Source organism: Camelus ferus, chromosome 2 (genome assembly GCF_009834535.1).
Source record: "Camelus ferus isolate YT-003-E chromosome 2, BCGSAC_Cfer_1.0, whole genome shotgun sequence".
NCBI classification, from domain to species: Eukaryota; Metazoa; Chordata; class Mammalia; order Artiodactyla; family Camelidae; genus Camelus; species Camelus ferus.
Window position 1 is genome coordinate 18255178 of NC_045697.1, and position 144179 is coordinate 18399356.

Sequence of the window (144179 nt, forward strand, 5' to 3'; positions counted from 1 at the left end):
AGACCAGTGATGCTGCTTCTATACATCCTAATGCACAAGACGGCCCCCAAAACAAAGAACCACCTGGCCCCAAATGTCAGTAGTACAGGGTTTAAGAAAGCCCCCACTATATCAACAAGCCACTGGACATGAGCTGCTCTTGCAAGGATTTAACCGTGGGCAGATCCCTGCAGCTGATGGCGATTCGCAGTTGAGGGACGCAGCTGTGAACTGTCAGCAGCCTATGTTCCCAGCAGCAGGGAAATGGGCATGCTTGCCGTGAAGAGGATCTGGGTAGAGCAAAGAGCCCTTGGTCAGGCCCCTCAACCTTCTCTTTCTAATAAAAATAACCAACCATGTTGAGGACATTGTCCTGGGAGTTTTACATATGTTATCCCACTTAAACCTCACGAAAAGCCCAAAAGCTGGATTTCATTGCCTCTATTTTATAAAACAATAATCTGAGACTCAGAGAGGTTAATCGCTCACCCAAGACTGAGCTGGTATACTAGCTACCGAACCAGAATTTGAATCTGGGGCTGTTTGACTCCAAAGTCTGGCTCTTTTGCAAACAGGAAGGACAACCTTTGCTAAAGCAAGGGCAGTGCACACAGCGTACATGGGAGAATGAGGGCGGGCCGCAGACGACCCAGACCTGATAGACATGCAGCCTCACAACAGCCAGAACCCTGAAACGATGGCTGATACTGTGCAAACATCACAGGGGCCAGACCCTGCACTCGGGCTCCCGGAGAAGAGCCTCCTGTCACTTCTGTGTCCGTAAATGTTAATAGTTGCCAGAAATAATCCCTCTCGTAAGGGGATTTTCTTAGCCTTCTTGAGGAAAATGCATAGATCTTAGGACTTTGTATGATGACAATAGTAACTCTAAAAAGAAAAAAAAAATCCACTTCCCAGGAGTCAATGGTATAAAAATAATTTTTATTTACTACTGTAAATAAAGTAGTGCAAAGAGTAGTTTGAACCCACAATATTGCATTACTGATTTATCTACTACCTTAACAGCATACAGTGTTCAGACAGTCTGCTCTCTCTTCCTTTCCCTCCCTTTCTCTCTCACACACACGTGCACACACACACACACCCCTACACAGACTCAGGCAAGCGTAAGGGGGCAGGAATGAGACTATGAGCTGAAGGCTTGTTTTCTGCATGTTCCACTGCTGCCAGTCTATTCTAATAGGTAAGTCATGGAGAAGACTACACTTCAATACTAAGAATTTTCTAAATGTTATTGTATGGATTGCAATTGAAAAAAGAAAGAAAACGATATCCAACAGTGTCATTAAATGATTCGGAAGCACTACGACCCTAGAAAACCTCAAGGAGAAAAATGTAAACCAATTTACAAAGCCATCGCCTTCCCTGTATTTCCAGCTATAACCTATTTATTTCAAGGTGCCTTAGAACTGCTGGGTCTTGGAAGTCAAATTGAAATCTGCCCACGGGACAGCGAGTAGCAGAGCAGTGGCAAACACACGTACCAAAATATTATCTGAGTGGTAGAGAAGTCATGATTTTCTGTTCTTTAATAAAAGGGAATGAGCAAGGGGCTAAGATTCTTAAAATATATGTCAGTGTGTAAGGATTCAGATCCACCACAGGACAAACTGACTTCCTCATATACACAATCATCCGTTAACCTCCCTGACGTGCCCCTGTGATCAGGATGTTCCTTGTATTTATCTGCTAACCTTTGGTATAACCACTGTCTGCTCTGGGTATTTCCTTAGTTAAAAAGAAAAAAAAAAAAAAAAAAAAGATACCGAGTGCAAAATTCGCATCCAGTTCACAAGACGTTTAAGGTCTGTAATGCCCTGGCCCCAGTTTTCCAATACCAGCTGTTGAAAGGATTCTCTCTCATCCAGTGAGACCTGGAGTGTACAGTTCACCCACGTGGCTCTGGGTTATTAGTGACCGCGGGTTGGTCCTGAGCGGAGGCGTCTGCAGCTGGAGTCACAGCTGGACTTGCAGTGGGGGCAGTCGGGTCTGGGGATGCCTGGGCTGGTGTTGGACGGGAACCGCTGGCTGCAGAGACACACGCACAAAAGGTGCTGAAGTTTCAAAACAGTATGTGCAGGACACACAACCACACCTAGACCCTAGCAAGCTAGGAGCGATGCTTCTAGTCTAGTGGTCCTGACACTAACTAAAAGAGCAACTTGGACCCACGATCTAGGTTCTTTGGACTTTGACGTCCCCTCCTATAACATGGCAGGTTGGAATAGGCATGCAAAGATCTCAATGGTTCTGACATCCTGAGACTCTAAGTCCTGCATTTATGCTGTGAGTTCTGGGCAAATAATTTAATTTTAAGAAGGAAGAAAGAAGGAAGGAAGGAGAAAAACTCAATTCTTTGGTCTTTGTTTCCTGTGGTCGTATCTCTTTTTTTCACCTGGTGTGGATGCAATGCAAGCTATGAATCATAACAATCAGAAAAGAGTACTGATTTTATTCACATTCTTATCCCATTTGGATGACATTCCAAATGTGCTGTAAATTGCTTTATTTAAGTAAATGTCTATAAGTTTTGGCAAACATAATTATTAGGTTTAATTGTTTATCAATCTACCTTTAGTAAAGAGGTTGGACCACCATAAAGGCTTATAAAGTTTTATACTTTATGTCAGTAGTTTTCAAACTGGGGACTGACTCCAGGGGACAACTGGTAATGCTGGTAGACGTTTTTGGTTGTCAAGACTGGAGGGTGGGGTCTGCTGGCATTTAGGGGACAGAGGCCAAGGATGCTGCTAAGTATCGTACAATGCCTGGGACAGCCCCCTCCCCGCTCCCCCCGCCCCCATCAAAGAATGATCCAGCTCCCAGTGTCACTAGTGGGGAGGCTGACACATCCTGCTCTATGTACTGGGACTGAGGGGTGTCCTGGCTCACCAGATGGTGGGTTCTGGAATCTGGCTTCTCTGCCCTTTATCAGACCCACTTACCTACTTTCCTTCTGCCTCTAAAAACTGGGGAAAATAAGAATACCTATACCTACTGAATTGCTGTAAGCATTAAATGAGCTCATGTACATATTGTGCTTAGAACAGTGTCTGGCCCTCATAGGTACTCAACACCTGGTTTACTGTTCAAATGTGTTGATTTATCAATTTCTGGGTCTGACTTACAGGACCGATGAAAGAGTCAGGGTGTTTATTTCTGGGATGCCTACAGTCCTCTTTTAGCCCCTAGTAGCCTATGAAAACAGCCCAAAATTTGAAGCCAGAAAGCCCAGGAGCTACATGGTACTAAGAATTAGCAGCTGAGTGATCTTGAGGAAGTTACTTAATCTCTCTGAGCTGTAGTTTCTCTGTCTATACAATAAGGGTAGCAGTTTGCAGAAATGTGTGGCTGGCACAGTCCCCAGTTTGTGCGAAGAATGGCTAGTTTGCTTTTAAGCAGTGATCTTAATTAAACTCAGCAGTCCTTGAGTCTTATACAGTTTTCAGCAGGTGGGACCATCTTTAAAGTCCCCAAATGTCGATCCTGAAATGTACTGACATGTACAAGATACCACTACAATGCTGACATTCTGGCTTCTAGATAAACCTTTTAAGAATTTCACCTCCAAGACGCTATTCTAGGAAATTCAGGAATGAGCTGCAAAGCCTCTGGCCTCTTTGAATACGTACAGGAATTCTCCAAGGAACCCTTTCCAATATCTACAGAAGAGCTTGTGAATCCAGAGACTGTTCTGAAAGACAGGATGGTGGTGGTGGTGGTAATGGCGGCAGGGTGGGGAGGAGACACTCAGGTGTTGCGTAATGATGTAATGCTTGCAAGTCAAAGCCATCACTCTGGTGGGTGACGTAACCATGGCAGGGACCAGGAGGCCCAGTGATGCAGTACAAAGACCATTTATGGAGTCAGGAGACCTGTTTTGGGCAAGTCTCATTTATCTACCACTAATAGGTGACTCTGGGGGTGGATACTGAATGAAGACATTTCAGTCCTAAGATGCTTGGCTCTCACAGGCCTTGGTTTCTTCATCTGTGAATGAAAGGGCTTGGATCCGCTGGTGTCCAAGACCTTCTTGGGCCCTAAGATTTATCTTTCTGATGCTCTCTGAGGAAGTTAATGAAGTACTAAGTCATGTATTTTTCCTTTTGAAGATCAGGGAAATGTTTAAATCACCATGGTAACAAGATAAATCAGCAATCAGTTTTCTGATTAAAACAAAAAAGTGCCAGTGCGTAAATGTAGAAGGAATGCGTAATTAGCATCGCCGCCATTTACATTTTCTTGTCAGAGCATAATAAAAATGCTCGACGCTTTTCTCCAGTTAGTTTGTTATTATCCATGTGAGAACTCTCCCATTTCCATTGGGGGGTTTGCAGTCACTGGACCAGCACCCCCACGGCTCATCATAATTTTAAAGTGGCCTCTTTGTCTCCGCTCACCTGGAATCCGAGCTAATTTGATTACCGGACTTGAATCAAGGTAACCAGGAAAATCAGCGTGCTGCTTAAAAAATTACAGAGTATTTTCCAGAGCCAAAGAAATGATTGTTGGATTATTTGCTGCCTGGGGGACCATTTTCTATACATTAGCAAGAATAATCAAGAGCTGGCCCTGAGCTGGCAGACTGCAGCCCATGGGCCAAATGTGGCTGGCTGCCTGTTTCTGTACGGCTTGCAATCTAAGGATGGTCTTTGCATGTTTAAATGGTTGCATAAAAATCAAGAGAAGAGTACTATTTTGTGACATGTGAGAAACATATGAGATTCAAATCTTCACATCCACAGCAAAGTTTTATCGGAAACCGGGCACACCATTCGTTTTCCTGTATGGTCAATGATTGCTTTGGCACTAAAGTGAAAAGTTGAGTGGTTTTGATACAAATGGCCCACAAAGCCCAAATGTTTATTATCTGGCCCTTTATCAAAAAAGTTTGCCAACCTCTGTTGCGGACCACTGTAGGAAAAATATCTGGCTGCCAGTTGACCAGATGGGAGGATATAGGAGAGAAGATATGAGTGAATGTATCGGGTGAATCCAGAGATAATAGAACGTTTACAAAGACCGGGGGCAAGGAGGTGAGGGAGGGAAGGCTATGGAAATTATATGCTATGAATAAAATCTAATCTACTTCATTTGGGCCCTGGATCCAGCAAGGCCCAGTACATGTATAAGATGCACATCATTTCAACATTTCTTATGAGTAAAGATACCGGGAGGGCACCAAGGGTAATGAGATAGGAGAAAAGTAAAATCTCATCATTAAATCACCCTGACTTTAAGGCTACTGCTTTTTTCATGAGCACCACTTTGTGACATTTTACTGTAATTTTAGTAGAAACCTCATTAACTGGAAGTGTAGAGGACAGGAAAAGAGTAGGAACAGGTTTAATTAATCTTGTTCATACCGTCTTACTCTTTTTAAAAGACCACTAGACTAACTGCTTAGGCGAAAAGGATGAGTTGGCTTAAATGATGAATGTTTTGAATAGGCTGACATTGGTTTAAAAGGTGACCCCGTCACACCTGAAGCTGCTAGTTGTGCAGACTGTGCTCTGTCCCGTGCGTTTCATTTAGACATAAAGTCTATAATAACACCAGGAAGGCAGGACTCTCTCTTTGAAGTGATCATTCACATGTTGTCCCTCTAAGTCTCCCCTTCACCTTCCTGCCAGGCAGCCAGCCGGCCTCCACGCTTCTTTGGTCTCAGGGGAGGCTTGTGGTGGGGCAAAAATGGAGATGGTTCTAGACATACTTTACTTTGGGAATTTTTTGTTTTTTTCCAAAAGCCCGAGTCTATTAAGGCAATTATGCTTGGCGTCCCTTGACAGGGAGGGGAGAGGGAAAGTGCTTTAGAGATGCAATGAGGCGGGGAAAGGAGGCGTACGGACTGTGGGAAAGTGGCTGCGCCTGGCTGTGGGTGTCCCCGCAGCGGGGCCCTCACCTTGTCCCTTCGGCCATCTGAGAAAGGAAGACTCGAGAGAAAAAAAAGGCTAAGGTGCTCAGCTTTGGCAGAGATGATGGGACTCGCAGGTGACCCAGAAGCTGCAAAGCCAATGGACCTGGAAGGATGGTGCTGGCCCGGGGCCATGTCTGTTCTGCTATCAGATGGGTGACCATCTGAGTGACGAGTGCTACCCAAGACCTAGGGAACTTGGCATGTCCCTGGGAGGCACTGGCTTCAAGAAAGACTGAGCTGCTTTGGGGAATGCAAGCTAGGAGTCAAAAACAAGTTCTTTCAAAGGAAATAAAAGAGATTTTTGTGTACACAGTGGTTTTTTGTGTACTCATTTTTGCACTCTTGCTAGACAAGTCAACAATGCCTTTGTTTAGCTGCTTTAAAAAGAGTTTGATTTATTAATCATTTAATTATTTTACTTTGGTGGGGGAGGTAATTAGGTTTATTTATTTTTAGAGGAGGTACTGGGGATTGAACCCAGGACCTCATGCATGCTAAGCATGTGCTCTACTACTTCCCCTGAGAGTTCTATGTTTTAGAGAGTCTAACAGCATAGAAAAGCACTCTACACTTGTAATCGTGTCTGCTTATTGATGTAAACCAAGCTTATTTAAGTGTGAGCATTACCTGGTGTCAGTATGCTTTTTTATTTTATTTAAACATTTTTTTCAATTATTCTTTTTTTAAGCATTTTTTTTCAATTTCACATTTTCAAATATTTATTTATTTACTTATACTTTTTTTTTTTTTTTGGTGGGGGAGGTAATTAGGTTTTTGTCTACTTATTTTTAATGGAGGTACTGGGGACCGAACCCAGGATCTTGTGCATGCTAGTCCCACGCTCTACCACTGAGCTATACTTTCCCCCACAGCATACTTTAATTGCACATAAAATGCCCCAGAAGGCATGACTTCTTAGGAGCTACCAGCTAACATTACTTTTCTTTTTTTTCTGTCTTTATAACTGGCTCATTCTTTTTCCAGCTAACATTTCTTGGGTTTTAAGTCCTCGGCACTGTGTGATCTCATTTGATTCTCTCAACCACAGTCCGAGGTAGGCGTACTACTATTTCTGCTGTTGTAGAGAACGGGAAACTAAGGCACAGATAGGTCCCTCCCTTGCCCAAGGTCACACAGCTTGCGACGGGCCAGAATCTTGGCGGCCCGTGCTATTAGCTACCGTCCCGCGCTGCTAGCCTTCTGAACGCAGGACAATTTAATGTGGCGAATGCGGTGAAGTGTTGAGTATATATCACAGAGCGCATAAACTCAGGAGGAAAATGAAGGTAGCTGGAGCTGAACGCGAAATGGATGGACAGCTCAATTTAAAGGTCTGACCATAAATCATTAGTTTTTAAAAAACAACTGACTGGAAAAAATGCAAATCATGAAGTGATGAAGATCCCCTCACTTACAGCACACCCCTCACAAAAAGTGACTTAAGGGAGGCTCCCAGCTCTCAAACCCTGCCCCTCCTGACTCGGGCAGTCAGCACCCAGGGGGCCGTACTGTGCCTGCTTCACGGCGCCACGGTTACCACCAGCGTCGACTCCGTCTGCCCCACTCCTCCCCGTGGGGCGGGTCATGGACCGTGGGCACCGTCTGATCAGGGAGACACCAGAGGTGGACTCTTTGCCCTCTCAGTGCTCCCCCCTGCAGTGCTTCTCCCCTGCTTTTTGTGCCTGGACGGCTCCTGCCCCATCGCCTAGTCACTGACAGAGAACCTTCCTGTTTCAAGTTATTGACAAATTTGCACTATGTTGAGGACTTTAAAAATAATTTACTACATGTTTTAATTCAACACTAGTTCTAACAGGGCTGGTAGGTACCACTGTGGGGGCATGTTTTGGAGATATGTGGAGATTTTATTTTATTTTATTATTATTATTTTTTTTACTTCCAGGCCCTTAGGACTCTAAGTGTGGTCCATGGTACAGCTGCTTGGACATAATCTGAAACCTTGTGAGAAAGCCTGGATCTCAGAGCCCATCTCAGACTGATTGACTCAGAATCTGCATTTAACCAGTTCCCTGGGAGATTCATGTGCATATTAAAATTAATAAGTACGGGGCTAGAATTTACATATTGGAATATATATTATTTTAATTACTTTCTTTTTCTTTCTCTTTATATTGTTTGTTAGGGCATTATTTTTTAAAATAGGTGTGTAGGCAGATTACTTGTCGTTTATTTCAGGGTACCAAAAATCTGTTAAAAAATATGTCTTTATGTAAGGGGACAACGGGTCAGAGACAGATGGTAGCCACAGTTTTAAAGTATTGTGAGTGTGGAAAACTTTGGAATTCTGTTGCCCTGCATCCTTTCTTGGACTTGACTGTATGATTTTGGGCAGGCAACATCATTCCTTTGGCCTCAATTTCTTCATCTATAACATGAAGGGCATAGAATTAAATTATTTTAAAAACCCTATCCAGACTTTTCCAACATGAATCAAGAGGGGGCACAGTATGTACAGGAAGAAGCAAGCGAAAGAGTTTGAAGACATGAAGAAGAAATGTGTGAAACAGCAAAGGGTACATAGGAAGGGAAACAATCTCAAAAGGCAGGAGGGACAGGGAGACGGGAAGGTGGAGGGACTGACAATGAAGTCGCAGAGAGAAGAAACAAAAGACGGCTGCGGATAAAAGTCATTCCACCAGCCCATGAATTTTCATGGCTACCAGCTGGCATAAAATCATAAAGACAATTTTCAGCTCCTCTAACAGAATTGCATTTGTAATAATCATAACAATATTTCTACAGAGTAAAAATGACAAAGATAATTTGAAATGGAAAACACTGGCAAGATGCAAAATAAATGTGCTATACCTGGCAACAAATTTAGGGACGGGACAGAATTTGCATGAAGAAAATGGATCAGCCAGCCGGCTACAGGGCATCAAATCTGGAAGGGCTTTTGATGGTTCCTTGCTAACCTCCTCAGGTAAATCAGAGGGAAGTGATTCCATATTAGCCTCGTGGAACAGTGGCTTCCATCTCACCACCGAATCTGTGGTGAAGTGCTCTCCTTTCGCCTTTCATCATCTGTGACATGAATAACGGCTGTGCAAATGCTCCAGCGCCATGTCTGGTCCTAACATTTCTACTTGTAAACGTCCCCACTGGTGTTAGTGAGGGATTCTGTCCTGCCGTAGCCATCCAACGTGGTGGGAGTGGGAATTCACCACTGAGAGATGCTGGCAAAATTGAGCACCTACTAAGTGTGAGATGGGGCCAAGGCCTCCCTCTGACTCTGCCTGTGGTCTTATAGAGAAGATAAACATGACAGCTAACACTATTGTATGTCAAATAAATAGAACAGCTAATATTAACTCCAGTGGTCATTTTGGCGTCTTATGTGTATTTTTTTCACTGAACCCTCCTGATATCCCCGAGAAGTAGCTACTGTTAGAACCTCATTTTATTGATGAGAATCTGAGGGATCAGGAAGGTGAGGTAACTGGTCATATGTCACACTTAAGTGAACAGCTAAGCCTGGACTCTACACCAGCTCGAAAGGACAGGGGTGCCTATCTCCTTAAGTCCTGCCCTGCACTAGCTCAGAGAGGTGACAGTGATGAGTGGAAACCACACTAGACCACACGCTGGCTTCACAGTCCTCCTCGGCGCCTCTCTCTGAATCTATGTGGCTGGGTATTCATTACAAGTGCTTGTTTATTATCCCACAGGTTTGACTACTTCACCAGGATAAACAGGAAGACTTCGTGCTGGAGGGGCCTCAGAACTTGGATTTTAAGGCACACAAGGTATAGTTTTGATAGCAGGTGTACTTTCAACAGGAGAAGACATTTTTGCCCAATTTCTTCAGCATCTTGTTAAAAAAGAAAATTCTGCGTACTTTGAAAAATACAATTGGAGCCTTTCATCAGCCAGAGGTCACGTTACAGCCCTCGGGGTGACCCCCACACTGTGAATGACCATCCTAATGGCCTGAGGAGGAACAGTGTCATTTTTCCAGAGGGGGGGAAAGAATCCCTACACTTTTTCTATTGCCCTGGCCTTTTGTAAACTTTTACCTGAGACAGACTGGAAATACTGCATGATCCAGGCGATCGATACGGACAGCAGGAAGGTTCCCAGAAAGTAGATCTGCAAACATTGGACACACATGTCAGATGCTGACAAAGGGCTGGGACCCTGAGGGCAGGGCTGAAGGGAGACGGTTCCTACCAGTGCAGAGTGTAGGACGGCGCCCCAGAGAAGCCGGAGGTTAAGGTAAAGCCAGGCCAAGGAGCAGGGGCTGAAGGACTCCTCGCTGCTATGGCTCCAGCACCTGCACACAAAGAGCATAGGGCATCCAGATGCATCAGCCAGCTTTGGTAGTATTACTTATGACCCGTATTAGCAGATCCTCAAACCCACATCCTTCTGCTTCAGGTCAAAAGAACACACGTAAAATGAGAAGAAAAAGAAATAGAGCCAGTTCTAAAGAGTTTAGTCCTGCCCTGAAATTCTAGGATTCTGGCAGAAATCTCAGAAAAAGGTCAGTCCTGTCCTTCGTAAAAAGCCAATAGGTCAAGGAGGACCTTAAAGCGCGGGGGCTGCTGAGCAATACTTCTCTCCGAGTGTCTGTCTAAAGTCCAGACATTGGAATGCCTCCCCATCTTGTAGAACAGCATGCGGATCAGACACATTATTTTTTCCACGATCATTGAAAACCTTGGTCAGCATTTTAACTTCAGATCAATTTAACTTAGTATCATAAGCCTCAGATACTAAAAAAAGGAGTGAATTTGGGTCCAGCTTAGTGTTCTCTAATGGAAACAAATCCTGAGCCCTTTACAACCACTGACATTAGGAAATAAGAATAAGGCTAACTGAAACCAAAAGCAAACAGCACCCACTTGGGTTCCCCCAGTGGAAAATAAAGAGGCTCTGAACTTACCTTTCATACAGTTCCCGGAGGATGGAGATATTATTAGAATGGATGTTTGGGTCAATTTCCAAGAAATCTAAAATATGATGTGGGATTTTAGCACCTTCCTCAATCAGCAGGGCCAGGTTAAAAAATCCCTGAAAACAAACCACAAACAAAACTCATTCCCTCCGTATAATAAAACCTAGACGCACACCCTTTGTCAGAATGTAAACTTTTACAACATTAAGATTTTTTTTCAGTCCCTAGAGCCAGATGGTTTTGTCATCTTCATTGATGAATTGTTTCCCTAAATATATGCATCTGAGAAATTTATTTGCAGGAGAACCAGGAGGCTTTCAGAAGATGCTGCGTCCCATCTGCTCAGAGCCAGTCAACCAGGGGAATCTGTCCTTTCCTGCTCACTCTCTCGAAACAGAACCTGCTGGAAAATGTGCCCTTGTATCACCAACAAAACCAGAATATCGAGTCAAAGGCAATGTCCGTCACTTACAGACTACACCCTGGGTCACCACCAGCAAGTCAGAAATCTAACAAAATGTTTTTGTGGCTAGGGGTGCTACTCATGGCTCATGTTTAAAGTAGAGAGGGTCTCTGATGCACAGAATAATGTGTAGGTGTTTGTCTCATCTTCCCTAGGTCAGCGTGGAAAACCTCTTCTCTCGATTACTTTTGGCACAGACCCCCTCTCTGGTACGCTTCCCTACCTCTTTCTTATTATACATTGTGTTCTTGACTCTTAGGGGTAGGACCTGCCTTGTGGGGCTGTGAAGGTCCAATACAACAACACAGTTAAGAGCCTGATGATAGAGGTGCTTCATGAAGGATGGAAACTATCATAGCACCTGGAAGAGAGGCACTGTCCACTGTGAGCTGAGCATGTGGCCAGACCAAGAAATAAAGAAACAATGAGGTGTTACTTATATTTAGGGCTTTATAAATTTCACTGAATTGTTGCCCTTCAAAGAATTAATGGTCACGCTTTAATGACTTATATCCTCCCTGCTACCTTTCCTTTCATTTAGTTGATTCTAAATAAAAATCACCCCCCCCCGGGTTGTAAACACCAGGGCTCTCACAAGTAGGCTATGTGATAATCATGATAAAAATAATGGCAGCCAGCATTTTCTGAGTGCTCGCTGTATGTGAGGCATTGCTCTGTTTTTTATATATTTATTTAATCCTTATAACAACAAATTGAGATAGGTACTATTATCCTTCTTCATAATCAGCTGAGGCACAGAGAAGTTAAGAAATCCACCCTAGGTCACACCGCTGGAAAGGGGCAGATCTGGGATTAAAACGCAAGCTGACAGGGTCCAAAGTCTCAAATCTTAACCTGCACCATGCTGCCAAATAACCTCTAAACAGATAAAAGTGTTAGGCATCTTTAAATTTCACACAGACACACACAGACAGACAATAGACTGTTTCTCTACTTCTTGAAAGGAAAGTATTCTTAAAGCTTGAGGTATTAGAAAAAAATGACTTTATTAAATTTTAAAGTCTCTGAATGACGGAAACATAATAAGACTAAAATAAATGGGAAAATGGACTAGGGGAATATTTGTCTGTAATGTAATAGTTTAAGGTTCATTATCTACTGGGCAAATGTATAAAGAACTAATTATAATTTAAATTAAAAAAATATCAAAACTCCAAAAGATAAGCAGGCAAAGAGTAAGAATAGAGAATTCACATAAGAAAATATGAAGAGGAAATTATCACAAATACATGTCAAGATGTCCATCCCCAGTAGCAGTCAAATAAATACAATTTAAAACAATAAGGAAGTATCAACTTATAATTATTCAATTAGCAAAACTAAGTTGTGAAAACATCCAGTGCTAACAAGATTTCAGTTATCCTTTTATACTTAAGCACTGCTTGGTGATGTATTAATTGGGAAACCCTTTCAGAAAGCCAATTGGCAACATACTATTATTATGTCGTAGCCATAAAAGCATTCTGGCTGTTTGACTCAGTAATACTATCCCTCAGATTATATAGAAATTATTCAAATGGAAGTAAAAAAATGGAAATATGGAAGCATTCATTGTAGCACTAGCTATAATTACAACGTAATTGGGAACGACCTTCACGTCTTCCTTAATAGACTGTAAATCCCATGAAGACAGAAATATTGTCTATCTTTTAATCCTCCGTCCCCACCGCTAAGCTGTGTCTAAGATGTGACAGGACTACATAAATATGTGCCAAATCAACAAATAAATTAGCAAACAAGAGAATAAATGACCACCAATAAGATAAAACTTAATAAATTACAGTCTATCAGCTCAACAGACTATGAGGCAGCAGTTAAGAGTAATAATTACAGACACCCTGCAATAAAGTGCACGCATTCCTACAATACGTGAAAAGAGGCAGGTTTTTCAAGTGGACACTAGTTACCATTACAGAGATCCACTCGCCTGTGGCCAGGACTAGACAGGGACATGAAAACTGGAGGAATAAAACTCTTGACATGGAATTGTGGGCGCATTCTTTGATTTTTTTTCTCTTTAAAAATTATTTTTTAATATTTTTATAACATTTTCTTCCAAACAAATAAAAATCAGAACTGAAAAAAAAAAAAAGAGGTCCAGGCCTAATTCTGAGTAACAGCAGGAATCATCCAGGGGAGTGTGGCTCTCTAGCAAGTCCTTTCAGCACCAATAATTCAATAGCAATAGAGCAGATCATGCGCACTGAGCTTGCTCAGGGCTGGGCTCCGTGCGTTACGTCAAACATCGCATTTAATCCTCATAACCTATGAGGGAGAGGCTGTCATTAACCCCGGTTCACAAGTGAGAACACGAGGACAGTGACTGAGGGACTTGCCACGTCCAAACAGCTGTGAAGTGACAGGGATGTGGGTAAAAGTAAAAGCAATACTTCCTTCAAAAAAAGATTGAGATGGGGAGGAGTGTCCACCTTTTGCTCTGTGAGCAGATCACAAACCACCACACCAGGAACCTGTGGCTTAAGAGGGTAACAACTATTTCAGCCTCCGTCATGAAACGGCCCTGAGATTCTCACAAGAGAATTCCGATCAGCGAATGTAGGAGGAATGAGAGAAATAGAAAATTATCATTGGCACACACCACAGTTAGTGGCTGCAGGCAAGATTTACTGAAGGATACTAAAATCAGTGGACAGGAGTTTGAGTAGAAATAGAATGTCTGCACTGTTGCAAACTGTCTCCCTAAGATACCTGTAAATTAGAAAGAGAAAAATACTAACTTTATAGGGGAGAACTCAGCAGAAACCACCTCAGCCAAGTGGTTGAGATTAACCTCACCAGTAATAAGGCCTCATATGATACACTGAGAAGAACACATCATTTCTGGGCAATCCTGGCCCAAAGTGCATTATCTCAATTTATTCGGGAGAAAACAGAAGACAGACCCAAATCGAAGGACATTCTACAAAATATCTGACCAGATTCTTCCAAAGTGTCAAAGTCATGAAAGACAAGCAAAGACAGACCGTCCCAGATTGAAGAAGACTGAAAAAATTTTGACACTTAAATACAATGTGTGCTCCTGAGTGGAACCCCGGAACAGAAGAATAACATCAGAGGAAAAACTAAGGAAACCCAAATAAAGTCTAAAGTGTAATTATTGAATCCACATTGATTCCTTAGTTTGATAACGATATTGTGGCTACACAACTTCTCTATAAATCTAAAAATATTTCAAAATAAGAACTTCCCCCCATCAAAGGGTTACTGAGAGCAGAGTCCTAGCACTAAAGTGTTGGCCCAACTATACAAGTAAACTACTCCGGATTTGGACCACACTTCCAGTTTCTTGAGATTCTGGTGAGTTAGTTTGATGGCATCTGGTAGAAAGACCCCTGGGTTTCGAGCCAGAAGACCTGGGTTTAGACTATGGCTGCTTCAGCTACTAACTGTCTGGCCTTGGGCAACTTTCCACAGTTTTGCTATTCTCTACTATAAAATAATTATAATAATCCCCCCTGCCATGAGATGGCTGTGATGACTGCATGGGAAACACAGTAAGTACTCAATAAATGTCCGTCACTATGGTCAGTGTACTTTGAGAGGTGCTGTGAGGGGCTCGTGAAAATGGATGAGAAGTGACTTTGTAACCTGTGAGGCAGACAGAGATGGGTGGGTGTGTGAGGACTCCGGGCCTTGCAACCTCACAAACGAGCATCCCCAAGAGCTCCCGTGGCCGTTTACCTGCGAGTCTCCGTCCAGGGCTGCTTGGGCGTACATCTGAACAGACAGCTCAAGGTCCTGTGACTGGTTTTGGTGGCCATAGTAGTAAAGGTCTCCCATTTTCAAATAGGCTGCAGGACAAAAAGCACAGGTCCGTTTGTCAAGTGGCTTTATTTCAGGCCGACATTTTAAATGATTGGCTCATATGCGTGACTGCAAGTTTTTCCCACCAGAATCTGAATACAGACACATATTTAGGTTTCTACGGTACGTTGGAAGGGGAAAAAAGGGTTTCTCACTGAGCATCCCCATTTCTAGGTACGTTTTCTTGCCTGGCCAGGTAGCTCTCCTGAATGTGTCTGCAATCTTACAGCCAGATCAGCCAAGGCTGTTTTGGGCACCAACATTTTGCTGCCTGGTTTTGATGACTGATGGGCATTTCTTTACTCTGTCTGAGCCACATATTTTATTTTTCCTCTGCAGAAAATGTTTTGTTTAAGAGTGTATATTTCACTCAATGTCCAATCAGCAAAATAGAATCTATGTCAGGTAGTTCAAAAGAGGGATTTTAATACTGGAAACTGGTTGGAAGAACTGAAGGTGCAAATGGGAAAGAGTGGTTAGCAAGGCAAGAAGCTACTACCTTCCCGGGGCTGGGGGCCAGCCGAGACCACAGGGGATGGACTGCCGGGCAGGAGCTGGAACCATGGAAACGCAGCCATTGCCAGAAACAGCCCAAAGCAAAGAGAGAAGGGGAGAAATACTTGGGCTTCTTACCCCTTCCCACCCTGCAATTTCCTGCCAGCGCCTCCCTTTGGCTGTAACTAAGAGATGACCCAGGGCAAAGGAGTCTGGGAACTGTAGTTTCTGAGGGTCAGCCTCCTAACACACCCTGCAGAGCCAGAAAGACAGGGAATCCATCCGAGGGCCAAAAGGCAATGACTGGCCCAGAGAATCTCTCCATACTAGCTTTATCTTTCGAATTCTCACTGATCCCTTAGAAACTGTGGGTCCAAGCATTCGATGGACAATGGAAGAAGAGAAATGTATTGCTTGAGGCCGAAAGCAGAGTTTAGGCAAGATCTTAATAGCTGAGATTTTTCACTCTCTTTCTTAATTGTTTAGAAATATCACACTCCCCACAAAGCTGTTGGATGTTCCCTGTTACTAAAGATTAAAAGCCTCCAATGCTTCAATTTAGCGCCCGTTTCTCTATACATACCAAATGAAGGAGCATCGATTTGAAAAACAGAGAAATTATAGTATCTCCAAACACAATTAACACCCAAGTATCTCTTGGCCAGGTCCTAAGAGGGTGAAGGGGAAGAAAAAGTTAACTCATTAATATTTCGGCCAAGTGAGTAATTTTGCCTTCATAAAACCCAATTCATTACCCTTAACCTTAGAGCTTCTAGACTGGGAAGAATCCATTTACTTACTGGCCTCTCCTCACAGATGTGTGCTAAATTTGTCTGTGACACTTCAATTCCAGTTTCTGCTGCTAAAACATAATACAGCAAAGCTTCGTGCCTAAAAATAGATGATTAATAATAAATTTCACATAGTGGCTCTTACTAATATTCATGGAAAGCTTTATACTCACACATAAGAGAGCACAAAATAAGCAGTTTTTTAAAAATCACAAAATCATGATTTTTTTTTAAAAATAAATACTGTTGTTAAAAATACCGCATGCACTGATTTATTTTCTGTCTTAAAGGCTGAACTCACAGACAAGGTTGGGAGCTAGCTGATGCAACAGCTACCTCTACTGGCCGAATGGTATGACGCGTGCTGGCGGGGGAGCTGTCTGTTAGTTTTCAGTCCTGAATCCATCCATCCTCTGTCCTCGCTTAGAGGAGATAAGTGGCATTAAGAAAAAGCCCTGCACTTTCCAGTCCTCTGTTTTGTGAAGGGCTTTATGGGGCTTAGAATTCTGAACAAGCTTAATTAAAGCTGAACTTCTGTGGTACATTAGAAGTTTGGCAAAGGAGAAGCAGTTTACAAGGGGCTTGATACCAATGGCCAAAAACACAACTGAAAAAAAATGTATTCGACACCAGTGGCAATTGAGTACTTGCAAAACAATGAGAGACCACTTTTCATCTGTTGAAAGGCTGGAAAGGTCCAATTCATAATATGGATAGCAGCAAGGGCTTGGGGCAAACGGACATATTCTTACAATCACTGCTAGTGGCAGGCCAATTAATGCAATGATTAAATGTGGGAAGTCTTGCAGGGAGGGTTTAGCTCAGTGGTGGAGCGAGTGCTTAGCATGCATGAGGTCCTAGATTCAATCCCCAGGACCTCCGGTTAAAAAATAAACAAATACATACCCCTACCCCCCAACACACACAAAAATATGGGAAGTCTTAAGAATGTGCACACCACCTGGCCCATCAGTTCTGCCTCCCGAGGGTTTATTCTAAAGAAACAATCAGAAACATATGCTAAGATTCTGTGGCAACAGAGTTCATGGCAGAGCGTCTATGTGCATGAAGAAAAACAAACAAACAAACAAAAAACCTAGAAACAACTCAAATACCTGAAAATCAGTGACTAGTTAAATGAACCCACGGTGTAGCCCCCTTCAGATGAGGCCATTAAAAATGAGGTGGACGAAGAGTATTCAAAAACGTAGAAAGATGTCTACACAGAATTTTCCATTGGGTGAAAAAAAAAAAGCAGGGTTAAAAAAAACAGTGAAATTCCACTTTTGTAAAACAAAAATAAAATTGAATACACACATGGATACACAGACACGGATATATATATACACACAGAGGAAAAACCCAAAACCTAAAAATGATCTACCAAAATGTTAATAGGACTTAGCTCCAGGTGGTGAGAACGCAAGTGATTTTTATTTTTCTTTTTATTTATCTGATTTCCTCCATTTTCTTTCTGTTACCCATCTCATGAATAAAAATTTATTTTAGTCATAAATAGTTGTTCCTAAAGCTTAGTTTTTATTTTCAGTAGCTGATATTAAGAACTCTTTCTTAGTTTTAGCTCCACCTAGGAACCGGTTTAAGGAAGGGTGAGGGGAGGCAGGGGTAGGGGCATAAGGAAGCAGATCTTGAAGTCATCCTTTCTACATTGCCAAAGAGCTTCTGGCAGGCCATCCCTCGGGAAAGAGAGGTGACCCGGAGGTCAAGTTACGACAGGCAGACCTTAAATCAGACAGACTGCAAGTCACGGGCCGTGTGGCTGCTGACTGGGCTAATTCTGAGCCCCTGGGATACCCAAGGCAGCTGACCAGTCAGGCATGACTCACACTCAAGAGAGGAGGCTGGCTCAGCAGTGTCCCCGCACCGACAAGCCAGATAACAAGCCCACAACTGCAGCGACACAGAGACCCCCCAGGCACTTTCTGCACAGCCTGCAAAAGTCACGTTTGGTGACAAGAATATTCAGAGCAGACCTCAGATGGGAGAACCGGCAAGGGAGGCTCAGCAGAAAGTCCCCATCATTGTACAGTAAGGTCCAGTTCCAAAGGTCTTACAATGTCAGGCTTCTTTGGAGACACTCAGGTTTCCCCAGTGCCTCAGTTTCCCCCAAGATGAATGAGGGAAGGAGATGGTGTAGATTTGCCAGCCCAAGGTCAAATATCAGGCAGGCTCCCTCTGCTGCTGGAACTGGATAGAATGGGGCTCATGTTACTGCAATGTAATAAAGTGAGTTTTTCTTAGACAGCAGTTGGGCGGACTATTAGGATTTGGGGAGGGGGTGGGGTACAAGGTTGACACTTCCTGTAAGAACAGAGTCACCATGTTAAATTTTATAAAGACAATATCTTGTCTCTAAAGTTACTTGGGTGGAGGGGTAGAGAAGGGAGGAACACGTTTTAGAGGAAGACTTCCATTGTCCAAATATCACGTAAGTCAGCAGGAAATTTCACAGAATTCGCAAGCATTTCCTTTGAGGAAGCACTGAAATCCATCAAAAAGAGACGTCTAAAAACACTGGCGTCAATAGAAGCAGTGAACAGACATCTACGCAGTCTTCCATCTTGCAGAAGCCATCATCAGAGACGGTGGACTCTAAAACCACCACCATCCGTTTTCATATATTGAAGAGTGAACTCTAGGCAAGGGTCAGGACACTGAAGTCAAGACTTTCTCAGCTTATTAAAAGACTGCAGAAACAACATCTCTGCAGAAACCCTATCTTCATTCAGCCTCCCAGCACTTTGCTCTTTCTTGTGTCTCAGCTGAAACTGCCTAAAAGTATTAATTACAGGTATTTCTATCCTTATATTCATAAAACAAATATTTACTCGGTATTTGCTCTGTGCAGGAAGCCCAAAGACAAGCCACAAAACTGTACTGTCCTTCCGTGAATTTCTTCAAGGTTTAGGAAGTCGACCAGAGCATTCAGCTTTATTTCCAACGCACAAAAGTGAAAACTGTCCTCCAGGCAGTCATTCTGATGGGGATAGGGTGGAGGTATGCAGAGAGGAGGGGATTTAGAATAAAGAATGAGTTCAGGGGAATATTTGCTGCCTTTCCACTTCAGACTCGGCACATTTGTTTACAGAACTTTCATAACGATGCATCTTAATAATCAGTCATGTGGCTGCTTGCTGTGAATTGTGAATTTGAGTATCTCTGAGCAGTTTCTCAAACAATTCTATTATTTTCTCTGTGCTCTTTTCTTCCAATGTCTGAAGCAGCTCAAAGTGGAAGGATTAAAAAAAAAGATCTGGTGTCTCAGTGGAATTTAAGAACCTTGCTCTGTGGCAAAAAGATGCGTCTCTTTCAAGTGGAATTTTGCGTGCCTGCTTGTCTTGCCTCAAGCTTACGAGAATCTGGCTAACCTCCTGGGCTAAGCATTTGGGGCATGTTTAAGACAAAGGACAATAAAACACACAGCTCACAGATAAAACACACAGAGAGAGGGATACGCTGGAGGGAAATGAAACATGACGGGCAGCCTCTCCTTAGCTGACTTCTCCTGATGTCCGAGGACAGCCTCGGGCAGGACAACATTATCTTCCATATTATGCCGATACAGCGAAAAGCTCCCTTTTCCATCACGGTCCTCTTTTAAACTATCCCATATAAATCTTGGAACAACACAGAAAAGCACAAGCTCATCAAACTGACACATGTAATTTGAAAATAATGTCCAGAATAAATTCACTCGTGGAAAATGAAAAAAAGGGGATGGACTTGAGACACTGATGGATGATTTAGTTCTATTACAGCAAAATAGATGGTATCAAAAAAATGCCACGTGGTGGTGTGGGGAAGCCAACACTCATTTATTTCCTGTTAAACTCAGGGGGCCGGTTTGGAGGCTCAGAGAGCAGAAGAGATAGAACCACTTTGTGTCAAATATATTTGGACAAAGATTTTTCACTTTGGGATGGATACTAGATGTTTCTTCCTGTTGAGAGGAAATGGTCTCAAGTCCAGATTAAGACGTATCTTTTACAATACTTAGCACCAGCATCAAGGTTGGCAAGGGTATGGAGAAACAGAGATTTATACATGGTTAACAGAGTATAAATTGGTAGAATAGTCTGGAAAACAGTTGGCATTATCTTGTAAAGTTGAACACACGCCTAGCCTGTGACCCCACTCTTAAGATTATATTTTAGAGAAACTCTTCTTATATGTGCCAGGATACACACGCAAAAAAATGTTTATGGCCACATCGCTCTTTTTTAAAAAATGGGAAACAACCCAAATATATGTTAATATGAGAATTGTTAAGTAAATTGTGATTTATGACAGCAACGAAAATGAATGACCTATGGACACCTGTATCAAAAGATAATAAATCTCAGAAACATGAGGTTAAGCAAACAAATTTAAAAAAGCAGTTGAAGAATTACATATAATATGATTCTAATGAAGTAAAGTTCAGAACCAAGTCAAATCTATTGCTTAGGAATATATCCACATACGGCAAATCTAAAGAGAGTCAGCGGCAGGGCAACAGCAGGGCTCAGGATGACGGCTAGTTCCGGGGGCGGAGGGCAGGGCTTGTTTCATGTGGGCAGGACATGGAGGGGGCTTCAACAGTTCATCTTCTTAAATAGGGTGGTAGGCTTACAGGTGTTCATTTTGTTGTTAGGCTTTGGAACTTACACACATGGCACACATTATTTGGTTTGTATCAATTGTTGTGTGATAAAAGACAGGAGAACAACTTCCCTGGCTCAGACCACAGCTCCAGCTCAAAAGTTCAGCTCCTTTGACCTGGATTGCGAACTAGCTCCTGGATTCACGCTCTCCCCTCTCTTCACCACCATTCACAGGTGTCTGATTAAGCATCTCAGAACCCAGCCTTGTCATGTCACTACCCTCTCCCCAAACCATCAGTGGCTCCCCACTGCCCCACAAATGAAGTAAAAAGTATATGACCTGCTATTCAAAAGTCCACAATGCATCATCACTTTGATCTTGGCATTTTCCCCTCCCTTTTACAAATTTTACCCTCAAGGCAAACTGGGTGACAAAGTTTTCTAGACATACCCAGAACTTTCCTATTTCTTTGATATTCTTTAAATACTGCTCATGGCCCTTGAGTTATGGTTGTTCTGTCTATTGGCCTTAGTTCATTCTCTCAGTAGTTTTTGAGTACTTCCTAGGTGTCACCGGGTACTGGGCACTGGGCTACACACCACAGGGCAATCAACAAATAAAGAGCAATCATGATCCATGCAAGGACAAAAAGGAGTAAGGAGTTAGGCAGAACTTCTGGGCAGAGGGAACAGCAAGTGCAAAGCCCCAGAGGTCAGAGAGAATATGGGCATGGCAGGTAGTTTGGCACAAGGAAGAGAAGAGGCAGCAGACTTCCCCCAGCCTTATTCGTGGCATCCCCTACAGCTATGGCAAGGTACCTTGCATTTAAGTGTACTCAGTAAAATCTGCTGAACTGAACCCAAAGTCACCAACAATGTAGAACACATTTAGCCCTCCTCCCCCCTGCAAAAAAAAAAAAAAATCAATCGTGCAATGTGGCTGAATATTCTGAGGACAGCAGGCAACAAAAACCTTAATTCCTCTTGACCTTCACAGCAAATGTTTAAGTGTGCGCCCTGAACTGCTTTGTGATGTTAAATTCAAAAGTAGGCAAGGAAGCTAAGCTATTAGCAGATACTCTCTTTATGGGAAAAAGTGTCAGACATCTTGGGGGTGTGTGTGTGTTGAGAGGGTGTTTATGCTCTCCCTTTGGGAAAACCCCACGTATAAACACTTGGAGGTCTGAATGCTTAGTTTCCCCTAAGAAGCAGTGGGGAGTAAAGGGAGGGGAACTTGGAGGGTGAGACATAGAGAACAAGTGAAAGTCAAAGTCAGTGCAGTTTTATGAACTGAGGCTCATTTGGGAAACAAGATAAAACAGCACAAAAATTGTAAGCTGTATCAATCTGAAAATGATCATTGCGTTGAAAGATTTCTCTCTGATTATGCAAAATGAGGCCACAGGTGATAAACTTTCACAGGATAATAATAATAAACACTTTTATCTCATGCTTTTTGCACTGGACTCATTCTCTAATTTGAGATTCTCCTTCACTGAGATGCTCTCTGTAGGTTACATGGGCGCCCACGGACCAAAGGAGAAAATGGCATTCTTTTGGACTTATATATTAATTTCTAATTAAGAGTTGGATCTGAGTATGATTGATGATAGGTCTGCTCTAATGTCTTTGAGGCAGTGGACCAATGGGATGTGTGCTGATTTGTATATCCGTTTTAGTTATTATGGAAATACCCAGATCACTTAGGTAATCAACGAGCCAAGAAAATGTGGCCCAAGGAAAAGTAAGCTGGAGTGCAAGGCCTGATAGAAGAAACAAAAAGATGGATTCAGGTTGAGTTTGGAAAAGTGTGTCCTTTTTTGTAAAATCAAGTGAAAGCAAATGGAGGGTATTTACAAGTCCTCACGTGTGGTGTCTCAACCCAGTCAGTACAGGACAGGATTTGCTAACTCCATCAGAAGAAGGTTACAGGTACAGTCTATCTGGCTGTGACAATGGATGTCTAGTGAGTGAATTCCAGCAACCTTAGGCTCCTGGAAGATGCAGTGAAATATCTATGGGAAGATGTAGCCTGAGCTTTCTCTCCTTCCCAGGAACAAGGTGGAAATCCTGGACTTTCTGTGGCCTGCTAGTGAGAGACAGAGGGTCAGCTAGGATCCCCTGAGCTATCTCCAGACTCTGAAACCGAGAAGAGTGAGCTTGAAGGGAAGAGAAGTCAACAGTATTCGTGTGTCTCTCAGCTTGATGAATGTGGACGCTCCCCCCAAAGAACTAATTTTTGTGTATAATTAAACATGGAAATGCTATGTTTTCCAATCAACAGCCAATCAGTCAGTGAAACTCTGAATATCATTACTGGGAGGCTATGATTTCCCTGCAAATTGCTTTTTCAGTTGCATTTTAAGACTCCATCTCATAAGACTACGCTGACAGATTGAAAGGTAAGGACTGAGAAAGTTCAATCTAACTTACCAAGAGCCCTCCAGGTAGGCGTTGAGGCCTTGGCGAATGACGTGGCCCAAGTAGCCATTTTTCTCAGCTATGTGCTTTGCCCATCTGGAAAGGAAACAGAAGAGAAAATATCCAAACTGTGGCAAATTAAACAATTGCTTTTTGCTTCATATGATTTTATAAATCCCACTTGGGGAATATTTTGCTTGTGAGAATTTTTATGGAGCAACAAACCAGAACCGAATGTTAAGAAGGTAAAGAAAGATACATTTTGAGTGCCTGGCATTCAGTGCCCTTTCTAATGAATCTTAGGCACTCTCATTCTTGGAAACAAAGACATGAAAAATGTCCGCCAATATGGAAAAAAAAATAACCTTTATCAAGTGTTCTAGTACTGTCTCCATTAAAACATGTTTACTGATTTATTATAAGGTTTCCCTATTTTGTTTCTGCCCCTTAATTTATCCCAGAAGAGTACTAATAATAAACTAGTCTGTTGTAATCTTTAGATTGACAATCACTGAAAGAACATTATAAAAATATGTAACTGACAAACTAATGAAAAGGGGGAAATACAATAATTTTTTAAAATACTTGAAAAAAACACTTGATTAATTTAAAGTAAGGGCAAGAAAAGAGAATTAAGGTACAAGGAACAGATGGGACAGACAGAATAAACAGTAAAATGGCAGATTTAAAACTAAATATAACCATATTTACATTAAATGTAAATGAGCTAAATATATCAATTGAGAACTAAAATTGTAAGACTAAACAAAAAGTACACAAACCCCAATTACAGGCTACTTACAAGAGACACATGAAAATTAAAAGACAGAGAGAGAATGAAAGTGAAAGAATGGAAAAGATAGAACATGCAACTGTAACAAAAAAAAAAAGCAGGTGTACCTAAACTAACCTCAGAAAAAGTAGGCTTTAAGGCAAGGACCACCAACAGAGATAAAGACGACATTGTGACATGATAGAAAGGTCACTAAGAAAGTAAAACAATTTTCAATCTCTATGATCCATTATATATTGAAAATATATAATTGACAGGACTTAAAGAACTAGAAAAGTATACACTCATAATGTGAGATTTTAATGCACTTCTTTCAATAACTGATACAACAAGAAGAAAAAAATCAGAAAGTATGTAGGAGATCTGACCAACACAATTACCCAACTTGATGTAATTGATACATATATGTAGAATGTTGTGCCCAACCAGTTCAGAAAACACACTTTTTTAAAGAGACTATAAAGCATATATAAAAATTGACCATATTCTGGTCATAAAGCAAGCCTCAACCCATTTTAAAGGACTGAAGTCATTCAGAATATATTCTCAGATCACAGTGTAATTAAGCTAGAAGTCAATAACAAAAGGCAAACAAGAAAATATGAAACATATGAATGTTCACACCAAATAGCCTAACTAATAATGATAAAAAGCCCCAAGTCTGTCTAAGCCAAGTTTCATCACTGAGTTCAGGTCAGATTAAATTTGCTTTCAAATGTCTTATGAAAAATAACCTTTTGAAGAGCCAGACTATACATATGAGGTGGAAGTGTCTAAAGCAGAAGTATTCAAACTTTTTTTTTCTGTAAAGGGCAAGATATTTTAAACCTTGTAGGCTACATACAGTGTCTGTTGTATTTTCTTCATTGTATAACCTTTTAAAAATGTAAAACCCATGAGGAGGTGTAGCTCAAGCTGTAGAGTGCATGCTTAGCATGCACGAGGTCCTGGGTTCAATCCCCGGCACCACCTCTAAAATAAGTAAGTGAACCTAATTACCTACCTCCACCAAAAAAATATAAAACCCTTTAAAAATATAAAAAGGCTTCTTCACTCCTGGGGCCATACAAGATGGGCAGTGGGCCACATGTTATCCGTTGGCCATAGTTTGCAAATCTATGTAAAACATTTTCAGATACGTAAGACCTCAAAAATGTGCCTCCTAGTCATAGTCAGGAAGCTACTGGAGGGTAGCTACCAAGATGTAGGAGTCAACCAAGAAAGAGGAAGAAAAATGGTCCAGCAAAGAGGAGAACCAAATAAGACAGAGATGAAAGGGAAGGGAAACCCACAATGATGATCAAGTTAATTTCAGGAGGACAGCTCTTCTTGAATAAAGACTCCTGGAGAGATGTCACCAAGAAGATTAAATGAATAGAAGAACTGATGGGTATAGACGTATTGAGAGGAGATTTAGAAAACTGAAGGAGAATGTGGAGATCAAGTATACAGGAAATGAGAAGTACACAGGGAGTGAAGGAAATAAATAACAATAAAAAATGATTATTATTCCACAGAAAACCAAAAGTTATGCAAGAAAGAAAAAGCAGTCATAGTATACCACATGGCTCAGCTGTGAATAGTGTTAAACAGTCATAATAAATAAGTGTAAACCCAGATACCAGCCCAACCAAACCAGTGATGCACATATTAGGAAGATGGGAGAGGGTAGGAAGTGTGAATGTGTCGGGTAGCAAGAGGTGGCAGAGTAAAAGGGAACTGTATACTATATCTTTCCCACTGGCACATCATCAGACAATGCCTATAAATAATAGAACAAGAAATAGTAGTTATTTAGAGATAGAGGCAAATAAAAAAGAAATAATTAAATGCTGAGAAGTGATTTATTCTAGGGAGCAGAAAATGGAGTGTGGTTGGGGGAGATTTCCTGTTTTCACTCGTCAAATTATTTTTTTAATTAAATTTTTAAAAATTTGCCTCAAATGATTTGGCTCTTTAAACTCTGTGCACGTGTAAATGATAAAATTAAAATAAACAAATTTTAATGCAAAAAAAAAGAATAAAAGAAAAAAGAACGCTATTTTCTTAGGCATGGTGAATACAGTATATGGCTTTCCCTTCACACGCAGCATCTACAGGGTTCTTACACAACAGCCTTCTCAGGATCGCGAGGGAACGTCTCCAGGTTGCCTGTGATATAGTAGAGAGAACACCACAAGGTTCCTTCTATGTGTCCACCTTGTGCAGCTTTGTGGAAATATTCACCAGCTAAAGTCTGCAAAGAGATGAACACATGTCACTCTCATGAGGGAGAAGTCCTCCCGGGCTGGTTTCATCAGAGCTTAACTGGTGAGGTAACTGATACAAACATCACAGGTTTATAACTTCTGCTATCTTTAAGAAGACCAAGTCAAGTTCCAGGAAGACAGTCAGTCGCACAAGCTGGCCTCCCGATGTGATGCCCTTGACCGCGGCTATTCTGTTAAGTGTGCCCGATAAATAAGACAACACGACGCTGCCGGTATCATTGCCCTCTCATCGGATCCTCGCGTAACCCCCACCAGCTAGACAGAAGACCACATCAAGTCACACCAGGCGGAAACTCAGGCACTTGTTTTCCTAACCTTGCTTAATACCTTTCTTCGAATTCAAGTGCAAACACTGCATCCCCAGTAGGAAGGTGAGAATTAGAATATGACAATAAAAAATCCAGGCTCGCAGATGTGTGGGAGAGCTGAGACATTTGCAAGGCATAAAAATATACAACCTCACACGGAGTCAAAGAGAGGTAGAGGGAAAAAACAAAACAAACACTTAGATGGGTATACGTTCCACTGATTACTATGATTTTTTCCCAGACAGTTGACCACCATTTTTAAGCAGAGGGCTTAAAAGTATTTTTAAGTTTTGAAGCCAGATAGACCTGGGTTCAAATCCAGCTCTGCTCCCAACTAGCTGTGTGACCTTGGGTGTGTTAGTTGATCTCTCCAACTAAAAGAATAACTCAATTTCTACATCTGAAAAAAGTGCCTTTGGAGAGTATCCAGCATGAAAGTTTGTTTCAAGGATTCAATGAGATAATGTATTCTCGAGGCTTGGCACCATGCTTCACAAAAAATAATCTGATTCCTCAGCCGCAAATCTGCTGCCAAAGGCTGCCCATCCCCAAATGCCCCCTCTTTTCTTCCCATCTCAATACATGCCAAATACTTTGGAGTCATCCTGACTCCTCTCCCCTTCTCGTACCTGACATCCAATCATCTTCAAATCCTGTCACCTTGACCTTCAAAATACATCCAGAATCTAGTCCCATCTCAGCCCATCTTCTGATATTACCCACTCTTCCTCACTTGGATTCAATCATTAACCCCCTGCTCTTGCTCTTGTTCCTTCAAGCCTGGTCTCCATCAGGATCCAGGAGAAGCCTTTTAAAACACAGCATATCACTGCCCTGTTGAGAGCTGGCGCGTCCCGCCCAGAGCAGCTGCATCCTCATGTGGACCAGGGCGCCTGCCTCCTTGACCTTCTCTCCCCCTCACCCCACTTCTCTGCTCCTTGCCCCCACCCTCCCGCCTCCCTGCTCTTCCTTGAACCTGCCAAACCTGCTTTCTTCTAGGGGCTTTTGCTCTCTTTCCGGAATGTTCTGGATATTCATGAGACTCCTCTAGGAATCTGTACAATGTCACATTATCAGGGAGGTGTCTGATCTCCCTTATCACATAGCATCCCCCCAATCTCCACCCTCCCGATCCTCCTTATCCTGCTTTATTTCTTCCCATAATCCTTATCTCCCCCTGCCCTCATACTACACATTTGTTTATTATCTTTCTGCCCCATCGGAATGTAAGTTTCCCCAAAGCAGGGACTGTTTTGTCTGCTGCTGCATCTCCACTGCCTGGAAGAGTGCCTGACCTAGGACAGGTGTTCAGTAATTTGTTGAATGGTGCTCGGATTACTATTACCATCAGTATTATTATGAATAACAAGGGGCTTCCATTTCACAAGGGGACCAGGGCCTGATGCTACAAGGAGTATGACTCTGAGTAAGTTATGTAACCTGTCAGAGCCTCGGTTGCTTATTCCATAACAGAAAAGTAGTAATAGTAACTATTCCAGAAGGTGGTTAGAATGACACAGGACAGCCCACGGAAAGTGCTTATGAGTCTCTGGCCCAGAGGAAGTCTTCAGCAAACACTAAAGATTGTGTTTTCATTATTGTTTGTTTTTCAATTGTTGTCTTCATTATTATTAAATCTGGCCTCATACTGGGCAACCCTATTTAGATCCAGCTCTTTGCTTCCAGTAAGATCAATCACCAATCTCTGCACCCTCTGTCACTCACTCTCACCTTGTATCATCTCCTTCTCCTCTCCCATGCTCAGGCCTCCTCTTCCATGAAGCCTTCCTGACTGCTTCAGCCTTTACTATTTCCCCTTTTGAGAACTGTTTGGCAGTTAGCACATACTTGGCATCTGGCTAATGTCAGCCTTTGCCCTCCCTCTCTTGTGTTCCTAACTGGGCCCTTGAGTTCCCTGAGATCATGGTCTGTGTCTTGGGTGGTGTCTGTCCCAACCCTGGGGCCATGGCTGGTCTCAGGTCTTACTCACTTGATTCCTTCCAGGAACTCCTGGGAAAATGCCATCCAAATACAGGACTCCAAGATTGTATGAGGCATCTGGGTTTCCCATTTCTTCTGCTTTTAACCAGTACTTTGCTGCTTTCGCATAATTTTTCTTGAATTTGTGGTAATACCATCCCAGGCCATTGACAGCCTGATGCAGTCCCTGGATTTCAGAACAAGAATTACTTTTTTTTTTTTTTTAAATGAAACCTAAAGAGAATCAATTGTTGTGAAGGCATTCTGCCTGAGTCTACCCAAAACCTTCCTGACTCTTTTTCAGGGGCAGATGGCATTAAAGGAAAGCTACGTGCTGGAAAACAGAGGCCGCCTTAGTGTCTTCCTGGGAGGGTTTCACCCGGCTGCTGCTGGGATTTCTGCCTTCCAGCTCAGCAGTGATGCTGGACCCCAGGTCATCACTCAGCCCCTGGGGGCTCTTACGCAGCATCCTTGTCTACAAAAGGCTTCTTACTGCCCTGCGGTATCAGTGATGCCCATGAAATTCAAGAGCGCTCAACTGCGATAGGAGGCCAGAAGTCTGCCCTGGCTGGGACGGTTTCTAGGTGGCCTGCCTGCCCATCTGCTGATTCCTCTGCCGCAAACACCAACAAACCCTCTGCAGAAAGCAGCCACAACATCCTACTTGCAAAGCACAGGTGTCGTGTGATCGCTCAGCATCCCGTCTCTGCCGGGTAGCGTCTGGTCGGGGCTGACGCAGAGGAGAGGGCGGTGGAGAAGGCAGGGAGGTTTCAGACCTGTAAGCCTGGGACTGTCCCAGGGAGGGGCTGCTTCATGGGAGCCTCCCTGTTCTTGCTGACTCATGCTCTCAGGTGCCCGCCTCTGCTCTCCCCAGGTGCTCCCACCTGCTTCTGTGCGGCCGCCTGGAGCCTGGTTGTTGAAGGCTTAGGAGCCGGGCAGGGGTGCAAGTATGCAAACCTGGGCATTCAGTGTTCTCCTTCTTTCTTTCCTGCCGCATCACAGGACCGCGAACAAGCAGGGGAAAAGGGATTGGAGAAGCAAACAGTGAGTGCCCTTGCATCTGCGAGACCCAGCAGAGTCCAAGCGGGGAGCCAAATCTCTCGCCCCACCTTTTAGTAGAGGGGGACGGGTGTCTTTCCCCACAGATGCCAAGATCGCAGCCTGCAGCCTTTCAGTCCGCAGCAGCTCCTAAAACACTCTCCGTCTTAGTTTTTATGTTGGACTCGGGGTGCCGGGAGGACCAGGAGAAACTGTCAAGGCCCCTTAGATCAGATGCTCCACGAGGGCAGGGAGTTTTGTTTTGTACCCCAAGCACCTGTACTAGTACTTGGCTTAGAGTCAGTGCTCAGCAAATGTTTGTCAAGTGAACGGAAGCCATCCTTTGAAGGCTGATGACACATAAAATGGAATCCAAATCCTACACTCTGCGGATTAAGGGTAGTGTTCAGATTTGCAGGCCCCCCAGATAGCCGACACATGGGCCAGTGAGCTGTCAGTGCTGTGGATCAGTCATAGACGCATTCCTCTTGAGTCTCGCACGGTACCAGGTGCAAGGCAGCCCCCTGAGAAGTTGCGGGATGAATGCATTTCCATGAAGCCACAGATCAGGCCCTACTATAAAGCGGTGGGAACCAGCTTTGGAACAAGCTATGGAATAGACATCCAAACGGCTTGTGCAGTGCTCACCGCAGGAGGCCACAGGCTTATTCAAAGGTACCTGTCATCACTCAAAACATTCACAGAACTTCCTTTGGAAATTGTATTTAGAACCAGTCCAGAAGCCCCTCGAGAAATCTTATTTTATTTCTTAATCCTCACACTTTGTTCTGGACATTTATAACTGTATCAACAGATATCCTTCCAAGTGACTTTTAGCTAATTCCAAAAATCAAATTATGGGCTTCAGCACAGTGCCTGACAAAGAGTAAGGGCTTAATAACTCCCTGATGAGGGCATGAGTGAGATCCTGTAACGCTTTTAAGACTGCGACTACTCCAGGCCATAAAATTGCATTTCCTCCAATATTCATCTAAGTGCTGCTAAAAATCCATTCAAAATAAAGCACCTTAGACAACAGATCACCACTAGCATGACTAAGGGGATGCAAACTGCACACCTGCCAGGAAACCCCATCACTGTCCCGTTTTAGGGTGCTCTGGAACCAGTGCCCTCAATGACCGCCATCAAGCTGTTTTCTATTTCTATAGTCTGCATCAGGGTGGGAAGCCAGTGTGCACTTTGGTGGGTTCCCTTTGGTGGGTTCCCTTCTCCTGGGTCACTGGCCTTCTCGAGGCCACAGAGGTGGAGAAAAAGCCTCCTGGCTTTCTTCCTCCATGCTCCAACTTTCTACAAAGGGACACTCTGAGCTCTTTAAAGAAAGGGAATGAGGAAGGAAAATCAGCCTGGTTATTTGAGGAGTCTTGGTTGACAGGGCGAGTACTAGCAGCCTTGGGGATGGAGGCACATTCAGAGCCTGAAGGGCTATAAAGGGCCCTGTCAAGGTTGTAAAATTACAGTGGTTTCTCCAAATCTATTTGTTTGCAAATCTGTATGCAGGCACCGGGGAGTATGCATGTGTGTGTCTGCATGCATTGGGTGTGTGTCTTTGCACACAGGGATATGTATGCCTCTGTGTGTGTGTGTGTGTGTGTGTGTGTGTGTGTGTGTGTGTGTGTGTGTGTCCGTCCGTCCCCTCACAAGTGATATTATAACCTCCATCCTCTAGTGCAATGTTGAAACTAACTGGTTTGAAGATAACTTTGAAGAATAAATAGGGACAACAGAAAGCTAATTCTGAAAGCCGGCAGTAAGCTTGATAAACAGCCCGTTTATCAAAGCCCAGAGAAGCAAATGCGTGTTGGGCATGACGAGGTTAATCTTCAGAGGAATCAGGCTTTTGGTTTTCCTAATTCAATGGCATTTACATTCATTCAGTTTCAAGGAGCCCCCACTGCTGCTTGCTAGCAGGGCAGCCCTTGATTATAATTTTAGCCTTCAAACAAAATCGGTCTGAAGTCTATTGACTGGAAAGGGAGTTTGGCTTTTGAATTCTGCCATCCCCATTGGGTGGGTTTCTGTGTGTGTTGTAGCTCGAAAATGACTAATCACTGTGACGCCAGGGACCCCTCCCTCCCCACTGCAAGTCTACCTTCCTCAGAAGGCTGCCCACTTACTCTTGGAGACATGTGAGAGCGTGGGTGTGTGTGGTGGAAATGTTTCGCTCTGACAATATGCACAAGTGTTACCTTGGAAGCTGCTTTCTTCATCAGCTCTAAGGCAAGCCGTCTGTTCTTTTTCACTCCTTGACCCTAAACAATGGTAAACAGCAATGATCAAGAAGAAAATAAATGCGAAGTATACGAAAAACCATCACACAGATCCATCAGTGTTTGATAGAAGATACTTAGAAATAAAGCCCAGGCCTTCTTATTTAAAAAGCTAATCTTGAAGATTTCTATATGTGGAGCTCTTATATCATCACAATCACCATATCATCACCATCATCACCACCATCATCATTTTGCTTATATTTGTAGAGCAGAGGCAACACACCTCACCCTCCCAGCTTAGCATCCCCGATTCCCCATTTATCATCAAGTGAATCCCATTCCCGCCAATCCACAAGTGCTGTTGGGAGAAGCCAGGAATGAGGTTAAATGAGCGTGGTCATCTTGGATGCCTTGCTCTGGGGATTCCCTAATTTGTGTGCCAGATAAAGCACTTGATCTGTGTTGGACAGTCAAGAGTTATTAGGCTGTCATTTGCAGCCTTCCAGGGTCCTCGTGGGAGACCCCACCGTGGAATACTGTGGCTTCAGAACCAGCTCGAGAGCCAGCAGCGAAGGGCCCCTTGGAATCAGTTGTCTCAGACACTGACAAACTGACAAGCTTCCTCCAGCAAAATCAAGGGTTTCCAGCAGAGATGGTTTGTGCATCACAGAGAGAAATGGCTTTGGGATCCTTGTTATACGAGAGGAAATCTGTGGGACCACACTGTTGTGTCTGCAGGACCACGTGGAAAAACAGTGAGTCTGGGGAGGGTGGGGGTGGTCCTTGGTCCTCTCTGGACATAGATCTGATCGTGACCATGAAGATGGCAGGCAAGAGGAGCAGGATGAAAACTGCCAATGCTTCTAAGCGCACTCTGGGTCTGTGATTGACCCGCACACTGCATGGAGCCCTCCTGGTCTGAGACTCAGCACTGGACGGGGTCACATATGATACAATGTGAGAGGGCTTTGCAATGAATACAGCTGTTCTCTCTGTTTAAATGCTCAGCTCTACAGTAAGTGAAGACAGCACTAGCAAACATTCCTGTGCTAATTACCGTGAGCCCAGTACCCTCCTGTCACCTCTAACCCTCACTCCCCGCTCTCCCCCACGTGCTGCCAGCATTCTTATGGGAGAAACTTGCCCAGAATCACACAGCAAGTGAGAAGTCGAGGCAGGATTTGAACCCAGGCAGGTGGGCTCCAGGGTCCATGTTTGTAACTGCCACACTGTATTTTCTCCCATATATTTTCATTTCTATGCCGAGAATCTATAAAGATTTGTAACCTTTTTAGAGGATACAGAAAACATGCTGCAAACTATGTTTGTCCTTGTAGTTTTCAGGACTCAAAGTAAAACTGTGAATCTAGATAAAGGTTAAATTACATACACTGAGTTTCTACTAGATTTTAAGTTACTTATTGAATAAAACTGATGAGCTGAAGCAAACTGGAAGATGAAAATATTTTTCAGAAGTGCGCCATTACTTCATTTAATTAGAGGGAGAGGAAAGAGAATGGACAGGAAGACTATTTGGAATAACTGGATGGGGCAATGAGATGACCTTTTTGGACTTTGGGAAAAGAATCAGAACCATCAGGCTGACAGAATGTTATAAACTGCTTATGCTCAAAGTTTATCTTCTCCAACTTCTTTGTTTCGAAGGAATAGAAATGGGGCTCAGAAAGGTTGACTTACTCTAGACCTCACAATTAGATCTGCAACTAGAACTCAGATGCTCTGATTTCTAGGACGGGGATTTTTCAGGATAATCATGTAATGAGAGGTGGGATGGTTTCTGGCAAAAAGACAACACACGATGCACAAATGTGAGTAGTACCGGAAGTTGTCAAGTGACAGAATGTGAATTCCTGATACACAGTAAGTGCTCAGTAACTATCCACTGAATGAATTCATGGAGGACAGTTGCTGCAATAGAAGTCAAAGCTCCATCCTCATGTGGATTTGAAATGGGACGGACTCCACCATCTCAGACACACTACTGCCATCATCGTGGAGCCATCTTTGAATTCAATAAGCCAGGTACCCACACAAGACAATAAGCCAAGTGCACAGGACTGTTAGATAAAAGGTTTCCTTCATCCCACTCAAAGATAACTCAGTTAGAATGCAGGAAAACCAAAAAAGGTTTCTAGGCCACCTCCTGACTCTCCCTCTGGATTTCAAGCTCCCGCTGGGCAGAAGAAATGTCTGATTCATGCCTTTATCTTTCCTGCACTTTGGGCAGTAGCTGTCTCCACCCCCGGTGGGCAGGTGCCTCTCCTCTGTCTTCACCTCGAGGGTCTGAGATCCCTGGGGTCAGGGATGTGGCTCGTGCACCCATGTGTCCCTCCTCTATCACAGAATCTAGCATTTTGTCAGCCCTTAATGGGTGTTTATTGTTCAAATACACGAATGCCTTGGCATATGGCTAAGAGTCAAACAATTTCCATGTTGATTTGACGATGACAAAGAGAAAGTCTGGGCTTTAAATCTGGAAACCATAACAACTAATAGGTTTTAAGGCTTTAGAGAGTTAGACATTTAGCAAAAGTCATGATTGTTAATCAATGAGCAGCCACAGCTGTATTCTGGAGATGAACCTGGCCATGGGCATCCAGGTCCTTGTTTGAAGACATGTGTATCTGCAGGCAGCTGCTTCCTTTGGGCCTGGACATAGGGGCCAGGGGTTTCCTTACTAGAGCCAACGGCTTCCTACTTTTTCAAGATTGGTGAATTGATGTCTCTGTGTTCAGGGGTGAAGAGCACAGATCCTGAAGCCAGATTGCCTGGGTCCCAGTCCCAGATCTGAAATGTACTAGTGATGCGACCTTGGGCAAGTTACAAAACCTTCCTGAGCCTCTGCTACCACACACGTAAGCAGCGGTCATAATACACCATGGAACCTACCTTGCAAGGTTGTTGTGAGGACTGGATGTGTTAATACACATACATCAGGGAATAAGCACCACCTCAATCAATGTGAACTACTATTATTCTGTATAGGATAACATTTTTCAGTTCTTGAAGCCCTTTCCTTAGGTCATCTCATTCCATCTGTGGTCATGACCATTGTCCCACCGGATTGGGTAAGTAGAACACAGCTGATGGTTGCAGAGGAGGGACTTGAACTCCATTCTCTGTCTCCTGGGCTAAAGCTCACCCCATCCGTCCTGCTCTCCCACTGGCTTAAAACCAAGATCTTTGTTTCAATCTATGGGACTGTTGGGATCCAGCCCAAATATGCACTTTGTCTCAGCTGTGATTCAATGACAACTCTGCCTGGTGGCAAATTTGCAGCACCTTTGGGGACTGCTGGGCACATAGCACTCCATAAAATATGGGTGTCTCCTCCAGAATGCCACAGTTCTTGCAAAAGCAGAGAGAATCCAAACATAAGACTAATGATTAAAAATGAGACCAGGGAAACACTTCTGACTCTTGCCTTTTCAGCAAATACCACGTTCCACCAAGAGTGACAGAAGCATATACTAAGATTCTTCAGCTCCAGACTCCCTGTTGGCCTGCACCCCTACAGGAACCCGCTTGGGAAGTCTGATAAGAATTGTGCCATTTCAGCACAAACTGCGTGATTCTCACCTTGAATAACACAATGGCGTAGTCGTATATTAATGCGGGGTCCTCAGTCTCCAGGGCGCCCTTGGCATACCACTCGATGGCCGCTTCTGGGTTCTTGGCCACACCTTGCTGGCCCCAGAACAGCATCTGGGCTAACCGTTGCTTCAAGACAGCAGCAATTTAGAATAATGACTTGCCTGTGTAATGCTTAACATGTAAGACTTTAAAGGCAGTGGGGGTGGGGAGAGGGCAAACCTAGTTTAAAATGGTTTTCTATTGAGACGCAAGAGTTAGGTAGACACGTGTCATTTTCCTACCGAGGACCAAAGCCCTGAAGGTGAACTTGTATAAATACAAGTCCTTAACATGAGCTGGAAATGGGGTATGTGTGTGTGCGTGTGTGTGAATGAATCTATGGCACCCAGACCAGAGCTGGATGGAACTTGGTCAACAAACACGCTATCTCCTCTCCTTTGGGAGGTACTGCCCATCCTCTTGCTCCGGTGAGCGGTGTGGCCAGTGCACATCCGTACTGGTTAGGGTGCCTCCGACAGCACCAGTCTCCTCCTATCCCAGTGTCTGTCCCTGTGGTTGGCTCCACTGCAGACTTGAGGTTGGGAGTCTTTGCGGGTAGGGACCTCAAGAGGTTGTTTGTCTGCCCTTGTCCCCTCAGCTCCCACCCAGCAGAACTCACCAGAAACTTACAGAAGCTACCCATCTAAGATTCCCTGACTGAAGGAAGAGGTGTCCACTGTTAGGAAAGTTCATGCACGCTCTGGGGCACTCAGGAAACGGCTGTGGCAGTGCTGTTTCTGGACTATGCACTGGATTTGCTGCCTGCACTAGAAAGGCTGCAGCCTGGCACAGACCCCGGGAAGGGGACCCAAGCAACGCTTGTTAACATTCTGGTCCTTCGTGGGCCCCTTATTGTCTTTCCTTCTTTCTAGCTCTCTTTTCATCTCCTTCTCTTCTCTTTCACCTCCCTTCCCCACCAAGAAATTAAACTTTGTAACTTCCAGGAAAGCATCTCCTGAGATGCTAAGAAAACCTTGAAGGAGGAATGGGAGATCCGTTACTACAGGGACTCTGAAGTGTTTGATTGACAATGCGTTTGTTCTTTGGTTTTCTTTCTCTTTCTCATCTCTGGTTTTCTGTCTTCTTAGCAGACCCGGAGGCGCCTCCTGATGCTGTGTGCTCACCAGGAGCACGGAGCAAAAGCTAAATCCATCCTTAGGGAAGGAGGTGTCTTCCCTCCGGTGCCATCAGCCTTAGCTGGCTCTCATAAAGTCTTTTCTTCACAGTGGAATCAGGCAAGAAGTCAGATAGGGGACATTGTCCCAGCCCCCTGTCCTTTCTTGTACCCCTTACAAGTCCGTGCAAAAGACATGTTCAAGAGACAAGGTTGGTCCTCTTGGTCTGTCATGCCAGATTTTCCCTCATTCTCCTAGCTGACTTTGTGGCCTTCTTCTCAATGCCCATCTAATCTCCCCTACACCCCAAGATGCTTTTTAATATTTCCTTTTATTTTATTGTTTATTGTGGCTCTCTCCCCTCTAGGTGCTGGGTTGGACTACATTTCCAGCCCACTCGAAGTCAAGAGTGACCAACTGACTCGCTTTGGCCAATGAAATGTGAGAAGTGACTCATGCTCCTTCGGAGCAGAAGGATTAAGAGCCACCCTGTGATGTGTCACGCCGTTGCCCTGTTGCAATGGCTTTGGAAGCGGGTGTTTTGGGCTCCCAGGGGACTATGAGAGCACAGCCCATGCCAACCCCTATGGGACGGGCACATGAGCAACAATAAGCTGGCGTTGTGCTAAGCTGCTAGGTTTGGGTTATTTTGCTACCAAGGCGTAACCCAGTCTATCATGGCTGAGAGAATTTCCAAGACAGTGGATTGCATTTTTTACCTGAGCTGCTGCGTTGCCTCGGGTAGCTTCATGCTTCAGCCACATAAAGACGTCTCCATCTTCTTTGGTTTGTACCTTGAGTATTTCATCATCTTTTAGTCTAATTGTTTCAACATATGCCTAAAAAAGAAGGAAGGGAGGGAGGGAGGAAGTAAGGAAGGCAGGAAGAAAGGCAAGAAAAGAGGGAGGGAGTGGGGAGGGGAAGAAGGGAGAATGAAAATCTCTAAATGATACGGCATGCAAAAAACATGACATTATTCTTAAACTAGCAATTTCTCAAGCAAAAACTATATGAATAATTAAAATATGAGGTGTGTCCACAGTGCCATAAGATCAAACCCTTTTTAAATGAATGTTTCACATGTCATGTATCTAAACGGGGATTTTTGTTCCTATCAAAGTTGCCTGAAGAGGACAAAGTTTATTTCACCTCTGCCTCCATCACTCCAGCTGGCGTGGAAGTTCACTTCTGGGCCGCCAGTTTCAGAGCCAGATTACCCACAGCATCATAAAAGGTAAATCAATATTTTTCTAAGTATAACCTTATTACTTTTTTTTTATCCCAAAGTGTTATTATCCTGCATGACTAACCCTTTTTATTTAGCAGGCTCAGCCTCAAATGTCTTTCGGCTATTTCCCAAAATTAAATCTACTCTGAAAAAAAGAGGGCACGTCGACTCTGAGGACGTGAGCAAGAAGGGGCTGGAGGCACTAAAGGCGAACTGAAGGGAAGGTTCACCAAACGTTCTGAATTTGCACACAGCCTCCCAGGTATCTGCCTCCTTTGAAGAAAATAACTCATTTTTATGTATACATTTTGGCTGTTTATCCAAAAAACGGTCCTGCCATTTTAGTCTCCCCTTACATAAAATGAACTCTATCCAACCGTGAGGGATCCCAGCCCAGAGCATGCCACGGGCACATGGTGACAAAAACTGGATGTGGATGAGTTTGGGAAAGAAGCCTCAGAGAACAAGGCACCAGGCCTGATTTCCCCCCTGACCTTTTCTGTTTGTCAGGGAAGAAAAGTACTTAGATTCACAAACTCTATCCTGCAGCCCCATTTGCGACAAGGTCGCTCAGCTGCCTCCTCCACTGCGGCCCCTTGGAGCCAGAGGTGCCTATCAGGGGCAATAGGGGGCCGACTTGGGGACAGTGCTAGGACGCAGAACCCAGCGGGTATCAATTCTTGCTGGATGGTGAACCTTAAGATGCCACCGAGCAAAGAGCAACAATTAGAACAGTGATGCCCACTACCTTTTATTGAAACCAACTACGTGCAGGGTGTTTAATGAATGTTTTTTCATTTAATCCTCACAACAGGGCCGTGACCTAAATACCACTGTCCTCAATTTATAGGCAAAGGAACTGAGGTTCGGAAGGTGAAACCATGAACTCAAGGTCACGTTGTAGAGGTGGCCCGGGAGGCCAGAATGGCCTGATTCCAAAGACAGGGCTCTGACCGGCTCCCTTACAATGTCGCCCTCTAGCGGGAAGGCCCTGGAACCCGGCCTGGGCACCAGCCTCTCTCACCTAGATTCTTCGCCAAGTGCATGGCCAAGGAGCAGGCGCTGCAGCTCAGACTCCAGGGGAGACTGTTGCTGTGATGAGCCTGGAATAGGGCTGGAGTTTGGGCTTCTCAAACAATGGAATCCTCAGCTAGATTTTTTTTGTTCAATTGGAGATTTGGGGTGTTTGGATTTGGGTTTTTGTTTTTTTCTTTTCCTTATTTTGTTTCTACCTCTTAACTTTGTCATGGGACTTAAGTGAAAGACATAACATATGAAGACACGGTTCCTATCCTGCAAGGATTTATACTCTTAGACGTTTCTGCCACTCTCTGGCAGTGATGATACATCACACCGGCAAGGACTATGCGCCAGGCACTGTTCTAATTGCTTTGCCCAGATTGGCTCACTGCATCTCTGTAACCTCATAAGACAGTCACTATCAATATCCCCATTTCACAGATGTGGAAACCAAGGCCCAGAGAGGTTAAATAACTATCTAAGGTCATATGTTTAGTTCTTTAAACTTAGGAATCAAACCCAGGCTGGCTATGGGGCTGACTGTCCTCCGTCAGCCTCCTCACCCTGCAAAGGACTCGTGCGTCTGGGAGGAAGCCAACAGTGGGCTGTTTCATCATCTCCCCTGTATACCCTGAGTTCCAGCTAACAGTGTTGAGGGGAGTTCTTGGCAAAGGCCATGCTTCCAGAGGGCCTGAGCAACCGTGCATTACTCTGAAGAAGTAACACTTTTATCTTTTATACCGCTGTCCCCTGACCTAGCCCCCTCCTGCTCCTCTGGGTAGGACCATAGAGTCTGGCAGCAGGGCGGGGTCATTGAGAGCACGGCTCTTCACATCAGACTCAGGGGACATGGATTCTAACTTGTCACTAACTACCTGTGGACCGTGGGCCACTAACTCTATTTATCTGAGACTGAGATTCCACAACCGTAAAACAGAGCTTAACAGGTACCTGCTATACCAAAAGCACTCAACCTCTTAGCCACTATTTTTTATAGTTCGAAGAGTTAGAAGCACCTAGGTTCAAATCTAGGCTCTGCTATTCATTTGCAGTGTGTCTTTGGGCAAGTTCTTTGGCTTCTCTAAGTCTCGGTTGCACCATCTGTAAAATGGGAACCATACCTGAACTGACCTCATAGAGCTGTCTGTGAGAGATCTTATCAGCGCATCTGGCACACGGTAAGCTCTCAGGAATGGCAACTCATCATTTTTTAGGTCCTTATTTCACACTAACATGGAAAAGGCTGATGGCAATTTAGAACGTTACCTTTTCTGTTGGTGTTTGCAGTTTTGCACAGCTCCAAGCCTCACCTTGTGGAGCTAAAGATCTAAGAGAATTTGATGCTTCTGAAGATGGGAAGGATAGATTTGAGGAGTGGGTGCTGGGACCGGAAACATTTGAGAGAGTTACAGTGTGTGTTGGGCTCCGCTTAGCATACATTATATGGACTCTCTTATTCACACTGTAACAACCACGCGAGGTGTAGACCATCCTGGCAACCGCTTTACGGGTGAAAACTGTGCAGGGAGAGAGAAGCAACTGGAATTATCAAAACTGCACACCCAGTGAGCAGCAGATCTGGGACCTGGAGCCTCACCACAACTGCCTTCGTCAGCCAGGCAGGTGGCCATGTCTTCACAGTTGTGAGGTCACCACAGTGGCAACCGGCACCAGGTCAGGGCCATGAACCCAGAGCTTTCTGTGAAATCCAACCATCTACAAAGACATCTGATGAAAGAACGTCCCTAAAAGGGAGCAGCGCTGGGTTGTTTGTCCAGCAAACAGTTTGAGACCAGGGAATGATGCTTCAGATGGGAAAGTAACCAATCCCGAAAGAGGCGTGGTGTGGAGAAGCCACAGTGGGGGTGAGGGTGGGGGCAGAGCTGAGAGATGCTGGCAGGGACCCAGTCCCAGACTGACCAGTTCTGGGATCTTTTGTGACTCCAGGGTGTTCTTTCTGTTGCTATGTTATGAAATCAACGTCTCTGGAACGAGCAGTTCATCTCCTACACCGCAGGGTTAGAACCCACTGACCAGGTTAGAGGAGGTCCAACATCCGGAGACTCTGAGTCCTTAGACCCCACCCCGGACCCAGCGTCAGGGAAGGCTCCACCCTGTCCCAGGGACGCTGACACTTCGCATGCTTTACCTCCGCGCTCTCTGCTCAGCCTACAGGCTACAAGGGCAGTGTTCTCAGCATGTCTGCTGTCTGCCACTGCTCACAGGAGAGGCAGGACAGAGGGCAGAGCGGGGAGGGGGCTAGAAGGGTGAAGGATGTGGTGGCCTTTGCAGCTGGGAAGCAAAGGCTCTCAGCGGCCCCCCACTTTTCAGAGTATCTGCATTCTCTGAAGTTGTGAAATACAACGGCTCAGCCAGCACTCCCAGGAACGCAGGAGCAGGGTAATTTCAGAGCCTACACTTAAACCACCCTCTCTCTCAGGGCCTGTGGGAAGCACCATAAGGAGCCCTCCTCTGAGAGCGTTTAAAGTCAGCTTTAATGTTTGGCTCCTAATAGGGGATGTGGGTTTTCTCTGTTGAAATTTAACATTTTAGGAATTTTAAAGTAAGAATGGAGGAATATCAGTTGTAATGATGGAGAGACAGGGCATCAAGTACCCAGGATTCCCCAAATGGGGGAGGCCCCATGCTGAATACAAGAGAGGCGGAGCTGAAGGCCAAGTGCCCTGGGTCCTTGCTGTTGACAGTGAACACTGGTCACATCAAAAAGCACCAGAGAGTCAACAAGACATCATGATCACTTTACATCTGTTACTGGATGCTCTGCACTCTCATCCTATCCATCACCCCATCTGTAAACAGTGAGTGCCAACTACATGTCCACACAGTGCTGGGCACTGGCAACACTGATGTGAAGATACAAGGTGCCTGTCTCGGGGAGCTCACAGTCTACTGGGAGAGCCGGCTCTGAGACCCTGTACACAGCAGCCATCACAGTGCCCAGGTACCATGACGGCACAGCAAAGGGGAGAGCCAGGGAGGAGGTGACGTCTGAGCCCAGGTTCTAGCAGGAGGAGGAGTCTGCAGACAGGAAAAGGCGAGTGGGCGTGGAGAAAGCAGGCAGAGGAGACCCAGGAGGGCCAGGGGTGTGAACAGCATGGTGTGACCATAGACTTGGTATTTCCAGAGGGCAGATCAAGCAGGGATTGCTGAGAACTGAGGCTGGGGAAGCAGAGAGAAACCAGATCAAGGAACAACTCCTGTGCCAAGTGACGAGCGGGACTTAGTGCTTCCGGGTCAGTCCTTCTCAACACTGATTGCACGTTAGATCATCCGAAGAGCTGTCTAAAAGTACACGTACACGTGTGCATATTACATGACTGGGACCACCCTCTGTCCCTTCCACAGGACATGGGGTGGAGCTGCACAGAGGTGCTCTCTGAGCCCCCACACAACTCTGATGTATAGCCACGCTGGGAATCTCCACTGCCGACAGCCCCCTTCGGCCTCGGTGGGAAGAGAATGGGAAGGGACAAGACTGGCGACAGAAAGGCCAGTTAGGAGGTGGGTTCATCGGCCAGGATCGCCATTACAAAGTACACAGACCGCGTGTGGCTTAAACAATAGAACTGTATTTTCTTACACTTCTGGAGGCTGGGAGCCCAAGATCAAGATGCTGGCAGGTTTAGGTTCTTCTGAGGCCCCTCTGCTTAGCTGTGTCCTCACATGTTCCTCTGTTTCATCTGTGTCTTAGTCTCCTCTCCTTGTAAGGACACCAGTCACACTGGAGCAGGGCCACTTAATGACTCCATTGTAACTTCATTATCTCTTTAATGGCCCTAGTTCCAAATACAGTGTCCCACTCTGGGATACGAGGGGGTGGGGGGTACTTAGGGCTTAAACATATGAATTTAGGGGTCAGTTCATCCAGGAGGCTGTCACAGTGGCTCCAGGGAGAGACGATGGACAACTGTGGGTGGCGGCAGCACGTTGGATGGAAATGGGAGGAGAGAGAAATCAGCATGTAAAGCTGTCAGGGATTACGACTGACAGGGTGATGGGGGGATCCGAGATGACCCCCAGGTGACCCCCCAGTTGCTGATATGGACGATGCTGTCATCGGTTGAGGTGTTGTAGGGAACGGAGGGGAGGAGATGCTGTGTTTCCTTTGGGGTGTGTTAAGATTGAAGATGGGGTTGTAAAAAAAAGGTTTGCGTGCCATCAGCATGTGGAGGGCTGTTGGAACTAGGGGTGTGGGTGAGACCCCTCAACCCTCTAGAAGATGTAGAGAGAGAAGCCTGAGGACCAAAGCTTTTGGAAGAGCGAATTCTGAGGAGTGAAGAGAATGAGAACTCATTTGTGATGAAGCCACAAAAACAAGCCAAAAAAAACAAAAAAACAAAAAACAAAAAACCTCCTAGCATCTTCTTTGTCTTTAAGCTGAAGCAGAGTCTCCCTAAATCATCAAGAAGTGACGTGAAACAAGATTACTAATAAAGAAAATGAAATGATGTGAACCACGAGTTACATAAAAGGGAAAATGAAACAAGAATCAAGAAGGAAGTTACTGACGGATCCTTGGTTTGTTAATTAGAGGTCTGGTTTTCCTTATTTCCTCATTTGTTATGTGCCACTGTTGAATTAATAGATTTCTCAACAAAAAGACATTTAAATCAACGTATGACACCTGCTGAAATTCTCCAGAAGCCATTAATTACACATTCTTAAGAAAATGAGCTACGATACAACTCTTCTAACTGTATAATTCCTATCTATGAGTCTTAATCATACGACTTCCCAGCTGCAAGATAGATCATCTCTATTCATCTTCTCTGGTTCTGACCAATTAAACATTTTCTTTCATAATCATAACATTTCATATGCCAAATCTTCAAAAGAAAAGGGGCTTGTTAGCAACATACCATTTCCCGTTGCTAATTTATGCTGCATGAGAATTCCTGAAAGTACAGTATATACATATAGGACACTATTAACACATTCAGGCTTAGCAGAACAATGGCAATATTATTTTGTAGCTTGATTTCGTATGCATGTGTTTTCAGAATAATTTTTTTTCCAAAAAGCTTTTATCAATTAACAAATTAATTCCTGTCAAATTGAGGGCAAATTTTGCACGTAGCGTATATACGCTGAGAGAATGCAGATGGCAATAAGAGTGTGTCAGTTCATTCAGAAGAAATCATTATCTTCTAAAGGAGTTAGAATGTCTCTATAGACAGGCTCTTGGTGTTTTATATCTTGACTCATGTTTAATGTTCACTGACAACATATATCTTTGAGTCGTTTATTTCATAACTATCCAGTGGCCACTGTAGATTTCTTTTCCAGAAACCATTTATTCTCAATCATCAAAGCACGAGTCTTCTGCACTGGGGGTTTCTGAGTGCACTGCAGCAGCAGTGCAGGGAACAGTAAGTGGTCTGGCTCCAGTAGCTGCTCTGCCTAAGATTCCACTATCCTGACCTGTCCCCTAGGCTCACCAAACATAAGCAGGCAAATCAACAGTTTATGGCCTAGGGGAGGGTATAGCTCAGTGGTAAAGTGCATGCCTAGCATGCTGTGAGGTCCTGGGTTCAATCCCCAGTACCTCCATAAAAAAGATAAATAAACCTAACTACCCCCAGAAAAATTAAAAAAAAAAAGTTTATGGTCTAGACCAGAGCCAAACCCAATCAGGCAGTAACCAACTGTCAATGACTGCACAAACCCAGCAACCCACTGGTTTATATATTGTCTCTGGCAGAGTTGAGTGGTTGCAATAGTGACTATAAAAACAAAGCCTAAAATATTTACTATCCGGCCTTTTACAGGAAAAAATGGCCAACTCCCGGCACAGACCTCTGTGCATTTCTCAACTCAACTACCTCAAGTGTTATGACCATCAAGACAATTTAAATCCATTCTGGAGAAAGAGATACAGAAAAACACATTCCAAGAAGCTGACCACGTCATAGTCCACTCCTACTGGGTGCCACTATCTAAAAGGAACTTTCTTTCTATTCTTACAGTGTCACCTTTATTTACACCCTTTTATTCACGATCCCCAAAACAAACCATCAGTTGGTCTCATGTAGCACATTACATTTTCTGGGCAAAATACGAGCCACTGATTTCTTTCCCTAACGAGCCTGCAAAATGAGGGGCTGGAGTTAGAGCCCCTCATCCAGCCCTTAATCCGGGATGGGGCAGAGTCTTTAAACCTTGCCTACTGTCGGTCACCTGGGAGCACTGCACTAGCAAGGCTCATGCTATGGGCCTGATGCTCCTCAAGGTGCCTGGCAGCAGGGACATAGCTGTGATGGAGGTGGCTTCCTTGTACTGTAGACCCTGCTTGCTTGTCATGTATTGATAGGAGCCCTTGGCTTACTGCCCTCACCCAATTCAACCCAATCTCTCCTAACATCTCCAGACCCCAACTTCCCACGGTCTTGGAACAAAGACAAAATACCTATGTTTCTGGTATACACTTTTTTTTTCAAAATCAAAATCTGTCCAGAGCCGTATTTACCCTTCCCATACCGGTCCTCCCACTCACGGAAAGCTTTTCATGCATGGGTGCAGGACTGTTCCTGCATTCAGCTGGAGAACACAGTGAGTAACTATGAACTGGAGAATGCAAGAAAGGTTTCCTTTCCATTGGATTCTGCTCATACTCTGAAGGCCAGGGAATAAAGCAGCCACAGGTGCAGACACTTTATAAAATTGTTCAGGAAGCCCTCGTAAGCAGGACCATAACCATGTCCACCCGCTTCTCTCTTGTACCTGATCTCCTTGCAGCGTGTGCTGGTCAAGGGGTGTCTTCGTGGCAATGTTGCTGTAGTAAGCATAGGACAGCTCCCAGTCCAGGGGGTAGTGATCAATGCCCTGGTAGTGTTTGTACCCAAGGTTCATCGAAGACAGCCTCTCACTGCCCTGGCCTCCAATCAAACTATACAACATGCCCTGTTGGGGAGAAATTGACAGCGTTCACAAGAGTGTAGAAAAGGGTCATAAAATCCTAAGGCTAAAAGGTCATCTGCTCCATCCCTCTATAGGTGCCTAGTCATTCCAGAAACACATTAAATGTACCTTCTAAAAAACACTTGCGAAAAGAAGCCACAAAAGTTTCCACATGGTTTACAAATTTCCAGCTATTTGTCCTCCTCCATGTCTAACAGCTTAGAATTCCTTTGTTCTTTTCTTAGTGCAAACAGCGGTCTTCCCCTGACTTATCTCACAGTGTCTCTTTATGTCTCTGCCAACTGTTCTAGGGATCCTGGTCTGCTTCAGCTACGTCACCTACGGCCAGACGATCTGACTAGTGGGCCGTGTCCAGCCTCATACTCTCAGAACATCAGGGTTGGGAAGTCTTTGGCGATCAACCGGTCCAACAACCTCATTTCAGAGTTGAAGTCTCATGTCCTTGGCTTACCAGCCACTCTGTGGCAGAGACAAGGCTAGAATCTTCCGCACTCTTCCACCTTGGCGGGGATTACCTGAGGGACTCGGGAAAGCATGCCATCAGTTAACAAGCTTCTATGAGCCAGAGACACGCAAAAAGAAGGAACAGGGGACCAACTGGGAAGGCCTAAGCAGTCTGAGTCTCTTCAAATCCAGGGCGAACAACCGCGTGTACAAATACAGTAACTGAAAGTGGTCGGGGGCCATTTAGCAGCGCTTACAACAGCGTGATTCCAAATGTTAGAATGGTTGCATAATAAATTCGGGATCAACACCATGAAAGAAACTGTCTGGTATGACTTTTATTTTATTTATTTTATTTTATTTTAATGGCAGAAGGCTGGATGCGACAATACTTGGCTTAGAGGTCCAAATTACGGCACTTAGCTAAAAGGTCATTTGGGATAATGGACCCACAGCCAGAACAGTTACAAGAATTGGGTAAGAGGCAGCTGTTCTTGAAGGACTGGGATGCTGGTAAGCCCCGCCCGGACTATTTCTTCAACAGTGTGCCAGTCATATCCCCATGCCTGGGCCCCGAAAGGGATGAAGCGCCCTTTTTCACTCACCAAAAGCAGCAGATCCTGCACTTGACACAGCCCTAGGCTGTTTTTCTTGAGTGTAAAGATTTTAAAGGACTCCAGGGAGCATGAACACGTCCACTTCCACCAGGGGCATGAGGGCATTACTCTGCAAATATAACGCAGGTGACTGATGTTCCTGGAACCCGTGAAATACTCTACCTGCAGCTGATCCCGGGGTACGTTTAATCCAGTTTCATAGAAGACTGCGAGGTAGTAGGATGCTTTATGGTACCCACAGCAGCTGGCATCCATCAGAAAGGGGACGACAGAGCTAATTTGGTGAAGACCATCAACACTGGAGAGTCTCTTAACAGCCTTCTCGAATATCCTCCCACCGATTTCTAATACAGATTCATTTTGGTTCCTTGGCACTGTAAATAACACAATTCACAGCACACACAATTAACTACCACGGAATCGACATGGCTTTAAGAAGAAGTGGGAAAAGCCAATTAAACTACCTGAGTTATTAATATGACTGGGCCTGCAGTGCCTTGATATATACCACCTTCCGGGGAGGTAAATCAAACCCTTGGGGGATGCCAGGATGTCATTCTGTAAATAGCTTTTCCTCGGGCTCTAAATGACAGCCTAGTATCCAGGGGAAAAGGATGCGCCTTCTAGAGCTGAGAGAGTACCTCAAGAGAGTAATTTACTCAGTGTAACTCCCCACCAAATCAGGACCACCGAAACTGCAGAGAGACTTTTTTTTTCGCCTCTAAGACTCTGAAGAAGAGTGTGTTTTATCTCAGAAATAGTTCCTAGGTGCTGCTCTAAAAAGTTGAGCACAAGAACCTTATTTTGAGATGCTTTCTTATCATTTTTTGCCTCCAGGTTTTCTTTCAGGTTTCTAAATACAATAAAAAGAATGAGTCAACTTTTATTGAGGGCTTATAAGATGCCCAATAGTGGGTTGGGTGTCTTATGCAAATTATGTCATGGAATCCAAAACAATTTTATGAGGCAGGTACTATTATTAGTGTCCTCATTTTTCAGATGAGGAGATTGAAGCCTGGAGAAGTCAACTAACTTGTCTAAAATTACAGAAGCTGGCAAGTGGCTGAGCCAAACTTAGAATCCAGTTTGGCAGGTCACAAAAGCCAGACTCCCACTCACTCTGCTACACCTACCTCCTGACTAACAGGCAACCAGCTGTCTTAATAAGTACCTTACCACCACGGGCAGAGATCTCTACCTAACCGCTTTAAGCTATATGATACTTCCTTTTACCTAATCCTTCCATAAACTGACAAACAAATTCAAATAAGCAAGTCCTATGGCCCTACAGTGTGTTATAGTCTTTCGAAGTCTGTCTACATTATTCATCTCTATTGTTTATTAATTTAGTCAATGAATGTTTGCTCTTCTATTCTGTTCATCTATTAGATGCTGTGTTACAAAAGGCCATATAGAATTGCACAGGTATTATTTCTATTTAAAGAGATACGGGAAACTGATTCAAAACTAAAATTTTCTCTCCCTAAGAGTTATGTCCAACATTCTTCTTTGGTTTTCTTCATTCCATCTGAAATTACAATGTTACTAACAACTTGCAGGAGGCAACAGGAGACTTTATCAGCACTCCATCAAGGAATAAATAGAGACGAGTTTCCAACGGGGAAAACTCTCAATGGGAGGATTTGAGATTAGATTTAAGGGCAATTCCTTTGCAGAGGTGGATGCTAAACACAGAAGCCAGTGGGACCCACGGATGAAACTGTGAAACTCAAGCCATTATTTATGAGCTGGTGGCAATCCCTTTGGGCACATAGGGGGGCTGCCTGCCCCTGAGAGGGGGGCACATGCCTTTACTTGCTAAGCTGTGGGGAAGAAGCCCAGCCACCACGTCCAGCCAGAGCCAAGGCAGTCCCCTCTTCTGGCTCCGGGAAACCCTCACCCCAGCTCTCTGGGTTTCTGAGAAGCAGCAGCTTGGATCTGCTTTTACTCTCTCCCATCCCAAGCAGCAGGTGCTGAAAAAAAGCCTCTTTACTAAGCAAATGGAGTTTGCTCCATTTTTTTAAATCCCTACAAAATTGCCACACGATATAAAAAAAAGTCAAACAATGTAGATTTGTATAAAACAAAAACAGAAGCCCCTCTCTCCTAATCCTTCTTTAACAGTGAAGACAAAATGTTAAAAGCTTGGTGTATATGCTTCCAGACTTCTCCTTGGCATAGACAATATTCATTACACATCTGTCTGCCCATACACATACACATTTCCTTTCCAAAAAGCTCCCATAGATTCTGACCTGCAACTTTTTTCCCTTATGAATATAATTTACTTTTTATTGAACTATAGTTAATTTACAATATTGTGTTAGTTTCACGTGTACAACAAAATGATTCTGAGATATATGTATATGTATACATATACATTCATTTTCCGATTCTTTTCCATTATAGGTTACGGCAAGATATTGAATATAGTTCCCTGTGCTGTACAGTAAATCCTTGTTGGTTATCTATCAACTTTCTTTTTTACATTAACCACATACCACAAATACCCATCCATGGCAGTCAGAGGCTCATTCTTTCTAAAGTTTCCATAGTATTGCATTCTATAGCAGTGATGTTTTCCCAATCAGTTTTCTACTTTTAGACTCAGGTTGCTTCCAGTGTTTTTGTTATAACCAACTACACAGCCATGAACATCCTTGAGCATTTCCCTCTGCTCGTTTGTTGCGATGGATCTGAATAATAACACCATTTTCCACCAGGAGTCTGGAGATCTCATTTTGGATTTTCCCTTTGCATAGTTGAGAGATGAAATTCATCCTACCCAACACTTAGACAGGATAAGAACCTTGTCCCCTGGATTCAGTACGCCCTGCAGCACTCAGATGGAGTTGCAAAATAAAGCCCACTCCTATTTCTTCGTATATTTACTTTTAAATGCATATTCATCTCAGATGCCCCTTTCTACACATTCTGAGCAAAGAGACATTAACATTTTATTAACAGTTCATCCCAGCCTCACCTGCTCTGCCAAAGACATAACTAAGATGATCAGTTTTGCCTGAGTACCCACGGACATGGGCTTTGTGGGCTCAGAGGAGAGAAGAGACTCCAAACCAAATGAAGCTCCAAATGAAACACTTGCCCTGCTGACCTCTGGCACAGAACCCCAGAAATCATTAGCCGGAGTGCCCATGTAGCTGGGACTGCTGGACGATATGGAGCAGCAGGGGAATCCTTACAAAGCTCAAATCCTTAGCGTGCACACACACAAGACTGCAGACTGAAACGCAGGCAGGTTGAAAAGCCTGCATTATTTCTTTTACCCATTAAAATTCTTAACTCCCCTCAAACATTACCAATCAGTATTTTCTCTGCAAAAGAATCTAGACAATTTTCTGCACTAGTGAATATAATAATAAAATTATAATAATTCTAAAGGAAAACCACTCATTTTGCACATTCTTGAAAGTTCAAATTCCAAATGTGGCACAAAATCAAAGCTCTGATGCCACTGGTGATCTTGTAAAACTGGCAATTTAAAAATCAGTTTACCAGAACTGTTCATTTCACCCATCTGGTTTAGCATATGCATTTTTTTCTAGTCGATCTGTAACTAAAAAACATGCCTTGTTTATGGAGATTACTGATATACCAAAAAACAAACAAAGTAGAAGTAGGAGCCATTTTCCCATTTTCCTTTCTTCCTGCACCAGAAGCCAAGGAAACAAAAGGCACCACCACTGATCAACTCTTGCTATTTTCCAAGTAGCCCAGCAGTTTCTATTTTGCTGTTTTTTCTTTTTTTCCAGCCATGCCATAAGGTCATTGTATGTGCGCTCTTCATTAAAAGAGGCAAAAAGCAGAAAATGAGCAGGTAGTCACATACTGAGGAAGCCAGAGTCGAGTCTGATTGAGAATTCAGGAGAAAGGCAGACTCTTTCCTTGGGAGGGGAACAGGACATCGCTAGGAAAGTCATTTTTCGTTCCAAGCTTCCAAAAGGTGTAATGCAACCAGAGTAGAAGTTTGAAAGGCGGGGCGTGGAGTGAAAGGAGAAAATATCATTTAACTAGAAGAGGGAAGATCCTCACTACGTTTCCTAGCCTAAAAAAGCAGGGCACATTCTTCATTTGCATTCTGACTCAGTGAGCCCTGCTGGGTTCCTGAGACCTCAAGAGGTGGCTTACTTCTCTCTCAGAAGTAAACTATTCACAGGGAACTATATTCAATACCTTGTAATAACTTTTAATGAAAAAGAATATGAAAATGAGTATATGTATGTACATGCATGACTGGGACATTGTGCTGTACACCAGAAATTGACACATTGTAACTGACTGTACTTCAATAACAAAAAAGAAGTAAAATATTTGTACTTTTCTATACTGTGCAGGTTTTCTGGTTTTAAACACGTAATTTCTCTCCCTCCCTTCTCCACTCCCTCTCTCCTTCCCTTTCTCTTACTCTCTCTCTCTGTATTTTTTTAAATGGTAATATTTGCTTTCTTAAATTAAAACAAAATGAGATAATAGTCCTTCAATGAACAAGAGTAAACATAGCTACGAAAGGACACAGTATCCTGGCATTATTATATAACATCATTGTGTTTCTATCTTTTCCGTGCTCTGCATGCTAGTCTCCAAATAAACAGTGCAACTGTTGGCAAAAATAAGAGTTAGAAACAAGCTAGAATGACCTTAGTGCAGCCAGCCACCCCTCAGCACATCATGCAGAGGACCCCGGTCCCCTGCACTCAGCTCTCCGAGGCCCGGGGCAGAAGTCAGGCTGTGGTCCTGAAGAAGCAACGCAGATGGTCTCAGCCCTGGGAGTCCAGGCCTCAGACTTGGCCTCCTCCCGAGAACCATCTGCGGGCAGATCCCAGCCGTCCTGTAGCCACAGTCACCAGCTCCCGTGGGCTCAAAGGGGCCCAGCCCAGCATGAAAGGAAGAAGGGGAGTACTCAGTTCTGGCCTCGGGGCAGATGTCCGGTGGGGCGGGCTGGCCGGCTCACCTGTCTCGCTTACCTGGCCCTCCTGCCTTTGAGTCCCACATGCACCTGAGCCTTTGTGTTCTTGCTCACTCCTTCCTACCACTGCCGGCTCTCTGGCCAGAGCCCTGCCTGGCACTGCCATTCCTACAGCCTCTTCCCAGCTCAGTTCCCACCACCTCTCTTCCCAGATGCCAAAGCCCTGATCACAAGGTTTTGGAATTCAAAGGGTTCCATTTTGACAAGAAAGGTGTGACAGGAGAGTAAAAGAAACAGCCAGCACACCTCTTAAGTGATGAAAAAGCTTGCATACTAAAAGACTCCCATCCTTGCAATAGAAAAAGCCCAAATGCTAATAGGGCAATTCCTATGCTCTGACAGGAGCCATTTTCCTAGGGAATTGGCAGTTCTCCAGGAAACAACAGAGAGGTCGACCCATCAGTATGCTCCCCCTGAAGTCTCGAATGTGGGGTCTTGTGTTGGATGCCACCCAGAGCCTAGAGAGCGGTGAACTTCAGGACAGAGCAGCACGGGAGAATTCCTGGACCAAGCAAGGAAATCAGGATGCTGAGCCGAGGTTCCGTAATGCCAGGGGGCAGGACGAGCGCGCCGCACATCTATGTGCACCACAGCCGGGTGCCCTGACGAGGGCTACCGTCTTTAAAGCAAAGGTGTGCTGGCTCTGGATGGCGGGGAACAAGTCCTGTGACACTTCAGAGTGGGAACCACCAGTGGGGACAGCTGCATTTCACACTGGCTTGGCGCATCAGCTGTCAATACGTAAAAAGCCTCCCCCCTCCGCACACGCGGCCCTTGGCAGAGAGTAATGTGTGGGCCGGTCCACACTTTTCATTACAGTGGCCCCAGGGCCCAGCGCAGGGCTTGGAGGCACTCAATGCATGGGTGCCAAGCTGGGTTTGCATGTCCCTTAGGGCTGTTTTACACCTGGCAACCTGTACACTTCAGCAACAAGGCTACAGATACATGAAAGCAAGAACCATGAGGGCTGAATTTTGGGAATTCTTTCATGATGGGTGTGCAGAGACTGAGAAGGATTCTGGTCTGCTTTTGTTGATGAGAGAGGGTTGGTTGACAGCATCCCGACTGACCTGGGAAACAGGACTATTTTGTAAAGGTGTTTTCAGAGCCAGGATGGCAGCTCCTGAGGTGGAGCAGGCTGAGGAAGTGTGTGAGAAAAGAGAAAAATGTATCAGTCTGGATTGGCGTCATGGCGTGGCCAGCGCAGACCTTGTATCTCCTGGAAGTCAAGTTCCTTGTTCTTTCAGTGGTTCACAGACGCACAAGAGATGCTTTTAGTGCTTACAATGGGATCACGTATTCATTTGGAGTGTGTTCAGTGACTCAAGAATGCTTATTGAGGGTCTTCAACAAAAAACCCCTAGATCCTGTTGCTGTCTTTGAAGATGTCTAAGCCTCACTATGGGATCAGACAGGCAAATCAGTATTGTAACGCAGTAAGACCGGTCCTGTTAAAGAGAGACCTACAAAGTGGCAAGGAGAGCCTGGGAGATGGAGCCGACTGCCTGGGGGGGACAGGAAGGATGATGCAAGGAGGCAGTAACTGAGCTTGGACTTGGAGGCTGCCCACAGGGCAGGCAAGCCGAGGAGCGTGGGAGAGTGAGGTGTGCTCTCTGAGGGGAGTGGTGCAGAAATGTGCAGTGAGGGTCACACGGAAGAAGGACTGATAACTAAGCAGCTAACAGATGCCCAGCACCACTGCAGACACGGTGCAAGAACAGGAAGTGTAAGGGGATATGCACACTTCTTGCACGACCCTCAACAAGCTCGACTGAGCAAGTGACAGACACACAGAGGATCAAAGAGCTACAACTCAAGGCAGACGAGATGAGCTCTATTCGAGCGACCCTATCTCTTATCTCTGCAGGGTACCTTTCTGTCCATGAAGCTCTTTCACAGATGCTGTCACTTCATGAAAGCATTATGTTCTTAATTCCTATGAAGCCAGACTTTCCCTAGTCTGTAAATTACAAACATAAATTACACTCCACACCCGTGAGGATGGCTACTATCAAAACCCCGGAAGGTAACAGGTGTTGGTGAGCACGTGGAGAAGCGGGAACCGTTGCACACTGCTGACGGGAATGTAAGATGCTGCAGCCCCTATCGAGAACAGTACAATGGTTCCTTAAAAGATTAAACCCAGAACTACCAGATGGTCCAGCAAGTCGACCTCTGAGTATATATCTGAAAGAATTGAAAGCCAAGTCCTGAAGAGATACTTGCACACATGTTCAAAGCAGCACTATTCACAATAGCCAAGGGGGGAAGCAACCCAAGTGTCCACTAACAGATGAATGAATAAACACAATGTGGTAGATGCATCCTGTGGAATATTATTCAGCCTTAAAAATGAAGACGATTCTGTGCTCGCTTCGGCAGCGCGGACACTAAAATTGGCACGACACAGAGAAGATTAACGTGGCCCCTGCACAAGGATGACACACAAATTTGTGAAGCATTTCGTATTAAAAAAAAAAAAGATGAAGATTTTTGATGCAGGCTACAACATGGATAGACCTTGAGGACTTTATGCTAAGTGACATAAGCTAGTCACAGAAAGACAAATACTATGTGGTTCCACTCATATGAGGCACCTTGCTCATCAGGTTCATAGAGACAGAAAGGAGAATGGTGGTTCCCAGGGCCTGGGGGGTGGGAGCAGGATGGGGGTTTGTGGTTTAATGAGTGCAGAGTTTCAGTTTTGCAGGATGAAGAAGTTCTAGAGACCTGATTATGCAACAATGTGAAGGTACTTAACTCTACTGAAGGGCACACTTGAAAATGGTTACAGTGGGGAATTTTACGTTATGTGTCTTTTACCACTGTTTCTTTTTTTTTTTTTTTTAATTGAAGTATAGTCGATTTACAATGTTGTGCTCATTTCTGGTGTACAGCATAGTGATTCAGTTATACATATACATATATATTCATTTTCACATTCTTTTTCATTATAGGCTATTGCAAGGTACTGGATATTGTTCCCTGCACTATCGTGCAGGAACTTGTTGTTTCAAAAAACATTTTTTAATTACAGGCCTTCAAAAGTGAGGGTGTGAATATTGGGCAATTCTTTTTTGTAGTAGAAAAACAGAGCTCAGTCTTTTGGGAACAATGGACGTGGTGGCCACTCCTGGTCTCACTGGGCTAGGATGCAGAGGACACTCCCACTGGTTGTTGAGAAAGCCCAGGCTTCTAACTCTCCACCCCCTGCAACGCTCTCACAGCTCCTTTGAAGCGCACTGTTGGCTTGGAACGGGAGCAGTGATCCATCTAAAACCACACAGCGTGGGGAGAAAACACTGAAGCCTGACACACGTACGCGTAGCCGCCTGGAAGTGGGATTGGCCAAATACGTGATGCGATGCGGCCAAGAAAACGGTGTCTCTGTGGCAAAGAAGCAGAGATCACAGGCCACTGTCTCACGCTGTCATATATGTGTATTTTTTAATGCCTGCAAAAACTAATTTCACCAATTAATTCCCTTTGTGAGCACTACGGGACCTGACATTTTTCCTTGCACTGAGCCTAAGTAACTCTCATTCAAAACACGGCCGTATCTTTGTTCTCTCCTGGCTCACAGGGACCACTTAGTCAATACGTGTTTAGAGTGAATGAATGGAAGGTTGTGATGTGAGCGACTTAAGGAGCTGCTCACATAGTTAAATTCCTTATCTGTTACTGCGCCCACTCAGTTCCTACAGCAGACATTCCAAGCAGCCAACATCTGATACTTGGGTCCGTTCTTGTAGCTCAGCTCAGATACGGGAAATGTAATACGATGAGGGTGTTCTAGGAAAGTCAGCAGGACCAAACAGCTCAGGCCAGCAGCAGAAAACATGATGCGAACATAGTTCCTATTGACTCGAGTGGCCCCAAGCCCTCCAAAGCCGCTAGACACTCACGGCAAGATAAACTTGGAAGAAAAGGTATGTGAGGCACCAGGAATAGACACACAGTCACACCCGTCTGACTACTACTCTTTTTATAGGAGACCAGAGTAAAGATATGTAAATAATGTAAACTTGTGAAGTTTTTTTTTTTAACTCTCAATTTACAAAATCAAATTTTCTGCATTTTTCTCAGGACTGTTAGAAATGGGGCACAATGTGTGACACCACTCTCCAGGGTTAGCCAGAGGACGCTATGATAGCGCCACACACGGGCCGTGTGCCAGTGAGAGATGAACTGCAATGAGGAGTGAGTGCCTTATCTCTGCAGAAGGTTCCCCAGTCCCTATGGATGGGACTGGTAAAATAGGGGCTGAAGGCAGAATGGGGGCCTGAGGTGGGCTCTGGAGATCTGCCTACCCTTCTTGCCCTTCCGCTCGGCCTGCTCCTGGGCCCCAGGAAATGGTAGGAGAAGAGGAAAAGAGGTGGCTGTGTGCCCAGAGACATAGGCCCCTCAAGGATACGTTTGTTGGCACTGATCTAAGCAGACTTGGCACCAGAAGGACTCAACTGGCTGGCTGGGCACCAGCCGTGGGCCCCAAAGTGGCAAATCTGGCTTTGAGCCCCATCTCCCATCACGGATGGGGGCCCCCCCGGAAGTCAAACAGAGGGCGTTTCTGTGCTGCAGTGTGACAGCTCCAAGGCATTTCAGCCCAGGAAGCCTTCAGGTTTGAGGGCTCCTGATCTGGGTTTTTAATTAGCTCCCTTTCCAGGCTTCCACAGAGAATAAAATCCTTCTAAATTCTTATAAGCAAAACTTCTGAGCTATAAAGATAACATGAAAACACTTTTTATCGAGAGTATTTGCTTTAAAAAGAATGTTTTGTGAGAATGATTCACTTCTGTTCCCAATCAGCAAAACTGTATTTAAATATATCAGAAATCTCATGAAACCAGTGCTGAGGTGGATGTGGTTTTAGCCCGTTTAGCCTACCCTCTCCAACATGCATCTCCTTCTTCTGTTCGCCTGTCTCAGGGGGCAGCCCCGCCACCACCCACAAAAACCCAAGAATTTTCTCTGCCGGGTAATAAGAATATAACACTTACACAGCAGTGATTCTCAACTGGGGGCGATTTGGCCTCCTTGGGGACACTTGGCAATGTCTGGAGACATTTTGGGTTATCATACTTGAGAGGGGGAGCCATGGGTGGGTAGTGAGTGCTGCTGGCATTCAGTGAGTAGCGACCAGAAGTGTAGCTAAACATCCTATAATGCACAGGACAGACCTCTCACAATGACGAATTACCCAGTCTGAAATGTCAGTGGTGCCAAGGTTGAGAAACGCTGCTTACATCGAGTTTACTAAGTGCTGATACTCGTCTAAGTATCAATTCATTTAATCCAACACTAGGAGAGAAGGACTATTCGAACTCCCATTTTGCAGATGAGGAAACTGAGGCTCAGAGAAACAAGGTATCTTGCCTAAGATCACACAGCTAGCAAGGGCTAAGTGAAAATCGGAACGAGGTCACCTGGCTTCAGAGGCTATGCTGTCCCCAACTCCATGTGGCCTCCCTCACCGGGATCCAGGCAGTCATGAAGTCCTTCAGAGCCAACCCCTTTACATCCCTGGGCTCCGTCTCCATCACTCTGTCCCATTCAAGCCTGCAACCTCTCCTCCCTGGACCATGCAGTGGACCCCTGTGTCCGGCTCCACACCCCTCTAGTTCATCTCCCTCAACCTCCCACTGCTGCCAAGGGTGACCACAAAAACCCAAATCTGATCATGCCTCTATCCCCTGCTTGAAACCCTTCAGCGAGTCCCTGTCACCTACAAGGGAAAGCCAAAATTTTCCAGGATGGTGTCTGAGCTCTAGTCAGAATCGTCACTCTCCAGGCCCTTTCCTGCTTCCCAAACCCCTTGCACATCCTGAAAAATGCTGTGCTCTTCCCGGCTCTCTGCCTCTACTCTGCCTGGAATACCCACCCCCACCTTGCTTATCTGGCAAACACCAACTGACTCTTCAAGAACAATCCTAGTGTCAACCTCCTCCAGGAAGCCTTCCCTGAATACCTTAGTCTTCCAAGTCAAAGTTCCCACTCTCTTCTTTGGTGCCTTTGCCAATTACTCCCACAGCTTTTATTTTTTTAAAAAAATGCATTACCATTTTCTTTGCTTTCAAGTCTATCCCTCAAGGGCAGAAAACTTGTATTATTTTACTTATCTCTGAAGTCTAGCCAAGTAACCGAGCAGTCACCCAATAAATATCAAATGAACCAGAAGTGAAATATCTTGTATGGCTTGAATTCTTACAAGACGGGGTGAGGGTAAGTCACTATCTGCAAAGAGAGTCTATCTTGTTGGACACTGCTGTTCTTAAGAAGTTCTTATTTGAAGCAGAAATCAGTTTCTGCATGGCCTTGTCTCAAGGATCTGGTCGCATGCAGAACACAGGCTGCCGCTCACCGATCATTGTCATCACCCTCCTTATCATTCCCTTCCCCAGGCAGAACATCTCCAGGGTTTCTCTTTCTAACACATTGTTTCACAATCCTTCATGGTCCTACAGTGTGTACTTAATTATTCAGCAAACCTAAATCACAATGGACTTAAGGAGAAGCTGGCCGCATCTGGGATGTGTATGTAGATTCCTGAGATGCTGCTTAAAGTGAACTTCAAATCAGGGGTCTCAAGTTCACATGCCTGAGGGTCCAGGCAGGTAAGAGCCATAAATGAAGTAGGCAGGCGGGGCTGTGGATGGACGGGGCTGTGGATGGACAGAGCATGCCTATACTGACCATTCAACCTCTGGGATTTTGGCCATGTAGGAGTGGACGCCCAGTGTTGCCAGATCTTTGGATTTTTTGAGAAAAACTAGAAATTTGCATTTTCATATAAGCTTTTAGATACTGGTAACTCTTTTTTTTTTTTTAATTGACAATAATATGTATGCCAAAGCAACCACACTTGGGGGCCAGCTCTGGCTGCCAGCTGTTCATCTGTGGCCTTGGCTTTAAATGAAGAATTTCTCGAGTGATTCCTAAATTTAAGTTTTTGTATTTAGTGTCGGAAATGGGCACGGAGATACTGAGAGCCGTGGACATACAAGGGCAGAATTTAAATCTGAAATGAAGCTAGAGCACCAGGGTTAAAAATAACTTCGAGGTAAAAATCACCAAAGAGGGCTAGGAAAAGCAGAAACGCAGGGACCTTCCTTGCCAGGGTCCAAAGGCAAGGTGCAGACTTAATTACCTGTCACCAAACCCATCTCCAGCAGGGCCCGGAGCAAGCTCTGGTGCTTGTCTTTCAGCTCCTTCTCCCAGGGGAAGGCTCTGCACGTCGAGGGCCTCCCATACCTGAGTGTCAGGTCCAGGTAGGAATTCCGGAGGTCACCTACAGGAAAGGGAAGCACAAGATACCATTCCCCTTAGGAGAGGGAGGGTCTCCCCTCCTTAAACCCCTTCCTCTTAGAGGAACTAGAAATCAGAGCTCAGACTTAACGTTACTGGATGTTGGTTTGAGTGCATCAGGGATTTGAAATTGGCTATGATGCCTCTGCCTTGAGGTCACAAATTCAAAGCCATGTCCAAGGGAAATGTGCCAAAGTTGCTGATAGCTGTTGAATAATTCTACAGAACGAGCAGCTGGCCTCGGATGGGCCCCCAGGAGGCCAATATCTAGGCCATTTTGTTGGCAACGTGAATCGAGGAGCAAAGCACAGGGACCCCCAGGGAGGCCAGGCTATAGAAGATGTTAGGAAAGTCTTCCCAACGCCACCAAACCAATCAGTATGCAAGACTGGCCTTCAGACTCTGGGTACCTCTCCTGAAATTGCATCAGCTATCAAAATCAGTTTCTTTCCTGTTTGGGATATTACTATTCCTATATATCTCCCCCCTCTTCTGACAGCATCATATTTTCTGGATGATTCAGCGGTGACAGTGGCAGCTGGGGGACCAGTATAGCCTATTCTTAAATTAAATTGCAGAAGTGCTGCTTTTCTTCACTGACCTACCACCACCTCTAATCACTTCCCAGGACTGTTTTATGTGAATCTTATCGGGATGGGGTATATTCAAGACGTATCCATCCCTCCCTGGTCTGGGATGGGAAGTTCAGTTCTGGAGATGTTGAGACATTTAGGCAGGACAGAAATACTCAATTCGCTTTTGCTGAGATGGAAAAGGCCCCACAGGAATTTCTCTTCCAGAAGGAACATATGTGAGTAAATCTAGGGCCACCATATCATGCAAGAAGATCTATAACCAGAGACATTCATAAGTGCTAGATCCAAGCCGGAACATTGGAAGACAAGACGGGATGAGTTTTATAACAGACACACACTCTGTATGAATGAAAGGCTGTCCGTGCAAATATGGGCAGATATGAAAGCAGTCAATTTGAAATTCATTCCTTCTGTTGAAAAATTACCAGTGTCTTCCAGAATGAGTCAATTTCAAGGATTAAAAAAAAAAAACAAAAAACCCAGCCCCAAACAACAAAGTCATTGTTCAACATTTCTGAAAGCTAATATTCAGATATTAATGGTCCAAGACAAAAGTGCACCGATGGGGAAATACTTTTGATGATTAATTTATTTTCCAATTCATTTTTATTTTCTTAGACTGGCCTAAGATCCTATTACAGATGGGCATAATGCAATTTGAGGCTCAAAACACTCATTTATATTCTTAAACTAAATCACGGCTGGTTGAAGCCACGAGGCAGGTTTGGATTCTCGCTGGCTGTTGGTCTTATTGGAATTCAGGTGGAATGCAGATACCTTCATCTGCATCCATCTGGGGAGGTCACACTTGTCCTCACCGGTCAAGTCACATATGTTCTATTTTAACTCCCCTGAAAGAAGCCAGATGTGTTGCTACAAATGACCGGAGTCAAAAATTGCCCACCTGAAGTTCAATACTTACATGCTTCTTGTCTCCTGGTCCCCTGCTGTACCGTGGATGTGTACACAGACACTATTTCTTGAACCTCTGCACACCTTTCATAATATAAGTTGATTTGTTCAGCAAGTTGCTTTTCAAGGAGCGGATTGAAAATCTACAAGAGGGCAAGAAAACAGAATGAACAACTGTCATCAAACACCCATGGATACCTATGAGGCTACGTTCAGGTGGATTTCCTCCTCTCACTGATGTTACCAGGTGGTTATTTGTACACAGATCACCCACCCTGGATTCTCAGGGGAAGGGTGTTACTAGTAATTCAAGGATATGCAGGCTCAGATCTCTTCCCTCCAGTTTCTTTTTGTAGCCTCTTCCCTGCAGAGCTTCTTAAGTTGTCAGGATTTCCCAGAGACCAGGCCTTCATCCTTTTCTTTTCCCCACCACTGCCTGCTGTCCCCAGAAAATGATAGCTATTTCCCCTGAGTTCCCAAAGGAATGCCAAGTCTACTGATGCTGCGTATGCTGCCTGGAAGCCCTCCTCCCCTTTTTTCTGCCTCGAAGGCTCCTACCTCAACCTCCAAGAGCCAAATCCCAGTCCATCACTTCAGGGCAGCCTCCTTAACAGCCCACCCCACCAGCACACATGTACCCAGGCAGACAGTGGCACCTCCGTACTCCCAAACACTGTGCTCGAGTCTGAATTAAAGCACATACCCTATTCTTTCATGAGTTACCTGTTTGAGACACAGACAGGGAGCCCCTCAAGAACAAAGGCCTTACCTCAACTCGATTTTCAGTGCAAGTTGTGACCCACTACAGGGTCATGAAATTATTTCAGTGGATTGTAACCAACAGTGATTTTAATTTTTATAAAGCAGAACACAAAATATTAGAGTACACTGAACATAGCAAGGGCACGTATACTTAGTAAAACTTTTGTTTCAGTTTTGTGTTTTATATATACGTATGTGTGCATGTATATATGTGCGTATGTACGTGCATGTGTGTGTGTATGTGTGTATTTGTATATTCATATGTATGTACTGCTAGAAATGCTAGAAATAGATTTCTGGGAATCACCTCCAAAAAAACCTTTGAAAACCACCACCTTAATTCATTTGGATGCCTCAGCATCTCTCACAGAGCCTGGCACATAGTAGTTGCTCTTTAAGTACTTGCTGCACAAATGAATAAATGAATTTCATTTTTTCCTCTTACAGAGGTCTCTTAATAGGGGCTCCAAGATGACTCATGGGTGATATGGTGCCTCATTTTCCAAATGACTTTGCCGAGTAACTCCTGCTTTTCTCAGAAGAAACCCCACGAGTTCACGGGAATGAAACAATGCTCCTTTTTCCTGTATCTGGTGTTCTAACCAAGGCAAAAAAAAGCAACTGCGTTGAAGTTTCTCTCTTGGGGCAGCCCTCCTCTACCTGCCAGCCCCGCCAGAGCTGGCCTGGAGACCTGGACGGTGCCACCTCATTTGTGGCTGGGTTTTGGATGTGCAAATTCAGTTCCGAACACAAAGCCCTTTGCGATCTCTACCACCGCAGCCAACCCACCAGTGGGAGCCGAAGGCCTGCATTTCTGGAGAGAGCAGTCAGCGGAACCAAGATGCTAATTTGCTGGAGTGTCTCCTCTTCTGATACTTTAAATAATAGCATATAAAAGAAGCTTTACCAAATAACTAAGATTCTCGCTTTTCATTAGCTTAATCACTGGATAGGCAACAGCCCGATAAAAATCTACTCTATAATTAAGCTACTAGTTATTAAAACAGAGGAAGTAAATGGTTTCCATTTTATGAGTACTAAATGAGCCAAACGTTCACACAAATCTATTATCACATTTGCTGGGGGAAAAGTCTCCATATTAATGATATTTGGTGACAGAGCCAATGCGAGGTCCAGCTAGGATGAATCTTTTGTTTGCAGAGGGCTGCAGGTCCCTGAGCCACACGCCCATCACCCACGAGCACCCGAGAGCTTCCCGGCCCCCTGGGCTCACCTGTGTCGGGCGCAGAGCGTGCAGACGGTAGTACCTCAAAGGTCCAAAAAACCCTTCAATGCCAGCCACATATCTGCTCCCTCCAATAATGAAGTACCCAGCGGTGTCATTATAATGGAAATCCTCCCGGAAACTAGAGAAGAACAAAGGATTAAGAAGGCTCTGGGTTTGAACCAAAGTTTTTTTTAAAAGAGACTCTTTCATTGACACTCCTTGAATTAAAACCCCACAATTTCCGCAAACCCTTCACTCTTGAGTTCTAAAAGATGAGACTAAGGTGCAGTCAGGCAGACTTGGGCTAGGATCCCAACTCTGCTGTTTACCAGCTGTGTGACCTTGGACCAGTTGCTCAACCTCTCTGAGTCTGAGTTTTCTCATTAGCAAAATGATAATTCCTCTCTTACTAGACTGGTAAGAGGATTAAGTAGATGTAAAGGCTTAGAGCATCGAGCATAAGTACTCAATACTTGCTGGCTATTGATATTGGTGAAATTGTTTGGAATCATTGGAATTATTTGGAATTGCTCATCTTAATTGGAAGTATTTTATTCTAAAAGGGAAAAAAGAAAACTTGGTGAATGGACAGAAGATGGCTGTGGAGGAAAATAAAAACACACCCTATTAGATAAGAACTGAGGTCAAATTCAGAGTTAGGAGAAGGAGGCCACAGCAGAGCCAAAGGGCTTGGCCAAAGACAAGAGGCCAGCACGGGTGATGTGTTGGAAGCCCGCTTTGTCCTGAAAGACTTGAAGGATCAGAAAGGAAAATGGAGGGGAAAGAAAAGCTGGCATGAATAAAATTCACGAGGTTGTTCCCTGTAGCATTGTTTACGTTCACAAAAGAGTGGAAAACCCAGGGGTCTGTCGACGAGGACTGGTACCCACACGCATCCGATGGGCCCTGAACATGAGCTCTTTCACAACATAGCTTAAAAAAGGACAAAGGGCTCCGTGTACTGAGCTGCAGAAAACTCTAAAATACATTGTTAAGTGAAAAATCAAAAAATGAAAGAGCAGAACAATGACTACACTTTTTATCCAAGAAAGAGGAGAATGAATTTTTTTATTTTTTGTATTTGAATTGAAAAATTCTGGAAGTATCTGTACGAAAGTAATAAAAGTATTTTCCCCATGGTGTGGGGGGGTAGAGGGTGGAGTGGACAGGGACAGAGCTGGAAACAAGACAACTAACTGTATACCTTTTCACAGAGGTTTGATGTTTTAAACCTTGTGCATTTATTCCCTATTTAGAAATTAAAATAGGAATGGGTGGACGAGCAACCATCAGAGCATATGTGAACAGCAGGGTTGGAGGAGGTCAAGACAGGGATCAAGTGAAGAGCCAGGCAAAAACAAATGAGCCAGGGAGCGCAGGGGACAGATGGAAGCAACAGGAAAGAACATAACAGGTCAGGTATCAAAGAGTGACGGGCCAGGTGACACGGACAGGGACAGAGCAGCTGCCAGTGGTCAGATCAGAGAAGCCAGGCAACCTGGGTTATCCCAGGAGAAAGGATGGACTGACTGTTAGCCAGAAACCCGACCCTTAGCAGGTGCTCCTGGCCAGAAGAAGACCAAAAGGTGAAGAAACGGGCACTCTGACAACATCAGCCGATGGCAGCAAGAGGGAACACTTAGGGGTTCGCTGTCTGCAATGGCAACTAAAGTGGAAAAGAAATGCTTTATCTCCTATGTTTCTTTTTCCAGAATCTCAGGCTTGAAGGGCCACGAGAAGATAATGACCTCCTCCCTTGTCTGCAGGTGGGACCACAAAGTTACAATTTCTGAGGGCTGTGAATTGACTCTGTTTTTCAAGATCTGCGAAAGATTTGAACATTCCAGCTACACTCACGAGGAAATAACCCGGGACTCGGTGGACACAAAGTGATGCTTCTGAGGCGGAAGTTCTAGTGACGGAACGCCGCTTCACCAACTCACCAGCTCACCTGGGGGCCCATCCCTGCGACATGCTGGATGCTTGCCAGCTGGAGGCAACTCTGGAGCCTTCGTCTTCTAATTTTTAAAAGGAGACAATAATAGTACCCATCTATAGGGTTTGGGGGAGGATTAAGTAAGCTGATATTTAAACAAAGCATTTAGAACACTGCCTGGCATACAGTAGACGCCATATCTATTAACTCCAGTTATTATTATTAGTTATTATTATTATTAACCTAGTCCCCTCTTGGATTTTAGCTGCGATTTCTTGAGTTGAGTGCTTAGCAAGAGTAAGATGTGTTTGTTCCCAAGCCTCTCTGTTGCCAATTGTACAGTCACTGTAACCATACGCTTTAATTAAATCTTATGTAATCCAATAAAATATGGATGGAGAAGAAAGAGATGTTCATTCTATAAAAATTAAGTTGAATATTTTGGGTGGACTCAGCAAAGAATGGTAACTGAAAAACTGTTATGGAATTAGGACAGCTGGAAAGGCTGGAAAAAGAAACTGAAGACACCTAGGTGGATTGGGTAGTTTCACAAGTGCCTTCGCTTTCTTTTCATTTGGGAGAAATAGAAATTGGGTACCGCTTACGCGAGAAAGGTCACAGGGAACTCCAATCAGCAGATCCAGACTCAAAAGCAAGGCCCTATCTGGAAAACAAATGAATGTACATTTCCTTTTTTTAATTAAAATGTTTATGGAATCTTTTTTTATGGATCTTTGTTTTAACTGAATTTTCAACTAATTAATCCATTACTTGTTCCTTCCGGTCCTAGACTGTGATTTTTTATCATTGTTCTAATAAAACTGATAGAGCTTCCCAGCTGGGCCTCCCTCTACATCGGTGCCTCCACGTTTTTCTCCTCTAGAATTCTCAGTGGCTGCACCAAGACTGCAAGAGATTCCTTGTACTGTGCATCGTTTGATGGTTATCAGTTTCGAGGACATAAAAAGCTGAGCTAGATGGTTCAAGAGCCCAAACTGGTCCCCTTCTCAAGGCTCTGACATGCTGGCAAACTATCTTTACTCTTACCTGACGTGGGAGAGTGCCCTGGTGCGTTACTGTGGAGGACCAGCAGTGGGAAAGAACCGCTTCCATCGTTAAAAAGGCCTCGCTCAGAATTAGGGAACAGCTTTGGCTCGAGGGTTCTTTAGGGAAACTTAGAGCCTCAATTTAGCTGTCCCTCTCATCCCTTAAAGTAATTTTCATCTTAAGTGTCACTTCCCCAGGGCCTGGTCTAAATTCTGGCCTCTTTGTTATCTTCTCAGGCCAACCTACATTTCCTTCCCTGCATTCACCTCAACTCATAACTTTAAATTTACTTGTGGATGTATTTGTATAAGATCTATCTTCCTTCCGCTAGATTTTTTAGCTCCATGAAGGCAGGGATTCTTGTTGCTCATCGTTTTATTCCCAGAGTCCTGCACTGTGTCAGGCACATGGTAAAGGTGTTGGATGAATGAATATATACTGGATGGATGGATGGATGGATGGATGAACGCAACACACGCAACACACGCTACACAGGTCTGCAGCTGTGATTGTAGCCTTTCATTGTGTGCAGCCCTGCACCTCTGAGCACTTAATTACTCATCTTCCTACACCACCTTTGTGGGATAACAGCTGTCATTATGTTCACACAACAAGAACAAATAAAAAGAAGAATTAAGGGGCTTTCCTTGGAATACCTATAACCATCTGAAATATTTGATGTTCAATGCACTGGCTTGGCCCACTCTGAAATCTCACTGCTGAACGAGAGTCCAAACATCTAACCAGGGGAAGCCCAGGTGGGCCCCATGTTAATTCTTCAGCTGTTCTACTGATGGAAGGGGCCCCAGGAGTACAGGATGGGCAGCTGAAGTGGTGGTGAGGGGCACTCTTGGGCCTGGGGACTACCAGCGTTACCAGGCGAGGAATCACTGCAAAGCTTTCACTGGAATATCGAATTGGTATGTACCTGAATGTCAGCTCTGATCTCTGGAATCTTATGTGAGCATATTGATTCTGTCTTCACTTAAAATTTTGTGATTCTGTTCATCATGGATTCTTTACATTAATTTTGAGCTTTAAAAATATTGTATGAAATGTTATTTATCATGGCCCCTGTTATGAGTTGAATGGTACACTCCCCCCAAATTCATATGTTGAAGTCTGAACCCCTAGTACCTCAGAATGTTACATTATTTGGAAATAGGGTCACTGTAGATGGAATTAATTAAGATGAGCTCAAACAGGGAGGGGGTGGAGGGATAAACTGGAGGTTCAGGATTTGCAGGTACTAACTATATATAACAGATAAACAAGGTTCTATCATATAGCACAGGGAACTATATTCAATTTCTTGTAGTAACCTATAATAAAAAAGAATATGAAAAGGAATACATATATGTACAACTGAAACATTATGCTGTACATCAGAAATTAACACATTATAAACCAACTATACTTCAATAAAAAAAAGTTATTTAAAAACGAGATCACACTGGAGTAGGATGGGTCCTTAATTCAATATGACTGGTGTCCTTATGAAAAGAGGACATTTGGACAAACACAGACACTTTCACACGGAAAACGCCATGTGAAGATGCAAGGTTATGCTGCCACAAGCCAAGGAAGGATCAGAGGCTGGAGAGGGGCCTAAAGCAGATCCTTCCCCAGAGCCTTGGCAGGGAGCACGGCTCAGCTGACACCTTCATCTCAGGCTTCTAGCTTCTAACACCGCCATAAATTTCTGTTGTTTAAGCCAGTTTGTAGTACTACGTTCTGGCAGCCTTGGCAAGCTAATATAACTTCTGAGCTTTCCTGGTGCCTGCCTCCTTAAATTTTATGCGGAGGGCATATGTCTCACTCTCGCCTCACCAAGGTCCCAGCCCTCCATCCTGCTGTGATCCACTCCACTCCTGCCAGCACCTGCATTTCTGGGGTTTAAGAGGAAAGGAAGCCCTTACATAGAAAATGAAAAAGAGCTTATGAGATTCAATTGGTTGTCAAAAATGGCCTTAGTTGGGGTGGGTGTCAGGGGAGAAAGGGAACAATATTATTTTAGACTTCACCTTCTGAAGTCTCAACTTCTGGGGCAGAAGAGGGCACTGGAAGAGATTTCCAAAGGGGTCACACATCATCTGTTTCTCCAAAGCAAATTCCCAGGCCTTTCCTAAGCTCCAACTCTTCATCAAAGGCCCTATGGCCCCTGTTCTGTAACAACACTCATATCTACTGAACTCTTTCTGACCGGTCTAAGTCCACCAGAGTTAAAGGCTTCTGCTCTGTTCTTAGACTTCAGCCTCAATGCTTCAATACAGCTATCAAGTCACCCCCGACTTTCTTTTTGCAGGCTCAGGAATAACACTTCTTTAGCCTTTCTGGAAACTTTAATCCGGTCTATGTGCCCAGGGCCTAAAAGAAGTTGTTTGACTTAAATGTAAACAGAAATGACAGGGGAAAAAATGTAGAGAATATGCCCCCCTTATACCCTGTCATCACCTCCTCTTGGCTTTCTTTTCTTTAAAATTTCCTTTTTAAAGAAAATTTGGATTGTGTGGGGACTCTGAGTGAATGGAGCCTGTTTGGAGAGACAGTTATCTGCTTGGCATAGTGAAATGATGAAAGGATGGAGGAATGGAGGCCCCCCTCTACCAACCAAAGTACCCAACAGTCCTGATACATTCTTCTAAATTATGCATATGAAACTGGTAATTATTGTTTCTGTTCTTTAGATTTTTTGGTAAGCATCTGACCATAGATAGATAGATTGATACAGATATAAATAGATATATATCTATGATAACGTATACTGAGTTCCTAAAGCAAGCTGCTCCATGGTTCTGCCACTATAAGCCCACTCTCACACGGGATGTAGAAGTCAATTAAAAAATGATGACATGCAAGCAAGAGACCCAGTTCTCAGTTTCTGTAACTCTCGTAGAGAATCATTGTACAAGGATGAAAAGTTAGAGCAACATCAATAGTTGCATTCATTTCAAATCTAGATTACAAACATAAATACGAAGGCAGTCTGCTTGTTCGTTTTATACTAAGCCGTAGTTACCAACTCTTCTCCATAAGCAAACATTAATCCTTTGATTTATTTTTCAGAATCCTTTGTAGAAGGTACTTTTCAAAGAAAATGAATTATACAGAGCCATGCAAGGAAGAATGTACAATGAGACCCAGAGAGAGAACTAGTTTCTCTTGCTTAGAAAAAAAGATTGTGGAAGAAATAGTTTGTGGACGTTTAAAAAAGAAAAAAACGTATAAAGGTTAGCTACAGGGCAGACTAGTTATCGTCCAGGCTTAGAGAAGCTGAATAAGGAGGCGGGAGAACCACAGTGTGGGGTGTGGGTATGAAGGTTCCCTAACCCTCATCCAGCAAAATTTTGAATCCAAAGAAAAATCACACTTACTTGATGGTCTGATTATGGTGGTTTTTCAAATCCTGTCCAGCGCTGGTGGTAACTACTATCTATGTGGGAGAGATACACAAGGATCAGTTATGTCTCAACACCCCACATCAGAAACACAGTCCTGGGTATCCATTATGCGTAAGTGTTCCTCCTGATCAGTTTCCACAAAAAAATTAAATTAGCAGTTTTCTAGCCCTGTGTACATTCTTCTCCAAATGACTCGATGTGATAAAAAGATCTATAATGCAATTTCCCCACAGTGGGCTTCAGACACTTCCCAACTACAAGCCAAAGGTTCACTCACTGGGTGTATTCATGCCTGAAAGCTGGTTACATAGCAAAACAAGGAAATGTGTAAGACGCTGCAAGGGGTTTTTCAAATTTTACTCTGATTCCATGAGAGCCTTAGGGTGAAAAACAAGACTGGCGCTGAACGCTCTTCACGCACTGCTGTTTCCCGCCCTCTCTCCCTCCGCACTGAGATTCATCACTGTCATTTCGATGGTGACAGTGTTTTCGTCGCCAGTGTTGTTAGCTGTCACGAATCCTTCTCGTGTCTGGGACAGCAACATGAAAGCCCCTGGGGTGAAGGGGTTCCTTCAGCTCCCCCAGCGCTCACACAGAGCAAGTGTTCAGGAAACATGTTCTGGCTTAAGTAGATTCTCAAAGAACTGGCGCCAACACCGTGTGTCCAAGACAACCTAACCCAGAGGAACCAACCCGGCTCAGCCATAAGCAACATGCTGGTTCGGAGAAGAAAATGACTCAGACCAGCTGTTTCTCTAAACCAACTATTTACTTTACATAAATCTGTCCATATAGTCGAAGCGATGAATACAGTAGTCTCACCACAGAGCTGGATTTTGTGTAGAAAAACAATAAGTACTGTTTTGCAATCTACGTGTATTAGGGAGACCGGATGGGATGGAAGGAAAGAAGGACAAATGGCAAAGTCTACAAAAGAAAAATCTACATTTTTTCCCACCCCTCTGTCTCCCTAATCCTTCTCTCTTGCTTTACCTGATCATGTACTCTGCCATTAAATTCATCTCTTTAATGAAAGGACAGCTTTAACTTACTCTTCTGCTCAAAAACCTTCGTTGATGCCATACTGCCTTGCAAGTAGAAATTCAAATTCCATGATACTCAAGATTCTCCACATTCTAACCCTAAAGACATTTTTTCTTCTATTAGTGTTCTACAGTCTGCAAATTTCTACTCCAGACTGGTTTATCTGCTAGCCCCCAGTGATGTGTTAAATGTCCCCTCCTTGTTCCTCCATCTAAATTCTGCCCATCTGTAGAAACCTTCCCTATGAAAGCTTCCCTGAGCATCCCAGCAGGAAGTGCTGTCTCTTTTTCTGTGAATCAATATGAGTCATTCGGCAATTAAGTACACCCTATGACATCCCGTCACCTGCTTAACGTGACTTTCATAAAAAGTTTGTAAGCTCCTTGAGCATACTGCCTTGCATACAGCAGGTGCAAAATAAGATCTGTGATTTGCTCTGGTGATTTGATACCTGTCTAAGTGACCCACGGTACTGAGCTGACCTTAAGAAAAAGCAGCAACCGAACTATAATGCCATCATAATCCGCAAGTCAGCGAGAAGCTAAAACACAGGCAACAGCAATGTCACCTAACATCATTTAAGGAAACAAACACTCAAAAAATGCCAGCTAACATCTTACAGACTCCTCTCAGGAAAGCTATAAGGACCGACCTGATTTCTTTTTTCTTCAGAAAAAGGAAATGTGATAAACCTAACCACCGAGGGAAGTCTGTGTATTATCTAATGCACACAACAAACAAAACGTCTCTTCCACTTTTCTTATGGGAAAATCACAAATCAATATGGAAAGCTGACGAGAAAATAAAGCAACCAGAAAAAACATAGCATACTGACATCGCATATATCAAGAAATGGAATTATCTTCAATTATGACAACAGATTTGCCCATAATCCATAAAAGCTGTGTTACGAGAGCTTGAAACTGTTATGTGTAGCATTTTATGGTACAAAGTAGATAAAACCCTCCATCTTACCAGAATTATCACTTAGGTTTGTTGGTTATTATTTGTCTGTTTAATGTCAAGCATAAGCAATTGTTTTCACTGCCAAAAACAATCAAAGCATTTCTTGGCTGAACTAACCAATAAATTTCCTGTAAAAAAAGTTGTAGATTTGATAACACTATATAAATATGGCCAAGGCTGTTTTAACATTTATCTCCCTAATGCCTAGCTAGCTGGGAGACAAGGCCTGAATTGCTCGGAAAATTGTGGCTATATAGCTGGCTATATTATTTACTCATTCACAGTATAGTTGAAAGAAGCACTTGAAAAGTTAATTAAATGGGATAAGAGTTTTATGATTTAAACTTCCAACTATAAAAATTTGATTAAAAAAAGTGTATGGTTGTAAAAGTTTATCAGTTACCACAAATTTGTTTTTGCAGATTTCCTAGCTCCCTGACTTTACAGCAATGCTCCACGTTAAGTGATGATGCTGACGTGATTCGCCGGGGAGCGAGCCTCCAGTACCTGGGCGCCGTTAAAAGAGATATCCAGGCGAAACCACTCCTTCAAAGGCATGGTGAATTTTGTTTTTACTGCAAGGTCTTCTCCTTTGACAAGATGCATTTGAATATGCAAGTGGCCTGAAAGAAAAATTAAAGCAGGTAAAAATCACCCAAAAAAAAAAAAAAGTACTTAAGAGTGATTGAAGTGGTTACAACTTTCCAACAATTGTCCTAAAAGGCTATGAGACTAGGTCCCATTCCTTCTTCCTTTATCAACTAACCAAAATCAACCAACCAAACAGACATATGAGTGCATTCCTCTATAAATAAGATGTTTGTTTTAAGCTTCCAGGAAAGAAGTTTAACTTGAAGCCCATACTTGTAAACCATCACTCTCATTGACCTGCCATGCTGAGAACATCTTCCTTACTCTAGACAGACGTTATCTGTCAATAGACAGAGTATAAGAAAATTACACTATTGTTCTAAAGGTTTTGTTTCGTACTTACCCTCTTCAGTAAGAAACACAGAAGGTGTGCCGTACATCTCATTAGAATCAACAAAGTACAGAATCCCACAGAGGTTGGCCTTGCAATAATGGAGTAAATAAAGCCACAATGAAACAGTAAACCTATAGGAGTGAGGGGGGAAAAAATTCTGCAGATTGATATCATCCAAGAACAGGTAATTACAGCTAACAACGACTGAGTAAATTGTTTTCTTTCCAGTGAAGGGATGAATATGCCTTCATGTTCATCATGGGAGATCAGCTTGCAAAGCTTGATTTTTGAGACAAAGGAGGTAGTTATAGTAACTGCAAAAGACAGGAGTTAAGCATCATTGTACAAAACAAGCAGACATGGTACCTTGCACCACAAACTCTGTGCCTCTCTGAGAATCACACATGCCTGCCATTTGAATTCTTGATTAAGGCTTATAAAGCCAGACTCAGGAAAAAAAATCTGGATTTTAATAAGAGGTGATTTGATAAGAAGCTATTCTAATTTCAGTGATTAAAAAAAAAACATAATTAGGGCTTTTTGAGCAATTTTGTGTCTTTCAAAGATAAAAGCCCTAAGGCAGAAAAATGTCATAATCTGCAAATGGCATCACTATAGGCTAATCGGGACACAGAGATCCTATTTTAATGCACACATTAGGTTGTTCAGTATCACAGTTCTGGCTGACCAATGTGGAACAGCTACTCTAATTGTTCCATTTCTGGGCTAGGGCTATTTTAGTTGAAAAAAAATATTGTCCATCTGTGATTTGTGGAGTCAGGATAAAACAACAGTAGTCAACTCAACTAGGACACATTGAACCAAGCTATGTGATCCATCAATCATTCGACAAATATTTGCTGTTTGAACACTTGCTTGATGCCACACATCATGCTAGTGACCAGCAGTTCAAAGATGAGCTGGGAGTCATTGCATCTTGCATGTGAAGTATGAATCAAGGTCAAGACCAGTACAGAGGATGCCCTCCATTATCCCAGTCACCAACTCAAAGTTTGGGTTAAAGTGGCAGTAGCCAAGTTCTCTGGGGATACATCCCAGCAAGACCTTTAGAATATTCTGGGCTTTATAATCTGGCCTCCAAATCGGTGGTGAGATATGCAAACAGATGGTGCCACACAGCTCCCTCCTGACCCAACCAGCTGAGCAAGCTCATGAAGATAAGTTATTACAAGGAAGCTTAGCAAGAACATACGCTTAGTAAAGTGACTCAAGATCTTTCTACAGCCAGCAGCATGGGAAGATTTAAATCACTCTGCTAAATCCATCCAGTCTGAGGTGAACCAGGAACCATTTTCAGCATCTTCAATTCAGCAGAAGGAAAAAAATATATATCTGGATTTTGCTGAAATCAATGGAGGAGATCAGAAGCTGTGAGATTTCAAGCAGTTCATCCAATCTTCCAAGACAGAACAGGTAAAGCAAAGGCTGCAATCGGGCTGGGCTGTGGCTGGCTGCACCCGCCACCTTGCAAAGCCTCAGGCTCCAACACCTGCCTCCCCTACTTGGGTCATTCCTGGAACCAACGTATGAAATCTGAAGCTAATTGAGGATTGCTAAGTGCAAGAATAATTTCAGAGAACTTTGAGGTTTTCGGGTCCACAAATTCTGCCTAAGCTGAGTAGATCTCAACATTTTCCTGAAGCATATTACAAAGGGAAGTCCTCCTAACTGGCTCCAGTAGCCTGCTCTAGTCCTTGGATAAAAAGTGAGCCTGCCATCCCACCGACCCCCTTCACCAGCCCCTGCTTACACTGGGTAATCTATCCGCTGGCGTCGGGTGGCCTCCAGCTCTCGATTCTGAAATCTCGGAAACTTCTTCACGATGCCTGTGTTTTCTCCACTGGAGGCATAGAGAAAGCCCAGGAGGGTGACCACATCTGTGAACATCAAGATGGCTGCCTTTTAATTATTTTCAGAAAAACACTGCTTCCAACATCACATTCTTCCTGGAAACCTCTGCCTAGCTCCTATCACATATTTAAATGAGATAGTCTGAAAATATTAGCACACTGAATATACGCCCCGGTGTCCGAGAAGCACTTTACAGAGCTATCTCAATTAGTGTTCATAGCAACCGTATAAAGGAGATTCTATTATTAGTCCCATTCTACAGATGAAAAGCCCAAGGCATAGAGAGGTAAAATAACTCGCCTGAGGTCACAGAGCTAATAAGCTGTGGAACCAAAATTTCAAATTTCCAGCTCTGGTTCTATGTGCTTAACCATTTTACATACACTGCCCTTCTAATGCTAAGAAAAGCTTTTTGAATTTGTGTAGTGATAGTAACAGATAACACTTCAGTAACACTCACTATGGTCCACAGTGCTGTAAACATAAAATTCATGCAATCCTCATTAGTATCCTCAATCTACAGATGACGAAATGGACACACTGCTGCCAAAATAGTAACTAACATTTATGTAACCCTTCGAATATGGCAGGCAACATGCTAAGTACATTTCAGGAATAATCTCACTTAATTTCACAACTAAAGAAATAGACTCTAATGGGTTTTTTTGCATTCTTTTTTATTGAAATATAGTCAGTTTACAACATTGTGTCAATTTCTGGTCTACAGCATAATGTTTCTGACATACATATACATACATATATTCCTTTCCATATTCTTTTTCATTATAGGTTACTACAAGATATTGAATATAGTTCCCTGCACTGTACAGAAGAAACGTTTTTTATCTATTTTATATGTAATAGTATCTGCAAATCTCAAACTCCCAATTTATCCCTTCCCATCCCCTTTCCTTCCAGTAACCATAAGTTTGTTTTCTATGTCTATGAGTCTGTTTCTGTTTTGTAAACAAGTTCATTTTCTTTTAAGATTCAACATATAAGCAGTATCATATGGTATTTTTCTTTCTCTTTCTGGCTTACTTCACTTAGAATGATGATTTCCAGGTCTGTCCATGTTGCTGCAAATGGGATTATTTTTATTCTTTTTATGGTTGAATAGTATTCCATTGTATAGATATACCACATCTTCTTCATCCAGTCATCTGTCAGTGGACATTTAGGTTGTTTCCATGTCTTGGCTTTTGTAAATAGTTCTGTTGTGAACATTAGGGTGCAGGTATCTTTTTGAATTATATTTTCTCCAGACATATGCTCAGGAGTAGGGTTGCTGGATCATATGGTAAGTATATTTTTAGTTTTTTAAGGAACCTCCATACTGTTTTCCACAGTAGTTGCACCAATTTACATTCCCACCAACAGTGTAGGAGAGTTCTTTTTTCTCCATACCCTTTCTAGCATTTACTATTTGTAGACTTCTTAATGATGGACATTCTGACTGGTGTGAGGTGATACCTCATTGTAGTTTTGATTTGCATTTCTTTAATAATTAGTGATGTTGAGCATCTTTTCATGTGACTGTTGGCCATCTGGATGAAAACAGATCCTATTATATCCCCAATTAACAGATGAAAAAACTAAGCCTTAGAGAGGGTGAAATAATGAGAGGGATTCAAACTTGAGCAGTCTGGTTTTTTCAGGATCCATGAACTTAAAATTACATAGTTTTTTTCTTTTTCTATGCAAACTTTCCACATAAACTCAACATGTTACCCTGTGCAAATATTACTAACCATGCCTCTTAAAATTAGGAAGGCTCCCATTTTATTTTGCAAATGTGGAAGAATTTTGTGGCTCCAGAAAAGAGAAGGGTCCATAACAAATCTTAAAGTGAAAGAGTTATTTCACCTATTTTTAATTCCTCCAAGGCTAATATGGATTTTTTTTTTATTTCCAATACCCCCACCCTACTTCAAAGAAAAAATAATTCACCAAAAACAACCTAGAAATAAAGATCACTTTTCTCTTTCTCAAAATGATTTTTGGTTTAAATATTCAGAATTAAATGGTGGAAACAATCTATCTTCCTGAGCTTCATAGAGAGGGAAGAGCTGACTTCTGTGCAAGTTACCAAATACCAATATTGGCAAAAATTATAGGAGCCTCAGCCTGGGATATTGGACATCCCAGCTCTCATATCTTAATGGGGAAAAGATGTATTATATAAAGAGGTACTTCTGGTTTATTATAACTTGGAAATCATAAGATTAACATTTTCATAGTCTCAGAGATGCATTTGGAAACCCAAAAGGGTGGAGTTATCAATTCCAACAGAAATACTTCACATCTTTTTTTTCTTTGCAATTTGAGCTCAACCTGGGCACACTGGACTTGCTGGTCAGTTATGGGAGCAGGGAGACAGAATTAGAAATGGAAATACTGCAAGGGTGTCTTCAGAATCCAAGGAAAAAATTTCACCAAGAGGTTGATATCAGCCCAACTCCGGCTGGCTTCCACCGTGTTGAGCAAAACATAAGCGACCAGATGGTCACGTTAGCCCCCTGGGACGCCTTCTGCTAGTGATTGCTGTTGAGTTATCTAGTATATAGCAGAAACATTTATCAACATGAGCGTGATTTGATTCTGCCTAACCTGACTCCAGTAAAAGGTGGCCTCATAAGGAAGGTTTCCAAAGTGAAGGGAGTTAAAAGTGAATGTTGATGAGCCTTTCCTTTATCCAGGGATCAAAGTAAAGCTGGTTGAATAGGAGAACTTGCAGCAAAAGACTGTGGAGGGAAAATCTAAGACCTAAGATCTAAAATAATTTTACAAAAACATGTATCTTTTGTATCCCATCAAACCAAAGTGATGGTGGTTTTCTTGTAAAGACTGTAGCTTTAATAGTTCTATGATTTGGAGTTCTATTCATTTTCCCTCAGTTTAATACTGTCTTCCCATTTAACTAGAAATAATTAATAAGGATGAAATTTTGGGGCAGGAAAGGACTTTCGAATTCATCTAGCCCAAGAGAACATTTTCTAGTAACTGATGGGCTGCTTGGAGCGCCATCACTCTTTAGTGATGGTTGTCCTAGGCACTAGAATGGGGAGTAACAGTACCAGTGCCATTCCCCATTAAAGAATTTACAGGGAGGAAAACTTGGGTCAAAGAGGTTAAGTGGCTTGCCCAATTTTCTCTAAAAATGTAAGTTCCAAGAGAGCAAGGACTTTATTTCATTCATTATTCCATCCTCAGACCCAGAACAGTGGTCAACACTTGGTAGAGGCTCTATAAATATTTAGGGAGTAAATGAATAAATCAGTCAAATGAACAAATGAACATAAGTGCAGCCAAGTCAGGATTTGAGTGTGTCTCTCTTTCGCCCAACATATTCCATAATTTTATAATGTGCCCCACGCTGCCCAAGCCAAATAATTAATAGTTTCTTTTCATTCAGATCCTTCTCCCAAATCCATTTCTCTGGCTAATCTTAAATGAAGAAGTTAGGTAGAGAAAAGTGATCCTTATGGCATAAACCCAAAATGCCAGTTTGGAATCCCTTGGCCATTGTGCTTGTTCTATTTTCTCAAATTTTATAGCAAGAAGAGGCATTAAATATAACCTAGTGCAAGCTCCTTCATTTGGAGACAAGAAAAGTGTCAGTGTCTTGTTGAAGGTTGTATAGCTAATAAGAGATCCAGGTATGACTCAAACCTGGTGTCCCACTGCAAACCAATGGGCTTTTTCTTAAACCATAGCACATCTCACAAGTCCTCCCAGAGAGAACTAGGCATGATGTTCAGCTGGCATGCCCCTGTGTGCCTGCACTGGTTATCAAAATACTGAAATACATCCATATGGGTTAGATGACTGGTGTTGCCTTGAACATCCAAGGCCCCCATCCACTACCCACCCTGGCTTCTCCTTCAGAGTAGAGTTTGGCACAGCAAGGATCTCCAGTACCATCCTGCTTCAGCACCAGGGCCAGCACCCGAGAGAGACTGGGGCCCCCACCTCAAACTATCTGTTAAGTATTTTGAATATCACCCTGAGTGGGGTGGCTGTGGGGACGTTCTCCGGTTCAGCAGAGTGATCAGAGTCCTGACATGGATCCTGGCTCTGGGGAGCATCCCGTGTCCATGTGCCAAAGCCCTATTCAGGATGAGCTTCAAATACACCACAATGATGCAGCTGAGGCCCTCAGTCCCTTAGTGGAGAAGTTACAGATAGTCTTGAGGCAAGAAGTAACTGTGGCTAACAGTTTGTAAGGGGAACCTGGAAGAAAAGGAGCTAAGATTTTCCAAAGCAGAGAAGTAAAGTTAGGATGCTGATAACTCAGTCTGCTTTCCAAACACAGGACACTGAACAGGCAGTGGCGATCAGGAGTTTTATTTTCCTTAAAGCCAAAGCCTGAGAACACAAACTCCATTTTCTAGCAAGTATGATTTAGGTCAGAACTCCCCCCACCCCCCCACCAAGGGGTACTATGTGAGTGACTAAGGAAGTCTGTAAAATATTCAACACCAGGAGTCATAGGAATAAATAAATTCTACTCCCAGTAATTTATCGTCCAAACATATTTATTTTCTGCACAAAGATACATGTCCAGGGATGTTTGGTAAACCTTGTTGTTAATAGTAAAAGACTAGAAATGACCTGCATGACCATCAGCAGAGGCAGGTTACATAAATTATAAACTGTCAGGCAATGCAATACTAAGGAACTATCGAAGAGAATGGGGCTGTGTAGCATGGACTGCCGTAGAAAAAAAACCTCTGCTGTGTTGTTGATGAGCACAGGTTAGAGTCTACGGTATCCTCCTCCATGTGTATGGAAAGAAGGGGCTACCAGTTTAAAGCCTACATGAGCAGAGAGCATCTCTGGAAGGGGACACAGACACTGGTGTTACTGAGTTTGCCTCTAGAAATAGGACCAGAGGAGTGGGTGGGTGGGAATTTACTCCTCCCCCAAACCCTTTAACACTCTGATTTTTTTACCGGGCACCAGGTATTACTTTTTTGGCTGCAGTGGAAGAGAACACCATCTCTGAGCATTTTCGTGCAAGCAGGGAGAAGGAGCCGGCCACATTCAGAGGCCTCCCCGCCCTGGACGCTGCGGGGCGGTTCAATCCACTTCAAAGAGCAAAGTCCAGTGGGTGAGGAAAACAGGGTGATTCATGTCGGTAAAAATTCAACTTAGAAAAAAGCATATTCCTTCCAATTTAGAACCTGGGTTAGGACTGCATTAGCATTTTTCAGAGAGGCGGCATAGCCAAGTTGAAAGAATCAGGAACTGGATTCCATTAAACAAGTTCCCTGAGCCTCAGTTTTCCCCTCCGTAAAGAGAGGAGGAGGATCCTGTCCTTCCCATGGGACTGTTAAGATTAAAGGAGACACTGTGCATGGGAAAAGTGGTTTGAAAATCATAAAGGGCAATGCAGCTGCTAGGCATTAATTAGTGGTATTACTAAAAATTCAGACTACTGTGATTAACTGGTGGGAAAAAAAAGAACTGCCTCTTTTTTTTTCCCTAAAAGTGTCAAATGTATAGTTCTTAAAATTACAAAAAGTATCATTATGCCATTGACTTGAATTGTCCCACTGAATAAACTGAGACTTTTCACAGAGGCAAGTAAAGTCTGGCTCCAACATGTGACTTAATCTTTGATTTTGTTGTAACGGAATTTTGTTATAAGAAATCCCACTTCCAATCCATTGGGTCTGAAGATAAGAATAAATTTTTAGTGAAAGGAAAAGAGAGTGGAAAAGAAGGAAACTGCCATGTTCCACAGTTTCTGACCTAAGAGGGTAGGTCAGGAAAACGTTCATAGTGGTAGGACAGAACACTTACTACAACTTAGCGTGACATTTGAGACCCTCCGAAGTGTGGCCTCCAACCTGCCTTTCCAGTCTGCTCTCCTGAATTGCCCATCTCACACCAGAGACTCTACTTGAACAAATAATCTCTCAGGTGCTGCTACTGCTGCCTGCAGCAAACACTGTGCATCAACCTGCCGGGCGCCCCGGCTCCCTAAGCACAGACCCGGCCTCCGAGCCCTTCTCACACTCTGCTCAAGGTGGTCTTTCCTGATCCCTCTGAGCTGGCGTGCAAGATGAAACACATCTGCCAACCCTCACACCAAGGGACGCAGGCTCGTCCCCGCTCCCCCATCAGTCTGTATCTCCTCCCCTTTGCCTGGATGTCCTTCCTCCATTCCTTTATCTGACTCTGAAAACCTGACTCATCCTTCAAGGTTCTGTCCAAATGTCACCTCTTCTGTGAAGAACCCTAGCAAAGCAGACTGCTCAGTAACTTTTTCCAATTAATAAGTGACTTAAATAAATAAATAGCTTCATGACATCACCCGGCAGTATAGCTTAATGCTTAGGTGTGGTGTGTAGGGGCCAAAATACCTGGGTTCAAGTCCCAGCTCCATCATTAGCTGTGTGATCTCAGACAAGTTACTCTACCTCTCTGAGTCAGTTTCCTCCACTGTAAATAACGACAGTAGAGCACTGGGCAGATTAAATTAGATACTTGCACAAAGTGCTTAGCACAGTTCCTGGCACATAGCAAGTGCTCAGTAAGGGAAAGTGGTTGATACTATTGGTAGCTGTGTTTACCTCCCATATAACCACCTTAAAGAGAGGGAACCATGTCTGCATCTTTGAGCCTCCAGACTTGGTACAGAAATTGGTACATGATAGGTGTTCAATCAGTTTTTACTGAACTGTACATGATACACATCATAAGGGGTGGTGGGTATCAACAGAGAATGGTTGGGAAGGAAGTTAATTTCTGATGTGGGAATCCAAAAAAAGAAGAAAAGAGAGAGAGAAGAAAAGAAAAAAAGCTTGTGGGGAAGGAGTGGAAATTGGAGGGGGCTACTGAAATATGAGACTGATTTTTGCCGGGAAAACATGAAAGGAGGCAGTGGGGGAGGAGGAGTGTTGGGGAGGAGCAGGGAGCCAGGGAAAGCAGCTGCCGGTAAAAGGGGCTGCTTTAGCCAAAGCACAGGGGAGGGGGAATCACAGACTCAAGCTAGAGGGCAGGTACAGGGCAAGGGTGAACTCAGGTGTGGTTGCAAAGGAGGATCACCGCAGCTTCACCAGCACAGCCCTAACAGGCTCCACTTGGAAGCCTGAGTGTGTGCGGGCCCCGAGGAGGGCACACAGCTGCCCCCCAGCCCCACATGCTCCCCGCTGTAGCCATGAGAGGATGTTGTCACAGTGTGACAGTCACACACAAGCTAAGAAAGAAAGGGTCCTTGCCTCTTGACTAAAAGCATCCATCACTCAATCAACAAACAGTTACCACGTGCCTGCTGTGTGCAGGGTGCCACGTCGGGCACTAGGACTAGACAGACCAGGATCCTGGCATTACGGAGTGTATTCTAGTATGGAGACACTCAATAGGAATAAGCCGTTAAATATATGAGGAAATAAAAGGTGGATACGGATGGGGCGGGAGCAGCAGGGGTGGGGCTGCTGTCTTAGATAAGGTGGTCAAGGAAGCTGCCTCCAATGAGACGGCATTCATGCAAAGATAGGAATGATCTAAGAGAGCAAGCCACGTAGTCATCTGTGGGAGGAGCGTCTTAGAGGACAATAAAGCAAATATCCCAAAGTGGGAATGAAACTGGTACATTCATGAGACACAAGCAGGAACAGGAGGGCAAGGGGAAGCACGGCAGGAGATGAGGCCGGCAAGGGGACGGGGACAGATTCCACAGGCCGCGCTAAGGGCCGTGGCTGACCCCTCCTAATGTGATGGGAGGAGGCACCTGCAGGGGGTGCTGTGACCTGCTTGCAGCGACTGCTGTGTGGGGAACGAGGGTAAAGCCGGAAGACCATTTGCAGGCTAGGGCTGGAGTCCAGACAGGGACAATTGTGGCTTTGCCTAGGATGCCAGCAATACACGTGGTGAGTAGTGACTGAATATGCAGTATGGGCTGAAGATGAAGGCAGCTGGGCTAGCTGCCTTCTCACAATAGGACGTACGTCCAGGTGCGTCCTACAGCCACCAGCCTGTGTGGTTGATTTCTTTCTCTGGGTGAGCTCATGCGTGAGTCAGGCACATGTGTGACTGGTGAGGGACAGCAGCTACCTCCCAGTACCTCCCCCAAGGGAACAATGAGCGGACCGCAGACACAGTGTCCCTAGCCACTGATGACCCACAAGCCCAGAATAAAGCAGGAACAGGTGCATTGGAAGGGCATGTGGCTGAACCATGGCATTTACGTGTCCTGAAAGGCTGCCGGCTTCTGATCTGGGGTAGGTTTACTCAGCAGGGCCAGACAGAAGTAAGTGGCACCTCCACCGAAAATCAGATCACTGCATGGTCTTGGCAAAGGAGGTAAGCGGCAGCGTGTCTGGACACGCACAGCTCTGGCCCCAGGAGCCTAACCTCAGGCTTTGGTGGAGGGGCACTCCATCCATGCTCATGGAACATCGGCACATGGGGACTTGGCTCTCTCTCTTTATAAGAAAAAAGGAAATGCGAGCAAGTCAGGGGGTACTTAGTTCAGACGCAGAGCTCTCGTAGGATACAGGGCACTTGACACAGAAAACGTCCCCCTACACCCTGCACCCCCCAGCGGAGCTGGCTGCAGACTGTGCCGAGGCTAGGCATAAAAGCTCCCCTGCGGTGCCCTAATGCCACCGTGTTGTTCTGACTGACTCTGGTTCTTCAAGAGCCGAATAAAGAAGCCCCTGCTGGGAACAAGCCAGAAGCCGGGCCCCCTTCCCTCGCACAGCCCGTACCAAGAACAAAGGTCGCAGACACTTTGCAGGGCTGTTGCAGAGGCTCTTTTGATTTGTCTTTTTCAGAGACGGAGAGGAAGTGCTCCCCCTTTTTTGGGTGAACAAACCACAGCCCTGCGAGCAGCTGGTTTTGAGGGTAGCCGAAGCCCCCTCCCCGCTACTTCCAGTGACTCTGACTCTTAGAAAAGGTGTTCCTCTGCGTTATGCTTCTATTAGACTAGTTCTCACCCCAAAAGTAATAGTCTGAAGGAGGTGGGGAGAAAAAAAATCCCACTGCGCTGTTCCCGAGCCCTGTGAATATGGGAAGGAACAACAAAAGGAAGAAAAGACGTTTCACATTTTAAAGGCCTCTTTGGGCGCCCTAAGAACTCGGCTGGTTCGTAAATGACTTCATTTGAAAACTTCCAGCTTGCAATTCAGTCATTCTTCAGTGAGAAATATGTGATTTGCCAAACATGAAATGGAATCATTAAGCCCTGACAAAATCAATCGGAGGCAAGGCAAAACTGGCTGCGTGTGCCCCGTGCTTCCTTCTCCTTAACAAGTGAGGTATCCCTGCGGAAGGCATTCCAGAAGGATGCTAGCATGGGGTTCTGCCTGGAAGAGGGCTGCACGCTGATCACCACGACACCTGCAGCGCGACGATTCCAGACGTTTCGTTGCTCACCCCACCCTCCCCTCAACACACACACAGAAAGGGGATTTGTCCTCTGCTAGGTATCTCTGTTTTTAAAGCACTGCACCAACACGAGATAAACCAGACACAGAGCAGGGCTATTGAAAAATGCAGGATAAAATTGTATAGAACTATGCACACTCACGAAAGTGCATGTAAAAACAGGTGTAATCTGAATAAGGTCTGCAGTCTAGTTAACAGTATCAGACTAACATCAGTTTCCTGGTTTTGATATTGTACTTTAGTTATGGAAGATGTCACAATTAGGGGAAGCCGGGGGAAGGATATAGGGAACTCTCTCCCATTTTTGCAACTTCCTGCAAATCTATAATTATTTCATAATGAAGTTTTTTTTTTTTTAAATGCCACATGTATTGGTTCTATGGCAAGTGGCCTCTGACCAGCAATAACACGGGGTTGCTCTGGCCCTTTCAGTTTCCATTATATGTAGGGTGGTTTGGGGGTGGCCCCAGGAAATCCTCACTGCCATTGTTTTCACTGTGTCCTGAAGTCACCTTGCTCCAAACCAGTCCTCTTGGAGACAAGGAGGTGTCAGGCACGTCCCATAGAAGGGTCTGCTGTCACAGGCCTGTGGATTTCCTCCACCCACCAAGTCTGCCTGGGGTGTTCAGCCCCTGCAACTCTAGATCCGAGTACCACCAGCTCTACTCCTGTTCCAGAGGGTCTCAGCTTTAAGGTGCATCAGAGTCTTGGGAATGTATTTTAAATGCTGGTTCCAGGGCCCTGCACCCCACAGATCCTGGCTGAGGAGGTAATGGATGAGGCCTGGGCATTTGCATTTGCAGCAAGAGCCCTGGGTGATTCTGTTGCAGGTGGTCCTAGGGTCTCACTTTAGGAAATGCTGCCCAGACTCCAGATGAGCTCCTGGGAACATGCCGGGGTAGGCTCTGCAGGATGGGGAGAGGAGCTGGCAGGTGCTCAGATTCCACCTAGCAAGATGCCCCAGGTACCAACAGAGACAACTTCAGTCCCCTTCTTCTAAATGCACAGAGCTAGAGATCTCCAACCCGGGGCTTAAAGAAGGCTGAAAAAGGGCATGGAAACCTCCTCTATTGGTCCTGGGACCATGTGACATTTAGGATAAAATACAGAGTTTGCATTCTGTTATCATGATGGCTACTTTTTACTGAGTACTGATTACGTGCTAAGCAAATTACATCTCATTTAATTCTCTCAATGCTGCCCTGAGAGAATTGTTATTTATTACCCCCATTTTACAGATAAGGTAACTAAGACTGAAAGTTCCAAAGTTACACAGGCACAAAGTGGCAGAGCCAGGAGTTGAACCCAGATCAACTTGGCTGCAAAGCCAATGCTGCACTAAAACTGACACTTGAGGGTTTTTTGAGGGAGACCAGGTATAACCGAGCAGGACCCTGTGGAGCCTTCCCGGGACAGACCCTTCCTCCATATCCTCCTCTTGGAAGTACCCAGATAATAGCATCTCATGTATATTTTCTGAATTTTTTAGATGCTAAAAACCACCACCAAAGGGAAGAAATTGCCCACTTGATGATTGAGAACACGTGGCCACCAGACCTTCTGGGGCTTAGGGGTTGATCGTGCTGACCTCCTTGTTACCCCAACACCCCAATTAGAGGATTGTGCATGAGTTGATCACATACCCTGAAACCCACCTCCCTTACCTGGCCTTTAAATATGCTTTGCTGAAACCCTTCGGGGAGTTTGGGGTTTTCCAGGTTTTCTTGAACACAAGCCACCCCACCCTCCTTGCTCGATCCTGCAATAAACCCTTCTCTGCTCCAAACTCCGACGTTTCGGTCTGTCTGGCCTCACAGGGCACATGAACCTGCATTCAGTAACACAGTGGATGGGGGTCGGGGGAGAGGAGGAGGACTTTCCAGATCCTTGTTTCCGTGTCATTAACACTCCTTTGCAACGTATAGCAGATCCAAGCCTCTCAGGGTCCTTTGTCCCTGTCTTACCTCCATCTTCCATCCTCTTCTCTCCTACTTTCTCTTCTCTGCACCTTTTCACTTTTCCCCTTTGCCCCCAAAGTCCAAAATTACAGATTCCATCTCCCTTGTGTCCCCCACTGCTAATACAAGAACGTGTCCCTGCCCTCCTCTTATGACACAGGCTGTCTGAAGAAATGAGAATTGGGTTCCCAGCAAGGCAAGTGACCTACCATTCTCAAGAGGACACTGGGGAATCTTGTTTGCTCGCAGGTTCCAAATATAATCCATGTTCCACTCAAGGCACACTTGATGATCTTTGAAAGGACGTTCGAAAGGTGGGACGGTCTTCAACAGAGTATAATTCTTTGCTACAGCGTGTAGCAAGTTTTCCTCCCATTTAACATTCAAGTCTCCACCGCTATGTTTGTGAGTAATCCAGGCGCGCAGTATCACCGCAGATACCGAAATGGAGTGTCTGATGAAATAATCATCTCTGTAAACCATGATGCTTGGAAATTTCACACGTACTATTTGTGTCCTGCTGGTGTGAAGATGTTTCTCATTCTTCCACCTTTTTTTGTACACGGGGATGCTGCTTCTGAACTCAGACGAAACAACGGCTTCCAGGTTGACAACACAAGGCTGAGAGCATAAATACTCAACTGAGACTTCAGAAACGTTGCGGACATTTCCTTCAAACACAGTGAAATAGATAAAGTCTTTGTAAGCGACGCTCTGTTCAGCTCTGGGTATCACCGACGTAGTCAGGGAAGTCTGCCTACCCAAAGACGGTACAAAATTCTAAAAAGAAAAAAAAAAAAAAGAAATAGAGAAAGTTTTAAAATTATCATATTAACAGATACGTGAATCATTATTTTCCTGGAAGAAAAATATAGCCATTTACATAATGAAACGAATGTGGAAGATAAAAGATGCCGAAACCAGTACTGAACAATTGGAGAAAAACCAGCATACACACAAATGAAGATTAGACCACATTAAACTCTCTCCCCAGACTCAGGAGCATCTGCTGATCAGAATGTGACTTTCAAAGCTACGTGGCAATCATTCCAGAGTTGGTTTCCAAATGGAGGAGCTGGTTCACGACAAATCCAGCAACAGTGAATCTGCCTTAGAGTGAAAGAGGCAGCCCAGCTCCAGACATTTTCAAACTATTGTCCTGACATCAGATGGTGGTCAGATGCAGCCAAATCAAAGGGCAGGAGAAGGGTTCAAAGTGCACCCGTGAGGAAACGTATCAGGGACGCCAACCCAGCCCCTCTTTCTCCCTAAGTCCTGAGCCAGGACAAGTGTGCATGACAAATGGGCTGGCAGGAGGTTTCCATTGCTCCAAATCAGACACCGTCAGGCTTGGACCACAGACCGTGTTGTCTGAATCTTTCACCATGGATGGCGCCACATATGCCAAGAAAGATTTTAGCTGCCGGTTTAATTATCTAGTTCCTAAAATGACGAAGCCTTCTCAGTGTGGACATTACTTCCAGAAGTCTGGGAAGTTTGGTCATAAAATCAAGGCAATGTTTTGAGCAGGAGGCATGGATGTATGGATGCTAAGAGCTCTTCTAAATGTGACTTTGTGATTTAGGCATCCAAATCACAACAGCAAAAATGTTAGCCCACTTAACACCCATTAAAATGGCTATTATTATAAAAATAATTTAGAAAATAAAAAGCATTGGAAAGGATGGAGAGAAACTAGAACCTTGTGCATTGCTGATGGGAATATAAAACGATGCAGCCACTGGAAAGAAGTACAGCAGTTCCTAAAAAAATCACACACAGAATAACCATATGATCCAGTAATCCCACTTCTGGGTCTGTACCCAAGCACTGAAAGCAGGGACTAGAAGAGATATGTTCATAGACTTACAGCCATGTTCACAGCAGCATTACTCATAATAGCTTGAAGGTAGAAACAACCCAAATGTCCATTGATGGATGAATAGATAAACAAAATGAAGCAGATTACACACAATGGAATATTATTCAGCCTTAAAAAGGAAGGAGATACTGACACATGCCATCCTGTGGATGAACTTTGAGGACATTATGCTGAGTGAAATAAGCCAGTCACAAAAGAGTGAATACTGTCTGATTCCACTTATCTGTGGTACCCAGAGTAGTCAGATTCACAGAGACGGAAAGTAGATGATGGCTCCCAGGGCCTGGGGGAGGGGGATGGTGCACTGCGGTTTAATGAGTAGAGAGTTTCAGTTCTGCAAGATGAAAGGAGCTCTGGGGATGGATGGTGGTGATGGTTGCACAACAATGTGAATGTACTCAATGGCACTGAATTAGACACTTTGAAATGACTAATATGGTAAATTTTATGCTATGAATAGCTTTACCGCAGTTTTAAAGAAAAAGGTCACTGTGGTCTTCTCCAAAGAAGGAACGAATAGGGACCCCTTTCTTCAATTCTGTCATAGGGCTATAGGGGAGGCCAAGGTGGACTCATGTTTATAAACAGCAGTGACACCAGGCAGAACCTGGCCAGGGTTCCAGTCAAACTATAAGCAAACCCTAAGGGAGCACAGAGGCAGTGGAGAGTGATTTGCCGGGACCGGCTTTATGGAGGAAATGGCATCTCAGTTGAACTTTGAGGAATCAAGAGAAGTTCTTTAGGTAGAGAGGCAAGGGGAGGACACTGCAAGTGGTGTGAACAGCTTAAATAGGAGCAAGAAGGCAGGGAGATACAGCTGTATTGGGGGTCTAGCAAGCAGCTTGGTTTGATGAGAGACTAGAAGAAGGGTAAAGACATAAAAGGACTTGGGGCTACGAAGATGAAAGAGAGGCAGAATCCTGGCTCTGGAGGACACTGAATCTTAGCCCAAAGAATGTGGATTTTTATTCTACTGACAGCAAAGAATTGATGAAGGTTTCTATAAAAGGGGATGGTGTTTCTATTTTAAAGCACTGACAGTCAATTAGAAACAAGACTGACAATCAAGAAAAAAGAGAGAACGACATTGTTCATTGATAAGGAAATTCTCACTTAGAGGCAAACTGAAATTACACTGAAATACTATTTTGAACCTATTAGATTCACAGAGATCAAAAAGTCCAAAAACACATCGTCCTGGCCTGAGTGGGAACGCATGCCTCTCATGAATTGCTGGTGGGAGTGAGGTCTGTGGATATCAATCAGGCTGTATCTATCACAAGTGTAAATGTCCCTATCCTTTGGCCCTCGAATTCCTCTCCTAGGATTTTCTCCTACAAACATACACCCTCAAACTTGTGCAAACTCATGCACAAACAATTTTTCACTGCAGCATTGTAACAGCAAGAGATGGAAAACCTAAATGCCCATCAAGAGAAGTCTGGATCAATAGATTATATATAGTACACCCGCCCCTGGAGTACCACACAGCTATTCAAATTGGGAAGATTTTCATGTCCAGATAACGGGATAACCTCCAGTTTTGTTTGTTTGTTTGTTTGTTTTAAGCAAGTTCAGAAGTACAACTTGGCTTTTAAAAAAAGGTGGTGGGGATGGGTAATACACATTTGCTGCAGCACACACAGCACTGGCTGCTCACATAGAAAAGGACAAGGTGACAAGGGGAGAGGGCAGGAGATAAATCTACACTGTCTTTGCTTATTTTTTGAATTTTTGTACCACATGAATATTTCCCCCAAAAAAGTCGAGGCGGCAGGGACAGAAAAGCAACAGTCCTAAAAGATGAAAATGGAAAATGCAGCTTCTCCAAATGGCAGGGGCAGGACAGAAGAGCTGGCCATGCCTTTTGATTAGTCATGGGAAACCTGTGGGATGAACTATGCAAAGAGGTGGGTAAAGTCCAAACTGCCTGCCTCCGCCAGGAGGGATCTAATCTTTTTATGCTCTCATTTAGAACTCCAAATTACAGGAGAGGAAACAAAATAAAAATAACATTATAATTAGAAGTAGAGAATGTCAGGGCAGGTGAGTGTTTGGTGACGAACCAGCCCGCCTCATGTTTCGGATGAGGCAATGGGAACCCAGAGGGGATGTTCTCCGACGTCCTCCAGCTGGAGGTTTAGCGGAGGCCAGCCCAGAAGCCCGGCTCCGTTTCCTCCCGCCCACTCTGACACTCTCCACCCCGTAGCACACACCAAGAGAGGGAAAAGTTGCCATTTCCAGGCTGAATTCTGCTTTCGTAGGAAAAGAGTGAGAGCCAGCATTTGTCCATGAGCGGCAGTTTACCTCTACGGCCAGATATGCTGAGATGCGGGCCCCCTTCTCAAGATGCAAATCAAGCTGTTAAGCCCACAGCAGAGTTCAGCCCAAGCCAGAGACTGGAGCTGATGGAAGCTGGACCAGAACAGTGCTGCTGGGTGGCCGGCTCTCCCTGGTCCAAACGCCCCCAGCGCTTCCCTTTCTCAACCCTTCGGGAAGGAGATGTTTGCTTATTTAGTGAGACAATAGGAAGCAGAGTCCAGGATATGCTGTGGTAGATTAAATATCCCATTGTGTTCTTTCTCACAGAATGACTTAAAACCGCTTCCTCATTCTTTTCATGTATACTTTAAAACCTCACCCAGGCCCCATTCTCCCACTTCGATTTTTTAAATCATATATATATATATATATATATATATATATTATTGCTGATGCTAGAAATTCCAGTGAAAACATCTTTGAAACAGAATTCCAAGGGGAAAAGCGATCTGATGTCATGAAATTTCACTGGAAAGTGCAGTTAATAATAGTCACACTCATTTGTTTACGTCTTATTGCTAGAAATGCACCGGCCCGCTTTTCCGAGTTAAGTGCAATTTCACTATTGTTTGGTGACCCACAACTTTCCAGACCCCAGGTTCAAGCTCATCTCTCTGCAGCTGGATGGTGAGAGATGAGAATGAAGAAGGTATGGGACACCTGACTGTGTATTTTCTTCTGGGTCTTCCCTTTAAATTCTGTTTTCAAGGAAATCTCTACACACTCAGATGAAGATAATTTTATTTTCACCCGCTTCAGAGTCTCATATGAAGTAAAAGCAAATCCCAGGTTGACGGATGCCAGACATCTGCTCTCCAGAGTGGGAGCCGGCAGTCATACTAAGCATTCAAGTTGAGATGCTTTGTAACTATAAAAGATATACTGGATTTCAAAGACTGAACATAAAAAAAGGTTGGAAAAATAACTCATTAATAACTTTTAAACTGATTACATGTTGAAATGATAAGATTAGGATACAATGAGTGAAATAAAACACATTACTAAAAATTAACTTTACCTGTTTCTATTTACTTGTTTTGTGTGGCTGTTTTCTAAAATTTGAAATGACATATGTGGCTCAAATTTGTGACTCACATTATATTTCTACCGAATGGTACTTTTCTAGATTTGAGGTCAGCAGACTTTTCTTGCAAAAAAAGGGGGCCATATGGTAATTATTTGGAGTTTTTAGGCCACTCGATGTCCATCAAGAAAGCAGGCATTGATAACACACAAGTCAGCGAGCGTGGCTGTGGTCCAGTACGACCTTGTTTACAGGTAAGTGTGGCTGGCCTGCTAGGCGCAGGGGCCATAGTTTGCCCAAACTGCTGCTCTAGATTATCAAGCTTTTATTCTAGACAGTTTGGAAGAAAACAAAGTGACAGGAGTTATGCATTTTAAAGGAATAATCATATAGGAGAAATGAGATGAATAGACCAATCAGGCATCATTTCCCATATGTGTAGTTGATGGGGCTTGATTTGTTATTTTGCCCAGGGTCCCTCGTGGCAGTGTTGACATCTTGCTAATGTTTCTTTCAGTAAAGATCTAAGCAGGATGAGAAGTTGGAGTTAGGCTGGGCAAAGAGATCAAATTCCATGGATAGGTTATTTGCGAAGTGGGAAAAGCATGAGTGACAGCTGGAAAAGAAGAGCAACTTCAGGGATGGGGCGATGTTCTTAATAAGATGGCTGTGCTGGCCCCAAGGAGGACCCCAAAATCACTGCATGTGGCTTGAGGCAAATGGCCTAAAAGTCCTTCCAGAAGGCATTAACAATCCTGAGTCTTGTGGGCACCCATGTAACACAAGAAGCTGGCATTGCGTGAGTTGGAGCAGACCCAGTGGGCAGCTGCTTCACCAGGAGTTGCGGCTACCTCTGTTATGTACAAAACCAACACCGATTAGCAACACATCACATTCTAAATATTGATTAAGCTGAAGCTGACTTCCTGGCTCAAGTCATGTGTGTGGTTATGAGCTATTTCCTGCCAAGAATATAAGGCAATTAACTTGAAGAGTTTCAGCTACAGGCATGACACGTGTCCAACCTTCATAGGTATTTTCACATGCCAGGTTGCATTAACATAAGCTAAAAATCACCCAAACGTCCCTTTGTGTAGAAATTATAAAGTCAGAGTCCATGTCTTATTCATTATCATGTCTCTGGCTTCTAAGGTAGAGCTTGGCACCCAGTAGAATTTGGAGAAGTGTTTCTTGCTGAAATAAAGCACTGGGCAGGGGCACTTCTGCTGAGCACCTGGTGGTCCGTCTCAGGTCGACTGCCCCCCAGCCCTGGAGGCACCTGCATATAAACCAGAGGACTGAGTTTCCACCACACTGCCTGACATTCACAAGTCTTTTGGGAGGGGGCCCTTGGCACTTCTCTGTTTTCCATCCAGCCTCATTAATCCCTTTCCAAAGAGCCCTCACCCTCTGGCATCTCATTGGGTCCCTCGGGGTCAGCGCTGACTTGGGGGACTGTGAGGTCAAGGAAGGGGGCATTCTGGCACCCATCCTGCCCCTTCAGGGTGAACTTCTCTCAGCTACCGAGTCCCTCCACACCTTTCAGACAACTGCCCTACATTCTAGAACTTTTCCATTTCTCCACACCAAAAATACAAATTAAAATTTAAAAATTTCTGATCCTTCCACCTCCTGTGGGACTCCTGCTCATCTGGCAAGTTCATGCATGTTAACGTGATCATGAGAAAGCACTGTGGCAATGTCACGTTTCTGCACTTCTGTGCCAGTCTCGCGGAGACGATGCCTTAAAAACAAAGGCCAAATGCACTGCAGCTGTAAGCAAGATATCTGGGGTGCAAAGGGCATTTCTGTGCCCTTTCAAATTATGCCATTCAAGAAGCCACATAGATGTTCCACCTCGGAAGCTACTGGCCTGCTCTGCATACAGTGGAGCTGGGCTCTGAGAGGTGCCTGAACCCTCAAACATCTGCTTATACCAGGAGGCCCTAATCAAAGTCAAATTTGACAACATCCCACACAGTCACAAAACACAGATTCCTTTGTCTTTGTGTAATTGTGTATGCCTTGTAATTTTTTTTTTAAAAAAAGGAAGAAATGGGTCATTTAATGTGTGTTCCTGATAAAAGACCCATAATTGGAGATCTAAATGCATTCAGTTCAGCCTGGGAATCAAGAAACAGATTAACTTACGTATCTTCTGGATAGAAAAAAAAAAAAATCTATCAATAGTGCCCAAACTTCTTTAGCATGAATGCATCTGATTCCTTTAAACAAAATCAATAAGAAACTCTATTCAAATAACCTTCCCTTGTTCAAAAGAGCTGAGAAAACTTGGCTCTTCTCTCTATATGATTCCCCTGTTATTTAAGGAAGGGACAGAGAGATTAGAAAATCTTAATTCATTTGCGTCTGTCTACAGGAAGTTCATTTACACTTACACGTGTATGTGGGTAAATCTGATTGCAAACAATAATTGACAGTTTTTCTCATCTCTGCCCATTCCACCCCATGGTCACCGAAGAAAACCTTGGCTCATGAGCACTTTCTCTCCCAACTGGCTGGATCAAACTTTCCATGGGTCAAAAAGGTAATTGTATCAGCTTAAAAACCCTTCTGATTTCTGCTGAAATAAGCAAAAATTTTGTTTACATTAACAAAGTGTGCAATTAAACAGACTGGGCATCAATATGGACTTCGAAGTCAAGATGCGCCTTGGGACACATTTCCCAGCCAAATAGTGTGCCTTCCCAACCTGAGAGCTGGCTAAAGAAGGGCCACCACAATAATGATCAATGCTCCTCATTGTCATCCTCTCCCCTCTTCAAAACTGTGTGATATGCTATTTCTTTCTAACACAAATCATACAAGGAAAACTACATTTTGGTTCAGTTTAATTTCACTGAGTACCTACTCTAAGCCGGGCACTGGGATGTGCAGAGTAAGTTTTTCTTCTCACTCACTTCTAACCTCATCCTCTCCCACTGAATTTCACAGAACTTCTTCCCTCTCACCTGCTTCTCACAATAGCCCCCTGAGGGACCCAGCACTCCAGTTTTATAGCTGAGGAAACAGAATGGATTCAGAGAGTGTTGGAAACTCGCCCGAGAACCACCAGCTACTAAAAAGCAGAACCAAAACTCAAATCCACAGCTGCTGACTCCAAAGTCAGTGATGGTGTGCTTCCTGCCTTCCAGAAACACCCAGAATGATGCCCTCAACTCACCCACTTAACTTCTACACCTGTCACTGCTTTCTGGCTACAGGTGGGGGAATCCTGGGACTTTGCCCATTCCCGTTTTGAAAATGGGGGGTGAGGAGCTAAAATCCCATGAGGTCCCTACACCTTGTGTCTGGGGAGGGTAGACATTATCTTACACACGCGCGCGCACACGCGAACACACACACACACACACACACACACACACACTGCACTGAGCCAACTCCCCAGCTCCAGTGAGCCCTTCTTCGAGTGAGGCTGCGAGACAAACAAGCCACCAAAGCAGAACACCCTCTGCCCTCTGTAATTCCTCACGTCCTGCACACCCTCCTGCCCCGGGTGCTGTTCCCCAGGGAGTGGGATGAGCCAATAAACGGGGTACCAAATTCACATCAGGCTATGTGTGGTCTATGCCAGCCGATCCATCTTCTCCCTGCACTGCCTGGGTCCCTTCTCCTTCTCTTCTACTTTTCCTCCAGCTGCTCCGTTCCGCCAATTCGTGGCTCCTACACTTTTGCCCACAGGCAGCCAAAAGGAAGAAAGGGCAAGAGGCAAATGCCATCGCTTGGGAGATTTTAGGGGCTCTTGTCGGGACGAATGTGGAAGCTACTGGCTGATGTGAAGTTTGAGAATGGCTTCTGTATTTCAAATATCCCTGATCACTGTCACACAAACTGGATAATTAAGGGTCTCTATACCTTGTTGTGAACTTCCGAGGTCCCGTGTTACACAAAACAAGGAGTTAATGAATACTTCTAGAGGGTAACTGATGGTCTGTGGCCACTTACAGAGAATTCCGTACAAGATTCTGTCACAGCCACTGTCTGCTAATGAGCCCCACGTACATCTGGGCCACTAATGCCCTCTTATTTCTTTGTCCTCTGGTTGTCTCACAAAAGCAAATACCCACTCAGAATATTTCAGCTCTACAGCTGACATCAATACCAGCCATTGTGAGATCTGTTTTCTCATTTAAAGAAAAAAATTATACATTCGAGACCAGAGTTCGGAATAGACAGAATTACCTTCTACAAGTGCCATTGTCACAGAAGGGGCGGGGCAGGCTGTTCTAGCCAAGTCTGGAGGACGGTAAGAGTTACTGATGGATGAGAACAGCAAGGGACTCTGTTTGGCAGAGCAAGACCAGCCCGGACCACACCACTCAGCACCCGGGACCTCAGTGGAAGCAGTTTCCATTACCCTTGGCTTTCAAGGCCCCCACCGTCTCTGAGGAGCCTCTCTGCATCTTAACCTTTAGTGACCTCAGAATTTTTTTGGCAGCTGCCGGAACCCGGGATCATGTTTTCAGAAATCTGCTTGGCATCGTTCCGTGACTTATCTTTCAGGCTTCGTCACAATTATTCATGCTTTGGCAGTATCCTAGCTACAGTCACAGTCCTGTACTTGGGCTGCTGCTGAAGGTTACTCTGTCCCAGCCAACGGGGGATGAATGTGTCCATCACCTTAGGACCCTGGCTTCAGGAAGCATGCTCCCCACGAGGCCAGGATCTTCAAGACATCTATGTAGAAAGCCGGTGTCAAACACCAGCCCTTATGACAAGCAAATAGGTAGGGATGACACGAAACAGGAATCGGTCCCCAAATCACAGACAATTTGTCTTTGGAATACATTCCAAGGCACACCCGGCTCTACACTTGGACACATGTTCATACGAACTCAAGTGCTAAACTCTGCTGGCTGCCTCTGGATTATATAAGGGCTTCGTCCTTCACCTCTGAATTGCGGATGGCAAATATCTTCTGGTTTTACCTTTTTATTTTCTCTCTCTCTTTGACATCCTGAATGTACTCTGTGGCCCGGGCTTCCTGCTTTGCATATCTTAGGCTACTTTAGACATAACCTCACATCCTGGCCAATTTCACAGTAGCTGCTAATTTAGAGAGCTTTGCTAATGGCCTATATACCTATGAATGAGGGGAATGGGTTACAAGCAGGAAAATCTAGAAGGCAATATGCTAGCATGGCTAAGAACTGAGGCTCTGGAAGGAGACAGACTTGGGTTTCAATCTTGGACTACCTGTGTGGCCCAAGGCAACTAACTTAACCATTTCTGAGCCTCAGTTACCTCATTTGAACGAGGATCATAATAGCGCCTATCTCACTAGGTTAATGTTAAGGTTAACATTGGATAATGAATATAAATAGCCTAGCACAATGCAAACTATTGTTATTATTATTATTAATTAGGCTTCCAAATTATGGGGTAGCTTACTTCCTCCAGTGTCTCTATATTCTCAGGTCCTGCCTAGCTATTCTGTTCCACTTCTACCCTCCACCTGTCCACCCCCCTCCCCTGACCAATCACTTTCTCTAGGAAATATTCCTTGATGCACAACATATACATGATTATGCATCTCCTCAGTGGTTTCATGTTTTTCATGCATTCATGCGGACATTTTATATTTTCCCCAGTTTGCAATTGAACTTCTCCAAGGTCAAGAAGGCTTACCTGTCAGCAGTTTCTCGGGTAGCACATACTTCTAGAGCAAAATCCCTAGCAAATGGCTAGACCTTTAGGACAATAGGTGAAGCCCACTTTCCAAGTCACACTTTTACTTCCCTAGATTTTGCAAAACTTTCTTCTCCAATTGCAAAATGGCTTTCTTGTTTAGCCAAGTCTTTTTTTTTTTTTTTTTTTTTTTTTTTACAGTAGCATATCTGAAGCCCATCTGAAGGAAACCCACATAGTCAGGGAGCACTGACATTTCCCTCTCCATGAGAGTTTCCAAATCCATTCCTTCCCTGTCTGCCAAGATACGCATCCACGCTCTGGTTACTTCCCACATTTACAGTATTTTCTATAATCTCTTTTCCGAGCCCTACCACACCGCTTCAGGAACTCACCATAGTCTGCCCAAAGCCCCATTTTTCTCCCCTGTGTGATCTGGTCTCTCAAATCCCCGTTGGTCCACACAGAACTTTTATACTTGCTCCATCATCTGTCTTTGCTCCCACGGACCACTTAGGCCTCATTGTTCTTGTTACTCTGATTTCTTGCAACTGTCAAGAAGCGGTCTTTCCTGGCCAGGTCTTGGGATTCCCTTGTGGAACGTTCCGACCGCTCATACATTAATGTTTCACACACTGCTCTACTACATCATTTCCGCCTCTGTGGGTAAACAGTGCCTTGTGGACGGGAATCATCTGTTTAAACTGAAACCCTGTCATTTGTTATGACAGTTTTATTTATGAGCCTGTGTGCTGTAACCCTGTGGCATAAATATTAAATAATAATATCTCCTGGGTAAAAAAAAATCATTCATGTTAACTGACAACTTCTTATAAAAATAGGAACTAAATCCAACCACAAAATCTGGTTCTGGCTTATTTTACAATATGAGGAAAAGCATGGATTGCTCAACAGGTAGAAGCAAAAGTAGAATTACAATCTACATTTTTACATCTTCTCGCTTCAAGACATGAAACATCTAAGAAGTAAAGAATGTTAAAAGAAACTTGGGCTGAGTGACAAATATCTTTGGAATCAAATTCGAATTCCTGCCAGTGTCTCCTAAGCAGTTTTTAGCCTCAGAGAAGACAGATTCGGAATAATGACAATGCCACATTAATGAAAAAGAATTCTGGATAATGACACTGCTCAATTTCTTTTTCTTTTTAGCATTCCATGAATTTCCTATTACATCAGTTTCATGATTCAGCATTTTCCATTTCATTTATTTACAGTAATATATGGCGAGATAACCCAAGGTTTCTGCAGGATCCCGGAACATAAGGTAGGCTGGACAGAAAGGGTGTCACCTTCTGTAAATTTACTATTGTTTAGGAGAATTCCAAGCAGAAGCAAGCAAGCCATCAAAGGAAATGAGGAATATTCCCCCACCTTGTTCTGAGGGTCTAAATTACTCTGGTATTTTAAAAGAGTTGGTTTTGAAAAATAGGTTACTGTCATTTAGTTGAAGACTAAAACAGAAGCCAAGAAGTGTGCAAACAGTAAACTGGCATGCATGAGCCAAACGTGTTCTCTGAAATGACAATGTTCAAGACGCAGCTAAAGTCAGCAGTCTGGCGGTAAGCGTGTTGCAAAAAACTAGATTTCTTTCCGGCATCCGCAACTTGGTTGGAGTGACCATGGAGGAGTTGAAGAGCTCTGGAAATACGAGGCTCATCGCCGGGTGCGTCGGTAGAAAACGGTCCGGGCCATGAGGACCGGGTGGAAACTAAAAGGAGGGTCGAGGCGGGTGGCGTTCGCAGAGAGAAAGAGGCGAAGTTGGGCACGGGAAGGAAAGGAGCGGCGAGAAGATTGTGAGGGAAGCCCAGGACGGGCAGGGAGGGGGCTGGAGACCCGCGCGCGGCGAGGAGGGGAGGAAAAGCAGGGTAGAGAGGCTCCCAGGTGGAGTCGGGGACAGGACTGGGTCTCGAGGGGAGCCCGACACGGGTCTGGAATGGGTCTCGGAGGAAGAGGAACGGACGCCGGAGAGAGCGGCAGCGCCGCAAGTCCGGTACACGCACCCCTCTCCGCGCCCCGGGTACGCATCCCAGGTGCCGGGACTGCGCGGGGTGCAGTGGCGAGGTAGAGAGAAAACTAGCCGCGCCGTGCCCGCCCGCGAGGCGGAGGTCTCCGGCCGCCCCTACCGCATCCCCGGGGCCCCGCGCTGAGGGGAGGACCCGAGCAGGGTCCGGCGCTCACCAGGTAGCAGAGCAGGAGCAGCGCGCAGGCAGGGCGGCCGCCGAGGCACGGGGGGGCGCCGCCGCTCGGAGGGGCCATGGCTGCGGCCCGGGGGCCGACCGCGGGCGGCGGGGGTTGCTGCTGCTGCCGCCGTGGCCACCCGAGCCCCGCGCAGCGCCGCTGCGATCCGGGCCGGAACAGGTCACCTGGTGCAGGGACCGGCCCCCGCCCGAGGCGCCACCTTCCCGCCCGCCCCCGGCCGGGCCGGCCGCCGCGCGCGGGGCCACCTGCCGCCGCCGCTGCCGCCGGACCCGCCGCCGCCTCCACTGCCGCTCCCGCCGTCGCCGCCCCCGCAGGCCCAGCCGAGCGCCGGCTCCTCCCCGCCTCCCGGTCCCCGTCCCCTCCCTCCGCTCCGCTCCTTGCCCAGCCCGCCTCCAGGCAGCTCCCTCCGGCCCCCAGGCCTCCACCCCTGGGGGCAGCCGGGGCCCCGCAGGTGGGGACCGACCCCGGTCCGGCCCCCTGGCCGCCGCCCCTCGCTCTGGGCCGGCCCCCCCTTTCCCTTTCTTTCCTTTCCTCCCCCGCCCCCTTTCCGCTCTCTTCCTCCCCATGATCCCGCTCCCCTCCGTTTCCCTCTTTCCCTCACCCCAGTTCTCTCACTCTCACCTCTCTCTTCGTAACCCCGCTTTTTTTTTTTGCACTTTCTCCTTTCTCTCCCTCTCAGTTTCCTCTCTCTCCTCCCTCCCTTTCTCATTCTATTCCTCTCCGGCACATCCCTTCTCTCCCACCCACTCCTTTGGCGGGTCGCGCAGCCCAGTTCCCGCCCGTGCAATGGGTTTTTGTTTGGTGGCTTTTTTGGCGAGGGCGCCATTCCCGCCCGGCGCAGGGCGAGTGTGCCCCCTGGAGTTGCGCCACGCAGCGGCCCAGCTTCCATTCCTTGAGGATGGATTTTGACCCCTGCCAACAAACACCTGTCCACCTACAGGGGTGGGGCCGTCTCCCTGCAGACATATTTTTAGCCCGGGTTGTGCCCCACCCTGCCGGCTGGTTCGTGGCACGTTCTGGATGCTTCTCGAGGGTTTTGTGCGGGGCTGGCGCCGCCGCCGCCGAGCTCTTTGTTTTAATTGTCCAGAGTATCAGCGCCCAAAGCGGCTTTGGATTTGATTTGCATCCCTGGGCCACGGCTTCCACTTTGGACCGAGAAGAAAATGAATTAATTAGGCCAATGCAATTGCGCTCAAGCCCCAAGTGAAAGGGGTGAGGCTCTTGAAGTGCGCGAACAGCTTTAAAAAACATATATCCAGGTGCATCTTTGGCCCTGGGGACACAGATTGGGACTGGCTGGTTGCCAACTCGGATTCCGCCTCCAGGCCAGGGGTCCTGCTCGAGGGATCCCCAGCTCGCGCCAGCTCTGTGCTCTGGGAAGCGCGTGGCTGGGTCTAACAGCTCAGACAATTTGCTTGGGCCGCTCAGCTGCTCTGAAACAGTTAACTCACCTTCGAAAGTTCTCAGCGGCTTCCCTTTGGCACTGGTGGATTTGTGCGGATTGGAACTAATAATAGATTGGGAGTCTGAGAGGACTCAGCCCTTTTTCCCTGTGGAAGGGCCACCACAGCAGGCCAAGTCCCGACCCCGACGGGCCTCAGGAGAGGCTGGTGTGAAGACAGGATGCCCTGGGTAGGGGTTAGACCAACTCTGGAATCCCCTGTGCCTGCATATGCCCTCAGACATCTCAGTACAGCCCTGGCCACACTTAGCAGCTTGGCTGAGTCATCCCTCACTTTTTTTAGGTCACCTAAGGGCTGTGGCCCTGGGTCAGGCTCTAGGCTCCGAGTCACTCGCTGCAAAGTAATGGCTTCTGTCAGTGGTTCTCAAACTTCAGCCTGCATCCTAGTCACCAGGAGGGCTTGTTAAAAGACGCATCTCTGAGCAACCTGGCTCGAATTCTGGTTTCATTTGGTCCTGGGTGGGGCTCAAGAAGCTGCCTTGCTAACAAGCTCGTATGTGATGCTACTGCTGGTTCTAGAATCACCGGCTTATAAGAAAGGGTCACATGGCTCCTCTCTCATCCAGCAGCCACCACATTAAAGTGTTTGAGGGTTTCTTTGTTTGACCACCCCTTGTCCCACTTCCACAGACCCAAAGCACTTAAAATTCTCCCGTGTGATGTAGAAAAACATTTATTCCATCAAGTGTCCCAGGGGATAAAAGATTTGATGGCTTTGTCCCAGATCGTGTCCATATGTTTTTTTTAACGTTAGGTCAAAGTATAGACAATACTTTTTAATGTATGTGGAAGGGAAACTGTTCCAGTTCCAAAGAACAGGGTTTCGTAATATTTCTGGGGTTTCTACCTGTATTCCTGGCCTCCCTCCGGGTTGTCTCTCCTCCCTCATTGCACACGGTTTGGGTTGGTCTTTAGGGAACTGAATGCTTCCCTCAGGTTGTTTGTAATCAGAATTCATGGAATCGAAATTTTCAAGCCTTATGAGCTTTAAGGGTTTGAGTTTACCTAACTGTAGTCCCTGTGGAGACACCCCACAGGGGGCTGGGCTATTTTTAGCATGATATCCCCAATGTCTCACTTCCTCATCTTCTGCTGTGCTCCTACTGTGCATCTGACACCACCCACAGGTCCTGGGAATCCAGAGAAGCCGCAGGCTTGCGGAAAACTGACCAAAACACAATCTGATCCTCTAAAAGGACTTTCAGGTTGGTCTGTGGCCCAGGTCCCGGGATGAGGGGGGGGGGGCGGGCACGGGGGATGGGACTGACTGATTAATTCTGTACTGCAGAGGGGCAGAGAAAGAGAAGGTCAGGATTTCTATTCACAGTGGAGTGTGCCATTTTGATCCAGAAGACAGAACCCATTATTGCCCTTAACTCCCCTCTAGACGTTTTTGGCAGTAATTGGAAGGGTGTGGTCTTATTTCAGTAGAAGTCCCCTGATTTAAAATTAGTCTTCTTTTCTATTGCCCTGTGGGAGGACTTAAAATTCCACCATTACAATTCATTGGCTTGAATGAAGTTGTAATACTCCACTAAAACACGTAGGCCCCTGGGGAGAGTGTGTTAATCTGGTATCACTCATTACCGACAACGTGTAAGTCAGTTTATCTTGTCCCCTGTAAGGAGACAGTGAAAGAACAACACCACACCTCAACACAGGACAGGACGCAGGCAACAGAGTCTGGAAGGAGGAGGGCAGCCTTGCTTATCCAAACTCAGTGGAGGGGCATCCAGAGGCCTGGAGGGTGAGGGGCCAGGGAGAATCTGCCTGCCTGGATGGGCACCGAATAATATCTGAGGCCAGTCGTTCTGACATGGTTTGAGAGCAGATAAATCTCAGGGACCAAGGCACTTGGCCAACTGTTAACTTGCTGAATAAAAATATTTAAGCCAACCAACCAACAAAAACAGTATCATTTATCAACATTATTTCATTAAAAAGACAGGGCACTTTTATGAGCGAAAAATTAGGAACGACCTAACATCATAATAAAAGACGATCCTTTAAACTGAATATAATTTCCTTATGAAAAACTCCTAACTTGTCTTTGTCTCATTTAGCTATGCACCAGTAGAAACTTACCTTCCAACTGGTGTTGACTATGGCTGGGCACTTGGAAACCACATTTTTAAGTACTAAGGATGTGCAGGGTCAAGAGATCTGCTCCTGCAGAAACAGCTGACCTCGGGGTTACAAGAGGTGGGTGGGGAGGGCACCACGTAGGAGTGAAGAATGCTCTTTCTATCCCTCTCCATAAATGCCACCAGTTCTAGGGAGCCTCCCTGGTCAAAACTTCAATATCTTGTAATAATTTGAAATAAATATCTATAATGGAAACACAACCTGAAATGTATGTATATAATCACTTTGCTGTACACCTGAAACTAACACAATACTGTAAACCAACTATACTTCAATTTTCAGGGCCACTAAATAAAAATATATACATATGAAAAAAAAAAACCCCTCAATTGGTCATTTCTCTTTGCTCCCACTGAGCATTGCCTGTAGCAGTTTAATCCTGCTTTACACCATAGTTGGTTTCTTGGCCAGCTCTCCTCCCCAGGTAGGTGACAAGCCCTTTGAAAGCTTGTTTCTGAATCAGCCCTGTGTAGTCCCCCTTTGCCTTGCATAGAAAGGCCTTAGACAGATTCACTAAATAAAATTGAACCCATCATCTTCCTTTTTCATTTTTCCTTCCATCCTCCCTTTCTTGTCTTCCTCCCTTCTTACTTCCTTCCTCCTTTGCCTTTTTCACTCCTGACTCTCTCCCCCATCTTCTTCCATTAGAACACAACTTTTCCAGCAGTCAGGGCTCTCTGGAATCCTGCAGCCTCCTCTCTCTTCTGTCCCCCTCTGCCTTTCTGCAATTTCAGATATTCATAATAAAGACGAATAAACTGTGACATTTGCCTTTTACATCAAGATAGAAGAGAAGAAAACAGAAGTAGAAGCGGGGACTGCCATCAGGCAATGCTATCTCATTCCGACCGGAAGACCATGACCTTCTTTCTGCCAAGGGTGACCTTCAGGATCCAGCTAAGCCCTACACACCATTTTTAACGTTCAGTACTTCTGTTTTTCTCCTGGCACCTATTCTTTACCTTCCCTACATCCATTTCCTATCTCTCTGTTCTTTCCGTTTTGTACTGTCTGTATTGACCAATTACCTCCCAATTCTTCCTACCTCAGAACATCCCACCAGGTACCATCCTCATGTCTTGGTCCCCAGACCTTATCTTTTGAGCCTCAGGTCTGACTCTGCAGACTCTCCTCCTGTGCCCGCAGGGCCCCTACTCTGAGAAGTTGTAATGAAGAGAGAATGGATGCTGTTGTGTAACCTCAGACTTTTTCCATGTATTTCTCTGGGAATGCTGAAGATCTCGGAACTGCTCGGTCTGTAGCTCCGAAATGAGCTCTATTTCTGGGCCTGTCAGATGAAATGCTGTTGCTCCTAGTTATTTTTGGCACGTTGCCCTTCTGAATAGGTGCATATTCTGCTCAGTGCTCCCCATCCCACCCCCCCCAAGCTGGGAAAAAACAGGCAGCTTCCGTTAGCCAACTTCCCTTCCTCCCTTCTGTGTCAGGAACTCTTGTCCCCTTAAGCAGCAGCTGTCCTTTCTCTGACTGCACCCAGGATGTCTGTGCAGTGTCCAGGTGGGCAGCAGGGAAATCCACTCTCTGGCCACTGATGAAGAGCTTTGTGCGCTGAACATCCCTGAGCAGGTGCAGCCAGGTATCCAGAGCCTCTTCACTCATACGTAGGTCTGCATCCTGCCCTGCTGGGCATAGGTGCTGATCTTCTCCGGCCATCCTTGGGGGAACTTGGGATGGAGAGAGGGCGTTTCAGGCTCAGTGAGAACAGAAATATTTGTACCCGAGGGTCTGAGGAAGGAAGGTGCCCTGGGATGCAGAAGATCAAGGGCATGTGTCCATAGGTGGAAGCATGTCCTTGGATAAGCGTGTTGAGAAGAACATGTGTGGAAAGGGAGTGGAGTAGAGAGAAGTTGGGTGTGAACATTTAGATCCACTTGGGACAGAGTGAGGAGAGAGCAGCTGGGCACTGAGGGAGAGAATGTCGGTGGAAATAATTGAAGAGGAAGAGGGAGCACTGAGAGCTTGGGGAAAGCAGCTTGTGTTGTCAAGCCCTGACAGTATTTTATAAGTGCATCCTGCAGCTGAAGTCATGATACTGAGGCAGGCATTAACATCGACCTAGGGCTTTTAGTCTGTCCGGTAATACGCAATATCAAGTCAGTATCAGCTGGGACACTTAGTAAGGTCCGCATAACATCAAGAAAAGCATAAAGAAGGGGAAACTAGACCAGAGCCCTCTTAATAGCTACTTATCTCTACAGCTTTTCACTGAGAGTTTTCTTTTTAAAATTCTCACGAGTATAGCTTTGATGCATTAATTCATTTAATCCATATGACAGCCCTGAGGGAGTAAGCATTATTATCATCAACAACCTCACTTTACAGATGAAGAAACTGAGTCATTTAAAAGATCCCAGGTCCACGGTTGGGAAGCACCAGCTGGGATTCAGTTTTGCTCAAGGACTCATGTTCACACCACTACACGAAACTCCCGCTGGGTGTAAGGTGATGGAGAGGCAGGCAGGTGTTGTGCAGCATATCAGGGAGTCACACCTGGGTTTCAGCCTTAGGTTTCTGTTTGGGTTTCACCAAGTGCTTGAGAACATAGGCTGCTGTCTCAGACACCCCTGTCCAGCTGTGCTATCCCACCACTTCCAGCTGTGTGACCTTAGGCAAATCACTAATCCCTTTTGAAACAATCCCCACATCCGTAAAAATAAGGATAAAGTCACTGGATCTGACCCCTTACACGATATTGTGAAAGCCAGGTAAGGTAGCACAGGTGGGCGCATAGTCAATTATCAAACCCTAGACAAGAGTAAAGCATCATTTGTGTATTATTCATTCTTGACTACTTAAAAAAAAAAAAAGGCTCACAAAGATATCCCTGATAAGACCATGAAAAATAATAAAAGGTTAATAAATAGTTGTGGTAGCATGTCTCCAAAGATGACCCCCACCATGAACATCTCCCGTTATAACCTTGCGGAGGAGGAATAAATTCCCCGAGTATGACCCGTGGGGGAATCCAGCCACCATGCGTGAACTGTGACCACTAGCATGATGTGAGAAAGCCCAAGCTAGCCATCTGGAGGGAGAGAGATAGCCGGCCTCCAGCCACTCCGGCCATCTCAGCCCTGTGACTGAGCAAACCAGCTCTCACGTTTATCCCTGTTGAGCCTTTAGATGACTCCAACCCCAGCCACACTGGGCTGAAACTGCATGAGTATCCCCAAGCAAGAGCTGCCCAGCTGAGTCCTGTCAACTCACTGAACCATGAAAGATAAAAATAGATTGTTGTTTTGAGCCATCAAGTTTGGGGATTGTTTGGGGATTGTTTGTTCACAGCAATAGATAACTGAAACAGTGCCCTAGGCTAATTTTAGTATTTTAACTGAGCGGTCTAGTTGACTTTGAGCTTCCTGGCATTCAAAGCAAAAAGGGGAACAGGGTGGATTATGAGCACTTCTTACTGTCTTGAGGTATTATGATTTACCTGAATGGAGAGTTCATCTGACCCATCTGTTTGCAATCAAATCAGAATGAAAAGTAAACTGTCTTCCTTACATGAGATCGTCTCCTCTCTTTACTGAAGTTACAGTTGCACAGGTTCTGTAATCTGCCTTGCTGGAGCAAACCAAAGAATTGTAGCTGTCTTTAACAAAAAATGTCCCTTGCATCTGGCCCAAATCTTTCAGAATGGAACTCACTTTTTCCTGTTTGGTTCTCAGGGCATCTTCTGCCTCCCACCTCATACCCATCCCAAATTAAGTCACAAATGGGCTCGGTGACTCCAGGGTCCTAAGCAGCCAAAATTATTATTAAAATAGAAATGCTGCAAATAGTTGAAACTGAAGCAGATTGGATGATTTATTCAAACCTTCAGGAAAAATTACTATTCAGCTCAGAATTGAAATTTAGACTTGTGATTCCTAATCAACTAGAATGCAGTGCTTCCCTGATGTTAACCCCCTAAAAAGGAAAAGGGGAAAAAAAAAACCACATAAAATATATATACGGTTGCACTTGTGCCTTGGGTCCTTTAGAACCTGTGCTCTGAAAGGTCAGAAACTACATCTATCTTCTGAATAGTGAGATGTTTAACACCTTACTGGCACTTATTAAAGCTTTTCTTCACTAAGTGACCTTCCAAGTCTATGATAATAAAAGAACTAAAATGAGTGTGAATCAGTGAGTTCCATTCTCTCCAGTGTGGCCTTGACAGATGGGACCAGCAGGCAATCAAGGCCTGGGACGTTCGGGGAATTCTGGGTTAGCACATGGGGTGTTTGAGGTGACCTTGTCACCTGGGCCCTGAACTGGATCCAGGCAGCCCCGTCAAGGTAGTGAACCTTGTCTTCTGGGTCCTTGATCTCATTTTCTACACTCTTCACCCTCACTTGTCTTCATACCTGTAGCTTGGATGTCAGAGTCCTTGTGCTGAAACTCTTTGTGGATAACTTAATGGTTGGGAGAACGTGCTGGACTCAAATCCCAGCTGAGTTCCTTAGCCTATATTTGCATAAACACTTTCCAATCAGCAAGACACTTCATGTACGTGGTCCAGTGCATTGTGACAAAATCCTCTGGAGTAAGTTATGGGTTGAATTGTGTTCTCTGCAAAGATGTGTTGGAGTCCTAACCCCTGGGACCTGCCAATACGACTTTATTTGAAAGTATAGTCTTTGCAGATGTGATCAAAATAAGGTGAGATCATAGGATGGGTTCTATTCCAATATGACTGCTGTCCTTACAAGAAGATGGAAATTTGGACATAGACATGCACAGAAGGATGACAACATAAAAACACAGAGGGAAGATGGTCATGTGAAGATGGAGGCAGAGATTGGAGTTTTGCATCCATGAGCCAAGGAATGCCTGGGCCGACCAGAAACTTGAAGAGGCAAGGAAGGATCCTTGTCTAGAGGTTTCAGAAGGAGCATGGCTTTGCCAGTGCCCTGATTTTGGACTTCTACCTTCCAGAACGGTAAGACAATACATTTCTGTTGTTTCAAGCCACCCAGTTTGGGACAAATTGTTCCAGTAGCCCTGGAAAACTAAAATATAGGTGTTATCACTTTTCCTATGCTTTTTAATCCAATGTTCTTGGGTACCTACTGTGTACCAGGCTCTGTGCTGAGCTCTGGAACCCAGACACAAGGCTATAGGTTAATACAAAGCAAATCAGAGACCCTGAGCCACCTGGTGAATTTCCATGCTCATTCTGTTGTGTCTCAAGCTCCCTGCAGCCACCCACCGCCCATCACCACTGACTGGTGTGTACCTATTCCCACAGCTGTCTCAGAGACAGACGGTGCTGGCACTGGAAATAACATGGGTGATCTCCTGATCCGTCTTCCTGGTTTTCCAGATGTGCCAGCTGAGGTTCAGAAGCATCTTGCCACCAACAGAAACGCAGCCTTGGACTCCAAAGCCTCTTCTCATTCCCTGGCTCTGATTAATTCATGTTATGAATAAATTCAACAAACAACAAATGTTTGTCGAATGAACACTAAATTATTAACGACTGGTAAAGAGAATGCGTTATAACTCCCCGAGGTATTTGAATGTGGAACAATGCCTTCACCCAGAGAAGGAAATTTCTGAGAATGGAATGTGGGCCTGGGGTTGGGGAGAGTTGGGGGCAAGGGCAGTCTTGCACTGATCCTTTCTATCCTTAAGCCAACTTTTGTGTCTGCTCAAGACAGAGCTGGCTACCTTGGAGGATTCTGGAAGTGGGCTGAGGAAGAGCTTGGTCTCCTCTGTACTTTGAGAGGCCATGCAGGGCTGTGACCAGTGCCCTTCTGGATGTACAGGAAGCACTGGCCTCATTAAATGCGTGTACCACGACTGCTGTTTTAAACTCCAGCCCTGCTGAACAATTCAGAAATAGATCCATTATAGGTCTGCTTTAGCCCCAGGGCTTTAACACAGGTCACTAGAAAATCCAAGATTGCACCGTAATTCAAATTCTCAAGAGGGAAAGAAAAGAATTCTCTTCAGCACTTCCCCATCCTCCATCCCTCCCCTCCCCCAGCATAACCAGCCGGCCTCTTCATTTCTATAGTGCTTTGGAATAAATAGCTCTTACATTGAACTTGAAATCTAAAATTTCCTTCAGCTATTAATTGATAAGAGCAGCTCATTTTACCTCTCTTGCTCTGAAGTAAGATTACAGTGTAAATAAACTGGGTCAGGTTTAGCAGGATGGACGTGAACAGTTCCCTAATTCCCCTTAATCTCTGGTAAAGGAATAATGAGGCTTTGGACGTCAGCATTCAATAAGCAATTATGTCACCCCTTCAGACTCCATCTAAATTAGTCCGCTGTTCCCTCAGAGAGAATCCAAGGAACCGCTAAACCACACTCTTAAACTGCCACCTCTTTGTTTCATTCTAGCCCTTGAGAGGAGTCGAGGTAGTAGGGGGGATTTGATTTGATTTATGTTAATTTTTAGAGTATTAGGGATCTCTTGTTTTACTTGAAACAGATCAGGGTTTTGAAAGGGGTCAGTAAACAAGGTTTTCCCGATTACTGATCAGCACGCCAGTGCTCAGCACCTCATGAGCCTGGCTTCTCATTTTGACAGTGCATTAGAATCATTGTCTCATTATTAATCTCACCCTAGAGTTCTGAGGAGCTTATGACGCCCGTTGAAGTTAATGAAGGCTTTTACCTATAGATCTGGCGCTAAATCATTGTGATTGACTGAGTGCCCACAACGTGGTGGGCACTGAGAGAACCAACAGAAGGGAAAAAGAATTAAACAGAAGGAAATCAAAAAGAGGGGAGGGTACAGCTCAGTGGTAGAGCGCATGCTCAGCATACACAACGTCGTGGGTTCAATTCCCAGTACCTCCTCTAAAAAAAAATAAATCAGTAAACCTAATTACCCCCTCAAAATTTTTTTTTAAAAATTAAAAAAGAAAAGAAGAGGAAGAAAGAGAAAGTGCCAGAAAGGAAGAGGGTAGAGGAACCAAACTTAGACAGGAACTTCAAAACATCTCATTAGGAAAATGAGGCAGTTAAGGAAGAACTCACCAAGTGATCTGCTTAAACTTTAATTAATTATTCATTTATATATATTTATGTGGCACACTTTCTCTAGGGAACCCAATGTGCTTTGCAAACATATTAAATAATTAACTCTCAAATCTGAGTGAAGTGGCGAGGCAGCCAAATTATGCCATGAAAGGCCGAGGGGGTGGGTGAGCGATGGCCAGATGTCTTGCTTTGAAAAGGCAATACGTGTGGCGCTCACAGAGGCCACAGAGCACAAGACTTCTTTTTGGTCTGATAGTCTGGTGGTATGTCCTAGCACCTTCCAGAGTAAGCATTTTTTGTTTATATGGGTAAATGATGCTACAGAACAGACGGACCGGCAGGCAGACACACAGACTGATATGAATTACTATAGGAATCCAGTATATTTTGAGAGGGTGTTATTAGAAGAAAGTCGAATGGGGCACATTTGAAAAAAAAAACCAAAACACTGCCTTCAGGACGAAAATAAAAGGAAGGATTTCAGATCAAGAACATCGAATGTGGCATTAAATGAAATGAAACTGCAAAGGCCAAACGCCAAATGATGAGCCATAACATTTACTAGGTTGTGTTTAAACATATTTTGAGTGCCTAAAATTGTATCCTCGCTATACTGTTGACAGGACACACATTAAAAAATATACCTTTACCATGAATGGTTTAAACATCTCTCCGGAAAGTAGAAATGTATCTGCCAAATCAGTGGAGGGCAAAAACAAACAAGAAACTTGAGAAATTAAAAAAAAATAAAAACTGAGAAGTGAAAGAGGCAGCTGCTGCGGTGCTATGGGCGTGGCTGCCGTGAGCGAGCAGGGCAGCTGTGCACTCATCGGAAGAGCCGCACCTCCGTGGGCTAAGATCTCTCAGTCAGTTACAGGAACAGACTTGTGTTCAGTGCATCTTAAAACTGGTACTTGGGAATCCACATACAGAGAGAGACAGACAGACACGGTCCTTGGCGAGATCACAGTGATTAAAACCACAACACTCAGTTGTTCATGTACCTATCACTCGGCGACACGGTGGCCGGAAGCTACTTTTGAGATTTGGCCAGCTAGCCTACAGGAAGTTTCAGTGTGGGAAAGAGATGGTGATTAACAAGAAGACAGGTTTTCTCACCTTCTTAAAATGAAAGATGATCTTACCCCAGGACCACTAGCAGGAAATTAAAATTAAAAAGGGAAGGGTGGTAAGTTGGAAGGGAAGAAACTTTTCCAAAAAGCAAACAAAACCATCCTATTGATCCCCAATTCCACCTGGAGTCCTGACTGCTTTCAGGTTTTATTTTATTTTACCCTTTTTTAAAAAGGGGATTTATCTTCTCTCTCTCTCTCTCTCTTTTTTTTTTAAGGGAAGCAACTTGGTGTAGGAGCTAAAATTGATTCTCCACCAATTTCCAATCAAAAGCCTTTGAGCAAGTCCCTTAACCCTTCTGAGCAGGCTTTATCCATTGAAAATGATGACAGCCACTCTCAGGATTGTCTTGAGGATTAAACGAAATGGTGGCTGAGAAGTGCTTTGCAAACTACACAAATGCAGGGTTATTTGTATCCTTTTGGACAGGGATGAAAGTCTTACTGTTCAGGGCGCACACTTCTGAGTGCCAGGACTGCAAAACTCACAGGTCTCTCCCTCCCACCCTCTTCCATGGACTAACATCCCACGCTGCTGCTGCTGGAATGTTCCAAAATCATGCTCCAGTTTCAAAGATGTTGGTCTCATTTTTATAATTTGCTTTCCTCGCTAGACCAACCCCCGTTTATCTGGTTAATTTCTTATCAGTCAGGGATCCTAGTCTTCGGTCTTAACATAAATGGACCAACATTTTCCTTCCTAATCCTCCTACTGCCAGCAACATAGACCACAAAACAAAACAAAACAATCCCTGTCTCTATATCCTTTCAGGGGTAGTAGATAAATTCTCCTTTTCCAAGATAAACACAAGGGCTGCCTGGGGTGACTTCTGTCTAGGGCTTCCTGACATTCAGACCAACTAATTTTTACTAACTCCATTCACATTTTCAATAGATATAGCTTCTAAGTCCTAATCTAAAACACCAAAAGCCTTTCAAATCATGTAAGCCATTCAGGTATTATTAAGGTATATTATTGAGGTATTAAAATTTTCAGATATTATTTTATTATTATTTACATTATGAATCTATTCTAGGATATTTGCTATAATATAGTTTGAATCTATTTTATGTATTACCTATACAGGGAAAACAACTATATACATATTACATATATAGACAAAACTACTATAGACAAGTTTAACCTTATTTTGCATACGTAAGTTTATATAACTTATATATTTTATATATACATGAAATAAGCTTAACTTTGTCTATATCGAATCTCAATTGACCAAATTTAAATTTAGGGTGGTTGACAGGTACTTCTGTGACATCTCTAAATCCTGCGTCTCCAATTATATTAAAGAAACATCTGCCCACCTAACCAACTTAACAGAACGAAGTAGGCAAAATAACGGGAAAGCCCTGGCAGCGTCAAGGTGAGAAGTAACACTCCTTAAATGATAACACCAGATCCCCCAACTGTGATCTCATTAAACCTCACGACACTCGGATAAGGGATTCAGCTGCTGCTTTTGTTTTCATTCTTAGAGAAAAGGACGGTGGAGGTCCAAGGAGATTTGGCCAGTTTTCAAGGTCACTCAAGTACAGCCCAGCAAACAGATGGAAAACAAAAAATCTTCAATCTACACGGTTGCGGTGACCCAAGCCGGATAGTGCAATTGGTCCCAGCAGAGGAGGGGGAGCACCGGACCCCTGTCAGAGCACTTCAGTCTCTTGGGAAATTTCCCAAAGCTTTTCCAATTCTTCCAGACTTTGCGTAAGCATCCTGATGATTGTATTACAGCTGTTAATACTCTCCCGTCTCCCACCAAACCCGAGATGGGGAGAAATCATATAAGCTCTCAAGAGCACAAAAAATGAACACCCCGTTCTTTTTCTGTTCTTCTGCGAAGGAAGACATGGCGAAGGTGTTTTTGCACTTCCAACTTAAAGTGAAACGGTGGACTTGCAGAATCCTAAGCTCACCTGCCCTCAGGGGATAAAAAGGGGCCTGCCCTTAGCTGGGAGTGTCAAGTGTGGTCATCTTCCTACCCATGCTATGTGTCTAAATAGTTTGAGAAGTAAAACTGCTTTCAGGCTGCAGAACCTCTGGCCACATTCTATGGAAAATGTTAAAAACACTTTTATGTAAAACAATCAACAAATTATTGGCAATGTTTATTTTTATTACACCAAAGCCTCTACACCAAGTGCATTAATTATGGATACTCTAGTTCAGGGCTCAAAAGTGGAGGGTGGACTTCTTCCCCCAGGGGACATTTGGCAATGTCTGAGATGGTTTTGGTTGTCACAAGTGGGAGAGGGAATGTCGTGTTGTGGGTGTCCAGTGGGTAAGGGCCAGAGATGCTGTTAAACATGCTACTTCGCACAGGATAGCCCCACGACCAGGAATGATCCGGCTCCAGGGTTCAAGGTCACCGAGGTTGAGAAACTCTGCTCTAGGACAAATCCATTCAATATTCAGGAAACAGGTACCCCTCCCCTTCCTTCCCCGCCCAGAATTCTGCCTGAATTCTTATTGTTATTATTGTTGTCTTAACATGCTCTGCATTATAACAGCTAGAATCAAATTTTTTTTCAGATCTTTTACATCTCCAAATGTTCAATACCTGGAGTCTGAAAATGCCATTTATGATGTATTTTATGTTTAGTGTTCTAAATGGGGTTAAGTTTATATTTTGAATTTATCTACATTGCATCTCTGTTGTAGATGAAAGCTTCAGTGCACAAAGGCCACATGCTACCTTTCAGGGGAGAGATTATGTCAGTTGGGCATCTTGTGTACTATTAACGTTGAAACAAGTCTTCCCTGTCAGACTGTTACAGCTAAACACGTTTGGATCTTCAAGCAGCAAGCACAGACATCCTGCTCAAATGGTTTCTTGTGCGCAGAGAAGAGAGCAGATCCAGACCACTGGAGCATGGCCCTCTGCCACCCCTGAGCATCCTCCCCATTATCCGCTCAGGCCTGGGAGGCCAGCCTGCCTGACAGCTAACAGCTGTCAGGGGACACCTGTAATTGAGTCAAGTTGAGGACCAGGGACTATGTAAGCAAGAACAGAAAGTTTTAAAACCCTCTTCCTTGAGTGCCTCTGAGTCCCACAACTCACACTGTGAAATTGGGTCTGTTCCTATGTTCCACCTAGTCTTCCCCGAGTGTCAATTTTGCTCTTAAGATAAGGACAAAGATCCTTTAGGGCCCACAAGGTTCTGCCCACACCCTTTGCTGTCTCCATTCCTGCCACACCGACCTTCATTCTAGCCCTCGTGTAGGTCACACTGTCCTACCACAGGGCCTTTGCACAAGTTATTCTCATTTCCTCAAGTTCCCCTCAACTCCCCCCACTTTACCAAGTTAATTCACTTGTTCATTTAACAGATATCAGCCCAGTCATCTCTTCCTCAAGAAAACATCCCAGACCTCCCTAAGTCAAATCCCTGTAATGCACATTGCCATTGCTTCCTTTAAAGCACTCACACTCGAGGTTTTACGATTATTCGTGTAATTATTCAAATAATGTCTGGCGATGACACATCATTGTTCTCTGAGCACTAAGCAAAACACTTGGCTTATCATAGATGCTACATAAGTATTTGTTGCCTGACTGTTTAGTTAAACAAGTGGACAAACGAATGAAACAACAAATGAATGAATGAATGGATGAATGAATGAATGAATGAAAGTATGAAGCTGTCTTAAAATCTAAAGTCAGCAGCAAAGCCATAGGTGTGAAGCTGGGTGTGTGTGCTTAGGTCCAGGTAACTATCTGGACTGTCAGTATTTGATATTTAGATTATAGGAAGGAGCAGAAGAGAAACCTTGCCTACAAAACATGCAACTGAGAAAAAAATTGTATACCTCACTTAGAGCATCATTAAGTTAGAGAACAACTCCCACACTGTGCTCTCAGATGAAGCCAACATCCAGATTCCCATTGCAGACTTGGCTCTCCTAGAATTCTCCTCTTCTTTCCCCAGATCCTGCTTCTTCTTCAACATAATATATCCACAGCTGCACCATTTCTTTACATTGTTTTTTTCTTTTTGGCGAGGTTAACCTTCCTTCTTCAGTTGTATGTTGTGCAATACCCAAGAGGCCAAGACTACTATTTGAGATATTTAAATATGACTTTGAGAAATGAGTCTGTCTTAGGTATAAAAGCCTACAGTCACCATGATGAACATGACTACAATGTTTAAAATCCCTAAATAAAGAGATGCAGCACTTTCTGCATATTCATGCTGAGTTGAATATTATATATGATTCCTGATTTTGTAGGCATTCAAATAAGGCAGGAGAAGAGAATATGTATTTACTTATTTTTATCAATGAAAACAAACTGCACTTGACTGAAGAAAGAATTGTTTCCTCTAGGATAAAGAGTAATGTGTACATGGAAGGCAGTTCTGTGTATTAGTCTCTGAGCAAAGCTTTATTTCTATATTATTGGTCATTTTATGCACAGTGCTCAAGTGCCTTGTCAGTGACAGCCACTCATTAAATCACTGAAACTATCATATAAAAATAAAGATGGAATTTAAGCTACATTGAGCCAGGCAGTCCGTTAGCAAATACTGATTGCTCCCCATGGGGTCCCAAGAATTCTTGCAGGTGATGGAGGTATATATTAAAGAAGTATATGGTCCGTTTCCTTGAAAGGACTTGGAGGCAAATCTAAGTGACAAATAGATGAACATGTAATCAAAATAAGAGCGTTCAGATAAGTGCTGTCTTGGAAAAATGAATTGAAGTTCAGCAATGGATCCTTTTCACAGACAGAGGAGCGAAGCTGGCCCCTGAATATGAAATAGTTTGGTGAAAGGCTAGACTCTGAGTCAAGAACCTCCAAGAGGTCAGCTTGGTTGAGCTCCTCCACTTTGGGACACATAAAGCCACAGGATAAACTTGGTACCTATTCCAGAAGGGTCATCTTCCTTTTCAGCAAAAAAAAAAATATATATATATATACATATATAACATTTTCCAACATAGAAACAAACATGGCTATCTCATGGAGAATAAATTCTTTAAAAAAAAAAAAAAAAAACCTATGAGAATGTGGAGCTACCAGAACTTTCACAGACTGAAGGTGGGAGTACAGATTGGTTCAATCACTCTGGAAAACTGTTGGGGAGTATCAACTAAGTTGAGAAATGCAAAACCCACGATGCAGAAGTTCACTTCCAGGTGTACAAGCCCAAATCCGTGCTCAGGTGCGCTAACAGGTGTTTACAAGAATGTTCATGGAAGTATTAGTCATAAAGACCAACAACTGGATCCAGCCTAAATGCCCCTCAACGATGAGATGTATAAATAGACCATGGCATAATGGACACATGGCAATGAAAGTGAGTGAACTTGAACTACACCGGGCACAGTGATGAACCTCACACACATGCTGCGTGAAAGAAGCCACACACAAAGGAATAAATAGTGTTTGATTCCATTTACATAAAATCCCCAAGTAGGCAAAACCAACAATAGTATTTGGTTTCCTTTGGGGAGAAGATAGGGAGGCACAAAGGGGCAGGGGGTTTCTGGGGCATTTGTTTACATGATGGTTACATGTCTTGTGATGATTCATTAAACTGTCTATGTTTTGTGTACTTTTTAGAGTGTATGTTATACATAAATCATATTCCAATGGTTAAAACATTTTTCTTAAAATGTGTGACACTTTGAAAATAAAAGCACTAGCATTCAAAGAAATATACTGCTGGCAGGTAGGACTACCTCCCACTCCTGCTGCCCCAAATTTGCTGAAGTATGTGTTCATCCTTTGTGATTAAATTCAAAAGATATTGACAAGGGAGAGGAGTTATCATACAAGACCTGGGAGCTGGAAGGTAGATGGGAGTTGTCCAGATTCTGTTTCCCTGCCCTAGGGGGAATCCATCCGGGACACTATTGCCTGGGGACTGCTAAATGTAGGCACTGGACCAGAGTTACCTGAAGAGACTGGAAACAGATGAATCAACAATGGAAGAATTGGGTTGATGTATAGAAGCCAGAGGGTGGAGCCAGATAAATGACATCAAATGACAAATGTAACTGATCAGGCAGTAAAGAGGAAGCAACTGGACAAAAGTTGCTGAGGAGTCCAAGTGCAGGTCAGAAAATAGAAAGATGGGTCAAGGGCTGGGACCTAGGGGAATAGGACTGGCTCTCCCATGCTGCCATGTTCCAGCATTAACCCAGAGAATTCTGAATTTGAATCTAGGCTTCTAGGTGGTGTCCAGGTAGGAAGATAGAACACAAGTCTGTTAGATTAATTTATAGCTTCTAAATATTTGGATATATGGAATGCTGGTCTTCATTTGTACTCTTTCCCCAGGGCCGAGGAATGTTAGGGTGTGGACCTGCAGGAGCCTCATATTTCTCACTTAGGAGAGCACGTTTTGGTTACTGCTCTAGCTTACAGAGAAGTTTTTTGGAACAATGATGCTGACATATCAATGCCAGTTATTACTGTCCCCCTCACCCCTCAGCTATGGGCAAACTTCAGCTTGGTAACATGGCTTCTGATTCATCTGTGCCAATAAAAATGCTGAGCAGGACAGGACTAAGTCCAGAGTCTGCTGAAAACTTGTTAGAGATCTTCGAGATTGATGTTAGCCCACTCACCCGTATATTTTGGGAACCATTGTTTGACCATCAACACAACTAGCTAATCAGTTCTGTCCTTCCTATAAGGTTTGTGAACTCTGATGCAATCAATGTTCTTGGCAGGCTGCTGATCTCATTCTCAGGGACTCTTGCTGAAAAGAACTGGAGTGGTTTGACCAGACATGCCCAGTTCCTGTGCTCAGTGTCTTGCTGCCTCTTTTGCACGTGATTCTCTACTCTGTTTCCCACTCCTGGCTTGAAGAACACAATCAAATCTGGCCACTTGATAAAGGCCAACGTGATCAGTACAAAAGGTAATGAGGTAAACCTTCAAGGCAATCTCTGAAGTTTCTGATCTGATGGGAAAGATGGCAAAGACTTTGGAGAACCAAAGGGCGAAGGTCGGAAAACTTTTTCTGTGAAACACGAACTCATAAATACTTCAGACCTTGCAAGTCATATGGCCTCCATTTCAACTCTTCAACTCTGCTTTGAAGTCAGCCATAGTATGAAAGCATCCATCAACGGTACTCAGCATAATGACGAGATTGTATTCTAATAAAACTTTATCTATAAAAATGGGTGGCGGACCAGATATGGCCAGTGGGCCATAGTTTGCAGACCCCTGTTCTAGGGGATAAACACTCTCTGAGAATAAGCAAAGAACTTTAGGAAATGGATTAATGTTCGGAATCAGTGAGAACAATACTACTATGTATCACCCTTAAGGTGGATCTCGTTGCGAGGCTGAGCTCTGCAGATCAGACCATCAGAAGCTTCCATCCAAAACACAAATCTGCTTGAGCCCTTCTCAGCCTGAAAACTTTCAGGGCTCACATTCACACTGAGCCTGGCCCAGTCACCCTGCCTTCTTTCCCAAATTCATCCTTTATCAATTTCACATACACCACGCAATCCAACCATGCCGACATCTTCCCTGTTCGCTCGTTACCTGTGCAGTCATGACTCCAAATTTTTGCCCATCCTGTTTCTCTGCGGAGAAGACTCCCCATGCCATCTTCAAACTCTCATTCATCCCTCAAGACACAGTTCAAATATCTGCCTTGATGTTTCTCCAGCATCCCTAGGCTGGGTGAATTGCCTCCTCTTCTGTATTCCCAGCACACTCTACATATAATCTATACTCCATCAGTGCTACTTCAGAGTGATCCCTTTAATTGATCTCTAATGACTTACCTTATCTTGTAATGTATTTTTAAAATTTCTTTGCTCCTTCCCCACTGGGTTGTGGACACTTACAGACACAGCGATGCCTAGTGAATCTTCCTTCCCCAGGAGTTAGCACCGGATCTGCCATGAAAAGGAAGCTGAGCTCATGTTTGCACAACTGTTTAACTCAGGGCAGAATCCAGTTGTGTCAGGGCCACTGGGGTTTCGTGGAATGATTCACAGTTTAGATTGTCTGCTATTTTTATAATATACTTGCTGTGGCTTAATAAGCAACTCTCTGACAAGGTACTTGGGAGCTGTTCACAAATGACAGAGTGACATTAAATTCAAGTCAGGTTCAGAAGTAAATATAACAAATCTCTCCTCCACCTAAATTATATGCTCCCTTCAAATCAGGAAAGATAATTGTTTGAGTTTCTACAGCTGCTGTGTATTTGCGCATATGTAGCTTTCTCTTTGGCAGATGTCTCATGAAAATCTCGTTCTCGTATTAGATATGGGACCATGTTGTATTTTTCCTTCTTTTAATGGATTTCCTAGATCTTGTTGATTTGCTCTTCAGTTTCACTTAGGACACCAAAATGGTCATTTCTTCAGTGGAATCCTGGCAGCTCAAAGGGTGGCTGCAATTTTTCAAAGTGCCTCCTGGATGACCCCTCATAGGGTTAAACCCAGAGGAGAATAGAGCTCAAAAAATGACAGGTGTCCCCAGGCCTACTGTTACATTGTTTGTCCAAGGAAAAGACAAACCGATGTTCGAGACAGACACGCATTAAGTACTGAGTTGCATGCTGCCACATCATCAGGTTTTCTGCAGCACCCACTTTTCAGATGCTGCTTTTTCTGCAAATTAAGGCATAGGGCACACAGGACAGGGGAGGGGGCAGATGTGCAGTTATGCTCTGCCCTCAGGCCCAGCCAAGAGGGCAAGTGGGGGCCTCCTCACCCTTGTCCTGCCATTAGTCCTAGTCTCAGGCTGCCCTGGGTAGGGGGCCAGGGGCAGCAGGTCGTCTTTTTATAACTTACACACAGGCACCTTATAGACCAGGACTGGCCCCAAGGAAAACCAAGGCAAAAATTCCAAAGATGGGCACACCCCAATTCTCAATAAACCCTTACTTCCTCTAAAGCTCAGACAGCCTCATGTTTTCCTCTTTACTTGCCCCAAGAATTCTTGAGAAAACAGAAGTTCCATGAGAATCCCCGTAGTGGGCAAAGGTGACTCGGTCCTGCCCCCGGTTAGGAGGTGGCCTCATCCCTTCTCTGCCTTTATCCTGTTCTCCCTCACCAGCAGCTCCTGCTCCAGTGGGGAATCCACCCTGCCTGTATCTCCACGCCAGCCTTAAGCCCACATAGGCCTGCTCTTCAAGGTTACAGAGGCCACAAAACAAGAGCGGGGAAAATGGGGAAGTGGTAGAGATCAGTTTCTTTTCGGCGTGTCTGATTTCCTCTGGGCTCCGAGTTTGGCAGGGCATAAACAGATAATCAAAAATTTTTACTTTCCCAGGTAGGAATTATGTAATCAGAGGCTGCTTCTTCCTTTGTTTTTTTTCCTTTCTTTCTTTCTGTCTTTTTTTTGTTGTTGTTGTTGTTTAGGTTTTTTTTTTTTTTGGAAACTTCACTGGAAAGAAATTCCCCTTTTGTTCCCAATCACACAGAGTATTTCCCCTCTGCTTTTCCTTGGAAGTCTTCTGAAGCTCTCTGAAGCTAGTCAGATAATTCTGTGTAAATTATGCACACAGGGGAGTTTTAAAAATACATCCTTTATGATCCCTTGGAGTGTGTGTATGCAAAGTGATATCATATACTGACATAGATAACCCATTTCAAAAATAGCTTTGGTTCCTTCGCCTGGATCCACTCAATCCAGGAACTTGGCTCCATTTCCCTCCACCCCAGAGGTTCAAAGATGAGTAAGTGCCCTGTCCCTGCTCCCATTCTGAGAAGGTGAACTTTTTAACATTCTGTAAACAGAGGGAAGAATTTCTTCCATTAGTGCATGAAATCTGATTCTCCAAAACTTCAGCTCCTATTGCTAATGACTCCCAACTCTACCCTGGGCTTCCAAGACCCACCCTCTGCCTGAACATCTCCACAGATTTATCCCCCAGCCATTGCCAGCTCCATTCATCTGTCCCACCTTCAGCCCACCAGACTTGCTCATTCTCCGGCATTTCCTGCAGTGCTGGGAATATGCCCAGTCATCCAAGCAAGAAATGCTATGTTCCTGGCCAGGAATTCTTTTCTGGGGAACAAGGCATTGTGTTCCAGCCCTGAGCCCAAGTCCACACACATCAGGTCGGCCAGAGGAGCCGCCCGTTCCTGCTTGTTCCCACACCGGGACTGTTTTATCCCCACCATTCCTCTCCCCTTGCTCCAGTTCCAGCCGTTAGTTAATTCCCTGGACTTCTGCAAACGCTGGGCGGAAGTGCCATTCAGAGCGTGGGCCCAGGACAAGACTACCTGGGTTCAAATCCTATCTCAACCCCGCCTTAGCTCTGCAACCTGAGCCATGTCAGCCAATTCTTCTGTGCCTCAGTCCCCTTATCCTTAAATTGATTAAAAAAATAATTTTAATTGAAGTAGCGTCAATTATAATGTGTCAATTTCTGGTGTACAGCACAATGTCCCAGTCATGCATATACATACATATATCTTATCCTTAAATCAGAATGATGCTTCTTGGGCATTTGGAAAGAACAGGGGTTGACAGGCTTTCCCCATAAAGGGCCAGGTAGTATTTCCGGTGTTGTAGGGCAAGATGCAAAAATAAGGCTATTACATAGGTATTTTGGGGGGGTGGGGGAGGGAGGTAATTAGGTGTACTTATTTATTTATTTTTAGAGGAGGTACTGGGGATTGAACCCAGGACCTCGTGCGTGATAGGCATGCACTCTACCACTGAGCTATACCCTCCCCCCTACATAGGTATTTAAAATATAACTAGAGAAAGAATAAATTTCCACAACATTTTATTGACAAAGCTCAAAATATAGTAATAATTGAGGACTTTTTTTTTAATAATACAGACCCATTAATGAGAACAATGAAATTCTATTTTGAGGAAGATAGCATTTTGCTTAATTAGGTTCAAAGTTAGTGTTTCCGATCATCAGAATCTTTCACAAATGTTCATCTGTAAAATTCATTCTTCTCTTGTGGCTTAAAAACAAGAACAGGTGGTGGATGAGATTTGGCCCGCGGTTTGCCTACTTCACGGAAAGAATAAGAGATAGTGCAGAGTACTTAGCACACCATGAGTATTCAGAGGATGCTGGTTATTGTAATTATTTCTTATCATCCTATTCACGTTCACCCTTGGCTTCAGCCATGTAAATACTTGAGGTTTCCTCGAGCTGTTTCTGAGTCTTTGCTCATGCTGTGCCATAAGCCTTCGCCTCCTTAGGAATCCTTTCCTGTTTCTCTCCCTTCTTCCATATCTCCCCATCCCTGAAGGATTTGTCCACTCCCTACTCAAGGTCCTGCTCAGAGTGACCCCTTGCAGAGCTGCCTCCCTGCCACTGTGGCATTTGATGGCTTACTTCCTCCTCTTTAAACTGTGAATAGAAACCATGCATTACTCACGAGGTCCCCAATCATATTGTGTGTTTGACAAATATTGGCTGAATAAACAAATGAACCACCTCCTTGCAAATGGGAGACTCAGCAGAAACCTTCCTTGACTGCCCCAGTTCTCAGGGAGCTCTTTGTTCCCTGCACACCTAGAGCATTTTGGGCCCCATGGATTTTCTTAAAGGGACCCTTGGCTCTGGGTACAAATCTCAGCTGCGTCACTTCCTAGCTTTGTGGCTTTGTACAAGTTACTTAACTTCTCTGAGCCTCCACTTCCGTGTGGGTGAAATGGGGATACTGATGGTACTCACCTCACATGTTTGTAGACTGGGTGAGACAGAGCATATGAAGCACTTAGCACAGTGACTACTCCACAAATGCTTGTTGCTTTGCTCACATTTATTGACTAATGACCATAATATAAGCCCTTTTGTTAATATGTTTATTAGTCACTAGGACCCTACGAGGTAGGTACTCTCATTATCCCCATTTTACAGATGAGAAAACATAGACTTTCAAGGTTGTATAACTTGCCCAACGTCACACAGCCAGTGTGGCAGAGCCAGGATTAAAACCCAGGCTGTCTGTCTCTAAAGCTGTGCTGGGTGGTAGAGATGAACTTCTTCTGCAATATCCCAGGCTCTTCGAGAGTCAGGAATGCATTGTGGAATTCTCTGTATCCTTCCTAGCTGCCAGCACAGAACCTTGCACGTGATGGAGATCCAGAGACACCTGCTCATTTAGTTATCCATCCCTCCTCCACCCTGATCCAGAGGAGGGATCCAAAGTGTTCTGGGGACATTTCCTCCTGTCCAGGCTTGACCACCAGTGAGCACATTTGTGTCTCAGACAAGGAGATAGGAAGGGAAGTAAAAAGGGACAGTAATTAAGGAAGGAGTGCAGGTGGGGTCTGAGAAGAATTTGGCCTTTTCCAAAGGTGACAGTGGACTTCAGTCTCTCTCTCCGCAAACTCCTAATCCCTGGGGGAGCAGCAACCCCACTGTCAGTAAGTGGCTCTAAGGACACTGACCGGAACAGGCTGACTCCACTGATTGTCTGTAACGTGACTGTTCCTCTTAATCAAAATGATGTCATCCTTTGATATCAGAAAGCGAAGGATAGCAAAATTAATGATGGCTCCAGTGGGCTTCAGATGGCCACCAGCCGCCGAGGGGCCGTAGGGCTGCGGAGCCCACTGCATGTCAATGATGTGCGCAGGGATTTCTTCACTAACAAGGGTGCTGTTAAGTCTTAATTACCCAGAACCGAGGCCTCACCTTACTGCCTGTCCCTCGGGAGCTCCCTGTGAAGTCAGTAGGAGCTTTGCCTGCAGTTCAGCCTGGTGAATACTTGCCTGCAAATGTTTGCAAATTATCTTGTGTGCCTAGGATAGAAACAGGAGAGAATTATTTAGTTTTGGAATGTTGGCATAGCCCCGTCCCTGCCTTGCCTGACACATACTGCAGTGCTGCTCACATCCCACACTCTTTATCTCTGATTAATTCTGAATCGTGGGCCTCTTTGTTTCCTGGCTGATGAATGTACCTCTTTGGTTTTGCCCTCAGACACATGGTCGGTAATGTCCCATGGTTCTCACCCCTCGCTTAGCAGCTCTCTCTAGAAAGTCTAACGCATTTTCCATTAGAAAAGTCGATCTGTCCCTGCCCTTCCAGCAACCACAAGCCTCAGTCTGGCCCCATGGGAGGGGTCAAAACCCCCTCCATGGCTCCTCCTTCCCTCTGCAAGGAGATGCTCTTGGTACCCAACCCACGTTCCCTTGACTGGGGGCTGTGGATAGCTCACAGCTGCTCCCTTCTCCTGAGACTTGCTCTGAGAGAAAAGCACAGGCATTTTCATCTGGAAATGTTTGGGAGGTTTCGCTTCCCTTCTGGGGACAGCTCACAACCAGGATGGCCTGAAAACTAGGCGCAAGGGCTCCCTGTGGGGGTCAGGCTGCGGCTAGAGCACACCTCCGCCGGCCCTTCTGCGCTTCCCTCACACCTTTCCAGGTTTCACCGAGGAGAGCGCCCTCAAGGAACTGCTTGCCCGAAAAGCCAGTCTCAGGCTCAGTGTCTTGGCAACCCAACCCAGGACGCCTCTCTACACCACCCTCCCCGCTGCAAGTAGAGTCATCTTTAGAACCTCAGCCTGATCATGCCACTTCCTTTCTTAAAAACTTCCATGCCTCCCATGGGCCAAACTCCATCACATGGGTCTAAATCCCACAGACCTGGGCTGTTTACCCCTCCTGCCTCACCTCTCATCACACCTTCCGCCTCACCTGAGAGGTCACTTCCTCCAGAGGGGGTCCCCCAGACCCCCCCCCAACTCCATCTGTGTGTTCGTGACACCTAACGTAAATCCCGGCATATTGTAACCACTGGCTTGTCTTTCTCCCCGTCTAGGCTGCAAACCCCTCCAGTATTCCCAAAGCCCACCACCACGCATCTGGCCCACGTGAGACTTTCAATGATTAGTTGTTGATTGAGGAAATGGATGATTGAACTAGGTATTTCATAAAGGTTTAAGGATGACAGCCAAATTCCAACTTCAAGGTTATATGTCATCATTTACCTATTTGTGATTTATCTAAAGTTTCCCTAAATAGACGAATATACGGGAAACATTAAAATAATTAAATGCCTTCAATATAAACACATACAAGCAGTCTGGTTAGTGTGTCTAGGATAATCAAGGTGTGAATAGTCCCAGATATTTCAGAAGGTTTCCATGTCTTTCAGACAATCAGCTTGGCAATCAAAGATATCCCAGCCCCACCAACTTCTGACTCTCGGTGATCCTCTGCTGAATTTTAAATCCCTTTGCCTTCCCTCTCTCTGCTCCCCACAACAACAAAAACAAACAAATAAGCAAAAAAAAAAAAAAATGTGCAATTCTGAGTGCCAGAATAGCTCTGCTCATCTGAGGAAGAAACCCTTGAACATCAATGAACCATGATTTTAAACTGCCATTTCACTGCTGACTTTTCAGAAAAGCATCACCCTGTGAAGAAGTTAGTCTTGAATGCAAACCTTGTGACTGCCAGAATCGTCCAAGGTTCTGACTTGCCTCATCCTCTTTGGAATTGGGTGTATTAGTCAGTGGAATTGCATTAATTCTTGACGTGACCTCAGACAAAACACAAGCAGCGTTAACAAATTACCAGTGATGGAGATGCAAATGGAACAAGGACAAACATTAAAAACAGCCCTATCTCTCTGCGCTGCTACCTCGTCTTGTCCAAAATTCACAGAAATATTAATCCTCCTGGAATGCTTAGTGATGCATATACAGTAACATTCCCATGGAAGCCAGTAATTATCTCTTGTTAGCAAGATCAGCTTACTACAGTCTGTTACTGCCGGGACAGACAATATTGTGACTTGCTATGCTAAGTGAAACACGGTGACAGGATAAATTAGGACATTTAAACTAACAGTAATAATGACACACGGCTCTGGTTCCCCCCCACGTATAACTGATAAAATTAACAGAAAAGAGACACCATGGTAATAGAAGAATGCATTAGGAATGGTTGGTTGGGTTACAAAGGGACAAACTTTCTTCCATTGCTTATGTTGTTATAGCTAATATTTATTATGCACCTACTGTGCATGGCACGACTCTTATCAGGGGCAAGGATAATAATAAATTACTACCTGTCAGCCACGTGTACAGTAACTTCATTATGTGACTAGGCGGCACTCTTATTAAGTCTTTGGAATCTATCAAAAGTCTCATTATGAAACAATGAACCACAAGGAACAAATTATGAATTGTGGATCCCTGATATTAACCCAAAGAGTTAGCCTTGGAAAAGAAAAATAATTCTTAAGAAAAAAATTAATTTCTGCCAAGGAAAATCTAAGAATATATACGTTAGCTGGTCCAGCAAGATGCCTCTGGCTGTGCTGTAACAAGAGATGAGGCAAATATCTAATTTCACAGGAAAAAACTTATAGACTAGACTTTGAATCAGACAAAGTCCAAAAACCTTCCCCGCCAGGTTCTCAATCAAATGGCGTAATAGACAGCAATGCCCTCCCACGTCCGAGATGCCCCTCTGATCTCTGGCTCTGATCGGTATCAAGCTGTCACCTCCACTGATGTATCCAGACAGAACTTGCCCTTTACATTCACTAGTTTAATTTGCTTAGTGAACATGGTAGATTGTTTGCAAAGTTGGCTGCAATAAATCCTCATATCAGTGCATGCACATCCCTTTGCAATGTCACTTTGAACCACCTGCTGTCGAGTGGTGGGGTCTATTCCTCCTTGCCTTGAACATAGGAAGGCTTGTAACTTGCTTTGACCAAAGGAATACAATGGAAGTGATATTTTGGTGAATTCTGAGCTTATGCCTTAAACAGCCTTGCAGCTTCTGCTCTTACCTTCTTAGAACACATGGCCACCAGGTAAAGGAAGCCCCAGCTAGCCATCTTGAAGATGAGAACTCCAATGGTACAGCCACAGCTAGTACCAACTGCCAGACGTGTAGTGAGGCCATCTTGAACCATCTAGTCACGGTGCTGCAGAGTGAATGTTTGTGTCCTCCAAATTCACATGTTGAAGCCCTCATCCCCAATGTGATAGCATTTGGAGGTGGAAACTTTGGAAGGCAATGAGATCATGAAGGTGGAGCCCTCATAAATGAAATTAGTGTCCCTGTAAGAAAAGACACGAGAGAAATGGTCTCTGTCTCTGTCATGAGAGGACACAGGGAGGTGACATCCCCTGCAAACCAGGAAGAGAGTCCTCACGAGAAACTGAATTGGCTGGCATTTTAATCTTGGACTTCCCAGGCTTCAGAATAGTAAGGAATACATTTCTGTTGTTTAAGCCACAAAGCTTATGATATTTTTGTAATAGCAGCTTGAACCCGGTTATGCTGCCAGATGACAGAAGCTGCCTCAGTGACTCCACAAGAGATCAGGCAGAAGAACCACCCCATCGAGCCCAGCACCAACTGCTGACTCTCCAAGTCACGAACAAATGAAACAGTCACAATTTTAAGCCACTCCATTGTGAAGCAGTTCATTATACCACACTGGGTCACCAGACCACGAACTCTGGGATAGAATTTAAAATTTTCTGCCTTGTTTTAAAAGAATGATTCTGCTCTAGCTCCTTGTGCAGAACAGCAGTTTCCAGAACTGTATTTACTTGGGAAGTGAAGGAATTTCTTCTCATTTCTTCCCCATCATCTCTTATAGCAATTCACCCCAAGACTGGACTGTGGAACCTTCCTTTGCCAAGGGGTTAATAAAAATTGAAGGCTCAGAAATGCTTGTTCAGTGGTTGACTAATAGTTTGTTTATGAAGCAAAGTGGGCTGGAAGGTAGCCTCAGGCATTCAGCTCTGCGCAGGTGAGGCACTGCCCGCCCTGCCACGTCTGCAGCAGCAAGAGCCTGAGGTCTAAGGAGAAGGGCTTCTGGGGACAGGGACCCTCAGGTGGTAGATTAGTCAGGGCTCTTCAGAGAAACAGACCATGTGTATCACCATGTGAATCTATAACTGTATCTATATGGGGGGTGGCAAGGGAGAGAGAGAGAATTTGTTTTAAGGAATTGGCTCACATAATTGTGGAGTCTTGGCCAGTCCAAAATCGGCAAGGTCAGCTGGAAGCCTGGAGATCCGGGGAAGGATTTCTGTCAGAGTCCAAAGGTGGTCTACTGGCAGAATATCCTCTTCCAGGGAGATCAGTCTTTTTCTATTAAGCCTTCAGCTGATCAGATGGGGGCTAATCTGCTTTACTCAAAGTCTGCTGACTTAAGTGTTAATCTCATCTGGAAAAAGAACTTCACAGAAACATCTAGAATTGTGTTCGATCAAATCTCTGGGTACCGTGGCCTAACCCAGTTGACACATTAAATTAACCATCACAGGTGGTGGTTTGAGCTGAATTGTGTCTCCTAGAAAAAGATATGCTGCAGTCCTAGTATACAGCCTTATTTGGAAATATGGGCTTTGCAGAGGTAATCCGGTTAAAATGGGTCTTTGGGGGTGGGCCCTGACCCAGTGTAAGTGCTGTCCTTGTAGAAGGGGGAAATTTGGACACCTGGCCAGATAGGCACAGAGGAAAGACCGAGTGAGGACACCAGGGAGAAGACGTCATGGGACTGAAATGATGCATCTACGAGTCAGGGGGTCAGGGAGTGCTGGCAAGCACCAGGCAAGGAAGAATCCTCCCCTAGCGCTGGGCACAGTGAACAGGGTTCTGCCGACACCTCCGTTTTGGACTCCAGCCTCCAGAACTGTGAGACAACACATTTCCATCTAGCTTTGGGTACTTTGTTATGGCAGTCCTAGGAGATTGATATTGATGGATAGCTGGGAACCTTGCTTCCAGATCTGAGAGACCATGGGCACTGGTACCCCTGAGGCGGGGGGTCGTGCGGTGCTGAGTGGAACCTTAAAGCGAGTCTTCCCTCCTTGAGCTCCTGTCCTTACAACATGAGACCTCGACAAGCCCTGGGGGAGAGAGAGGCCTAAAAGGAGCCTGGAAAGCCTCTATTTCCCTCCAAAGAGGCAAAGACGTTTCCTAGATTTCTTGATTGTCAACTAGGGTGGGAGTATGGGGGCTCTTGGCAGTGAGTTTGGGAGCATAGGTGCCCAACCATCTGTGGAAGAGATTCAGCAACCTCCTGCATGGCTCTTCCAGCAAGAGGCTGCTAGTCCTGCATTGGTTATGAGAGCTCACCTATGCTGCGGGAGAGCCATCCAGTGGAAGGCACGCTGAGTTTCCGAAATGGGCAATGGCGGGAACTCTGGAGTCAGATAAGACTGAGTAAGTCCCAGCTCAGCCCGTCGCCTGTTAATAATGGTAATAATGGTTGTCGTTTTATTGAATGCTAAGCACTTCAGGTACATATCTCACGGACTCATTCTAACATCTCATTTTATAGATGCGAGGCTGGAGCTCAGAAAGGTTTAGAAACCTTCCCAAAGTCACACAGAAAGCTAGCATTATAATCCAGGCAGTCTGACTCCCAAGCCCCAAAGCCCAAATTCTTAACCACGATACCCAATGAAAACATATCGGGGAACAGCATGGCCCAAATGAAATCTCTGTACTTAATCAGGCCAACCAGCAGGCCAGAAGCACCCATTCTGTTAGATATTTTTAAAGGCACAAAGAAAAAGTAAGACTGGGGCACTGGCCTTGAGATGTTGATGGTCTAGTTGATAGGAAGGCACCCACTTGGGAGAAACTATGATTGCCATCCCCTCCTCTTGGGGAGTATGGAAAGTTTAAGTTCACCCACAGGGAAAGCTTTAGCTACCAGGAGCATCACCATTTGTAATGAGTTTGCATTTCGCCCTCCGAACACATCAGCAGGTGAATGCGTATTACTAGAAGAGTCCTGTCACCACTGTGAGAGAGTTGGTAACTCAAGGAAGTTGGGCCATTGCTTAAAATGCTAGGCAGCAGGTCCACATTGTAACTAATCACTACCCTAGGCAAAGCGCTGATTACTTCTGACTTTGAATTCCTCTTCTTGCGTCTTCTTCCACCTCTGTGCTGCCTGCCTGACTCACAGGGAAGGCTGGGGGAGGGCGGGTCAGATAAAAACGCTGTCACAATTGGCAACCAAAGGCTGTGTGCCTTCACCGTGTTATTAAGACAGTACATCAAGAAATGGCTTCGGCGTTAATCACAAAGGAGAATTCGTGAGACCCGTATCCTGGAAACGGAACAGCCTTGGAATATAAAGGGAGGGCAACGCCCTGGTACAAGCTGTCCACAGCCTCCAGGTGCTTGCCCGTCCAAAGTAAACAGTGGGGCCCCGGGCAGCCACCGGGGCCAGAGTGTGTTTAGAGGGCAGGCGAGGGCAGAGTTGTCATATAGGGTGGGTCCTGGTGCCGAGCATTCCAGGACCTTGTGGCTTCACACAGCTTTGGCATAGAGGGCTGGGAGCTATGGCCAGGAGAAGCCCACCTTCGAGGTGTGATGGAAGGAGAGGGTGTGACTCCCTGGTGGCAGAGACCTGTCCCTGGGGTGCAGCTGGGTGGGCCACCAGCAGAGCAATCCTAGGCAAGACTCAAATAAACAAGGCGAAGCCCTGGATGACTGTCAGTTTCCTAGGGCCGCCGTAACAAAGTGCCCCATACTAAAAATGAGTAGCACGCAACGACAGAAATTTCTTGTCTCACAGTTCTGGAGGCTAGAAGTCCTAAATTATGGTGTTGGCAAGGCTTGTTCTTTCTGAGAGCTTGTAGGGAGAATCTCTTCCAAGCCTCTTTCCCAGCTTCTGGGGACAGCAGGCAATCCTTATTGTGCCTTGGCTGTAGACGTATCACTCCGATCTCTGCCTCCCTCGTCACGTGGCTTTTCCCTGTGTGTCTCTGTCTAAATTCCCCTCTTACAAGGACCCCAGTCATACTGAATTAGAGCCTTCCCTAACAGTGAGTTCGTTTTAACTCGATTATGTCTGCAGACACCCTATTCCCAAAGATGGTCACATTCACCAATGCTGGGAATTAGGGCTTCAAGATATCTTTTGAGGGGAGATAATTCAAACCAATGAAGACCCTAATGAAGGTCTCCTCCGCTGGACTGTGAGCAGATGAAGGATGTCTGTCCTTTTTATTTTGTATCCCCAGTGTTCTAGGATCGTGCCTGGCAAATAGCTAATGTCCAATAAGTGCTGAATGAATGAACTGGTGATAATCTTAGCCGGATCTGTATGATATGGGTTATTTGACCCCAAATCTGAGTGCAAAATCCTGGCTTTCTTACTTCCTACCTGGATCATCTTTGGCAAGTCTCTTAATTTCCCTGAGCCTCAATTTTCTCCTTTCTAAAATGAGTATGAAGGCAACATGTAGGAGGGTGGTGAGAAGCCCAGAGGATGCAGTACACAAAACGTCTGGCACATAGTAAAGGTTCAGTAAATGGAAGGCACTATTTTTAAAGGAAATTCCAAACTTAATCCGACATGCTACCTTCTAGTTCACATTTCTTTACACCACATTCATTTCATCATATCAATTCTTCAAGATTTTCAAAAAACCTAATACATAGGCTAATCTAACTGTATTAGTCAGGATGCTTTCAGTTGGCACTAACAGAAACTCTGTTCAAAAAGCAAGGTGTAGTGTATTTATTAGCTCACATAATGTCTGACTGTTCTGGCTTCAGGCAAGGTTTGATCCAGAGTACAAACAATGTTATTAACGATCTTCTGTTTCTTGGACAGGCCGTCATCCTGTGGCTGCCAGAGCCTCAGACTGAAATCCTCCTGGCTTAACAACCCCAGGGGAAAGACATGGCCTTTCTGGATTACAACATCAGAGACTATCCAAAGAAGATTCCGATTTGCTTGATTTGAATCCAGTGCCTATCTGAGCCGGTCATTATAGCCAGGAGCCTAGGATACGTGTGTGGACTGGGCAGTTCTGGGTCAGGTAAATGGGGAAGGGTGGCGTAAGCCTCCTGTGAAATGGGTTCCCTACAGAAAAGAAGGTTCTGTTTCAGCAAGAGGTGCTGGAAAGATTTGAATGAGAAATGCCTCTGATCCTTAAAATTGCCCATAGAACAGAAAATTTTAAAGGAGGCTAAAAGCCATCAGGCTTCTGGAAAAGTACCCAGTGTAATTTTTGAAAAAAATAAAAACAGGAAACCATAGATTATATATAATAACTTGCTGCTTCAATATAAAAATACTGCCTTTGTGGTCCTCAATTACTTCTAGGGATGAGGACGGCTCCTGGGAGAGATGTAGACTGAGAAAGCCTGTCAGTGTATCAGCTGTTAACGCTAGGATGTCCCTGCAAGGGAGACTGGAGCACAGCCAGGTGAGGCACGTCCTTATGGATAGACCCGGGTCCCATCAGGCCGAGGAAGTGGGATGGGGTGGGAGGAAAAGGACGATCTGCGACAGGAGTGCCCATACATTCTGGCACTAAGGGAAACCCTGCCGGAATCCACTTAAGTTAGCCTCACGGTGTTTTTTTAACTTGTTAGTTTTATACTAGACTTTGCTTTATGAAAAATACCCCATAACTCAGGTTTAATTTCCCTGGGGGAGACAGATTTGAAATAACTATCAAATCTTTTTTCTCCTCTTTTTGCTGCTCTAAGCAAACTGGGAAATATTTTCCCCTGAGGGATGACAGTCCAGTCACTCATGCAATAATCATTTTAATGCTATTTGCTTTTTTTTTTTTTAACTTTTCAGCAGTGTTTGCATACAGCCGTCCTCATTTTATAGTTCTACTTTTTTTTTTTAAATAAGTAAGACAGATGGCATGTTCACATTTAGGGTTTTATGAGAAAGTCAACTTAACTTAATGGCCAAGGGTAGATGCAGAAGACTCAATGATGAAATCAGCTAAGAGTTGTACAGTTTATCAATTTATCAATATATTGACAATTTATCTTGTACTTTCATTTCAGCATCACACAGTCACATTATCCCTATTTTATAGATGAGGAAATTGGGGCCTAGAGAGGTAAATTAGCTTGTTAAGGTGCCACACACAGACTTGAACCCAAATAATAACAGCTGACACTATTCTAAACACTTTGCATGCAGTGTCTCGTTTAATACTCGCAAAAAAAAAAAAAAAATCCTGCAAAGTCGGTTATGGTTTTCATCCCCATTTCATAGACAAAGAAATTGAGGCTTAGAAGGTAAAATTAATTGGTAGGATTCAAACTCAGATCTATCTCACTGCAAAGTTCCATCTAAAGGCAGAACTTTCCCCAGGCCTTACATGGCTGTGAAAGCTTTAGAGCAGGTGGAAGTGAGAAGTAATGGCTGGACCTCAGGCCAGAGGGAGACCAGTCAGACTTAACCCATGCTCAGCTGAGAAGCCTTCGCCTGCCAAGCTGGCCCTGTGGATGGACAATTCCCAGACCTTGCTCATTCAAAAGTGCTGAGGCAGCCTGGATGGAAGCCCAAATGCTGAGACAAAGGTGCCCAAATAACAAAACAACAGTGTGAACTGCTAACTGCTGGCCTCACCAGCTGAAAATCTGGGGACCCCCAGGTCCACAAAGATGCCATAGATGGAAAGAAATGTCTGGTCAGCAAAGAGGTCCCAGCAAGTCCAACCACCCACTGCAGCCAACAATCATGTTTCGTGCCCATCCTCCCACATGGGGTGTGGACCACATGGATATGGGGGGAGGCAGCCAGAACAAAGATGATTCCTTCACCAGCAGCTAAGGGCAGCCCTGGCACCTCTCATCAGCCCTAGACACCCTCCTCCAGCCTCCTCTAAATGATAAGCTCTAACAAGTTAAGCAAAATCCTGACCATGAATGAGAAAGAAAAAAAAAATACTCCATTAATTAAAATCTCAAAAGATGCCAATAATAACAGTCTGCAGATGCTTTTTGGCTGTACTAATCCTATCGGGAGACCAGAAACCAGCAAGCAGCAGAAGAGTCACAGGTGCGACGATTAGGCCTGAGAGCATGTAGCTGTGACAAGTGGAATCGTGAAGAAAATCGTCCTGAAATCCCAAGCTTTGAAGGTAATTAAATAATTAATGTGATGCAAGGCTTTCCCTGCCTTCCCAAGAGAGGTTAAATTTCCAAGGATCTTTCCTGTGTGATAGTTTCTCTAAAATGCCTGGAAAACATAGGAAACGGTTATCTTCAGCCATTCAACAAATATTTATTGAGCATCTATTATGTGCCAAGTATTTCGGACGGTGCTGGACACACAGTTCCTAATCTCATGGTGCTTACATTCTAGAGTGAGGGGCGAAGACTCATGTGTAAATAGGTAGGTTGAGGGTGCTATAGAAGAGAGAACAAGGAGATGAATGGAGGGTGACAGGGGTGAGGACTACTTTGGACTGCGTGGTCAGGGACAGCACTCTGAGGCAGTGCTTCTTGAATAGATGTTTAAATAGCAATAAAGCCAGGACAAGAGCTGGGCCCAAGGCATTTCAGACAGAGGGCACTGCATGTGCAAAGGCCCAGAGGCCAGCTCAAATTTGATGTGTTCAAAAACAGGAAACTTGTGTGGTGGGACCTATAATGTGGGAGAATGGAGGGAGATGAGGTTGGAAGAGGTAGGTGGGGACAAGTGACCTAGAACCTTCCAAGACATGGTAAGATGTTTGGATATTATTTTAAGTGACTGGGCAAGAGATCATATAATCTGATTTCAATTTCTCAAAGTTAGCGCAGGCTGGTAGGTGAAGAATGACTATAGGGGTGAATGGCAAGCATAAAGGGGGTAAGATATTCAGTAGGACCAACAGTCTGTATCAGAGCATGTTGTCTCTAAAGAAGTACGATTTTTTGATTGACCTTACACAAGCAATTGGTATTTTCAGAACAAATTTCTCTGTCATTTGGCAGAGTTGCACCCACTTCAGACTTTCTAGGGTCTTTAGGCAGTATTTTTATTAATACTTACACATTTTATTAGCCGACTTACCCTTTTCTCCTTCCAGGGGCTCAGGGGTGGGCCTGGAGCAAAGAGGATTGAATGTAAAGGATGAAAAATGTCGGCTGACCAGGCTGACCAGTGAAATCCTTTTTTCATTCCCAAGGTGCACAGAGGCTGCCTGTATCCTTGAAGCAGTGAAGACACGCCTGCTCTGTAACATCCGAGAATGTGGCCACTGTCCCAAGGCTATGTCCTTCAAGCATGGTGAGCAAGTGGCAGGGGGCCGTCAGACCTACGAATGTGGAGGTGACCTGGGAGAGAAGCTAAAAAAAGTCTGTCTCAATTTTCTGCACTGACTATTCACATTCTTACTGAGGAACTGTTTGGTTTGAATGTTTGTGTTCCTCTAAAATTCATATGTTGAAATCTTAACCCTCAAAGGTGATAGAATTAGGAGGTGGGGCCTTTGGGAGATGCTTAAGTCATAAGGGTGAACTTCATGAATGGCATTAATGCTTTTAAAAAAGAGGGTTCAGAGAGACCCCTGGCCCCTTCCACCATAGGAGGACACAGCAGAAAGGACCCCGTTCATACAGAAAGAGGGCCCATCCCAACCATGCTGGCTCCACGATCTTGGACTGTCAGCCTCCAGACCTGTTTGAAAGAAATGCTTGAGTTTATAAACCGCCCTGTCTATGGCATTTTGTGACAGCAGCCGGAATGGACTCAGACAGGAACTATGGCAGTTTTTCTGGACTTTTGGCCCATTGATGCCCTTGTATTTATAAAAGAACAGAGAGGTATAAGAGGTTGTTTAATGTAAGAAACATTGAAATTTTATTTGTCATCTCCCTGGATGTGAAGTTTCCACTTATTTTAGGTTTTGGTGTCTCTTTTCCACAGAGAGGGGCCTTCGACACATAGATTGATATTCCCAGAATAAAAGCAGAATCCTCTAAAAACCAGGATCTCACAGAGCAGGGAGATGGTGCTTGTTCCTGATGGGAAGTAAATCTAGATTCACTTCTAGCTGGAAGGAAGCAGGCCAAAATTCAGATTTGTAGGTCCCTGGCCTGGGTGGATGTTCTAGAACGTGAACCATAAACCTCCATCACTTATCTTGGCAGATAGAAAATTGGGATTTGGGAGGAAAGTTTTGCCTCAGGCGTTCAGATCCAATAAATGCTCCTGCTTCTTGCTGACTCCTAAACGCTCTATCTAGCAGGCTGCAAATGATGCCCTGGACCACGTATTGACTGGAGCCACCTGGAGCACGATTCCATGCCATCACTCACTTTCTGTATTGCATTCTTTCTTCTTCCCTTTTGTTCTTCTGCTCAGTGACACTTCAGGAAAGCCAACACAGATTAATTCGAACACACTTCCTTGGTGCCAAGATTGTAAGGTGGCAATAGAACAGAGAATGAGAACATGGACTCTTCAGTGGGTTCAAATTCTGACTCTGCCACTTACCAGTTTTGTGGCTTGAGGCAAGACCGAATCTTTCCTTGCCTCACTTTCCCCATTTGTAAAATGTCATAATGTCTGTCGTGTCTGGGTAGAGATTAGATGAAATCTTATGTTTGAGCAGATGAGATCAAGCACATAGCAGGCACTTAATTAATGTTTGTTGTTATTATTGTGGTTATTACACTGAAAGAATTGGGTTAAATAATATGTGATCTCTCATCAGGGCCTTAAAATCTAGTATGTAAGATAAAAGACACAAACTATTTTCATATAGGCAAAAGGAGATAAACATTTTAATCAGTATGTGGGAAAAGAGAGTTGTGCTGGATTAAAGATAACTGCAGAGCTGGGGTCTAGCCCCCGTCCAATGCCCCAACTCCCACCTTGAAACTAGTCCAGCCATGATCTTTGACCAATAGAATGTAGCTGAAATGACTCCAGGTGCCTCCCAAGTCTAAGCCATCAGGAGACCTGTGACTCAACTCCTGATTTCCCTGGGATGCTCTCTCTTGGAATGGAGCCTCCATGCTGGGAGATGCCGCCTATAAGTGCTCCCCTTGGTCCAGCTGAGCACCGGCTCTCAGCTATAGGTGTGAGCTGTCTTAGATCGTACAGTCCAACCAAGCCTCCAAACGAATTTAGCTGTACCAGCACCCAGCTACCCCTTGTGATGCAGAAGAATGCCTAGTAAACCCACAGCATTTCCAGAGATAGTAAATTATTGTTTTAATTTTTAAGCACATTTTGGGTAGTTAGTTATGCAGCCAAAAATAATCCAAATGGGAGTTTAGGAGAGAAGAGCGCATTTCAAGTCAAGTGATCTAGAAGATTTCCTAGAAGAAGTGGGATTTGAGAACATCCTTGGAGAGAAGGACTATACGAGAGGCTTTGGGGAGAAAGTCGTTCCAGAAAGAGGGAAGACTTAGAGCAAAGACCCAGAGGCGGGCAGAGGCAGGCTGCATTTAGCACCTGGCAAATGGATCCGGCTGCTGGAGGGAGGCGCTGGGCGAGAGAGAGGGAGAACGAGGAGCCGAGAGGGTTGTTCAGGGTCACGTCATGGTGGCTCTGGGGACGAGCTCACTTTGATCCCAGGAAGGAAAACTCATTCCTGCTCTTCTGAGTACAGGGGCTCTGTGGGAAACATCAGGGCTCTGTGGGTAAGGGAGACAGGCATCTGAGTAAAGAATGAAAACCGCAGAGCAGCTGGACTTCCCCCAAAGACACTGGCTTTGGAGGTTTGCTCAGGACCCCCCCACCCCCACCCAGAGGCTCTGCATCACACACACAGTAACATCCAATGGCCTCTGTGATCCGTGAGGCAGAGGGCATGGTGTCCTTGTCCAGATCATCTCCATATCCCCTCCGCTCACTCCTCTCCAGTTGCACCAACCTCCTTGCTGTTCTTTGAAGAGTGAGTGCATGGTGGGCTCGGCACTTTTGCACTCACAGTTCCCTCCACGTGGCTGGTTCATCCTCCCAGTAGTCACATGGCTCCCCCTTCTCTTCATTCAGGTCTCTGCCACCTTCTCAGAGATCCTTCCTTGATTCCCAATTTAAAATAGCGGACCCCACTCCCTACCCCCAGTCCCCTTGCTGGCTCTACTTTTCTCTCCAGCACTTATTACTCCATTTATTTATTGAGTGAATGAGTGAGTGAATGAGTTATGGACTGTCCCTTTAGCTTCCTTTCATCTGGAGTAACCCCTTCCCCTAGTTTTTTGTCCCCCCCCCCCCCACTTAGAATCCTTTCTTTCCACCTATGGCTTCCAGAGAAATTAAAACACAATGCCAGAGCTTTCTAAACCTCTTCTATTTTTTGAAGGGGGAGGGAGGATTTTTTTTTTAAATAGATTTTATTTTCTAGAGCAGTTTTAGGTTCCCAGAAAAACTGAGCAGAGAGTATAAACAGTTCCTGTATATCCTCTGCCCTCACATACCCACTGCCTCCCCCACTCTCAACACCCTCCACCAGAGGGGTACCTGCATTACAAATTATAAACCTACAATGACGCATGATTATCATCCAAAGTCCATAGTTTATGTGATGGTTCATTCATGGTGTTGTATACACTGTGGGTTGGGACAAATGTATAACAACAGGAATCCACTATTATGGTACCACACCAAGTATTTGCACTTCCCTTCAGATCCTCTGGGTTCTGTCTATTCATCCCTCTCTGTCCCCTAAACTCTGGCAGACACTGATCTTCTTACTGTCTCTATAGTTTTGCCTTTTCCAGAAAGTCATGTAGTTGAAATCATATAGTATGTAGATGTAGACTTCAGACTGCCTTTTTTCATTTAGTAATACACACTTAAGTTTCCTCCATGCCTTTTCATGGCTTGATAGCTCATTCTTTTTAGGTCTGTATAATATCCCATTGTCTGAATGCACCTCAGTTTATTTATCTGTTCACCTACTGAAGGACATAGTGGTTGCCTCCAAGTTTTAGCAATTTTGATCAAAGCTGCTACAAACAGCCGTGTGTGGGTTTTTGAGTAGACACAAGTTTTCAACTCCTTTGGCTAAATTCCAAGGAGAGTAATTGCTGGATTGTATGGGAAGGGTATGTTCAATTTTGTAAGAAATTGCCAAACTGTCCTCATTTTTTAAATCTATTGAGTATTTACCTCCCCAACTAGAATACAAGCACCACAAGGGCGAGAACATTATCTAATGCTTAGAACAGTGCCTGACATATAGCAAGTGCTCCGCAAAATGGTAGAAGTCAACAAATGAATAAACGAATCCCAGGAAGCCCCTCGAGTTTCAGGCATCTCATTACTTCTCAGCAGCAGGGATTTGTGGGTCTTCATTTTCAGTCTCCTCCATTCTCTGCTTCCTGCTCTTCCCAGGCAATTCCTCCCCCATCTACTCAGCCCAGCGTTTCTCTCCCAGCTTCTGCTGACTCATCACCATGGCTGACTCACAGCTCCCCTAGTGTTGCTACCGCCTCTCCCTGTGCATCTACTCCCTCTGTCAACCTCTCAAGCCTGACTTTCCAGCTAAAATTCCAGAGGCAAAAAGTCTGATTGGGTCAGCCCATTCCCCGCTTGGCAGAGATTTGGGGTCTTATGCCCATGCTGATTCAATCAGCTGCAGCCACGGGCACAGAGCTTGGCAGCCAAGACCTCGAGCATTAGTCTTTCACTCAGTTGGAGCACATGGATGCAGCAGTGACCTTTAGTGGCCTGCTGACCAGAACCTGGGGTCCAGGATGAATAATCCATACTTTAGAAAGACACCAAAGGCTTCTGAGAAGATCAGTGATTGACCAGATCTGTGGTTTCCAAAGTTACCTTTGGTTGCCCCATGAGTGAGATAGCTTACTGACTGAGGATGTCACTAAGAGGATAACAAGTTCAAGACAGTTGGGCAGCCGTGGTGAAAACGAGCGGACACGTCCTCGAAGCAAGCCAGTGGCCGTGAAAGTGAGGTGGAGGAAGCAGGAGCAAGTGGGTGTGGAAGCTGAAGATGGCCATCAGGCACAGGAGGCTGGGGTTTAGCAGAAAGGCTGGGTCCAGACACCGGAAGTCATAAAGACATTAGTTAAAATTGTGGGCTGGACATTTGGGGGGAATCTCTCGGATATAAAGAACAGGTCAAAGAAGAAAAACTTAAACAAGTGATTTAAATGGGAAATATTTATGCAGATGGGTAGAGACTCAGAGACTCACAGTGCCCAAGAAAAATAGGGAAGCATTTCCCTGGCTCACTCTCATATTCTCAAAAGCACAGGGTCCAGAGGGTCCTGCATTACATCCCATGCTGCTCCAAACGCCAAGTTTCTAGTCTGCCTAATTTCCCGCAGAAGGTAATGATCCTTCTTGGGAATCCACAATAGTCTAAAAATACATCAGCTGCAGTGCCACAATTAGTAGAGCTGCTGTCCCAGGAAACCCTCATCACATTTTGCTTAGATCAGAGAGTGGATTAACTTTGATGTCTGTCTGAACCTTGTGTGAGACACCACTGGTGGTCCCCTTCCTGCAAGCAGTCAATCTTCACATCCAAGGGAAGACGGAGAAAGTGCCGGATAGAAGCCCAAACCAATTTTTTATCTCGGTGATTGAGATGAAAATATGCACCCTAGGACTCCTAACGTATTTGATTTGCATCCTGTCTCCCTACGTCCCTTGAGCTGTCTCTCCCTCTGCACGAATACCTTCCAGACCCAAACCTCCTGCAGCATTCGCAAACATTAGCACAGCTATGAAGCCCCAAGCCCTTCAGCCATGCCATGTGTTGGAGGTAATTATGGAAATTTCCTTATCTGTTAGGGCGCCTAGTGGTACGCAACCGAAACGTACTCTAACTGAAGTCCAAAGGGAGTTTACCGGAATCATACGGGGTGGCTTATAGAATACAATGAACAGCTGAGAACCAGACTGCAAGGGGGAACGAGGGAAGCTCCGGGATCACAGGCAAGCAGGAGCTAGTCAATCATCGTACCAGGACATTTGCAATGGAAGAAATCCACTGCAACTGTGCTGTCTGTCCTTGTGTCGCTGTCCTCATGATTCTTATTCCTGGGAGAAAAAGAACAATTGGGCCCAGTTGGAATTGAACCCATATTCAGACATGGTGAGCTCACTGACTTTGTGAGGCAGTTTAGACTGGTGGTAAGAGCAGGTGTTTGGAGCCAGTCTGGATCTGAATCCAGGCTCTGCCACTTACTAGCCATGTGACCTTGAGCTAGTCATTTTGCTATGCCTCAGCTTCTCTCTCTGAAAGTGGGGATGCCTACCCACGGGGACTGGTGAGTACTCACCAGGTAAACCTGTGATAGTGGTCGGCACAGGGGAAGTGTCCTACAGCCTTGATATCAGTACTGCTAGGAATGCCCAGGGCCCCAGCCAAGAATGCCAAGACGAGAGGTCATTCTCTGAAAGGAATCAGGAGCTATTATTAGGGAAGGCCGAGTGTCCAAAATGACTATCCACAGCCAACATCTTATCCTTCCACCAGACTGTAGTTACCTTGAGGACAACAGACCCTCCTGTTAATTCACTGCCGCATCCAAGAGGGCCGGAAAAGTGCTGGGCTCAGTGAACCTTTGTCAAACACGCAAATGTTGACCACTTCCCTTCTATGTTCCTAATCAACTAGCACAGTGCTTTGTATTTGCTGATTGAATCTATAGGTCGGTGGGATAGTCAAGAAAGGGGAGAACACTGGGATCAAAAAGATGAACTTGTATTTGGTAGGACTCAGTTGCAGGCAAGTGATAGGTAACTAGTTTGAGTAGGATGATGCTAATAAGCTATAGATGGGCTATGCCGTTGGTATAGATTATTGTGTTTGTATAGATTATAGGCTGGCTGCTGGCCAGACTAAAACCTCTAGATCAGCATGAGGGGCAGAGAAACCACGTTACTTTCCACATCACCCTGGAGAGGGGGTGGCTCACCTGTCCCACATTGGTGGGGTCCCTGCCACAGAGGCACTATTGGTACCTCATGAGGACATCCCGGCATTCTCTGTACTGGCTTTCGGAGCCTCTGAGGCTAGGGCTCAGCCAGCCATCTGCCAAGCTTGATCATGGAACTAGTAAGATGTCACGGAGGAGCACACCAGATTAGGAATCATCAGAGTTCAGCCCTGGTCCTGGCTCAGCCAATGGTGTGCGGTCTCTGGCTCTCAGTGACCTGATCTAAAAAATAGGGTAATTTCCGACTTGGAGCTCATGGAGGTGTTGAGCAAATGCAGTCACACCCATGGTGATTTCATCTGGAACTCCTTCTGTTTTAAAAGACAGAACCCAACTCAAAGTGGCTTCAGTGAAGAGGGGACTTTATTGGTTCGTGTTACTGAGAAATTCAGGCACAACTGGCTTCAGGGCTCAAATGTATGTCAGTATCTGATTTCTCCCCATCTCTCAGCTCTCCCTCTGCTCTACTGTCCTCATTCTCCATCTCTAAATGGTGGTCCCCTGCAGTTCCAGAGTCTCATCCCTTCAGGTTCAAATCCAGCTTTCCAGCAGCTGGGATAGACTATGGTTGGCTGAGCATGGGTCATTTGGCCAGAAAGATGCAGCCCCATTGGACAATCAGGCCTGGGTCCAGTGCCAATCAATCTCTGTGATGAGAGAGGGAGCTTGGTCAGGTTTGATTATATGCTTAACCCCCAGAGCTGGGAAAGAGTCAGGAGTAGGGCAGGGGGTGAAGCCCCCGTTTACCTCACAGATTAAGAATGGTAGAGGAGAGGAATGAAAGATATCTGGAATACTATTAACAGAAAGAGAAAGGGCTGCTGGGTGGCTAAAATGACAAATGCACAGAACGCTTGAGATTTTCAGATCAGGTGATATAAAGCACGCATCGCAGCTTCCCTCTTTGCTATAAAGGCTTCTGTCTTCACCCTAACAAGCTCCTGCAGTGCCCGCGGAGCAGCTGTCTCACCCTACAGTCATCTGTCTTCCTCCTCTGAACTTCTGTAGCCCGCAGGACCGTATCACTCATCAGCAATAGGCTGCGTCCGGTCATTAGTTATCTTTTTATGTATATGTCCTGTCTCTTTGGCCACATGGCAGGATCCTGGAGAGCAAGGGTCACGTCTTATTCATCTTTGTATCCCCCATAGCACTTTGCCTGGCGTTTGGGGCACAGCAGACAGTCTATAAATCGGCTGACAGTTCAAATACCTGATTTATAAGCTCCTGGAACCACGAAGGTAAATAGTAGCCTGACTCAACTGCAAAACTACAGAGAAAGAGGAAATCTGTGTCCTCTGCACCATTTTCTGGACTAAATAACGATGTTGGGGGGTGTCAAGATTTTCTGGGGTCGTCTTTGTTCCCCAGCTCCCGGCTGCTGGTAGCATTCTTATTTACAAAGGGTTGAGTGAAAGCCTAGGGAATCTTGGTCTCAGCTGCCCAGTACCCCTGGGCCGGGGAAGGGGCAGGTCTTATACTGCAGCAGCCCACCTAGAAGCACGGAGGATGGCGATCCTAGGAAGAGGAAGAAGGTGTCTGTCCTCGGTGGTTTCCACCCCAGGCTCCCTGCCCTGCACTGATCTCTATTTACTCCCCACTGTGCTTCATAACCCTGACATTCAGCAAAGGGAAGAGGGAGAGAGGAGGGAATGGAAAATCGGAGTCAGAAAAGATCTACTTGTAGTTTGGATGTTGAAACAACATTCCTCCCAGGCTAGTCTCGATTCAGGAGCCCCTCTGGCTCCGATTTCAGAATTCCCTGCAGGCCATCTTGGGCCTGGCGATTTGCACCTTTGTCTCTAATACCCTCAAACCGCCCTTTGGGCCCAAATCTGAGCAGCCAAGCCAGGATTCCCTCACTTGTAAATGATATGAGGATTAAATCAGCCAGCCATAGAGAGCCTCCACCTAACGGTGTAGTCACTAAAATCAAATCAATTTGAAGAACGAAAAAGCGTGGTTGGTAATGAAGGCAGTGCTAAACGAGGTCTGAAGAGTGGTTGGTGGAGCGGCTAAGAGGAGAACCAGGTTGAGCGGGCAGAACAGGGAACAGAGAGCAGTAAAGGTCCACATTCAAATCGCAGCCGGCGCTCGTCCAGTGCAGCGCGCAGTCAGCGAGCGCCGGGGAGGCAGTGCCCCGGGTCCCAGGCCCCGCCCCCGCCCCGCCCCGCCCTAGCTCCACCCAGCCCCTAGGCCCCGCCTCTGGTTCCACCCCTGCCCCAACCTCGCTCCGCCCCATCCCCGCCCCTCCTCCTAGCCCCGCCTCCAAGGCCCGGAAGCGAAAGCCGGTACTCTTCCTCCGAGCGGGGTCACGACCCAGCCGGCGTGAGTCTGAATTCCGAGAGTGCGGGGTGCTCAGCGGGTCAGGGCAGCCCCTGGCTGTAGCCATGTCCCCGAACCTACGCACCGCTTTCATTTTCGGCGGCTTCATCTCCCTGATCGGCGCCGCCTTCTACCCCATCTACTTCCGGCCTCTAATGCGGCTAGAAGAGTACCGTGAGTGACCTCTGACTCCGCGTGGTGGCCTGGCTCCAGTAACTCCCCCACTTCCCTTCGTCCTTTCCACGTGGGGCTATGGAGGGAGGTGGCTGGCGAGTCAGGGAGACGCGGGGTCGAATCCCACTATGTGCCCCTTTGTGTGACCTTGGACAACCTCTCGGACCCCCAACATCCTCATCAGTAGTTATCTGTTTTTACAGTACCTTAATATAAAACCATCTATTCTCTGGTGAGACTCAAAAATTTCACAGAGTAGGTCAACACTAAATACTAGTTTATACTCAGTGACATTCACTGAAGGCTTATGTAGTCTCGTAAGGCAAACACTGGATCGTTTAATTTACACAAGCTTACTTTGAGGTAGGTATTATCTGTTTTACAGGTGGGGAAATTGAGGCTCAGAGAGGTTGTATAACATGCCCAAGGTCACACAGCTGGTAAATGGGGCAAGACAAATATTCCAAGTCCAGCCTCTGTCTCCAGACATAATTTCACACACTGAAGATGGGAATGGTGATGTGGGAATGGGCCTTAATTAATCTTGAACTTGAAGGTGTTTTTATTGCACTTCATTTCCACTCCCAAAGATGTCTTTGAGTGGAAATGTTTCAAACCTAAACTGTTAACCTGGGTTTTGAGTTTTTCCACTCCTTTCTCCTCAAATCTTTTTTCAGATTCTGCTGTCTTCCTTCATTTTTAATCTGGTTGCTCATATGACAATGGTGAATATCCTGGGAGTAATTTTCTTCCTTAATCATTCA

At 44.7% G+C, this 144179-nt stretch overlaps 2 protein-coding genes and 2 non-coding genes across 4 annotated transcripts in view; 2 read left to right on the forward strand and 2 right to left on the reverse strand.

Annotated features, from left to right (window-relative positions):
• Nucleotides 1–900: 900 nt before the first annotated feature.
• On the reverse strand, nt 901–98869 carry SEL1L3 (SEL1L family member 3). The gene is made up of 24 exons (XM_032495227.1): nt 98564–98869; nt 85697–86267; nt 74030–74156; nt 72268–72389; nt 71781–71896; nt 69237–69295; nt 62886–63018; nt 60900–61032; nt 59224–59364; nt 47255–47466; nt 45834–46013; nt 37564–37683; nt 35676–35816; nt 32052–32114; nt 28817–28993; nt 26357–26484; nt 23468–23551; nt 16440–16530; nt 16223–16307; nt 15022–15131; nt 10824–10951; nt 10109–10211; nt 9955–10027; nt 901–2028 (listed from the first exon to the last, which is right to left on the reverse strand). The coding sequence occupies exons 1-24, from the start codon at nt 98639–98641 to the stop codon at nt 1889–1891; spliced, it is 3315 nt and encodes a 1104-aa protein (XP_032351118.1). The 5' UTR covers nt 98642–98869; the 3' UTR covers nt 901–1888.
• On the forward strand, nt 54446–54552 carry LOC116659501. The gene has a single exon (XR_004314865.1). It is a non-coding gene; the product is annotated as a U6 spliceosomal RNA (small nuclear RNA).
• Nucleotides 98870–120932: 22063 nt separating the features above from the next.
• On the reverse strand, nt 120933–121004 carry TRNAD-AUC. The gene has a single exon. It is a non-coding gene; the product is annotated as a tRNA-Asp (tRNA).
• Nucleotides 121005–143190: 22186 nt separating this feature from the next.
• Nucleotides 143191–144179, forward strand: part of SMIM20 (small integral membrane protein 20) — a 12315-nt gene continuing 11326 nt past the window's right edge. Inside the window, exon 1 of the mRNA XM_006188226.3 lies at nt 143191–143415. Coding sequence (XP_006188288.1) covers nt 143307–143415 — 109 coding nt within the window. The 5' untranslated portion in view covers nt 143191–143306. The remainder of the gene's footprint in view (nt 143416–144179) is intronic.

Coding starts and splice junctions, on each gene's coding strand:
- SEL1L3 (XM_032495227.1), bottom strand. CDS start 98,641: ATGGCCCCTCCGAGCGGCGGCGCCCCCCCGTGCCTCGGCGGCCGCCCT. Junction 71,897..72,267: donor TGTGTTTCTTACTGAAGAGG/GTAAGTACGAAA, acceptor TTTTTCTTTCAG/GCCACTTGCATATTCAAATG. Junction 23,552..26,356: donor GATCCTGAGAAGGCTGTTGT/GTAAGAACCCTG, acceptor TTTCCTTTCCAG/ATGGGCAAAGCACATAGCTG.